At 33.4% G+C, this 144,179-nt stretch overlaps 3 protein-coding genes and 1 long non-coding RNA gene across 5 annotated transcripts in view; 1 reads left to right on the top strand and 3 right to left on the bottom strand.

Annotated features, from left to right (window-relative positions):
- Positions 1 to 31,347: 31,347 nt before the first annotated feature.
- On the bottom strand, positions 31,348 to 43,121 carry LOC133180483 (uncharacterized). Of its 2 annotated transcripts, none has more exons than XR_009720334.1 (6): positions 43,050 to 43,121; positions 37,409 to 37,478; positions 36,884 to 37,026; positions 33,900 to 34,009; positions 33,517 to 33,682; positions 31,348 to 31,402 (listed from the first exon to the last, which is right to left on the bottom strand). It is a non-coding gene; the product is annotated as an uncharacterized LOC133180483 (long non-coding RNA). The 2 variants fall into 2 exon arrangements; XR_009720335.1 differs by lacking the exon at positions 43,050 to 43,121 and adding an exon at positions 42,622 to 42,691.
- A 13,099-nt stretch (positions 43,122 to 56,220) lies between these two features.
- On the top strand, positions 56,221 to 110,440 carry LOC133180248 (protogenin B-like). Its single transcript, XM_061314789.1, has 21 exons — positions 56,221 to 56,355; positions 71,233 to 71,547; positions 81,312 to 81,459; positions 91,223 to 91,389; positions 92,380 to 92,511; positions 93,045 to 93,197; positions 94,987 to 95,135; positions 95,556 to 95,685; positions 97,722 to 97,862; positions 98,275 to 98,430; positions 99,257 to 99,448; positions 99,584 to 99,700; positions 100,012 to 100,227; positions 100,504 to 100,771; positions 100,925 to 101,052; positions 102,046 to 102,213; positions 102,764 to 102,892; positions 103,167 to 103,278; positions 103,957 to 104,134; positions 104,539 to 104,685; positions 105,033 to 110,440. The coding sequence occupies exons 1-21, from the start codon at positions 56,289 to 56,291 to the stop codon at positions 105,729 to 105,731; spliced, it is 3,912 nt and encodes a 1,303-aa protein (XP_061170773.1). The 5' UTR covers positions 56,221 to 56,288; the 3' UTR covers positions 105,732 to 110,440.
- A 23,210-nt stretch (positions 110,441 to 133,650) lies between these two features.
- LOC133180482 (uncharacterized) lies at positions 133,651 to 138,349 on the bottom strand. Its single transcript, XM_061314997.1, has 9 exons — positions 137,724 to 138,349; positions 137,570 to 137,590; positions 137,426 to 137,446; positions 137,251 to 137,271; positions 137,098 to 137,118; positions 136,950 to 136,970; positions 135,727 to 135,801; positions 134,990 to 135,037; positions 133,651 to 134,853 (listed from the first exon to the last, which is right to left on the bottom strand). Exons 1-9 carry the CDS (start codon positions 138,331 to 138,333, stop codon positions 133,946 to 133,948), a joined length of 1,746 nt encoding a protein of 581 aa, XP_061170981.1. The 5' UTR covers positions 138,334 to 138,349; the 3' UTR covers positions 133,651 to 133,945.
- A 4,755-nt stretch (positions 138,350 to 143,104) lies between these two features.
- Positions 143,105 to 144,179, bottom strand: part of LOC133180481 (uncharacterized) — a 3,225-nt gene continuing 2,150 nt past the window's right edge. Inside the window, exons 6-7 of the mRNA XM_061314996.1 lie at positions 144,169 to 144,179; positions 143,105 to 144,043 (exon numbers count right to left, since the gene is read on the bottom strand). The exon at positions 144,169 to 144,179 is cut by the window's right edge and continues 79 nt beyond it. Of these exons, the coding sequence (XP_061170980.1) occupies positions 143,166 to 144,043; positions 144,169 to 144,179 (889 nt within the window). The 3' untranslated portion in view covers positions 143,105 to 143,165. The remainder of the gene's footprint in view (positions 144,044 to 144,168) is intronic.

The raw sequence follows: 144,179 nt of genomic DNA, 5'->3' as shown, positions 1-144,179 counted from the left end.
TGCAATATGACCTCTGACAAATTTTGCATAAGAAATCTCTCTCTCTTGTTTGGTAAAGGACACACGGTCACGTCTTTGGCAAAAAAAAAAAAAAAAACAAAAAAAAAAAACAACAAAAAAACATTTTTGTTACCTTACTAGTAAAGTTGCCCAATACCTATTAGGGAAGATTTTATTAATTTATCTAATTTCTATTTGACCCTTAATCAATTCGTGATACGCATACAAAATTTGAACATGTGTTGTAAACTCAATATAGACAACATAATATGCACAGGAGATATATCAGCATGAAAGCCTATAAAAGATTAAACACGTATTATTATAAATTTTTAAAAAGTTTCTAAAGTACATTTACAAGCTAAGTAAAATAAAAGTCAAAATCAGTGTAAATGTTCAGCAATGGAGAAAATTCCCAACCTAAGCCCGTTGTATGTAAACTATAATTTTAAAATCTCGAGTCTAAATTTTGACAGGATTCTAGAGGAGCTAATTGCAATAACCACGTAACAAACGTTGGCGAATTATCAATGATGTGTACACATTTAATGAATGCCGAGAGTTCAAACTCGTAAACTTGTACACATCTTAGACAAACACGAGTCGTAGATGAGGACTCTGTGTACGTTATAACAGCACACGTTCTATAGATAAGGATAATGCCACGCGTTGTACTGATGGTGAATTATTGAGAAAAAATGTGCCACGGAAGACATCAAATTTGAATATGTAGAATATCTACGGTACCGTCATCGATCTAAATTTTATATACCAAAATAAATTAACCGAACAAACAATCAAAAAACAAAATTAAAAAAAAAATAAACAACAAAAATGTGTGTTACTTTGTATTAAAAGTGATACATGTATGTATGAATAGTATTAGAAATGAGAAAATTCTAATTAGCATTGCATGTAACGCAATAGCATCAATCATTTTTTGTCCATATATAGTTCCTATTAAAAGGCTTTTCAAAAGTATATTAAAAAATGGTCCACGTATTTTGTTAGCAATGAATTTCTAATCCAGATATAGTGAAAAAATGTTTTTAAGCATCACTGAGGCAATTTCAACTTTGAAACTTGAAAATATGAAAAACTTTGTTATAGGAGTGTAATTTTCCAAATTTAATCGATTCAAACGAAGTATGTAAATTTGTAAATATTTTACAAATCAAAAGATGCGAGATACGAATTTAAGATATAAATTTATTTTTTGAGAATTCATGAAGTACATGAACTACAACGCTTCACGCCTGCTGTGACGGTACAATTTGTCGTTTTGTACATATTGTCGTCGGCGACAATATGTACCTACCCTCACTGCACATATTGTCGTCCATCTGTGTTATTGTATATGTTAAGTTAATTATCTAATTATGAAATTTTACCTGTGGACTAAGTATAAACAAGTTAAACAAACAGAATTTACCAAAGCACAAAAAAAAAAAATCAAATCACCAAGCAAGGGGGGGAGGGGGGGGGGGCTACATCTGTCTGGGTCTTTGGTGTTTGAGAAGATTTTTAAAGATTTTCTGTACATATTCCTATGTAAAACTTTGATCACCCATTGTGGCCCCACATTACCCCTGGGGTCATGACTTGAACAAAATTGATTTTGTTTTTGTTTGTTTGTTTTTGGTAAAAATGTGTTGAAATTGACCCAGTAGTTCTTGAAAAGAAGCTGAAATTATGAATAGTTTACAGACAGACGGACGGTCAGACAAAATGTGATCAGTAAAGCTCACTTGAACTTCCAGTTCAGATGATCTAAAAATGTTATTTTTTGCGTTATTCTTATATTATTATTAACAATAAATTATATTTATGATATTATATCGGCACATGATCGTATATAAGAATAATTTCCAAATAATCATTACTACTGAACCAAAAAAAAAATACCTGTATTCAATCTCCAAGTATATATTACAAGAAAAAAAGAATAGCTGATTTATCAGATATCTCAAGAATTACGGTATCTTGATATGTCATAGTGATGTACATCAATCCTGGACGCAATTTTCTGACCAAAAAGTTTTCTCCCTACAGTATTGCGAGTAATGCTGTTTGTCTCCCTCCGTGCGTGTGTATGTTTGTCAATTTCCCTTTCTTTTCTCAAGTAAATATTCGTCAAAACAATATACCGACGACAATATATACCGACCTTGACTGTACATATTGTCGCCGACGACAATATGTGCTGGTGCTTGACTGTACATTTTGTCGTCCATTATGCAGGAGAAAAATAAGGCTCGTCTCGGTACATATTGTCGCCGGCGACAATATGCACCGATGGACGACAGTATGTGCAGTGAGGGTAGGTACATATTGTCGCCGACGACAATATGTACAAAACGACAATATGTACCGTCACACCTGCATATTTATCATGAAGCGCTAAGGCGCTTAATGAAATATGCAGGCGTGAAGCGTCGTATAGTGCATGTCCTCATGAATTCTCAAAAATTAAATTTATCTCTTATATTTACATTATTTTTCTGATGACTTGCCACATATATGTGTCATTCAACAATCATTTTTGAAAAAAAAAAGTTTGCATTAATTTTTGAATTCAATCACATCACAATGGAAATATTCTTAATCATCCCACGGTAGTTCATGAGAACATGATTTTTTTCTAATTTGCAAAGAACAATATTTGGAAAAGTAAATATGGTATTATTATTGCCAAAAATATAATAAATATAGAGACATAAAACATACAACAACAATACTTAACGAGCAAAATGTTAATTGTTTATTTGATATGTTTTTATTCTGTCTCCCTGTATCTGTACGTTGCTACATCGAAGGTAAAATTCCACTTACATAAGTTCAAAGCAGACCCGAATGTTTTTTCCCCAGGAAACTGATAAAGTTATTGTCCATATAAAAATCTTGTGGAAGACCTGCATATACATCATTAGGGAAGTCGCTAAACCCAAGTAACCAATTCTGAAGCGAAAAATAAAAATTGAAAGCTTACATTTTCTAATGTTTTGATTTTTGACGTCCATTGATATTTGATAAAAGGTCATATTGAGACAATTTGAACATTTTACGTGGAGCCTGCAAAGCATATGAATACCTGTACATAAAAACAGAAAAATGCCCCAAAATATGACACTTTCTATATGTTGTCGCTTTTATTCTTTTTTTTTTTTTTTTTTTAAATAAAAACATTAAATTCTTTGCATAGTATAGCTATGCATTATTTCTAAACTTTAACTGGTTAATCATGTTAAATAATTATTAATTATTCTGTTGAATCAAGATCGAAAACGATATCACTACATGTATAAGCATACATATGTGATGCGAAACGTTAAGTAATTCTTTTAGTCAAAATTCAATAAATCTTGTCGCATTACACTGTGTGTGTGTGTGCGTGTGTGTTTTAAGTTTATGCCTTTATCCCGATCTTTCTACAAAATTCATGTACATTGCACATATAATTCTTACTGTTTCCTATATATCACCCCATATTTTCCTTATCGATTTAAAATTAAAACAAAAGAACAAACAAACAAACAGACAAACAAACAAACAAACAAACAAAACTATCAATTTATTTCCTTTTGATGACAATTTATTGTGCATATACTAAAATATTCCGTGTTGGACCATTTATTCCGAAACAAGCTAGACTGCATACTCAAAGTGAAGAAAATAGAGCGTCATGTATTTAAAGATCGACAACTCAAGTATAGAAAAATAATGATACATTGGAAATGATGAATTTAAAGAAAGAGCCATTCTCTCTAATGACTCTACATTTAAATTGATGTAGCAGCCGTGGCACATAGTCACATTTTTTTTTAAATTGATAAAAGTGTTTGATACCGTAAATTTATCGAGCAAGAATTGTTTGGTATGTTCACAGTATAGTTACCAATACAACTTACCCTAATGTTTGAAAAAAAAAAAGCATTTTGAACATGTTCAGAGTCCCCGTACTGACGTTTGCAGCAATGCAAAATAGCACTAGCGACAAAGACTGTTTCTAAATGCCTTAAACTTGTCTCATTCGCGTGATAAAACCTTTGGGGAAACAACTAGTACATATGTGTAGAAATTGTAATAAAATTTCCTATTCTGTATTTTTTTAGTATCTCAATTACAAGTCCTTGATAAAGATTCAAAGTATAGCTCAAAATAATCTTAAATTTTCAAACATTTCCGTCTATTAACGTAGCAACCACAATTGGGTGGCATGTGTTTCTGGTGTCAAGCTATATGAATGAGCGCGTTTTATAAAATTAACTCTGTGACCAAGAATTTACAGAGAACTGCTCACAGGTTACAATTAACCAAACAAACAAATAAAACAAAGAATTGTGTGTTACCTTGTATTAAAAGTGATACGTGTATGTATGAATAGTATTAGAAATGAGAAAATTCTAATTAACATTGTATATAAAGCATTAGCATCAATCATTTTTTGTCCATAGATCCTCTTAAAAGGATTTTCAAAAGTATATAAAAAATAGTCCATGTATTTTGTTAGCAATGAATTTCTAATCCAGATATAGCGATAAATGTACGTAAGCATCATTTAGGTAATGTCAACTTTGAAGCTTAAAAATATGAAAAGCTTTGTAAAAGGAATGTAATTTTTCAAATTAAAACAATTCAACGAAGAAAGTAAATTTGTAAATATTTTACAAATCAAAAGATGCGAGATATGAATGGTATTATCATTGTCAAAAATATCATAAATATAGAGACATAAAATATACAACAACAAAATTTAACGAGCAAAATTTTAATTGTTAATTTGATAGGTTTTTATTCTGTCTCCCTGTATCTGTAGGTTTATACATAGAAGGTAAAATTCCACATCATACCTAAGTTCAAAGCAGATCGGAATATTTTTCCCAATTAAACTGGTAAAGTTATTGCCCATATAAAAAAAATATGGAAGACTTGCATATACATCATTTGGGAAGTTGCTTAACCCAAGTAACCAATTCTGAAAAGAAAAATTAAAATCTTGCACATTCTAATGTTTCGATTTTTGACGTCCATCGGTATTTGATTAAAGGTTCTATTGAGACAATTTGACCTTTGTACGTGGAGTTTGCAAAGCATATGAAAACAGAAAACAGAAAAAATGGCACCAAAACAAGATACTTCCTACATGTTGTCGCATTTATTCTTTTTTTTTTATTTAAACATATAGTGCATTCAGTATAGGAATTATTTCTAAGCTTTAACTGCTTAACCATGTTAAATAAATAATGTGCATTCTGTGAGTGAGTTTATTAAATCAAGATCGAAAACGATACCACTATAAGCATACATATGTAATGTTTAACGTTAATTACATGTAATTCTGTAAGTCAAAATTCAATAAATCTTGTTGCATTACACTGTGTGTATTTTTGTTAAGTTTATGCCTTTATCCCGATCTATCTACAAAATACATTACACATATAATTTTAACGGTTTCCTATATATCACCCTATATTTTTTCTTATCTATTTAAATCAAAACAAAAAAAAAAATCAATTTATTTCATTTTGACAATTTGTTGTACATGTACTAAAATGTTCTGTGTTTGACCATTCAATATGAAGAAAATAGAGCGTCATGTATTTAAAGATCGACAACTCAAGATATGATTGTGCATGATACTTGGGAAATGATGACTTTTTAAAAAGAGCCTTTCTCTCTAATGACTCAACATTGCAGCCGTGGCACATCGCCACATTTTTTTAAACTGATAAAAGAATTTGATATCATAAACTCATCAAGCAAAAACTGTTTGCTATGTGCACAGTTTAGTTACCAATGCAACTTACACTAATTTTTGAAATAAAGTAATTTGAACATGTTCATAGTCCCAGTGCTAACGTTTGCAGCAATGCAGAACAGCACTACCGACAAGGACTGCTTCTAAATGCCTTAAACTTCCTTTATTCGCATGATTAAAACCTTTGAGAAAACAAATGTGTAGAAATTGTAATAAAATCTCTATACTGTATTTTTTAGTATCTCAATTGCAAGTTCTTGATAAAGATTCTAAGTAGCTCAAAATCTAATTTTAAAAAAATCCGTCTATAACCGTAACAACCAAATTTGGTTGATACAGTGTATGTGTTTCTGGTGTCAAGCTATAATAATGAGCGCATTCTATAGAATTAACTCTGTGACCAAGAATTTACAGAGAATTGCTCACATATTATAATCTTATCTAACTTTAAAATGTAAATTAAAAAAATATATAAAGGAGCAAAATTGTATTTGAAATAAACAATCAACTAAAGTTAATTTTATGGCAGAAAATTTGTCTTCTTAAACATCCATATTGAAAAGATGTACTTTTTACATCACTTATTTCTACGTTGCCTTGCCTTACAGGCAATATAACCGGAAGCATTTTAAATTCAATCATTTGTTAGAGAGCATCAACGTCTTTGTACATATCCTGCACATTTCAAGAGAGGTCCTGTAGCTTCCTTGTAAGCTTTTGGCTGAAGTAAAAAAAGGATATTTAAAAAAAATGAAAAATAATAATAAACCCTGAAGGCGAGGTCTACAAATTATTTTCATTTAGGTGTTTCCTAAGAACCAAATTTAAGTACATTCTATCAGATCATTTTGTAAAACTGAATATGGAAAATATAAAGCACGTAAGGATAACATGATGTTACAATCATGTGCGTGTTTGAAGCAATTTGCTGCTGGTACATCAATTAATTCTGGATGTAACACGCCATTTCATTGGCTGAAAAAATTATTGATATCGTATATAACTTGTGTTGTCTATCACGTCACAATATAAATGACATCAAAATGTATCAATCCCCTTGACGCATTTAAATTTTACAATTAACTTTACAAGTTCGAAATCAAATTATAAAGAATAAGTTCATTAGCTACCCAATTTATACATTAATTTATAATCTGGATTGGAAAAGATTACACTATTTTATAAATTTCAAGATATTAAATTCATTCCCTAAATTAATTGTATTTTAACAGAGAAGAGACTAACAAGAAAAGGTTTCATGACTTAAGACACATAGCTTATAATTCTCACTTTTGCTATCTAAATTTTTTACCAGATAAATATATGTATATTGTAAAAGTGGTTATATTGAAGGGTTGAACGTTTGACGATTTCGGTATATTAGAAAAATGGTGAGTAGAAACTTTGACAGTCTTCTATTATTTCATAGTGCTATTTAATAACAGTTATGTGAACGTTGATAAGTGAAAAGTTTGATGATTATTAGAAATTCGTCAATTTCGTCAATGTTTCCTCATCGTCAAAGTTTCCACTTTTACAGTATACATTTAGATATGATAATTTGTAGACCGGCTTACTGGTCTTGAGAAGTAACCTTCACAAAACATATCGGGGTCGGGATTCCAAGAACATGAGTCTTCACTATGCAAGAGGATGTTTGCAAACCTCTTAATATGACTACATGTATAGGCCCGGTACATCAAGAAGATTCTCTATATACAACTGTATTTCAATGTAAAACTTTGATTCCAGTTGGGATCTACCCAAATCCACTGGGACATGAATTGAAAAACCTTAAAGCTACATTTATAATTACAAACTTGAAGAGATATATCTAGTTTCAAACAAAATGTCTTAACTGAACGAAAGGTGCAAAATGCAAAATCTGCAACCGCAATTTGCACTATCACATCTGAATATATATATATATATATATATATATATATATATATATATATATATATATATATATATATATATATATATATATATATATATATATATATATATATATATATATCCTAGTGCGACCCTCTGAAGAAGAGCAGGAAAATGTTAAATAATATTTTTATGTCACCACATCCAATATAACAGATTCTAATTTATTAAAAATCATTGTCTATGGGGATGGTTGGGGTCACAAAAGGGAATAAGAGTTTTTATATTGAAATATCCTCTTCTCAACAGCGGCTATGCCATAATAAGTGATATCAATATTAAACCGTCCTCATGTTGTGCATTTTCAAATTGGTTCAAATCATAGATTCAAATCAAATTTGTTCAAATCATAGTTCACATCATAATCAAATTTGTTCAAAACATGGTCTCCGGGGTTAAGATGGGACTGCAATAAAGGATCAAAGTCTTACATGGTACATATAGAAAAATATTTTTTAAAAATTCTTTTCAAGAGTAGAGGAGCCAAACTAACATGCAAACATTCCAAGTTGTGTTTTAAGAATGAAAGAAGTGATGATTTATCGGTATCATGTATAAGGTAAATATACGTACAAAGAGGACTGTTTACGAGCTAAATTTAGGTTATGTCATGACCATTTGGAGGTAGGTTAGGGCCAAAATATGAGATGATTGATAACTGCCTTTTAAATTAATATTTTTAAACAGTCCTGTCTATCTATGAGATATACATGGATCATATATTACTATGAGTGCAGAAGGGTTAACAGCCTCTGCACATGCCCACTGACTAGACTTTTAGATAAGACGAATAAACAAGAAACCGAAACTACTTCTCAGTCTGTTAAATATTGGAATAGGGAGATGAATTAAAGGGGTTGTTCTTTCTGAAAAATTACCACTAATTAAAGCACACTAAAACAGTCACGATGTCGTTTTACAAATTAATCATTATTTGCGTTTCACTAGGCAAATAATTTTTACAATTCCAAATACTCTCCGAGTCTTTATCAAAGTTCTAGAAAATAAGAGAAAAGATCCTATGATAGCATTTTCCTGATCCAGTTTGATCATTAGCCCTCTATCAAATATAGCATACAGAAATTAGTATTGATAATCTGATAATGACCATGAAACCATTTGTATACATCACATTTGATTCAAGTTTTTAAAAGATTTCGTGGAACAATAAACAACATATACTTGTGTTTAAAATATATTTTATAACTTAACTACATGTGCAACTTTTATCTTTTAAAAAGTTTTAGTTCCACTTCCTGAGACAGACCATGGCGATGTCCACTTCTTGGGCACAAGAGGTCATCACCTGTGACCTCTGTCCTAATGCTACTCAACAATTCTGTAATAACTGTCAGGTGAAATTATGTGGGGATTGTGTCAGTACACATGTAGACAAGTTCAAGTCTTTAGCACATGACATTGTTCATTTTACCAAAAGAAAGATACAACTAGTGTTTGAAGAGTGTATGTTTCACTCCAGCAAGAGATGTATTGCCAACTGCCAAAAGTGTGATGTCCATGTGTGTCTGACCTGCATTCAAGGTCCCCATTATGGTCACAATATAATGAATTTGCATAAGATTTTCTATGAAAAGAAACAAGAAATTGAAAAAGAAAACCAAGAAATTGAAAATATCATTATTCCAAAGTATGAAAAGAAAATGAATGATACGGAGAGCAAAATATCCATAACAACAGATGAATTTGATGAACTGATAAAAGAAACGGAAAAACAAAGAAAACATTGGCACCAAGAAGTAGATACCATCTTTAGCAAACTAGGTTCTTTGATCAAGTCTATGACAGAAAAATATTTCATTCCTCTAAAATCTTACCAGTCGAAATTGAAAAATCTTCTTCCAGATATGCTCCAAACTGTTAAACAGAACAAAGATATCCTGAAGACTAACAGAGTGTCTGAATTCAAAAACTACAAATCCAAACTGAAAGAATACAGAGATATGCATGCTGATATTGATGTCAAAGTTCCTTCACTGAATATAAAATCTGTCCAAGGTAGAGAACTCAGCATAGAATTAGGAGAATATAAGGCTACACTGACACAGACAGCATTATCCAGTCTGACAGATAAAGTCTCCTATTTATCTGTGAAGAAGTTATTAGACACGGTCGGGGTGATAGCAACTATTCCTACAGGAGTGAAGCCTCTGTTGGGAGTGGCTTGTGAAGGAAGAGATGAAGCCTGGGTAAGTGGTGAGGATAAAATCATTAAACGTGTTGACCTTCACGGGTCTGTACAGGAATCCATCACCATCACAGGTATATACTGTCCCAATGACATTTCTGTGACCAGTCAAGGAGAACTGATATACAGTGATCATGGAAATAAAACTGTGAACATTGTTAGAGATGGGAAGATAGAGGCACTGATCACCACACCACTTGGTTGGGAACCCTGGGGATTGTGCTGTACTAGGTCCCTGGACATATTGGTCAATGTGTTTAAAGAGAAACGGAACAAAATATTACGCTATCAGGGAAAGATGCTGAAACAGGAAATATATAAAAAAATTAAGGAAGGATTTGATATGCTATTTATGGCAGAGAACAACAATGGAGACATCTGTGTCTCTGATCTTAACGCTGACATTTTGATCGTTATGGAAAAGAAAGGGAAAGATCGATTCCAATACACTGGTACACCAGTCAGGAGAGAAAAATCATTTAGTCCTCGGCAAATAGTGACGGACTCAGTGAGTCAGATAATTGTGACAGATAACAACAATGCATGTTTACATATCCTAGTTCAGAATGGACAGTTTCTCAAATTTGTGGACAACTGTGGACTAGATCAACCTTATGGGTTGAGTATGGATAGTAAGGGGAGGTTGTGGATAGGATTACTTGATTCAGGAGAAGTGAAAGTGATCCAAAACATGTAAATATCAGTGAATGAGAGACTCTTCAACCTAACATGCTTTTTTAACTAATCAAATACACATTTTGGAAATAAATATATTGCTACTAAATAAATGCACAAATAAAAGATATGACGAATTTTGCAATTTTATTTAAGTTTTGATATTCATTGTTGATTAAATACTTTTAAGTACTTAGTTACTTCCCTTTCTGAAATAATATCAGCCTTGATGCATTTAGGCATGTTAAGAACCAAGTTTTCACAGAACGTTTTGGGGAATTGGGCACCGGTTTCGCAAAAATGTCTTTCATATTTTTTTTGCAAGTTGTTGCTTATTTATTCGACCCCTAATGTTTTTGAGGATTTGAATCAGGACTGAAACAAGGCAAAGGAAGTGGTCAAACTACAATTTTACTGAAAAACTCTCTTGTACTTTTTGAACAATGGCATTCTGATAAATAATAAATACAAAACACTTTCTGGGAAACACTTAACACGTTTACATGGTACTTACATCTTTCAGTATCTCCTGAGCACAAGAGAGCTCTAAACTCAAACGCAATGGATTTCCACATTATTGCAGCCTGGAAGCAATCCAGATTAAAACTCAATCTAAACCATTTAAAGTGAAATGTACGTTGGAATAAGGAGACTTTGGCTAAAGCAATCCGACGGAAGGGGGCAGGGATAGGAAAGGGGAGGAGAGAAGTGGGTTTGGTATGGGAAAGGAGAGGTAAAGATGGGCATGTGGAGGAAGGACAGGGAAGGGAAGCGAGGAAGGTGGAAGAGGAGGGAAGGGGGAGGGAAGGGTGTGCATGTGGAAGAGTGGAATGGGGAAGAATGGAATGGCGAATAGTGAGGCGGGATGGAAAGGAAGAGAAGGAGTGAAATGGAATGAAAGGGATAGGAAGGTGGAGAGAGGGAAGGGGTAGGGAGGGATGTGGAGAGGAAAAAGACAGATTATTGATATGTAAAACAGATTCCTTAAAAATATGATTGAGAATCTAATTGTATGCAAAATGGTGGAGAATCCTTTTAAAAATGGTGGAGAATCCGATTGTATGAAAAATGGTAGGGTCTTGTGGAATGGTGGAGAATCTATGAAAATTGGTGGAGAATCCAGTGGTATGAAAAATGACGGAAAATCATTGAAAATGGTTCGAAAATCTGAAAGAATGTAAGATGGTGGAGAATTTGATGAAAAATGGTAGGTAATCTGATGGCATGAAAATGTTGGAGAGCCTATGAAAAATGTTTGAGACAGGTAGACACTTCAACGGGAATAGGACACAATTCCAACACATGTAATGTTCTGTAAAAACTTAATTCTTAGAAACCATGCAAGTGCCATCAAAGCCAATGTTCGTGCAAAAGGGGGAGCAACTAAATATTAGAAAAGAAAATACTAATTATGAATGTAAAAACTATAATTAAATTGCAAAATCTGTCAAATACTTATTTTGATTGGTCTCTGTTTAGCAACGGTATTTTTTATTTTCAAAATGTGCATTTAAGGTAGTACAAAACACCTGTGATATCAGTTTAAACTCATTTCTTCTAAACCACACCAGAAAAATAGAAAGAATTACTCTAATCAAATAAATAAAAAATCTTGGTAAAAAATAATAACAGTGACATGTATTTGCCCTATTCTTAAAAAAATTAGAGATATTACATATACTAAACATTCTTGGGCTTACATTTAGAAAGTGTTATATTATTTAGACGCAACTTAATCGTCGGTGTTTAAAAAAAAGTACCGGTAACTTTTGATTCCTTTATAATAGAGACCTGATATTTGAACATATGAATAAAGACTCTTCATGCTTTATGTACAATAAAGGACAAAATCATATTTCTGAAAACATCAGAGGTGGGACCATGTGTCTAGGAGGAGTAAACATCCACTGTCGACATCACGTGAGCCCTATGAGATTAATTTCACTAGAATGTTTTTACACTTTCTTCATTAACTAAAGCATTTTGGTATGCATATTTACAATAATCAGATCTAGCGAAGTGACCATGTACGAGAATGATCAGACAATTCTGTGGGTGGTAGAACATTAAGGTATAAAATATACAAAATGTGACTGGTTGTAAACACATTTAGAAACATTAAAATAATTATAAAATGTACAGACACCAGGGAAGTTACAGGGACCCTTCCATTTGAGAATTCTAAGTTTCGGCGTTTTGGATATCGTAATAAAAGTTCAATGTGCCTATGAAATTGAGTATCAGTATTACATGTATTTCGTAACAAAGTATAGATAATCTAATGGAAGAGGGCAGTCAATAAATGTATTGGTTACAGTATCATATTCTATAAAGTCATGTACATGTCGTGTATGTGCATTTTAATACTTCCCTCAATGTTTCGAAGTGGGGGATATCAGTGGTAAGCACTGTACGAAAATACATTTTCAGAAATGTTCTTCGGTTTGTAAGGTTTGATATGGAGCACACGCGGGTGTGATTGATCGGCAGGGGATGCTCACTTCTCCATGGCACCAGATTCCACCTCTGATGTTTTTTTTTTCCAAATATCAAAAGGTTGGATACCAAATATTTTTAAATTACAGTATTATCATTGAGAACAAAAGAACCCTGGAAGATCACGTGAATCATCCCTCACTGTTTAGTAAAACGAAATAAATATGTTTGTGTTGCAAAGAAAAAAAATATACAGTTTTATCATTTTGCTTCCCGGACTAAAATGGTATACATGTATATTTCAATATGCAATGTTAAGCATCTTGCAATGAAATTAAACTTAGAGCATATTAGCACAAAATTCCCAAATATAATACATTCTCGGACCATGCAGTAGTTGAAATCTGTACTTTGAACTCTACGTCAAGGAGTAGTGTATCCCCTAACACGACTGTTGTCTAATCTCTGTGGATGCCGCCGTGAGGTGGGAAGGTCATGGTTGCACGAACCAGGGGTGAGATAATGTCTTATCCAGTTGAGTTTGTCTGATTGCGCATGTCTTGACTGTGTATCTACTGGGTGTCTTCATTAAACTGCAGGTATGGTTTTAGGCCTTATTGGAGTTGCGGTGAAACTTCTGGGTCCTGAAAAGTGCCGTTTCCTTCCCTTATTAATCCCCTACTGGTGAAACCGGAGGGGACTATAGGTTTCCTCTGAGTCTGTCCGTCCATCTGTCCGTCTGTCTAGCTGTCCGTCTAGCTGTCCATCTGTCTGTCTGTCAGTCTGCCCCACTTGGTTTTCCGCACTTTCTTCCTGAACGCTTGCAGATATTAAGCTAATTTTTGGTATGTGAGTGTATCTTGATGAGTTACAGATCAAGTTTGCATTTTTCAAGTTTCCACTTCAATGATTTTTGACAGAATTACGACCTCTTCAATTTTTCAGGGTTTTCCCTAATTTTTTTCTAAATGCTTGCAGATATTGAGCTGATTTTTTAGTATGTGACTTGACCTTGATGAGTTATAGACCAAATTTGAATTTCGTTCCGCTTCATTGATTTTCAATTTTTAACGGGAACCAGATAACACTTGCCGGTAGGGTACTAGTATTGCTAATGCAATACTCTCAGAATGCTTGTTAAAGTGGATTTTGACGTGAGCATACGGGTCATGATTTTCTGGTAAGGCCAGTGTTATTCACACGCTCAAAAGCAGGGAACAGATTTAATTTGCTTAAACATATTATTCATTTCTACCAAGACAATGGCGTCAGGTTTTTCAGTTGTCATTACAGTCAATATCAATGACAAGATGGTTGTATCTTTAAACAAATTCTATTGCTCCTTTAATATTCTTTTTCCCTTTTCCAAAAAATTCATACTTACCATCTTGAGTCGATATATTCTTTCTGGAATTATCCCGTTTCCATTGGAGTCAAAGACAATATCTACGTTCTGTTTCTTAAACTGTACATATGTGACTGTAGACCTCAGGCATTATTTTCTAGTGGCGCACATCTTTTTGGAGTAGTCATTGATGGTAGAATTATTTTTCACTAGTTTTGCCCCCCCCCCCCCCACCTGATTTGTCTGTTTCGTTACCATGCGTTTCGGCTCCGAGTATGTTTCTACAACAGACTGGCATTCGTAATCACATTATTTTTGTGTCCAAAATATACATAAGATTTAATAAATCAATTTTTTGGGGTGTGGCCATGGGCTCCTACCCCGACCCCAAACTGGTCGGGCACCCACCCTTATTCAAGATTCCTGGATCCGCCACTGTTTACGTGCGTATTCTAGGAACTCTATATACCCCAACTTGGAATACGAAGCCACCACCTGGAACCGTATCTTAAAGGGAATAACGACAAAGTGGTGACTACAAAATAGATTCGATTCGATAAATAGCAGAAGTACTAGTCCTGGTTCAAAAACAACAATAGGGAAAGATTTTAGAATAGCGCCATCCCCTTTGTAAACTATGAAGAAGATGGGTGAACATGACGAGCGAAAAGCCTATAGAGTGACAAACATGAAGGTGAAAAATTAAATCTCAATTATATCAAAATTTCCCTTAATATTTCATCTAACATTAAAATATACTTTATGAAAAATCTCTACAATTTGCAAAAATATCACAAAGATTGAAATTATTTGCCTATAAAACACACACTAAAGAGGGCAAAATGCGTCATTTTTATTCATTCTATAACACTATTTTTCGATATGAGTGGGTCTTCGCTCCATTTTTTTTGAAAGTTAATCTTCAAAGTTTGCATAAAAATATACATCTTTTGGTTACCAAAAACATGGAGCAAAGACCCACTATACCTTAAAAATATATTTTTATGACATAACATTCGCATATTTTCGAGAAATACTTGAAGTCCATTTAGTCAAGGATCATATCACAAACATGATTTAAATGCCATTATTCATCAGGACTTGTGTAGTCTAGTGGTTAGCGTGCTAGTCTCGAAAGAAAATGATACTCAGGATTTTTATTGCTAGGGTTCGAACCCCACGAGTACCACATTATTTTTTAATAAAAGAATAAATTTTGCCGAGAAAATTTTCCTCAGAAAAGTTTTGTTTATCATAATTTCAAAAACTTCAATAATGAGAACGTTACTCTAAATACTATATTCACAAATTGAACATGATTTTAAAATATCTGAAGCTATAGGCTTTCTGCACGCAATGTTCACCCATCTCCTTTACCCGATGGAAGTAGATAGGTAAATTCAAAGTTTACAACATGACAATAGATATATCACAAAAAGGATTTATTAAAAGAACTGCGAACGATAGCATTGTTCTCCCGCCTACCTTCAAGACAGTTTTCAAAAGTTAACACATTTGAATGATTTTTCATATTTATATAGATATTCATATGAATTTTCATAAAACATTACTTCTTTGGGAAAACAAAGAGAGATAACTCTATAATTTGGGTAAAACTTGTGTTTTTCACTATAGAAATCAACGGAAAACGGAAAATATTTTTAAGACATCCCCCCCCCCCCCCGGGAAACAAAAATTCCTTTTTACAGGTAATATGGACTGTCATTTTTTCACAAATTTATACCAAAGCTTTTTGTGTTTCACGGGGGGGGGGGGGGGGGATATGTTTACAGACAAAAAAACTAAAAAAAAAAAAAAAGCTTACTTTTTTCACCAATTTCAAAGGGTTTTACAACTAAAACATTGTATTTTATTAATAATATATGTTTAATTTTATATGCGTAAAACATAAGAAAAGATATAAGGAACATTTATTCATATCCAAGAATATTTTAAAATGTGTTGATGCTTTAAAGCCCGATTTCAATGGAAAATATCGTCTACCCCCCTTATTTTAAGGGCTGGAATTAAGGGTAATTAACTATTTAACACTGGCATTAAAATCATCAGTCAATTGCCATTGAACTGTTCTTTGCATCCAACAAAGATTTTACGGTCAAATTGCTATTAGTATTGAATTTAAATGGGTGTAAAATGTAGGCGGGAATCGAGAGTTAGCATGCGTAGTTCTTTTACAATTCAGAGAATTTTAAATACTAGTAATTAGTTTTTAAATTCTCAGAAGTGTAAAACTAAAATAGGAAGACGGAAAAGCTTACGACTTATTCCGTTGCATCATGTTGATAAGGGGCTGGCTCCTCATTCTTTCATACAGTTTGCGAAATAACAACGCACAACGCCAAATTAATCCAAAGACATTCAGTGATCATTATACCACAAATCACCACAGGCCCGTAGCAACGGTTTCAAAAGTAGGAGGGGGAGCAACCTCCCAAAAAAGTCTGACAAGCAAAAAGAAAAAAAAAGAAGAACAACAACAAAACAAATCTGACATGGAAAACCCCCACTTAACTGTTCAAATCCTGGAATTTGCCAGTGCTCAACCTTTCAGCAATGAAAAATGTGGTGTGTGTGTGTGGGGGGGGGGGTGTTTGCCAGCATCTTAATGAAAATTTACTTTAGCAAACTACTTTTACTCAGAAAAAAGTAGGGGGGGGGGGTCTACGGGCCTGCACCAAATAATTAAATCATTCTTCTAAAGAGCACGAAAATCCTATACATTATTTTCATTGACTCGTGGTCCATTGGGACCATCTCCCAAACTGATGCAAGCACTGTAGAGCATCCATAATATCTGGCGCTCTTCGTTGTCTTTCAGAAACAGTTGCAAGTTGCATGCAAAGAGAGATAACTTGTCTAAATGTATAAAAAAAATATATATATATATATATGAATCGGGCAAGGTTCCTGACTTTTAGAGAACTCTTGAGCAGGTGTAATGGAACTAAACATGTTATATTCTGGTACGTTTAACTCATTTAGCCACCCTTGTCAAAATCAATGTTTTTTTTTAGCAATTTTCAATGCATTTTCTATGTAAAATATTGATAAAAAGACCATAATTTTTCATCATAAGATTTCTTCAAAACTCTTAAAGTGACAGTACGGCGCATCTCATCAAAAACTGACTAGATAAAATTTTCCGACAAGATTTGGCATTTTTTTACTACTCATAAATGTATAAACTTTCAGAAAATTACAACTTTTACAATTAATTAATTTGGATTACTTCATTAAAATTAATAGTTATTGATGGGACGTAAATATATACATCGCAACGTGTTCGGGGTTCCACATTCCATGCTATGCACGCATGCGTAGTTTTCATAAACAGCATGGTTAGAGAGGGAATCCCGGTAGGCCTGCTACATTGACAAAGTCGACTAAAAATAAAAAGAAACTGAAAATAGAACTTGAAAAAGCAACTTTCCTGACTAAAATTTAGTTTGGGGATTAATATAATCGCTGGATAAGGAAGAAACGGGAACTCGGCGACACTCAAGCAGGGCTCTCGAAGGTTCTACTCGACAGGTTTGTTGATACTTGTTATCATTTCTCATTTTTCCGTCGCTTTCAAAGAAAAAAAATAGTGTAAACTCAACATAAAAAATACATCTTTGACTTATAAACATTGTTGCCATTTGAAATGCTAATTTTTTTTAATTGTGCAGAAAAATATTTTGTTTGACATTTGCCGCGATAACGTATGATTAGTTGGTTTTTCCTTTCTCGGACCCCAATACACAAAACGTCAACATTTGTACTTTTAATTCTGTTAAATTCGCCTGAATGCAGATTAAAATCTTTACGATTATTATTTTAGATTATTTTATCAGAAAGATATGATAATTTGTGTTTTTGAAAATTGCTTTCACCTGATATTCATTATAACTGTAAACTCTATAGTGTAGGCACGTGCCGTTTTGGAATTCACGTGGTACAAATAAACAGATCTAAGATTGCTGCAGTTCGTACGACCCTTGATTTTCCGGCAGATTCTAATTACGTTAATTTTGTTTGAGTAGAGAATATTTCTGTTTCTCAAACTGCTTACATCAACTTTATACCTTATTTCTTAACGACATATTGGGTAAATTTGGATGAAAAAGCACACATTTTGCAGCCGTACTGTCGCTTTAACATTTCCTATATTACAGGCGCGGATCCAGAATTTTTTTTCAGGAGGGGTCCACCCCAGTCAAAATATTTCCAACCCAAAAATTTGTTGACAAGCAAAAAAAAAAAAAATAAATAAAAAATTAACTCCTTTCTCAAGCGTATTCTCAGCAAATTTCCTGACAAAAAACCCTCGTAATTTCTATTCCCAAACGTGAAAAAAACCCTCGTGGTAGTGGTGGTGGGGTCAACGTTTTCGGGGGGGGGGGGGGTCCAAGGTAATTTTTTATTTGCTTCAGTATATACATTCAATAACTCTCCGACCACCACTCCCCTCCTTTAGATCCGCGCATGTATTAATGCATTACAGTGTATACATATTATTGTATCCTCATTTCCTATGACACCTAAAGATTTTGGCAAAAATACAAATATACATACATGCACAAGATATACACATATCTATCTGCACTGTTCTTTATTCTGGAGTTACTTCTCTTTTTATCTTCTTTTGTATGCATGTATACGAAACAATTTTTTCCCCAAACATAACATTTTACTGTTGAAAGTGTTCATTGAAAGGTTGGTTGCCCCCCCCCTTTTTTTGTTGCAGTATAGTGAAATAACGGTAATTGTGGTAATATATCCTATTAGTATAAATCTATACTTAAAAAGTCTAACATTTCCTTTGTTTTACTGACACCCCTCCCCCCCCCCCCAAAAAAAAAAATCGATGTTGGACAGCAGAACACTGTAAAAATTGTGTTTAGGAAATAAACACTTCTATAACATGTTTAGATCTAAACGTGTATAGTATTGTGTTTAACAACTAAACACCTTACATGCATCACCGACCATTCGAGGACTATGACACCCCACCTTCCTCCGAGGACTATACTTTCTAATTGAGATATTTTTTCAAGATTTGGTATATTTATAAGGTTTGGCACTAGTTACACAATGGGGGGTTGCATTATGTTGTATTTTGAAAATTAAAGCATGATTTTTTCACTATGCTTTAGAGGACGTTGTGTTAACGTAAGAGGACGTTGTGTTAACGTGAGAGGACGGTGTGTTAACCTTGCGAGGACGGTGTGTTAGCCGTGAGAGGACGGTGTGTTAACCTTGCGAGGACGGTGTGTTAGCCGTCAGAGGACGGTGTGTTAACCTTGCGAGGACGGTGTGTTAGCCGTCAGAGGACGGTGTGTTAACCTTGCGAGGTCGGTGTGTTAGCCGTCAGAGGACGGTGTGTTAAGCTTGAGAGGACTCTGTGTTAACCTTGCGAGGACGATGTGTTATCCGATAAAGGACGTTTTGCTTATCCCCCACAAAAGAGATGTAAACAAAGTTAGGAAACACATTTTTTAGTTTTCAATCATTCTTACGGTGCGCTGTAAGAACGTGCGCCATGTGTGTTGACAATAAGGGTCATCATTCGTCATACACAGGCGGGGGGGGGGGGGGGGGGTTGATAGCGTCGGACATAAATCTTAATTTACATAGTTTTAATCAAGACCTTCTTCGACCCTTCAAACACATAAAATATTCATGTAGACCTCAACATTGTTCCAACCAGCAAAAGTACCGACTTTGTACGGTAGACCCCCCCCCCCCTCAAGTATTTCCCGGGAAAATGGTTTTAGAGGGGGAGTCCCCCGGAAAAACTGGATCTAGAGAAGGATTTCTACTAAAAAAAGCCAATATTTTCGAGAGATCATACACAGCTTAAAAGCTATAAAGTGTGACTACCCCTCAAGCCAATTTTCTCTCCACCTAAAATTTAGTTTTCGGCTTTTGTTTTATATTTTTCATATTTTTTGCCGATTAAGGAAAATAATAAAAGAACTTCAACACCCTTTTTTATCAATGCCGTTCCTTGATAGTACTACTTTAATAATAAGTGAACTTATAAAGGCTGATGATTTTAATGGCATTTGGCCCAACAAAAAGCATTATAGAACAGATATAAAGAGCTAGGTTTCTACAATGTTCTTTTTCTTCCTTTATTTACATTCATGAAAATAGATATTATTAGATATTATAATTCATTACATGCATTTTATAATACAATGCAAATCTTTAAAAAGAAAATATAAATCTTTTATGGACATGCACTGCCATGTTTATCCTCGCAACAAAAGTCCATACACAACCCCCCATGGCAGTACATTTTGTCATTACAAAAATACTGTATAACAATAACAAAAGTTTCCATAGTTGAATGTATTTACAATGTAGAATTGTCATATAATTTAATGCGTTATATTTTCTCCTTTTCTATATAGATTACAAACCTTTCTACGCATAATTACGAGAAATCATGTAAAACTGATTTATTAATTACTGGTTATCAAGTGACATGGATTGATTTTTACTCAAACTACACATATACTTTGGCCCCATGTTTTTTGAGAATTTTTTTGTTCCATCTTTTAAGTTAGGATGAACTTTCCCTCAAAATGAATAAATTATAGTTAAATAAATTAAAAAAAAAACACCAAGGAAAGAAAGAAATAAAAATTAACCCCCACCCCACCCCAAAAAAGTCTTTCTTAATAATACATTATAGAAATTGATAATGTGTTGATAAGAAGCGATGCGTACATATGTAATAAACTTGTAACAGGCGTCGGAACCGGAGGGAGGGCTAGAGGGGGCAGCCTCCCAAACTTATTTTTTCAAAGACGTTTTTTGGGGATGGGGTTGGTTTAGCCCCCCTTTCAAATTAGCCCCCCTTTTCAATTTTTCAGTAAATATACTATTATTCTAATCTTAGTTTATTTTTCAAAAGAACGTTCTTCATTGAAAAAAAAGAACAAGGTTTCAGTAAATATATTCTGAAATTAATATATGTGTATATAATTTAGTAGACAAATGATATAGAACGCTGTATATCACAGTATAGAACTAGACATGTACATGAATGTGGGGGTAATGTGGGCGTCAATATTCAAAATTACGTTCATTCATGCAGTTGCTACATATAAGAGATATTTCCATGCAGGTGCTAGATGCTAATTCCATGCAGGTGCTATGTGCTATTCTGAGTGCATATGCTACACTAACTTTTAAAAAATTCCAAAGATTAACAAATAAACCATGTGAATAAGTGCAAGCAAGGATGCATATTATATAAAATATGCCGAAGAAGACGCAGAAAAAAAAAAATAAATACATACTTTTGGAAGAAAGCCCTACATGTAGGTGTGAAATCATGTACCCCATAAAATTAGACAGAACGCCTCTTTCAAGGAAACTGAAATTTTAGCTTAAACTCAAAAAAAATCATGTGACTGTATATTGAGTGTATATGTAAGAAAGAATAAGGAAAAATGACAAATGGTTAACAGAAATTAAGAATGCATTTGATCAACCTTGTTTATTTTTTTTTTCAAAACTCCTATAGATTATGCTATAATCAGGCAAAGATTTTTTTTTAATGTGTACAGTCAAAACTCTTTAATAGTATCAAGCAAAAATGTTTCTGGCAGATTGAATTCTAAGAGAAATGTTATCCACCGGTCGTCACATACATGTACAGTATTCCTGGCTCGAAATAAAACAAACAGAATCTGATGAAAGAGGAGGGAGGAAGAGTAAAGAAGTAACCAAAGGCAGATCCAGCACATACTGGCGCGCGTCGGGCATCCCCCCCCCCCCAAATTTGAGTTTTTTTTTTTCTTTTTGGCTTTCGTAAATTGTGTTTGCTTAACTTGTATACACTTTTAATTTATCCACACGTAACGACCAGGCACATAGTTTCAGGACTAATGATGAGCTAGTATCCCTAACCCAGGAAATACGATTTTAGAGTTTGGACAGTTTTTTTTCTATTCTTCATTTTGTTAAAGAAAACCATCCGTAAACTGCTCTCCTCCTCCTTCCTTTCTAAAATTTTGGATCCGCCGCTGTTCACTTCTATCCTAAATTCATCTAAAATTTTGAGTAAATACGTAACAGCTCTGTCATGTAATTTGAATGATTCAAACAGCTTTCCATCATCGCTAAAATTAAACAGTTCTGTATTGTTAATATTTTGTATAGTTATTGTACAGTTTCTGCTCATTTACAAAATGAAATGACCACGAAGTGTTTGTATCGCAGTTATTGTATGTTACTTCAAAGGAAAACTCACTGAGTAATGTCAAAAGTCTATTATAATTATCATACATTATTGCTCATGTTGTGCAATTAAATTAAAAAATAACATCTCAAACGTTTTATTTTATTATACCTCTACTGATTTTTCCCTATATAACATTAGATCATTCATTGGTATGATATGTGAATGGACATATCTCCGTGTGTTAGTTCAGTGAGCTAATCCCTGCTTTGAAATTACACCTTCCGAATCCTCTAAATTTTACGTTTGTATCGGTATAATACAACAGTTAAAAGTATATCATTGAGGGAGTTAGCAAGATCCAGTTCCCCTCGACCAGGACTATTTCCCTCGGCTTCGCCTCGGGAAATAGTCCTGGCCTTGGGGAACTGGAATCTTGCCAATTCCCTCAATGATGTACTTTAACAGGAATTTAACAACCGTGGCAGCATACTAATACTTAGAGATTCAGTACTCACTAGGAAAAAGTGATTGGTGCATGCGGTACATGTTACTTTGCATTGGTTAGCAAAAATTACAAGGTGTTGCGCTTAACAACCCAAATCTTAATATAAATCAAACTATTCTTAAATACATTGATTTAATATAAACTGGGACAAGGACTGAGATATGAGCGTACCGATTTGAAAAATCTCCAAATTTAGTATTTAGAATTTCCTTATTTACTACGAAATATTAATTGCCGACAGAACTTTAACACTTTTATTAATGTTCTGAACTAGATGTTTTAATTTTTTTCTAATTCATATCAAGCGATGCATGCTTGGCACATGTAATAAAAAAGGAAACATCATACAAGACTTTGTAAGGGACTAGAGGATATTATACATGCATCTAAAAAGAATTGGGCATAAATCAAATGAATGATACAAAATTAATTAGAAAAGGGGTGACACTGACAGACCCCTTTCCTTCTTGTAAATACATGTACATTTTATGAATTCCGAAAGCTCTGCGTTTCCTCTTTTTTTTTTTTTTTTTTTTTTTTTTTTTTTTTTTTTGATTTAAACAATATTTATTCGAAATAATGAATTGACTGGGTAACAGGCAATGCCTATAAATACCAAGTTGATTTTCCTCTCCTTAGGGGGTTGGGGGAAGGTTATTTGACTCTATAAAGTTTAAGACTGAAAATCCCAGGGGTAGGTGTACGGATTCCCTCATCAGCTCTAAATCCTAACTGACTATTGATCAACTAACTGATAACTAATTACAATGTAATTCCGAAACCAAAAGTAGATATAGTTGAACAGAAAGAAAAGAATTAATTTAGGTACGTGAAGATGAGTCAAAAATGAGATACTTAGCCCCCTCCATTTCCCGGATTTCATACAGATATAAACTTTCATGTAATTTAATTTAGTCATTGAATATTTTTCAAGAATTAGATTGAAATGTATGCTGTTAAGGGGTTGAGATGATGAAAATCTCAGTGCATGTATGACGTAATGAACATTCGAAATTTGCAACCCACATTATATTGAGTGCAAATATTAAAATTTTACATGCATTTAAGCAGATTCTCTTTCGCATTCCCGAAAATCATGTAACAACCACTATTATAATGACGTATATTATTATTACATTTTATTCCATGCCTTTATATAATAAATACAGCATAGTTAATAAATCAAAACTGCACTATGTGAATACTTGGCTTATATAGTTGCAGACTATCCCTAATCTCCTCCCTTCCTCCAAACATTTTGAATCTGTCGTAAAGCAGAGAGAGATCTAGAAGGAGAGAGATGTTGGTCAATTGGTGACAAATGATGGAGAACCCTCCCCCCCCCCCCCCCTTCTCTATTCTTCGAAGAAATAAATTGAATTATTATGTTAATTCAATGTTGATTTAACGAAATGCCTAGCAAAATAGGTGTCTCATTCCTCCTAGTTAGTCTTTTAGAGTAGGCTTTTCCTCTCAAATCCCCCTCACCGCGGAAAACTGGCTCTAGAGTAGGATTCTCCCAAGAAAAAAATGACTATAGAGTTGTAGGGTTTTCTCCACTGAAATAACTAGAATGGTAGGAATTCCTACACAGGATTCAATTTGCCACTCCTTCAACCTATTAAAATATTCATCTAACCAAAAGCGCATTATTGGCTAATTGAAATTTTAAAAATGCCACCTACAAATAATTTCGCTTTAAAAGTTCAATTTTTTTTTCTAATTTTGTTTTTGATCAATCAGAGAGTTTAATTATTTTAGTCACTATATCTTCGAAGTTCTAATTGCTATCAATTGAATTGATCACACTTCAATTATGAAATCAATGTTATTGTAACATGATATGGACATATATACAATAATGTTGATACATGTAACAATAATTGATTTATTGTCTTTCCTAGAGTTTTGTTTACTATTTTTTTTTATTTTAAATAAGTAAATGGGTTCCTTTTACATGTAACTGAATGCCTGTAGGAACCTATCTATATTTGCAATTAAGAATAGAATTTTAAAATAGATATTTCCGATATATATATATCCTTATCCTGGGTGTCCTTATATAAAAGTGAATTTCTTTGTGCTATCTATCTATCTATCTATCTATCTATCTATCTATCTATCTATCTATCTAAATATATATATATATATATATATATATATATATATATATATATATATATATATATATATATATATATATATATATATATATATATATTCCTTGCACTTGGCGTCATAAATTTTTTTCTCTCTCTCTATCTCTCTTTGTCAAAGAATGGTATGTTTTTCTAGAGTTGCAGGCATGCTTTTGAAGCTTTCCTGGGACGAGCTTACGGCATATCATAGGGAGGAGAGAGATGGGGGGGGGGGCAACGAAGCTATCCTATCTTAGTAGACTTCCTTATCTTTGCCCTAACTTCAAGACGACGATGTGCTTATCCTAAGAAATATCTAAATGATATCAGAAGCGCAGGTGCCAGGAAAACAACTAGAATATATTGAATTTACAGAGCTTATATAATTTAATCCAATAGTTTTTGTAAAAATATTAATTTCTTTTATGAATTAAATCAATTAAGTAGACATTGTGCCGTGTCACTGTATATGTATGCATTTAACCGTACAAATAGAAAAGAGAAAGTGATAAATGAAAATACATTTATTAATTGATGAATGAAACATGTAGCAGGTTAAAAAGTTCAAAACCGTGACTACGGCGCGGATGCAGACGGGCACTACCTCCAACCTTTCTACAGAGGGGGGGGGGGGGGGGTCTGTTACATCTGGGGACGAACAACCACAAGAAGTGATATTTTGAAAATAAATCTTATTACTAATCTCAATTGTTCTTTGAATGTGAATTATAAATATATCATGTTATAATGTTAATTTTTATTGTTTATCAAAAAGGGAATGCTTCGATTTTTTTTTCAAATTGACTTATCCATTAATATAAATATTTTTTTTAAAAAATGCATATAGATTTTCTTTTCTGTTTTTTAATTTTCTTTCTCTATTATATCTATTACAGCTCAATACATGAAAACGGGATAAGAATGGACAAACCTGATAAAAAAATTGAAAAAAAATCGAGGAATAGCGATTATTTATAAAATTTCTGATACATTTTATTATTACCAATACATATCAAGCGCGGATACAGGCATTTTCCGGAGGGGGGAGGAGGGAACACAGCCGCGCACTCAAAAAAAAAAAAAAAAAAAAAAAAAAAAAAAAAAAAAAAAAAAGACTCAGACATTATTGTCAAGCAAGGATAAAAAACCATAAACTTATCCATACCTTATATAGCTATTTCGTTTTGGAGGGGGAGGGGGTGTTAAATCGCTTTGCCTTTATAGATATACAGATGTATAAATGTATGTGACTTTCTATGCCATTGTAACAGGGGTCCGTGTTTTCTAGAGGGATTGGTTTTACTATTAATATCATTTCAACAACTGAGTTGGTTGGGGAAAAGCCGCATATGATTTGGTGATAGAAAACGAATTCGTGTCGGACGTCTGAGAAAAATTGATTGAAATTCTAGCTTGAAGTTAATTTTCAATCCAAATTTGCTTTTCTCATACGCTTGATGCAGAAGACAAATAATAATTTCAATTTCCGAATAGTTTGAAATTATTTCAGATTAGAAACTTCTATCCAATCTATTCTTTTAAAGAAATCATCAATATCTTTCAGGGCACGACGATTTTCATTCTATTTGGGGGGGGGGGGGGAGGGGGTATTTAAGAGGGGGACGCTGACAGATTTTGGAAATAAAGAACCTGTTCTTGAAAATACATGTATAAAAAGATCTCTCCTCCAGTGACCGAAATCAGTGGTATTAAGCTGATATCCGTACCAGTAGGTACGCATACATATATCCTCAAATGTCGAAAAGCTGCACAGCTTCGAGAGTTTACATCTATAGATATACTTATATATCCCTTCAATCTGTTGATGAATATACTATATAGACTACATATAGTCTTTAAACATAGCTTTATGCAGATTATTCCTGAAAAGCAGAATAGATATTAAACGCGTAAATGGAAACCCTGATGAAAAAAAAAGATATATATGTACCATGTCATTTTGTGATCGAGTTACTGGATATGCGTTACATGAAATATAATCTCTCTCTCTCTCTCTCTTTCTCCAGAAAATAGAAATAATTGTTATCCGATTTGATGAGGAAACATTTTTTTCTATAAAGCAGAGAGAAATTTGCAACATATACCTTTATACGATACATTAAATCAAAGGAAATGATTATAGCGCTCAAAATCTAAATAATCAACAAAGAAAACCCAAAATTTCAAGAAAAAGAATATGGGTTACAATGTAATTAAATATTGGGACTTTATCAAAGATTTAAGCATACACTTCGATATTGTGGTGGGCGAAATAATGTACGGTCGAATCTCCAAATATGTTATGGCTCCTCGAATATATCTGTTTTTGCATCTCTTCGTAGCATACAAAATTGTATATAATTATTATTTTTGCCTCATTTCTAAACTGTTTTTACAATGTATGGATTTTTTCCGCACTGTATAAGGTGGAGACCGGTCCTTAGGATAAGACCGTATAAACCGAAGTCCCTTGTCGCAGTAGATACTGGCACGAAAAAGATCTCTCTCTGCTCAAAAGCCGCAAGTGTCGAGTACAGGTCTAAATTTGCAGCCCCCCACCAGCAGTATGATTGAAACATTCTCGAAGGGACGTTAAACAACTAAGCAAACAAACAAACATTTTTATACATTGTATTTACCGGTACATGTAAAAGCATATGTATTCTTTCTCTACATAAGATTTGGATTTGGATTCATCGGTCTTTTGCAGATACACCTGTATGCATGGTATTATTTAAACTGAGAACCCCCCCCCCCCCCCACAAACACACACTTTCCACACTTTTCTGTGGTAGCGTTGAACCGCTTGCACCGTATTGTACAGAATATATTTCTTGCAAAAAAGAAACTGAGAGTATTACACCACCCCCCTCCTTTCTCAGTTTTAAGAATTTAAGTTTTGTAAAATAGTCAACAGCCTATTTCCCTTTATTGCTTGTAAACGTTTTGCTTTTTTAACATTTAAAAAAAATCCTGAATGTTTTCCTGTGGCTCAACCCCTCTCCACCTTAAAACACATTGTTACAGACTTGAAACTACAAACTTTACTTTTCACGAATGAAAAGGTTCATTGTCGACGGATTTTTCCGTATTTCACGATCATGACAAGGAGCACACGGCGGGTATGCTCGCTCCTCCATGGCATCTGATCCCACCTCTGACATTTTAGAGGTCCGTGTTTGCTCTGCTCCCGATTTGTATTGTTTAATGGACATTTGAGCTTGAATACCGTTCGTTATCTACATATATTTCATTCATTGAAAGGGAAGCTCCCCCTTTTTTGTTGCAGTATAGTCAATTCAGGGTAATGTATTAGTAAAATTTGGTACTGAAAGATGGAACACCTACCCCCCCCCCTTACACCTCCCACGAAATAGGATTTTCGAGTATGTTGAATTTTTTTCTCTCTTGCTGCCCCCCCCCCTTTTTTTCAAAAGCGATGCTACGTTCCTGTGAAATATTTGACAGATACATTTATGCGCAAATTGTTAAAATGCAAAGAATTAGAAAAAATAAAACTAGCAGGTACCGATATCATTTACACATGGTTTTTATGCATGTCCAAAACATCAAGGTACGCTTATCACCTTCATACGAGATATATAATTTATTTGTAGGTTTTATTCAACTCTGCTTGTCGCTAGCTAATTGTTAAGACTCAATATATCTACAATTCACTTTGATTCATTTAATGAAATATGATAAAAATAACAAAATCAAGCGGGGTAAACTCATGAAGCTGTCAAGCTCGACGTCATCTTGGGATATGCGTACCTACTGGTACAGATATCGGCTTAATACCAGTGAATATTAAAAAAAAAATAATCCGACAATGACTGGTGCGCCTCTCGCATGAAATGCATCTTTGCTGACCAAAAGCTTTTACACATGTAGTTGTTGGAAAGCTTTTTTTTTTTTTTTTTTTACAAATATTTTTGATATAAACAACAAATTTAAGCATTTGCTGTTAATGAATATATAAAATGAATGTGTAATAAAATATCTAAAAAAAACCTGGATAGACATTTAAATTTTTTAAGTAAAAAATTTATTTATGAAAATAAAACACATTATTTGTGAATATTTTTTAAGCCTATGGATAAAATCTTCATAAAACTAGTCAGAACTATGGAGAACATGTTAGTCAAACATATTTTAAAAAGAAATTGAAATGAAACTGCAAAATTTTAGGGAAACTATTTTTTTCAATATTTAGACCAATCCCGATCAAAATTAACACAAAATAAATAAGATGAATTGTTGCCTTCTTTAAGTATTTACCACTAAGAAATTTATTTATTTATCAAGTTCAATTACTTTTTAACGCGTATTACACCTAAACAAACTTGTATTCCTTGTGAAAATATTATCTATTATCAATTATTATAAAATTCTGGTTGGGATCAGTTTAATTTCGATCGGGATCGGCTAAAATTTGTAAAAAATAATTTCTCTAAAATTTCGCAATTTCGTTTCAATTTCTTTTTCAAATATGATTGTCTAACATATCCTTTGTAGCTGTGACTTGTTTTTTGAATATATTATCCATATGTTTTGAAAATATTCACAAATAATGTATACTTTTTCGAAAAAAAAATTTTAGTAAAAAAGTTAAAATGTCTATCTGGCTTTTCTTAACATATTTTATGAGATATTTATATTATGCATTCATTAACATCAAATTTTTAACTATAAAGCATCTTATTTGCAAATAAAACTTTTTTTTTTCATTTTCTATGAAAAATTTGAGAAAATTCTTATAAAATAATTAAGAGCTAGGCCTTTCAATGCTGAAACCATGACTTAAGGAAGCTCTAAACACTGCACACTAAAGAGTTCTATTTCATAGAGTATTTTTATTGAGTGATTTGCCCTTAGAAGAAAAATAGTATAAATGGGAATCTACAGTTAATGACACAGTTTCTTATGAATTAAAGTATTCTTAATGTTATGTTAGACCAAGATTAAGTAATTGAATACATTATTTCTATTAATTTTCCTGATGCAAGTAAAAACAGTGATTTCTGTTCACAAATAGTTCATTGTCTTTGAACATTTTTTCTGCAGAAATAAGGCAGGTACCCTGTGTTGAAAATGAACTTGATACACTGAATATGATATATTTTTCTCAAAGCCCAAAAAGCATTTTTCATTAGTGTTTAGAGCTTCCTTAACATGGATGTATTAAGACCAATGGAATAAACTTTTGGTGTGGCATTCCTCCTTAAGGAAGTAATTATGGGTCCAGTTCCTAATGAATAACAAGAAGTCTGTGAGCCAATGCTCACTAATAATACCCCCCCCCTCTGATGTGAATACACAAGTTCGGTTATGGACAAACACAGTGATAATCAGGAAATTGAGAACGGATTTGTAAAAAATGAATCCCAACATATGGCATGCCTAAACAAAGAATGTACTAAAATTTCAAGCATCTGCGATGAGTAGTTGCTGAGAAAACTACGACCAAAATTTGTTATGTGTGGTACGGACAGACGCACGGATAAACAGGAAGTTGACATCGGATTTGTTCCAAAAATGAATCCCATTATATGGCATGCCTAAACAAAGATTGTGCTAAAATTTCAAGCATCTGCAATGAGTAGTTGCTGAAAAAACTGCAACCAAAATTTGTTACGGACAGACAGACAGACAGACACACACACAAGGGTAAAACAGTATACCCCCTTCTCCTTCGGAGCGGGGGTATAAAAAGGCTCATTTGCGGTTTGTATAAACAAGAGCATAAATTATGGATATAAAATTTTATTCAGAAGATAAATCCCAAATAAATACCTCACCTTTAATATCATCAATGTTCATTTTTGCATACTTAAACATACATCAATAAAAAGAATTGTTATTACTTTAAAAATATTTAACTATATAAATCAATACTAAAAAAGTCTAACATTTCCAATGTTTTACTGAGCGTTCATAAAAAAAAAATGATGTTTGACTGCAGAGTGAGATATTTGACATTGGACCGCTAATGTCACAATGTTGGCAGGATCAGCTAAATCTTATTTTCATCTGTTGATGAGCGACAGTAACAGAATTGATCAAGTTTAACGCAGTGCAGGTAAAGGAAATTAACATCATAGAAGCCAGCACTAGTACAGTCATAACTGAGGTAATGTGTTGTAGGCCTCTCAGAGCAAATAGAGAACAAGTATCAGCTGTCAACATGCAGTAGACCTGAAACAAAGTGAGAAAAATTATCACATCACTTATTTCAGCTAAAGGTGCTGTGAGCGATCTCACAAAATAATAAGGTTATAACCCTGCTGCAATTCTTTTATTTAGAATGTGTAAATGTGACCTTGAACTTACCAAAATGACTTTGGTTAAAAAATGACAGATCTTTGGACATGAGTAATCTAAGAGTGAAATATGGGCATCCAATTTTTCTCCATTAATACAAAATAATAGACTTACATTTTTTTCTGCCAGAGACCTTGAACTTGTCACAATGACCCTCAGGTCAAAAAAAAAAAATTTGTAAATTTGTAAAAAATTAAAGCTCAGTAACAAAGCTATTGACTGGACAAGAATGTTATCTCTTATCTGCCAGTGGCCTTGAACTTGCCAGAATGACCTTGGTCAAAGTCAAGACAAACTTACAGGTCATAAACAATCTTTGTAGCAAGTAAGAGCTTCCAATGATTCTTCATTACAAAGTTACAGCCTACACAAGTGTTTTATACCTTTTTAAGCCAGTGACCTTGAACTTGCCAGAATTGCCATGGGCCAAGGTAATGACACACTCTCAGGTCTTCAATAATCTTTGTACCAAGAATGAGCCTCAATGATTCTCCATTGCAAACTGATATCCTGGATAAGAAGTTTATATCTTTTCTGTCAGTGACCTTGAATTTTGACAGACTGTTTGATGGGATCCTGCCAATCAAGTTGGGTTCATCAGGACATTTGAGCAATATAAGCCTTAAAGATTCAACACACTTTCATGAAATAATTATCGTCAATATTATTAAATTAGTTTAAAACTATACTAAACATAACTATTTACATCATATTGAAACACTGTACTGAACAAAAGTAGTTTTGACCTCGACTTGTTAATAACAGCTGTGGCTAAAAATAGTGATTCGGTCATGTGGGGATTTTTTCTTTACACAGCAATGACTGTTTACAATCTAACATATAAGAAAGGATAAAATAGGCTAAGATCCCTTTTTGGCCCCTGGTTTGGGGTATCTTTTAGAATGTTGCAACAGTTTTTCAGTTAAAAACCTGATGTCACCCCTGCCATAAATTGAGTATTGTTTCTAAGTTATGGGATACACAGAGGCCACAGGAAGGTCAGGAAATATGTCAGTTTCCAAATTTTCTTATTTTATGCAAATTTTCATTGGTTTTACAGCACATTTTGGTTCAGAAAACATAGAGCACAAGCTTGCCTATCTACCAAATTTATATATTTCATACACTAGTATCAGATGCATCTTATGTATAAAAATCTCGGATAGGCAGCCTTGTGCTCTATATTTCCCATAGTGAAAAGTATCTCAAATTTGACGAAATGCAACCAGAATTGAGGAAATTCTGGAAAATAACCTACTTCTACACCCTCTTGTGGCCTCCGTGTAAGCTTTGAATCAAAATTAGTGCTGGTTTTAAAACAAGCATTGTTTTTAATTCTTACCTACAAACTATCACAATTTTGACCGTGTTCTGATTTTTACAATAAATAAGGGGCCAGATTCGGCCGTTACCATACCTTGTCCTTTCTTTAAAATTTTTAAGATTATTTATTTGAAGGCTGAAATGGGGGTTCAACAGTTATTTTATCAATATGACCAATTGGTCTTTTACACGACTAGACCACTCGTTTACTAGACTGGGTCAAACATGCCTTAGTGTCAAACCCTGTTGAACTAGCCGGAATGATCTTGGGTCAAGATCTTGACACACCAACCGGTCATAAACATTCTCTGTACCAATTAAGTTTGAGCTTCCAAAGACCAACAAGTTGGCACCGATAGACTGACAAGGTGATTCTTATATATTCCCTCAACCTTTATTGTGGGGGTAGAAGACCAGCATGATGAATATGAGACAGAACATTCAGGATCTAATTGAAAAATGGGGACTCCTGATACAAGTATCAGAGTGGAAGGAGATGCTCAATACAAAAATGCTACCTTCAGTGCCATTGGGAAAACCCAATTCTAAGCTGCTACCCAAGTGACATATACTGTGTTCTTAGAGGAAGAATATTGTAGCAGTGTTCTATGGAAATAAATTTTGTAAGAAAGGTGAAAGCTGAGAAATAAAGGAAAGGAAGTTACCTGCCCAGCCATGAGGACTGCACTGTCACCATTCCTCCAAAGACAATGATTGTGGATGAGAAGAGATGGGCTGCAGAAAGTGAAAGTGAGCTGCAAAGTGATGACCATCCACTAGTCATCTTCTATTTCACCAGTGGTGGTTAAGGTGCCACTCTATACGGATTATCTGAAAAACAAGGAAATTTCATTGAAAACCTAAAAGACTTGCTGCAATTCTTTGATTCTCAAAGAAAACAGACAGCTATGGCTCAATTAGCAGCCACACATTTCTGAGAAGAATAAAAGAATCCACACAAAGAAAATTTGCCTTTGACCTAAAGCTTCAATGCAAAACAGAGTAAAAAAAAATATCAGTACTATTAGCACTATTCCATGAGATTTACCTTTGATTAAGTGGGCCATGTCTTCTACCATCAATTCAATCATAAGCTGCTACCAGAAACAGTGTGGAAAGTCCTGTCAACTTACCGGTAATTCCTTTTCCTGTCAATGACTGAAAAGCAATGAGTGGAAATTTCAGTGTTGCCTAGTGACTATGAATTAAACATGACAGAAGAAAATATTTGTTAGAAGATTATTAACTTGACTTTTAAATCCAAATAATCTTGCTAGCTAAAATTAAAAGAGTGTTCCAAGGAACACATGTGTCGCCTGATGAACAGCATCATTATTTAAGATTAAAAGAAAATCTAAGGGTGGTCAAATATTATTTGATACAAGCATTATGAGGGCTGTTAAGAGATTATTAGTACATAGTGTTTATTTTTCTTTCCAAGTAATGCCTTTTGGTGAAAAATGGCATATATGTTTGACAAACACTAAGAATTAATAAAAGCAACAAATATTTTACAAATATTTTATTTCTTCTTTTCAATGGTATATTAATGGGTAAATAGAAGGGGTACCCGGTGCCGTCACAAAATCATATATTGAAATATGTTATACCTATGTTCAAACTCACAGTGGACCCATATACAGCAAGAGCGAAAATAAATCAAATTTTATATCAGTATTTATTTTTTCAATTTCATTTCAATTCATTTTGTGCAAGCTTCTTAGAATTTCAATCAGAAATACGGAGATCATAAAAAAATCTAAGCTTGGTATAGATATCTGATTACATCAATAAAATAGATTTTGACGTCAACGCGACACAGCAAGCATACCTAGAATCTTACATAGCTCTGTGGAGAACTCTTTTCCAGACTAAAAGATCTTCTAAAACAATAACAACTAGTGCTAACTGTAACGGGAACTGTTTCAGATGTTCCCCAAACACTTCCCCATTCTCTTATGGGCCCCATTCATTACAGGATTCATTTCATTATGCAATTCTTTTGTTTAATAAATCTATACTTTATTTTCAGTAGTATTTATTCGAAAAACAACACTGGTATAGTTCTTCGAGTATTAGCCAATTGTATTTCAGGGCATGCTAGGCCTGAGTATCGCAAACTACCTAACGATATGATACATCTCATGATACGGTCATGTGATATACAACATGTACCATAATACAGCTGTCACCAATTGAATTAAGCTTTATCTTAACATATAATTCTTTGCTAACTCCACAGTTATAGAAAATATACAAAGAATATCTTGATAACCCTCATCAAAGTTAATAAAAGGTGGATTTATAGTCTTGATATTGTATTTTTTCTTTGCTACCTTTTTTCAGCCATTTTAAAACATTAAAACTTGTTAGGTTGAATGTAGAAGTTACAAACAAAACAATGAAAATTATCTTCTACTGTATCACAATACATACATGGCAATACGCGTATCGTCAGCCCTTGCGATCAATACGATCGATGTATTGCTGTATCGTTACACCTCTAGCGCATGCACATGCCCATATTTTCTAAATATTTCATATTCCTTCCTCGTGAAGAGACTCTCAATAAATAGCTATGTAAGAAATCTAAAGATTTTCATTGAAAACTATGAAAGATACAGCCATATAAGTATTAGCAAATCAGAATCCACGTTCTTGCATTCAATTTTCATAGTAGCACAATGTAGGAACCCATTACACCTATCTATATTCTAAATTCCATCCAGTTTTGTTAATAACTAAGAAAGTTACTACTGTTACAGCCATTTTAAGTTTAAGCCACTCAAATTGCAGCACACTTGCATGAGCGTGTTTTCACAATATATATTATATCAAAATGTAGAGCCTTGTTGTGTATGACTATGTTTTAAATTTCAAAGCATTTCATCAAAAAAAACACAAAGGTTATTGAGATTTTTTATGTCAGTCAACAGAGCAAAGCACACATGCATGCACATGCTTTCTTGCTAATTCAACCACCTCTTCTTGTCTTCACCACTAATATAAGTCTATACAATGAAGTTCAAAGCATATCATTAAAAAACAGGAAGGTTAATGGTGTTTCAATTGCTTCAGTCATTTCACTCCTTGCACGCGCACGCATGTGCATGCAAGTGTGGGGAAAATGACCTTCCTTCTGCACATCTACACAACATGCCTGTTAACCCTAAAGAGGTTTCATCTCAATCAGTTGAGTAGTTTCTGTGATGACAGAGAAAGAAGCATTAAAGCTTCCAGACTGTCTCAACATGGTAAAGATCTATGGCTGGCATGAGATGAAAATGAAGAAGCAATGCTGCTTTAGGTCAATAGACATATGCAAGTTTATAATTCCAATGGGACATGTCTAATTATCCTACCAATTAGAAATTTTGCATAGCTGTTTTATTTGTTCTTGTTAAAATGTAGACAAATTTTCATGAATTTATGTCTTTCTTTTATGGAGTAAAAGTAAATGTCTCATTAATTTCAAAATAGCCCTAATATAGTAAAGAAAAAAAATTCACAAATAGTAAGACCAATGCAGAATAGCATTTATCATATAAAATCTGACAATAGATATATGATTCCCCACCCTTCAAAGCTAAAGTGAATTATAAAATTGAAATTAACAAGAAGTCCGAGATATCTGAGGATTCGAGATATCGAGGGTAAAATATTTAAAGAATAAGTGGTTGGGACAGCAAATCACTTTGACATATCCATGGTATTCGAGATATCAGTGTTCCAGATAATGAAGTTCAACTGTATCTACATTTTTTATGTACTTCATAGCACACAGATATAATGAAATTCGGTTAATTTGAAATAAATCTCAAGGTCCCTTAAATTTCAGTGTAAACGAGTTTGACTGTATATGGTATTTTACAAAAGCCAAAGTGCAAAGCAATGCAAGTGCAAAGTATCAAATCCATTCCTCTTACAGTTCTCAGGATCTAGGGTATGACAGACAGACAGACACCAAGTAAAGTAATCTCTCTCTAAGTGTTGCTTTTACCAAAATTTTTTTTCGTAATTTTGTTTTCTTACCTCTCTGAAGAGCATGACAAAGGTTACATAGGTGATAGGTAGAAATACATGCATGGGATGTATTGGTGTAATCTTTTTAGTGAGCAGATTGCATCATGCATTGTTTATCTGCTGTTGCTGATCTTTAACAAGGGAGACTTCTCCTGAAATAAGAAAAAATCAAAAGTGAAATTACCTGTTACTCTTAAAGGGACATAGACACAGATTCGACATTTTGAAACATTTTCTCAAATTGTCTGTATTATATCATGACATATATGTGGCTATAGCATTTCACATGGAAATATAATAAAAAACTTATAATAAAAAAATTATTTTATCTGTAAATTATTGAAACTATGAATTTTGGGATGCATTTGATTGACACATCCTTGCAATTAAATTGATCAATTAATATGACCCTCACTAGATAAAAGATGAAGAAAAAATGAATGATGCTTGGACAAAAATTTGAGATCAGAAATAAAATATATTCCTTATGCAGCTTTTAATAGAGAAAATTGATATTATTGATAGGTAAGATACCTTCAATCATGTGGATTTCACATGCTGATAAACAGTTTACACACCATCCAGGAAGTTGCATCATGAACACCTAAAAAAAGAGTATTCCTTAAATTCATTGATTGCCCACAAGTATAATATTCCTAATATTTGAGTCAAAAATAAATACTGTAGGCCTAAAATGACAAACTGAAAAAGAAAACCTGAAAAGAAATTGTCTCTTTCTACAAAGAACAACAACTGACTAAGTTCATTTTGATTTGCTATTCCTGGCTCTAAGCTAAGCAAGGGTCTACTGGAAAGAAAGGGTAAACTATTCATATGGTAAAAAATTAACAAATCAAACTTTGTAAATAAATACCCAAGCATTTGGTTTTGTCTTTGATTTCGACAAAATGTTATTGATCTCCAAAAATTTTTGTTTATGTGTGCTGAGCCACAGTAAAATTTAAATGTTGTAGAACTGTATATCCATATCTAGATTCAGTAAGAAATTTCTAGTCATTTGACAAGTTAATTTCACAGTTTCACCAAAGTTTGATTAACAATGTTATGGTTAATAAAATATTATCCAATTTAAGCTTATAATTATATTATTAAAGTGCAATTTGTCAAAGTAAAAAATGCCTGTAAAAAGAACAAGTGGCCATGGGCAACAATGCTCACCCGAGTCACTATGGCCTTGCTGTTCTACTTTTTTTTTTTACTACACATGATGATGTATATTTATTAGGGATGTCAATTTTGTCAATAATTCATATTCGAATATTCAATGAAAGTATTCGAATATATTCGAATATTTGATAAAATATAAATAAAATCTGGTTTATTTTAAATATGCATCATCCTACTCTCATGAAAGGTTTAGAGTAGGTATACTTATATTGGAATTAAAAGTGTATGAAGACTTTTGTAGGTGTACGATAAGGAATTCCATCTGATATTTGTGAATGTTTGAAATAAATAATTGATTTAAATGTAGAGAAGTATTAATTTAACAAATGATACATGTGTATTTATAGTAGCTCCAACTGGGGAACCAATCGTCTTACCAAAGGCAAGATAGTCGTATACTGTTCAGATTTCAATACGTGTAATTAATTACAATTATCAGCCTAATAAGAGATATGATTATAATCTTTGTTACATTGTTTTTAAAATATAAACAAATATTTCCATAGACAATTTTCCTAGGTAATTAACTAGTTTCCCCGATAATGAATATAAAATTCAGGATATGTACAACCCGAGATAATCAAGTAATTTACATATTTATTCTGAAATTGAGCCCTTTACAATATTAATTACAGACTAATTCTATCGGACATTCATTCAATGATCAATTAAATTTTGATAAGTATACTCTTCACGTCTTTTAAACATTCTAAGAAGGTTTTCATTTTGTTGTCCTGGATTCTAGATCCGATCATATTTATTTAATAAAAACTAGGAAAGTACGTTTAGTATTATACATAAAGCATTACTGAATAATTCTTAAACACCTTTCTCAAAACAAAACTAGAGGTACTGTGAGCACTGAGCTCACTAAATGATACCCCCCGCCTCCCATATGATTATAATGGCAAAGTCCATGTTTTGCCCTGAGAGACCCAGAATAAGTGTCAGATCAAAAAGTAAAATAGGAGGTGCACAATGGCACTATGTAAAAAAGATTCTGTGAAAGTCTCATTAAATTTCATTCAGTGGTATAAGAGGAGTTGCGGATAAGAGATAGGTACTTCAAAGCGTAACAGACGGACGGACACCCCGATCAATATATACCCTCCCACTTTTCAAGCGGGGGGTATAATAATTTAGTAGATACGTAAGATAAGAAAGTAGTGAAAGAAATCAGGCGATCGAAATTGATCGCTAGTAAATTAAACAGGGATAATTCCAGCACTGTTCTAATCAAAATTTATTAATCACAGTACTTCTTTTTATGAAATCTGAAAAAACACCGAATATTCGAATCTTAAATTCATATTTGAATATCAACTCATCAAATGAATATTCGTTGACATCCCTAATATTTATTCATATGTAAAAATTTGATTGTCCATTGTGGCCCCACCCTATCCTGGGGGGTCATGATTTAAACAAACCTGAATGTACACTAAGTAATGAAGCTTTCAGAGAAATTTTCATTTTCTGGCCCACAGTAATGAAGCTTTCACAGAAATTTCATTTTCTGGTTCACTGATTCTTGAGAAGAAATTTTTTAAAGATGCCATTAAATTTACAATTCTTAATTATTTCCCCTTGAAAGAGGGTGTAGCCCTTCATATGAACAAACTTGAATTTCCTTTACCTAAGGATGCTCTGTGGCAAGTTTGGTTTAAATTGGCAAAGTGGTTCTGGAGAAAAACTTAAGATAAAAATGTGAAAAGTTTATGTCCAACAACAACATTGACAGACAACAGACAAATTTTGATCAAAAAACCTCTCTTAAGCCTTTGGCTCAGGTGTGATAAAATAAAAGATGGAGAAATAAAATTTATTGTTAATGACAGTTTTACTTATGTATTTTAAAACTCTTTATTAAATACCATGGATATGTCTAAGTGCTCAAGTTCAGTGAGTTTATGAACTTTACCCTCTATTCTTGAAACCTCAATTATCTGTTTCTCAAAGGGTTTTTTCTTTTTCAGTCCCATCTATTGCCATAATAGGCTTATCTCCAGGGGGTCCTCATGACTAAGCAATTACATAAGCAACAATATTTTTGAATATATATATATCAAAAAAAAAATAAATCTGAATAATTAAATGACAAGATATGCATTCAACATTGGGTGACACAATTGGGGAAAATATTCTGGCATGTTACCCTCGAAGTAAGTGATTGTGAAATTTACTTGTCTGAACATAACTTTTACTTGTATGAAAATATTTCATAAAAGACCTATTTAACAATTTGAAAAAATATTGTACATTAAAATAGTCTATAATACATTCATTGAGTCTGTTTTTGAGATTTTGAGTGGACACATCTATTGCAAATTACTAAACTGTATCATCCTATCCTAAAGTAGATGTAAATCATGTTATATAATTACATGTATGAAAGAAAAATAGTAACAACAAGAAATAGCTTACTATATGACTTCAAATTTTTCTTTGCCTTCTTTTGCTTATCCTTTGTAGCCTAAATTGTCTTTTGCTAAAGCTCTCCTGCCAGATAATAAAACCCATATTTCCTTCAGTAAATGTACACGTTTCAAAGTTACTGTAGTTCTAAGTAGTCAACTTCCTGGTACTTTAAATATTAAAATTAAAATTGTTACAAACACTTGAAAAACATCAGATATTTCAGACAAGTTTCATAGTAACATTGTTCCTGATCAAGTTTGACAACCAGGGCCATCATTATTACGAGAAGGATCAACATTTAACTATTTACAAACCGCATGCATGGCATGTTTTCATTTTGAACCTCCGATAAAAAGTTGACAACAAATTTTAATTCTTTAAGTTTTCATGCTCAGCTATAAAAAAATTCTTCCTAGAAAAATATCCCTTGTCAAATCGGACAAGTGGTCAGCAATTATCACTTGTTCATGAAAAATTTTACTGGTACATGTACTGGACAAGTGGATGAGCGTACAATGTCGAGCCCTGGAACTATGCCCCATTTTTTGTTTACATTTGCTTAGCAACCAACAGCATTAAATCTCGAACCCGAGCTATTATAATATGTAGCATAAAAGCACACGAGGATGATCAAGAGGGTGTTACAACTGTTTCTGTTTTGTTGTATTTGTTTCTGGCATTTGTTATTAACTGTTTCTGATGTGATGTGAATTCTTCATGGTATATATAGTGAAACTATATTTGTGATAAAAACATGATAAAAAAATTATTTAAAAATGTATTTCAAAAATGTAAATGATACTAGTAGTATAAAAACTCATTTTTAAGCATTTCAGAGTAGATTATAAACATCGAACCTAATGGGTCCTAGAAAAAAACTTTGTGATATCCTACAATTCAAGATACTGAAGTTAAAATATGTACTTGTAGCATAGCATAAATTTTCCATCTTTAACACTCAGTTATACCTCGATAAATATTGCTAATGAGAGGAGGAGCACAAATTAATATTTCTATCTTCAAGATAACACAAATCTAAATAAGTCAGTTAATTTTATAGCTAATTTAGCCTTCATTAAGTTCAACAAATTTCTTTAAATCTGTTCAGAATCAGACAAGTAAAAAATATTCATGCATTCGGACACAGGGTTTAACATTTATAAGGCATGTCTGATCGACACTGACTAGTAAAAGTTTGGTCCTGTCTAAAAATTGAGTGTACATCTGACATGTAAATATAACAAGTGTGCAGCATGTGTGTTTTATTCATCTGCTCTCATGTACACACAGGGTTTGAAATACCCCAAACTGTAGGGGTCTACAAATACAGTCATGACTTTAATGATTTTGGATTAAAATCAAAAACAAGTAATTGTAATTGGAAGTATTCTATCAATACTAATATGTCAAGTTTCATCTACCAATATAATGCTACAACATTGACGAGAAAAAAAACATGCGTTTTCTACATGGGCATTTCTTCAATCAATTTGTTTATGTACCAGTATAAATTTATAAGAATCTTCTTGGGTTTTAATGTGATGGAGGAGGGTGCCTTTAGTCACCAGGATGTTGTAACGCAGTCTTAAAACTCTTCAATAGCTTTGGGGCATGAACTACTTTTAAATTAGTTAAATAATCTAACTGCATCTCCAGACGAGCCCTCACCACACCTCTCTTAAACCGGGTCTGAAGCACATCATTATTTTAATAATTAGAAAATTCTATCTACAACTACTTCCTCTTCCAGATGACTCCAGTCTATTGCAGTGCAAACAAAAAAATGAGTTTTAATATTATTTGGTTTTGGTGTTTGGTATCTCCACTGCTTTACCGTTGTTACAAGGATTACAGCAAGTTAAACTATGAATTAAATCGTTTATTTTATACATACATATGTACCATGCATGTTCATGTCTTGTTGGTTGTCAAATGTGTGGATATGTCATGCGAGGAACAGACGTAACTGCATGCGCAAGGTAAAATACCATGAGTCGTGAAGCACGGGTCTGTGACATTCGGAATACAGATGTATTTCTGCTGTTTGAGTAACCATACACCACTTTGTGTGCAGTTAGGCATGGATAAGTATGATTACTTCACATTGTGCTGAATAATTACCAATCAATTATCAAGTTTACCTGAACTGATCTTCTTTGTTAATCCATTCAAGAAGTAACTGTTTGGTCACAAATTAACTGAGCGTTGTATATAACCCTAAAACTTTTATAACTTTGAGTGCAATTGCGCAGAGAAAGACACATTTTCAAGAGAAATTTTTTCATGAACATGATGAATTGTTTTCAGATGAGCTAAAAGTTGAAAATTATCACTGCACGAAAGTGCGATTTTCTGCACATCTTGAGAAAAAAACCTAATTAAAGAAATAAGTTTGATTTAGTAGTTAAATAAAGCTACTTCAGGTAGGTAAATAAAGCTATGTAGGTAATTCAAGCTACGTAGCTAAAACTAGTGATTGTGCCAGCTAAATGACTGTTTATCAGTGTATCGTCCAAGTGTAGAATTGTAGAAACTTTGAATTTGATAGATTTGAACTTAGGCGACTAACCGTATGTTTCTTACACATTCTTCTAATACTTCCACAACAAAACACTCGCCGCAACCGTTCTTATTAGTCATCCTAGGCTTCCTCAGTCCTCGGTCGGAGCCTGTACTGCCATTTTGGTTGGCTAAATAACCCGACCCACTATTGTTTCGTAAATTGCCAACCCGTTTTTTTTTGTTTTTTTTAAACAGAACATTTAATTCTAATAAATTAGATCTTCTTTCCTCTGGTAGTCCATCACATTTTTTCAGACCAGCTGTACAGCATTTGAAGACAGAATAAAAAGATAAATATTTATTTATAATTGCCATGTCGAACCTCGTATTAGTCGATGCTGAAGAGAGATGGTGATGAGGACGGAAATCACAGGAGTTCGCAATTTTATCAATAAAGTCAATAAAAATCACTCGATTGACCAAGCCATTCTATGTTAGGGGTCTCTTAGCAATACCCAGAGACCTGTATAGTAATATACTAACAAAATATCACATAATTTATTCGATATATACACACCATCTTGTAAAATATTGTATCGTGTCATAGGAGTTGTTCTATTGCACACCTTTAACATACACATAGCCCAATCACCCTGTTGTATGTGTTAAATGTTTATGCATATTTAGGTGTTATGTGATTTACATTTGTTGTGCAGTACTTATACATTGTTTAAAAGAATTTTTAATTATTTTAAAGATAAAGTCTTGGGTCCCTGTATTTATTTTGGGACAGACAATAGACACTAATTATAATTTAATTTAGGGTACATGTACATCAGCAATTCAATTTGTGTCTATGATTTAGTTGCTTTCAAATTGGCTTTTAGATCAGTCTCTACTCCAGTGGAGAGGATGATTCCTCTTGATTCTGGAGTCAAAAGGTCAAAGATATGATTGCGGGGTATGGATATGGAATGAAAAAGAGAAGATAATGAACAGTGATCTATTTCATAAAAATTATAAACAATACAAATGTTTGAATACTGCATAAACACAGACCCCCTGAAATTCCAGAGGTGGGATCACGTGCCAAGGAGGATTAAGCATCCCCTGTTGACTGGCCACACCCACTGTGAGCCCTATATATTGATCAAGTAGATGGAACATTCGATAGTCAAATTTAGCATATAAACAAAGGCCTAACAATTGGTATGAAGCAAGTCAGCCAAAATACGACCCAGTGATAGGTTATATTTGCTAACAGGTAAATCTTTGTACACCCTTGATTAAACCTGGATAACAAATCTTTATTTCCTATATAACCTAATAATTTCTCTGTAAACCCAATTCCACTAATATTTTAAACTATTGATTTACTACATGCTTCAATACATCGTGACATCATGTTGTATGGTGTTTATTTGATATAGAAACTATTCTTTGTGATGTCACATTATTAAACCTTACCCCAGCTTTAGCTGGGTGTAAGGAAATTTACACCCCGCTTGCTAACCAATCAGATCTCGTGTTTTAAGATACATAGGAAATAATTAAGGACTTTTATTGAAGGATATATAAAGATTTTTCAATCCAAAGAAACATGAATTATATCAATTGAGGCAATGAAATTATAATTATTTTACCAAACTTTTTCATTATTTCATAAATATCTCTAAAGCTTTTAAATATGGTCCCTGTATACTGCCCTACTCATCTGCAAAAATGGGTACAAAACTGGTTGTTACAAAGAAACTTGGAAGAACTTGCACATGGACTACTTGGGAGCTACTTCACAGTTAGATTACTTTTTCTGTTTAACACAACAAAATGCTATAATGGTTACAACCAAAAGATTTACTTGAAATGCTTCACTTATATTAAGTAGCATTTATTATCTTGATACATCAGCTTTGTATATTTATTAGTATGATTGCAAATAGATGAACAGGCAGGCACATATGCTAAAGTGTTCCTTCACTTTGATTTTTTAATTATTTTAATAGATACTACTTATTTTTGAAACATATTTTCTGATCTGTTCCTAGAACGAATCATAAAATTTATAAATGAATGAACTTCTTTTCTACAATTTCAGTCCAGTAAATGAAGCCAGGTTTCTCAAACTTTCCATTTTGACATTTCTGATCAATTTAAATTTATTTAAATTATGTATATAATATCTTGTAGTTGAATACATAAAAAGAGTTGGTAAAATGTATATAATTATGAACTTTTAACTAATTGTTAATTTGTTTTATTTAAATTATATGTAGTAATTGATTAATGAGTGGTTAGTTGTTTAGAACTATAAAAGTTTGCATCAAAATGTGAAAACTTGTTGGTGATTCATATGAAATTCATTAAATGCTAAATAAGAAACATGCACAGTCAAACCTCATTATCTTAAAATAGATGGAACTAAAAAAAACTTAGCGATATAGGAGTATTCAAGATATCGAATGTTAATTTCTTAAAAAATAAGTGGTTCGGACTTCCAGTTAACTTTGACATATCCATGGTATTCAAGTTATCAGTGCTTGAGATACCAAAGTTCAACTGTATTTAAATTTTCAGTGACTGAACACTTTTGGAATGCATCTGATACACCTGCACAAACAAAAGTTTCTAGAAAATAAACACTTATTTAAAATTGCAGTGCTTTCTCCAGAGAAATATTAGAATTCAAGGAGACTCATTTATAACTATGAATGACTAAAAAGGGTCAATAGTTCAATGCTGTAGTTCCTTATTCTAGCTTGACATTTGATTTTTTTGTTTTTTGTTGTTGTTGTTTAACATCCCTCTCGAGAATTTTTCACTCATATGGAAATGCTACCACTTGCCGGTGGAGAGTTGCAAATTTTGACTTGTACTCGGCACTCAGGGCCATTGAGCAGTGAGGGATCATTTTTGTGCCAGCACCTACTGCGACACTGGACCTCAATATATATGGTCTCATCCGAAGGACCGGTCTCCATGTCCTACAGTGGGATTCGAACCCACAACGTAAGGATCAACTCCTTACTCCGTGACTCTAGAGCAAATGCTCTAACCACTGCGCCACACAGGTGACGCTTGACATTTGAAATTCAAAGTAAAAACATTAATGTTTTATACACAATTTATAATACTCTAATGCTTCATATATGGGCAAAATGTAACATGAAAAAGTATAATATTTTATCATCTATGGGACTATAGTCATATGTTGTTACCTACCATAAAGCCCTTTGGATTCCATGGGATTTGATCACATGACCAACCTGTATCTATAGCCCCATGGTAATTTTAAAGGGGATAGAATAAATGTGTCAGAAATACTTAAGCTTGTCCTTAATAACCATTCCTTTAGCTGTAATATCTAAGTTTTCTTAGCTTTAAATCAAAAGAAATTTAACTTAAAAATCCAGCTGTTTTACAAAAATTATAGTCATGTATCTTTATAACTAAGTTGATTTGTCAAGGCAAAAAAATAAAAAATGTGCAGATAGTGAAAACAATTACAGGGTATGCGATATATGGTAAAGGTCTAATTGGCAACTAATTAAGTCGCCATAGCACCTTAAAATTATGATTGATGCCTAAAAATTTTCTAGAATTCGCCCAAATTGGCGACTATTTTAAATTGGCTTGGTGATCATCAAATTACTGAACTATAAACATTTTCAATTTTTTTTTTATAAAGAGCCGAAAAGAAGCAATGGACATGTCTCTAATATTGACTAATATCAGTTTTTAGATTGGTGCCTAAGAAAAATTTACATGGCGGCTGAAAATTTGCATTTGCGACTAAATTTTTTTTTTCATAAGGAGCCAGTTGGTGCCTAAATTTTAGAGGTCACATAGAGGCCTGTGGTAGAGTCAACATATTTAGTGCATGTTTATCAATTTACCAGTCGCCACGTGGCATATAGAGCTTTTGCTCCAGAGTTGCAAAGTAAGGAGTTGATCCTTACTTCATGGGTTTTAATCCCATTGTGGGACCTGAAAACCGGTCCTTTGGATGAAACCGTATAAAGCAGGTTCTTTGTTGCAGTAAGTGTTTGCAGAAAATATCCCTTACTGCTAATGGCCATAAGTGCTGAGTTCAGGTCTAATTTTGCAGCCCTCCACAGGGAAGTGGTGGCTTCTTAACATGAGTAAAAAATTCTCGAAGGGATGTTAAATAAACAGTAAAAAATCATTTTACCAAGGAGAGAAATCAATTGTTAATAAATAGAACATGTTTGACATTAACAGAATAAAATATGAAATCTAATTCAATTTGAGCAAATATTTTTCAAATCTAAGAATTGTCGAAACTTCCTGAGGTATTGATTATTTTTAACTCTTTGAATGAATGGGATGTTTGAAATTCTTTGGAATCTTGACTTATTTTAAGTGCATTATATAAGACTTATAAACTATGTCTCAAAGAGCAGCAGTATTTGGTTTATGTGACTACATAGGTAGTGCATATAGTCAGTAACAATTACTCCTATAAGAAGCTATCAAGTCATTTCCTCTGAGGCATGGAGATCAAAGTCACCTGCATGGTGCAATGGTTAGAGCATTTGCTTAAGAGTCAAGGAGTAAGATGATCTTACATTGTGGATTCAAATAGCAGAACGTGGAGACCGGTCTTTGGAGGAGACCTTATAAACTGAGGTCCTGTGTCGCAGTAAGTGCTGGCATGAAAAAGATCCCTCAGTGCTCAAAAGCCATAAGTACTGAGTACAGTTTTAAATCTGCAGCCCTCCACCGGCAAGAGGTGGCTTTTTAATATGAGTGAAAAAACATGGAGATCAGTTTTGTGTTTTGAAGATGAAAGGTAAGGAACATTAAATGAATTGAAGTGTGCAAAAGTGTTTATACTAATCTATAGTTTTAGAACAACAGATATAAACAAAATCCATTACCTTAATATTCCATTTATAAGTTTCTGAAAGTTTGTTAAGTTATAAATACCGAGTACAATTGGTCTTGTTTTCTTGATCGCCATTGCTTTTCAGACCCATAAATCCTAATCATGATCTTCCAAAAGAATAGAATATTTTTTTTTAAATTTTGCTTTTCCATAAATTAAAGATTTGCATGCATGCTACTTTTTTAACAAGTTAATCTACTGCTCCATTTCTGAAAACTATGTCAAAGGAACTATACATTGTTTTCGATTCCAAATAAAAAGTCTCTACAATGAAAAAGTGAGGAATCTAAGATTGTCATGTGAAGATAAACGATCGAAATTTTAGTTTCCCTTTTCAGTAATTTTGGCTCTTACCTCTGTAAATTCTAAATTTACAAACTGCCATTTTTAATAATCCTACCTTAATTCGTGTGAATTAATTTAACCAGAGCCACGTATCATTGCTTGTACAAGTGTTTTGTCATTAAAAAAAATCTTTAGGGGGGGGGGGGGGTGTTAATTATAAGCAAGCGTTTTGTCAACAAGTTAATGTCACCTAAAAACCTGAAAGGCTCATAGAAATGAACATGGTATAAACATATGTTTTCCGTACTTATCATTTCCCCTTCTTCATTGACAGTTTTTCCTCAATTACACGATTTTAAGTAGTCAAATGAGATCTATCATTTATCTGTTTATGTCTTTTCCTATAAATGTTCGTATATGTCCTATCTGTTTACATCTACATGTAAGTACAGATACTAGCATTAAAATTCTTTTTTAAATGTCTGTTTTTATCTAAGATTATTTATTTTTCATTAATGAAAACAACGTTTAGTAAATATACTGTGAATACTTACTTATTGAGACATGAAAGTCAAGACCTTTCATCATTTCCGCCATTCCTATGCGCATGCATCAGTGCGCATCGGAAATATCCTGTTTGGATGCGTGCGCATCAGCGCGCGTCTAAAATATCAAACGTGTGTTATGGCAGACGATAAAAGTGTGTGATGGTGTAACACAATTTCACATCTTACTATTCTTCTGAGGACTTTCACCAAATTTCACCACGTGATGTAGTTCGATATTTTGTGACGATACAAGCAATTTTTTTCCGAGGACGTGGAAAAAGTCCTCGGAAGAAATTTACGTCCTCGGAGTAAAGGCGTTTTTTCACACCATAGTCCTCGGGAGATCGGTGAAACCAACACATCCTATGTCTTAACATGTTTTATATCTAAACGCGTTTAGAAATTAAACACGTTTTACTGTAAAGTGCAGAGTTATCTTCCCGGAAATGACACATATATTTGAACGTTAATTTGAGCGGTTATCTAAACAAAGAAAACACAACAAGCTAAGGTGATGTGTCAATGAGAGTTATAACAACCCAATTCAGTGGCGGGATCCAGAAGTTCATGTGGGGGGGGGGGGGTTGAGGCCCATAGGGCCGAAGGGGGAGGGCAAGGGAGGGGGTGTCCCCCTCCCATAGGTGGGGGTTCGGGGGGCCTCCCCCGAGAAATTTTCTTGAGAAATGACTCCAAATGGTGCATTTTCCAGCATTTTAGATTGAATTAGTTAGTGATTGGTCACTTTTCCCCCCTAGTTTTTCAAGACCGACCTACCTAAATTTTCAAGAATTTGAACAAAAAATTAAAAAATTTTGGGATTATATTTAACTTCCATGTAAACATGAAAAATGAGACTTTTCTTTAAAAAAAAAATAAATAAACGTAAAATCTGATAAAATATCGCCATTTGATAAATAATATCCAATTCTTCATTTTAAAATGCACGCCCAATGTGTCGCATGTGAAGCTCTGACTACCAAAGTACAACTGATGTGCAATTTCCCAACACTTGGAAATTAGAAAATTTGGATTCTGTGTAGAAACCCTAATAACTCTTTTCAACTACTTGACTATACTGTTCATATAAACTGAATTATAAACATTAATGATATCTCATATTGAAGAATAAATATAAAATATTTTGGGAAACCGTTGGAATTATTGCTTATTCATGGGGTGGGGGTGGGGGGTAAATTATAATTTCTATCACAAATGCACTCTTTAATTAATTCTATTTTTTTTTTACCCACTTACCATGCAGTCCAATGTTTGGGAAAAAAGTCTTGAAAACCAGTCAATAAAGAAGTGGCCAATTGTTGTTTTAACAGGACCGGACCTCTGCTTTATACATATCAGTTTTATCACAATTCATTATACAAATAATAATAACTATCACAGTTTATTCAATAAAGTATCAATTATCGAAGAAAGAAGAAAAAATCTTGAAAGAATGTTACTTTATCAATTCCAAAACAATAACTCTGTGCAGTTTTGACCTTGTGTCATCACTAGCTACACGGACTATCATGATCTCTGTACGATTGATTACCTGTGTATTGTGTGCGTTCAAGCGGAAAGGTGTTTCTGGTGGTGGCTGTATATTTCACCTCTGTGTAAACAATGGGCTTGGATAGACTCTTATTTATGAAATATATTGTTAAAATGACACTTGTAAAAATAAATTTTTTTGATTGGGCGGGTTTTTTTTCCCGAACCCCCCCCCCCCCCCCCAAACCCCCCTGAATCCGCCACTGCAATTCAAGGGATAACCATAACGAAATAGTGAAATACGTGAAAGGGCATCTTGTTACTGCAATACGTTAAAGGTTTGTTTTCTTCTTCTTTGCATTAATTAACCACGATGAGGAACGTAAATAATGTTGACTTGAATTCGTTCATAGACTTGCAGGAGAGGAAATAATATTAAATGTCATTAAAAACATCTATATTTATTTCAGTGTAGTTTCACTAAAATTTGAACAATTTTGTTTTTCTAAGTAATGTAAAATATCAGTGATAGTGTACTTATACTAAAATCTGGCTTTCTTTCCTACAGGTACTGTAGTCCAGATCGAACTCAGAATACACCTATCAGAGTACCTGGTGTCATCTTCAAGTGCAATTTTGTTTTTCCATAATCAATTTTAACACTTTGAAACTTCATTTGTTGAAGACTACTGAGTTAATTCGACAGTGTTTACAATATCCTCGTGGATTCGATATGGATTACTTTCTGGCAGTTATTGAAGGGATATAGATTATAATATGTGGTGCTTGGGGACTTGCTGAAAGTTAATAAAATTTGATATTTTTGTGATTGACATGAGGAAAACCCTGCAACCGATTCAACCGATTCAAATAATATTGATTATAATAAATATATACCGGTATATAAATATACATTTTGTATTTTTAATTTAAAAATTCTTTAATAAAGCCTTATAGAAATATTCAATGAAGTTTTGATATTAAATCGTATTGTATAATTAAATACATATCCCAACGTTCAGTGGCTTTATGGAAAATAATTAATATTGGTTACATATTTTGAAAATTTTGACAATTATGCGCATGCGCAAGTTGTCATGTTGTAAATTTTGTATTTACTGCCACCCGGTAAATTCAAAATTTACAACATGACAATACTTATGATGTGTTTAGACTTTAAACACATCTGCTGTTATGTGTTTAGAATTTAAACACTTGAGTTTATGTGTTTAGATATGTTTAATTTCTAAGCACACAAGTGTTTAAATTCTAAACACTTTCTAAGACATGTTTAGGAATTTTACATGTTTAGAAATTAAACATATAAAAAAGGAGGTGACAAGTAAGTGTTTAGAAAAGTGTTTGAATTGTAAACACATTTTTTACAGTGAATGAGATATCGGACCTGTCGATGAGATATTGGACTGCTTACCTCGCACTCCGGGTGGGCTCAGCTATATCTTATCTGCATTTGCTGGCGACAGAACCTTACAGAATTGACCGAGTTTAAACCGAAGTGCGGGTGAACGAAATTTACATCATGGAAGTCAGCATATGATATGGCAAAAAAAGAAAAAGATATAACAAAATATTTATTGAATGTGATCTCGGGCGTTTTGCCGATCCCTCAAATCAAACTGTTTGAGTCAGGCAAACAGTTTTGTTCTTGGGTCCGACAGAACGCATGTTGCCCTTCAACTCAGTCAATAAAAATATTTTGTTTTGTTTGTTTGTTGTTTAACGTCAAGCTCGAGAATTTTTCACTCATATGAAGACGCCATCACTTGGCGGTGGAGAGCTGCAAATTCTGTCCTATGCTCGGCACTTACGGCCATTGAGCAGTGAGGGATCTTTTTCGTGCCAACACCTACACGGGACCACGGTTTATACGATCTCATTCGGAGGATCGGTCTCCACGTCCCACAGTGGGATTCGAACCCTCGACGTAAGGATCAACTCCTTACTTCGCAAGTTTAAGGCAAACGCTCTAACCACTGCGCCATGCGGGCGACTAAAAATATTTTGAGATGGCAGCTTAAATATACGAAGAAATAAATCGAAAAACAGCACACTTTTTGTGCACAATAAATATTAGGGCTGGGTAACGGTTGGAAATTTTGTATTGCGATATTTGGAACTGTATTGCGATATGTATTGCAATATTTTTAATAACAGTTAAAATGCTCTTTTTTTATTTTTTAACCTCCATTTATAGCAGAGTGTATAAAACTTTTATAAATACGTTGTAACAAAAAAGTTCTATTTGATTTCACTACAGTTTGGCAACGAAATGCAACCATACAATTAGAAACCTTTACTGTTTGGTACTGTTTGGCACGATTGAAAACGTTTCTGACATCTTAAATTTCATATTTTACTTCATAAGTCTAAAGCTCGATCATTTTGACGGTATATCGGTACTGGAAAAACGTATATTGCGATACGATGATTTTTGTTAACGAATCGCAACATACCGGAATATCGATATTATTGCGCAGCCTTTATAAATATGTAAACTTTTTTCAATGGGTGGCGCTGTACATACTAGCATTTTCTGGTCGTACATCCCATTTCTGTTCAGACCAGCGAGCTACAATTCTGCAGATGTCTGTAAGTACCATGGATTCTCAATTACCGACTGCCAACATGTGACAATTTAGTAAAAGCAAGACCCACGCAAGTGTAAACAGCTGCATGGCTCTCCCATTTCAATTTTAGAGAATAAGATCAAAATAAGTTTATTTTTAACTTATTTCTTCCAAATCTCTATAAACAATTGTAAACGATACTTTGTTTTACGAAAATAATGTAAACAACTGTTGTGTATTGTTTAATTAGGCCATTCCAAGTTTTTTCTCTGTTTAGCGTCCACCCATCTTTCAAAAACCTACCTACCTATTCGCAAAAAACACACAAGCCCCCCCCCCCCCCCCCCTTTAAGAAAACCCCACAGAATTTAAATAATCTTATAAATAACGTCATTCAAAGCATTCGATTTCATTAATCTATTTTTCTTATAGAAAGATATATTCTTTATCAACATCATGGTGTTAAATGCTTAAAATTATACATAATATGACATATTGTTGACAAATACTTATAGAAACTGACAGAATTCAAAGATTTCGACCAGAATAATCAATTTCAGGACTCCTGATTTTGTTTTTGTTTTTTTCTGATATGGGGTATCAAAAACCAAAGCGCACGCGGACGCTAAACATAAAAAAAAAAAATAAAAAATGGAATAGTCTTACTTGTAAATAAATCTTTAACTTTAAAGATTTTAAAAATAATTTTTTTTTGTTTAAAAACCAATTAATACATTAAATATAAAATAAAAATAAAATTTGTGTCTTCTTTAACATTTTGTACATTCATACTAGAGTGTTTAATATCTGCTATGAGCGTGAAAATTGTCCTTATATATATTTGACTAGTTTTGAACGCCAAAGGATATAAATATTTACATGTAGAAGAAGCTATTTTAAAAAAAAGGCTAGTTTTGGCGTTCTGAACATCGAATCAAATTAATTGTTTTCACGACCTTGAATTTTAAAATTAATTGTTTTCACGACCTAGAATTTAAAAATAATTCGCAAGAAATAAATAACTCCTTTACGTAACAAAATTACTTTGGTCGCTTGTTTACTCAGCATATCAATATATTCGAACTGAGACTTTGGGGGTGGGCTGGATCTAGCCCCCAGCCCTTTCGTTCGTTTATTCCCCTATTTTTGAATGCAATAGTTGCATATTCAGACCTGTGTGTGACCATTGAGCAATGAGCAAACTTTTTTGGTCTATATTTTTTCGTCCAATCCGTCTGGATAAATTCCTTATTCAGCATGTATGCTCTGCGACTCTATAGAACGAAGAGCGACACTACACCATGCGGAACACGTGGAGGGAAATACTATATTTAAGATACGTGTCAATAAAAAAAGGGTTAAAATATTAATTTAAAAATAAATCTGAATTTATTCAACATGAAAATATCTTTTATATATATACATATATATATATATATATATATATATATATATATATATATATATATATATATATATATATATATATATATATATATATACTCACCTGATGCATGATAATACACACAGTGTTGGTCTGATGATACAACAACCTGTTTCGGGCGAGAAAATACTATATTTAAGATACGTGTCAATAAAAGATATATATTTTTTGAAATACCTATTTTCATGTTTTTCATTTTAAAGATATCAGGCACTTAGCATCGTTTTTTTTCACAGTGGTGGTGATGCAGTCAGAAAATAATTGTCCAGTTTACATAAATAAATAAATAAATAAATATTTTTAAAAAATGAAAACTGCGCAAGCGTCGAAAAAACTTACAACCCACTTCATAGAGGGATATATGTCTCACTCTCTCTTTTCGACAAAAACTGTTTTATACAATAAAAAACGTGGGAGGGTTCGACAACACTGCATCAAAACTTCATGAAAACTTACATACTAAAATCGGCAACACACTTAAAAAAAATTACAAAAATTAAAAAAAAAAAAAAAAAAAAAAAAAAAAAAAAAAAAAATGGGGATCTTGCAATCTCATGATCAGCCGGATACTGATCACGGTTTCTTTTTCAAAAGATAGGATGGAACGTAAATGAAACATTACAACATAATTTGTAAAGTAGTACTTACGTGGAGACTTCATCAGGTGCTTTGCTTATGACGTTAAGTCATTGTGACGTCATAATAAACAAAAACCCGAATATAAAATCGGCAATTATATTATAAAGGCGACATAACATATTAAAATGCTACCACATTATTGGTTTTGTTTATATTTTGAGCGGATATGTGTATGGTCATGAAATAAAATAATGACACAGAGCGGTTAAGGTAAATAAAAACGCATAGACTGTATTATATAAAGAAATAGGAATGCATATATAGCTGTGGAAACCCGAGTGTATGTGTTCACCCCACCCCCCCCCCCCATAATTTTGCCGATAAGATGGAGAACATGGCTACTCTATATGCTTGTGTCCTTCAATAATAAACCTTTTTTTTTAAGAAAAAAAAATCTTTTTTTTTTCTTGTCAAGGAATTTTTGCTTAGTTATCCCCACCCCCTCCGAAATTTTTATTCATATACAGAAAAAAAGAAGATTTTTTTCCCAAATCAATTAAGGCCTTATGGGCCATGACATATAACCAGGGACCTAGTATATAGGTCCCTGATATAACAAATATGATTACACATATATGCACATTATATAGATTAATACAAATTGAATGTAGACCATTATTCAGTAATGGTATGATGACTAGATAGATATAATGTAAATTCGAGAATCAGCTCATTGTTCAATTTGTATAATGGTATATACATTTTTACGCAATTTTAGACGTGCTAGCACGATTATATTGAAAACAATTTTTTATGGAGGGAGTTATATGTAGATTCTGGGTATCAGTAGTATTATGTCTAGAAAAAGAAATCTTTAAAAATTGGTTTACTCATCATAAATTTATAATATAATATAATTTATATAATAAATTAAGTAATAATGTAAGTACAAGTATATATATTTTGAGTAATTCTTCATTGCGTGTATCAGTGTAAGCGCATTTCTGTATAAAATAATGACTGTTTTCCTTTGTACTTTTCTATCAATGGTTTATCGGTATATCTTATCGTAACGGAATCTTTATCTCGCCCACACATTTACACTTCGTACATAAATATACAAGGCATTTAACCGTGAAATCAATTTTGATATTTTTGCACAAATTCTCTGTTTAACATGATCATGAACATGAATACTGAGTTGATCCGCGCCAGCTAAGTTCACAATCTTAGCCAGAAATTAGCATGGATATTTTCCCTACAAATCCGCTAAAAACTACTTATCCCCGATAAACTAAAAGAGTTCAGTTCGACGACCGTATTCTGTTGTTTGTGTTCCATTCCAATAACATTGGCGTAGGGGTTGCGGCTTGCAAGGTGTGCTTCGGTTCAATAAATGTATTCATGCCCGGATCCAAACATTACGTACAAGAGAAGCACGAATATTCTCCCCAATGTATTTGCTTGAATGGCGTGTATGTATCTATGTAGCCTCGTATTGTACGCGTTAGCGGAGGGATTAACCGCTACCAGGGGTATGTACCATATAGCATTTACAATTTTTCTTGAAATCGCCATTTTTTATCCAAGCTACATACTGTTGACCTCGCGATTACAAAAAACCAATATGGCCGATCATCCTTTGGCCAAGTAAGTTCATGGGGTCTTTTACCTCGCTCAAAGTGACCAGGGAATTTAATTCTTTGGGAAACCTGACCTTGAACATTCTTTAATTGGTTTTTATGAAGCGTTCCAGCATGTCTTCGTTTATTTCTGTTTTGAAACAACGTGCATCGCGGTTTGTTTTGATTTTTTTCGCTCGCATGTTTTTGCTGTGTATTCAATGAATAAAAAAAATGTGTTGAGGCCCCCGACGGGGTCACAATTTCGAAAGGTTGTTTTTCATAATAATTTTGTAATATAAATACTGTTTGCATTAATTTAAGAATAATAAAGTTTAAGTTCTGTTGCTATTATTATTTTTTTTTTTTGGCTTTGTGAAAAACAATCCAGGAAGGCCATTGCAATATTGAAGAATCCATTTAAAAAGGCAATGACCTGAAATATAACATCACATTCTAAAGAGAAAAGCATTTTACATGCATTATATTAATATCAAAGTGTTTCATGAACTGACAATGTTATATTGTAGCCTTGGTATATTTATTTTTGATAATTTTACAAACTACTGTTACACGGGAACAATAATACATCATTAATTCATCAGTTACGTGAATAATGGCATGGTGACCCGATTATGCAGGGCCGGGAAAGGGCAGCCATTTTGTGTATCCTTCGTAAACAAAATTGTGCTTGCTATATATATTATAACATGCTTTGTGCAGGGTTGCATGAAATTCAAGTTGTGTCATTTCCACATTGATTGTGTAAGATTAGGTAAAAAAAAATTACTAAAATTTCTTTCCAAATATTGTTTTCATTTAATAATATAAACAAAAATATCATCATGATTATACAAAAGTAAGTATTTTTACTCTGAAGCAGTGCCATTTTACTCAGTTGTATTAAATGATTTATGTTAGACATTTACGATTTACAGCCATCAATAAATTGAAATAAACCCTACAATTTTGAAATTGGCTCACCTGAGTCAAAGGCTTAAAAGAAGATCCTGATATTGAGTATTGAGATGGACTTACAAAAGTAAAGCAGTGGTCATGCAGTGAGATGTGATTTTTTTTGGGGTCAGCTGAATGTAGTCTATGCGAAAGTCACTGGACTGTCGGTTTTTACTGGTAAAATTTGGTTTGGGTAGGTAAAAAAAAAATCAGGATTCAGGACCAATTGTCCAATGAAAAAATAAGGCCTAAAAATCAGAACATATACATATGTACATATGATCTTAACTTCCACATATATCCTTTATTTGATCCATTAAGCAGTAATACATAATTAATTTTAATCTTTAACAACCATGTCATGATCGTTTATTTCTAATTCGAATTTCCTATGTCATGGAATAGAGATCTAAAGATAGCTCATATGTAGATTTGGTTGGGGGAAATTATTTTCATTATTAAGTTATTTCAGGAAATAAATAAATATATATTAAAGTGCATTTTAAGTTAAAATCTTTGACATGTGTATTTCGTTTATAACCAGAAAAAAGAAAAAAAATTATGCAATTGTATACTACCTATTAAAAAGAAAAATTATTAATAGTAAGCTTGTTCATTTCAATAAAATCATTTTTTATAATCTTTACTTATCTCTGGATTTACTTAAGGTTCAATTTAATAGTGAGAATTACCCCCTACCCCACCCCCTTTTCAATCTCTGTATCATAATAATGCATGAATTTAAAGAAAAAAGATCAGTCTGGTAACTAATGATTTGTCTGGTAAATTATATATTTTTACCAGACCGTATGTCCTGTAAAAATTTCAGACTTTCGCATAGACTGTGAATGAGATATATTTGAATCCTTTAAGGGTCACCCATTAGTCAGTATAGCACGCTATGATTTTGTCCTTTGTGACATATCATTTGTTGTATTAATTGATGGCAATTTTTGAACATTTTGAGCTTCCTCTATGGATTAACTGAACCAATTTCAACCAATTTTGGTATAGAACATAGATGGGCATGTTTGTCCCTAATACCCCGCCTATAATGATGTAATCTTCTCTCCCGGTTTTTCTGGTATTCCCCCTCAACCCCTTGTTAGGGGAGGAACCCTTGACCCCTTTCTAATTTTTTAATCTCCCCTGCTATTTCATTTCTTAGGTACAACCCTGGATGGGTAATGAAATGGAATACATATTATTAATTTCATCTTGGTCCCTCCCTCCAGGGCTCTCACACCACTTTCTGGGATGGGGGCCGGGGCCGTTCAAATTGGGAAAATTTTTTGTCATTTTGGGGAAAATTGGGAAAACCTGGTTCCTTATCGAAGCCAAACCACCTTACGAATATATGTGACATGCACTAATTTATATAGTCCAACACAGAACTAGTTTGTCTCACTTTCACTTGTTGGTGATTAAGTTTCATCAATTAAGATTTATTAGGTCACCTGAGTCACTCAGGTGACCTATTGCTATCCGTTTTTGTCCGTCGGCGTGCGACGTGCGATGTGCGTTAACATTTGAACATTTTTAGCTTCTTCTCTGAAACCGCTCAACCAATTTCAACCAAATTTGGCATATAGCATCTATGGGTGAAGGGGAACAAAAGTTATGAATTTCATGATCCCTGCCCCCCTGGGGCCTGAGGGGTGGGGCTAAAACCACCAAAATTAATGCAATCTTTAAAAATCTTCTTCTTTACTCCTGAACATCAAGCAGTCAAACTGTTGGCATGATTGTAATAAGCATTGACCCCTCTACCAAAATTTTGAAATTCATGGCCCCAGGGTCAGGGGTTCTGGTGCTAGGGAGGGGCTATATAGATTATATAGTGAAAGTGCATTATTTCTTTGAAAATCTTCTTCTCTGCTCCTGGGTATTAAATAAACTAACTAAGTATATAGTTATGATGAGTAAGAGTGCCTCTTTCAAAATTGTGAATTTCATGGCCCCAGGGGCAGGGGTTCTGGTGTAAGGGCGGGGCTCTATTGATTATAATAGTGAAAATGCATTACTTCTTTGAAAATCTTCTCCTCTGCTCCTGGGTATTAACTACAGTAACTAAGTACATAGTTATGATAAGCAAAAGTGCCTCTTCCAAAATTGTGAATTTCATGGCCCCAGGGTCAGGGGTTCTGGTGTTAGGGAGGGGCTCTATTGATTATATAGTGAAAATGCATTAATTCATTGAAAGTCTTCTTCTCTGCTCCTGGGTATTAAATAAAGTAATTGAGTACATAGTAAGGATGAGCAAGAGTGCTTCTTTCAAAATTATGAATTTCATGGCCCCAGGGGTAGGGGTTCTGGTGTTAGGGCGGGGCTCTATTGATTATATAGTGAAAATGCCTTAATTCTTTGAAAATCTACTTCTCTGCTCCTGGGTATTATTGAAACAAATTAAATACATAGTTTTGATAAGCAAGGATGCCTCTTCCAAAATTGGGAATTTCGTGGCTCCTGGATCAGGAGTTCTGGTGTTAGAGCGGGGCTCTATTGATTTAATGTGAAAATGTTTTAATTCTTTAAAAATCTTTTTCTCTGCCCCTGGGTATTATTCAAACAAACTAAGTACATTGTTATGATAAACAATGATGCCTCTTCCAAAATTGTGAAATTCATGGCCCCGGGGACAGGAGTTCTGGTGCTAGGGCGGGGCTATATAGATCCTGTAGTGAAGGTGAATTATTTCTTTGTAAATCTTCTTCTCTGCCCCTGGGTATTGTTTAAACAATTTAAGTACATTGTTATGATAGGCAAGGATGCCTCTTCCAAAATTGTGAATTTTATGACCCCAGAGTTAAGGGTTCTGGTGAGGGGGAGGGGGGAGGCTTCTATTGATTATAAAGTGAAAAAGCAAAATTTATTTGAAAATTTCTGCTTCTGGTTAAAAAAGCAATAAAGCTAAGTGTATAGTTATGATGAGTAAGAGTGCTTCTTCCAGAGTAGTGAATTTCATGACCCCAGGGTCAGATGTGCTGGTGTGAGGGTGGGGCTCTTGATAATATAGTAAAAATGCATTAATTCTATTAAATAATCCTGTTTGCTCCTTGGTGTTAAGCAGATAAACAAAGTGATTAGTTATAATGAACAAACTTATGGTCCCAGGGTCAGAAGCTCTGGTGTTGGAGGGGGGGGGGGGGGGGCTCTATTGATAATATAGTGAATCTGTAGTAAAAATGCATTATTTCTTTAAAAATCTTCTCCGCACCTGGGCATATCAGAGGCAAAAAGAGTAAAAGTTTTAATAAGGAAGATTATTTTTACCAGATTTTTGAACATCTGGACCATTTGGTCAAGTGTTCTGGTCATGGCCAGGGCTCTATTATTTTGTATTCTACTGAGAGGAGTTATTCCCCTTTGCCATTTACTTTTGATAATTTATCACTGTAAATAATGTACTTGAAAGGTAAATAGAATAAGATAATTATGCAAAAACTTTTATTGTATAATACAAAAAGTACTTTCATAGTTTTAATGATCAGATAGACTTGTAAGTAGTAGATAAATAAAAATGAGACAAAAATAACTTGTCTTATTAAATGTCCATCAAGGACCAAGAGAGGCCAATGTAAGAAATTTCAACAAAGGATTAAAATAGTACAGAAGCATTGATAATTTGTTAATATACTGTATGGTGAAAGTGATAAATAGGGATCAGATTTATAGAACATAATTTATAAACTGTCAATGAATATTAAGACAAATTATTTTGTTGATCATGATCACCCTATTTTTCTTGCTTTTTGGCAACAAAGTTTCACCTTTCAGTTCATATTATACTCTATGCATCCTTTAAATTGTTGTATCATACTCAGGTGACCGTTAAGGCCCTTGGGCCTCTTGTTTAAAAAAAATTTGCTATAAAAAATTTGGGAAATTTACACTTTGCTTTTGGGGAAAAAGGTACCGTTTTTGCATTGGGAGTGGGGCTGTTCAACGGCCCCAATTATAGCAAATTGAGAGCCTGCCCTCCATCCCTAGGGCATGAAGGGGTGTGACAAGGAATCGATATTGACACAGTATTCAAAAATCTTGTTTACTTGGGGGCATTAAGCAGACACACTATTGACATGATTAAGATGAGCAATGATCCCTTTAACAAAATTTTGATAAATGCTTTTTCCGTGGAATGTAACAGGGCTCCACATGAATGTTTGTCCGCTTGTCTGGTACCAGTGAAAATTTTCTCGGATAATTGAAAATGAATTTTTTGGGTGAATTTTTTTTTTAAGTTGAAAATGCATGAAAAACTGAAACTTAATTGTTGTCAACTTTTTATTGGAAGTTCAAATCGTTAATGATGAAATCAAAAGCATGCAGTGCCTAAGTAGTTAACTTGTATCCTGATCTTAATGAATTTCAATCCGTTGTCAAACTCGATCGAGGTTGACGTTTAATAGGGAGGCATAACTTTTGATTTTGAACTTTGATTAGAACATGTAATCAAATGTGAAGAAATTTGGAGGTTTCTATTGGACAGGAACGCAGTTATAAGATTGGAGAAAAAAAGCAAATAAACTTTTGATGTAAAACTTATTTCTTGTTATTGGTATTTTCTATTATTTTTAATTTAGCATTAAACTACTTGCATAGAATAACCTCTGGATGTTGAATATGATGATACAATTTACTTTTCTGATTTGCTGTATTTGTCAAAAATTCGTGAAACGGACTTGATTTTAAAACTCGATTTTAATTTTAATTTACAGTATTTTTCAAGTCATGAAATTTTTGGAAAAGTAAAAATTATATTTGGACAAGTAAATGTCACTATCATTTGTCCAGAGGTGCAAGTAAGGAAAAAACATTAGTGTAGAGCCCTGGGTAGGATGGTTGATTCCAGTGGTTGTAATATTTACAATTTTCAAGAATTTTTTTTTCCCTGCTTACACGTATGTTTGGATTTGTGATTACTATGAAACCTACACAATGTCCTTTGTCATTACCATATAACTTGTACTATACCCATAAACCTCAGTCTAATTAAAATTAATTCCTTTGATGAATGCTTATTCATGTCCCTGAATCCAATTAATTACTGGTATCAGGATGGGATGAAGACAAAAAGTATGTTTATGGGTTTGTGGGAATTAAAAGGAAAAGAACTTTTCCCTATTGAATGCTACTCACGAGAAAGAGGGTCATTGCTCTAGAAAGTCAAGAAGTAAGGAGTGGGTGAGTAGTTGTTAAATTGAAGGTCAAGAGGGGGTCATAAACAGATGTCTGAGATAATGAAGGAGTGCATTTATTAAAAGGGAGGTAGCTAAATGATTACTTCTGTTGTTTTTGCTTTATTGATTCACAATCAATTAATACCACTCAGGTTTAACTTAAGCTCTATTGGTCAGAGACCAGAAGAGCTGATGCGAAAGTAAGGTGTCCCTCATCTATCTGTCTGTCTGTCCATAAACAATTTTTCAAAAAACACTTCTTCTCCTATGGTTTTGGTCCAATTTGAATTAAGATTTGGTATTCAAGTATACTCTTCCAAGATACATAATTCTGTTTATCATTTTTTGAATTCGACAAATGACGCTGTCATGGTTTAATCATGAAAATAGAAATTTCTTTGAAATTATTTCAAAACACTACTCCTCCTAGTAAGACTTGGTACACAAGTATACTACAGGAAGATACATAATTCTATATAACATTTTTTTTAATTTCAACGAACTGTTGCTTTGATTACTAAATATATAACTTTCTTTGAAATTCTTTCAAAAGCTCTTCTCCAGCAGCATGTACAATTTTGGTACAATTTCAATGACTTAATACACAAGTACACAATACTAAGACACACCATGTGCATACCAGAAGAGCTTCAGTCTCATCAGAGACCTCTGGGTTTTTTTTCTAATTTAATACCACATATTGTAGCATCAACTTATCAAATTTTTTCCATCAACATAATCAATTTCAAACAGAAGGTTTGGAAAGATATAAATATATATGAATTCAAACATTCAATAATGTTAAATATAAAACAAAGCTTCCAATTATATATTCACCCCCTCCCAACCCACCCCCAAAATAAAAATCTATTTCATATATAAATCCACGAAGTCTTTATCATACAGAAATGAGGGAACCTTGGTTATATGTATAAACATAAAATGAATAAATAAATCCAGGCATCTCAAGGAATTATTATATAAGCAAGTACAGTCAAACGTGTATTAAGCTACCGTACATTAGTTATTCTCCAAAATTTAAGTGTTGTTCTGCATGTCCCAGGAAAAGTTGGTGTGGGGGCAATGATTTACTGGGTTAAAAAAGCTAATTATTTCTAATTATCTGACTATTATCTGTGGAGCTTTGAAATGACCTTTCAGGGTTCGACACTAACTTTTTAAGGCTTTAGTCCAGCCGGACTAGTGTTTCATTACTTTTACTAGTCCGCACGCGATTTTATTAGTCCGTCAAAAAAAAGGAACATCAATGTTTTTAACATTAATTTAACGTGACAATTAATATACGTATTATTTTTTGTAATAAAAAAATTATTTACGTGAAATATATTATTCCACAGATTCATTGAAATCTCGCAATCAGCAAGTACGATCGTATTCCCTGTCTCGATTTTTTTTCTTTCTTTACATTACATCCAAAACATCCAACATCTTTCTTAAAAGTGTCATACTAAATCATGATCGCTAAAACCTTATACTTCATATCGATCAGTCGAAAAATTAAGCGCTGAATTGACCCAGCATTGCGTAACTACTCGCCAAAAGCTAGAAATCTAAAAATACACGCGGGGTTTTCAAGTAAAAGTTGTCGAGAATCGGACATCGGTAATTTATTCATATTGTTTTTCAGAATTTTTTATTGGTCCGTTCGGACTAATTAGCCACATATTTTATCAGTCCGAATGAAAATGTATTAGTATGAGACTAACGGACTAAGTTAGTGTCGAACCCTGCCTTTATGATTAAACCAAGTAGAATTCTGAGAGTAGGATTGGTCATAATTAAGGGTCCTTTATTCTGGAAAACTAAGTTGGTGTTTTGAGCTTACTCTCAGTTGCCCTTTTGAATTAAAAAAGTAAATATGCATTAAAAATTAAAATAAAAATTATAAAATTAAATAAAAAAAAATTGTATATTTGGTGTTTTGCTATCTCTTTTAGGAGTTGAATGTTTGACTTGGAAGGGAAATGAACAATACTGTTTTAGTACTATGAAATGCCTTTTTTTCTGCCCCCCTCCCCCCCCCCCCCCCCCTCCAACTCACTAAATTTTACTTTTGATGCACAAATTGAAAGACAGTGACCATGAATTGAATAAAAACTATAACTGCAACATACTTTTGCAAATGCACCCAATATCAATTAATCAAGTTTAATTTTTAGCTCACCTCGACGAAGTCGAGATGAGCTTATGCTATACCCCCGGCGTCGGCGTCGGTGTCGGCGTCGGCGTCGGCGTTAGCGTCGGCGTCCCAGGTTAAAGTTTTAGGAGCAAGTCCCATTCCCAAGTAACTATAAGCCCTACCTGGACCAAACTTGCATGGATGATGCATCTAGGGATGGACACTACCAAACTTGCTTCGGATGCTGGATCTGACCTAGATTTTCCAGATGAGTGACCAGGTTAAAGTTTTAGGAACAGGTCCATTCCTTAGTAACTATAAGCCCTACCTGGATCAAACTTGCATTGATGATGCATCTAGGGATGGACACTACCACACTTGCTTCGGATGCTGGATCTGACCTAGATTATCCGGATGAGTGACCAGGTTAAAGTTTCAGGAGCAGGTCCATTCCCAAGTAACTATAAGCCCTACCTTGACCAAACTTGCATGGATGATGCATCTAGGGATGGACACTACCAAACTTGCTTCGGATGCTGGATCTGACCTAGATTTTCCAGATGAGTGACCAGGTTAAAGTTTTAGGAGCAGGTCCATTCCCAAGTAACTATAAGCCCTACCTTGACCAAACTTGCATGGATGATGCATCTAGGGATGGACATGGCCACACTTACTTCGGATGCTGGATCTGACCTAGATTTTCCAGATGAGTGACCAGGTTAAAGTTTTAGGAGCAGGTCCATTCCCAAGTAACTATAAGCCCTACCTTGACCAAACTTGCATGGATGATGCATCTAGGGATGAACACTACCAAACTTGCTTCGGATGCTGGATCTGACCTATATTTTCCAGATGAGTGACCAGGTTAAAGTTTTAGGAGCAGGTCCATTCCCAAGTTACTATAAACCCTACCCGGACCAAACTTGCATGGATGATGCATCCAGGGATGGACACTACCACACTTGTTCAGATGCTGGATCTGATCTAGATTTTCCACATGTGAGACCAGGTTTAGATTTAGGAGTAGTCTCATTCCCAAGTAACTATAAGCCCTACCTGGACCAACCTTTCATGGATGATGCATCTAGGGATGTACACTAACCAACCTGCTTCGAATGCTGGATCTGACCTAGATTTTCCACATGAGTGAATTTTAGCCATATTTTAACCAAATTAGCATGGATGATGTATCTAGGGATGGACACTTCCAGACTTGCCTTGGATTCTGAATCTGATGTACATTTTCCAGAAGAGTGACCAGGGTAATTTTTTTGGAGTAGCTATATAAAATTATGGCCTGTTATGATTAAACTTGCATAGATGGTGCATCTAAGGATGAAAACTTCCAGACTTGCTTTGGATGTTGGAACTGACCAAAATTTTCTTGATTACTAAACAGGTCAAAAGTTTTTTGAGCAGGTCTATAATTAAATCAAACTTGCATGGATATTGATCTTGGGATGTACCCTAACTAGAAAAAAAATATGATGTGAAATTTGCCTTACATGTAGATAACATTCGTCGAGGTGAGCTTCGTAATCTTTGATTACCTATGTTTTTTTAATCTAATGTTTTTCATACCCCCTCCCCTCCCCCCTTTTTTGAAAAAAAAAAAAATTTAATTTTGATCATGTTTAATATTGCAAGATATGTAGTGCAGTTTCTCACTTAAGAAAGGACAGGTTGCATGTATTCAACCAAACAAGAGATACCAGTGACCACCAACACAGTTGTCAAATATTTAGTATTGTTATAAAAGCTCAAGTCCCCTGAAATACTCCATATAAATAATGTTAGTACAAGAAGTAGCCTGACTGCATGTTTTCAAAGCATGTGAGGAATTTAATTTTAAATCTGGGCAGACGAAGTCTTATATACCCCTGTTTTGTTGTTGTAACAAAAAACAGGGTATATATATATATATATGTATATATAAACCTCTTACACAACTTTTGTTGTTGGTGCTTACGTCAAGCACCGTGTAGTGTTAAGAAGGCTCAATATAGTCAACACTCGTTAATCCGTCGAACAATAAGAGGCTTTGTCAGAAACATATACATGGTAGTTGCACAAAAGGTTGAAAATTTACTTGACTGGAAAAAGTAAAACGGGACTTTTCCTGTCCTAATGCTCTGTGAAACAATGTCAATGATAATCTTTCTTGTGTGTGATGTGGAATGTGAAATTTAAGTTTTTTTTCCTCTCTTTTCGCTGAGCATCGATCCTCAAGTGAAAAGTTAACTTTTGAAAGGTCAGTTAAATCTAAATAGGGATTGACTAATCCCCAGCTTGCAGAATCTCACTGACCAGATTATGCAATGTCCAAACTGACCTCTGGCATGCACAAAGGTTCAGAATTGATAGAGTTTGCTAGCTTATACAATATTTTCTAAAGGGAGGTTTAATGGGTATGGTTCTCAAGAGTAAATATAGCGCCAAATTCTAAGTATATTTTGGGACATAGTACACTAGAAAAAGTTGTATGAATATTGAAAACAGTTTGTTAAGGGATAAAACATGTCGTTATTTAATTGCAAACTTTTACTTAACTATCCTTATTGTGCATTCTGCCTATAATCTATCCTTTCATAACTATATTCAAATTCAGTGTTAACACGTGAAAAAATTGAAATCCCCTGAAAATTTCTTACAGATTTTCTGAATTTTGATGTATTTCATGTCATGCTCTTCGATTGATATATACATTGCTGTGGGATCAAAAAAATTAAAAATACAAAATAATTTTCAAAGTATTCACAAAAAATTCCCACTTCATTTGATGTTTTAAATAATGAAAAGTATTTTTTCTACATATACATGTACATATATAGAATAAAGATGCCTTTAATGGAAGACTTCATATAATTATGCGTGGCGCAGTGGTTAGAGCGTTTAGTCTAGAGTAAGGAGTTGAATCCCACTGTGGGACGTGGAGACCGGTCCTTCGGATGAGACCGTATAAACCGAGGTCCCGTGTCGCAGTAGGTGTTGGCACGTAAAAGATTCCTCACTGCTCAATGGCCCTGAGTGCCAAGTATAGGTGTCATAACAGTATTTCACTTGAGGTTCATGTCAAATCATGGCTGATGCAAAACAATTCCTGAATCTTCCCTTCCAATTCGGGCATTTGAACATGAGACTGGAGCTGAATTTTTTTATGAGATGAAGCAAGCGCCCAGTTGAAATCGCGACCGGATATGTACTCGACCGAATGTGTCAGTCGATGCATCCGCAATAGAAAATAGCAATAGCTATAAACCAATTTCTTTGAAAACGCTCAAAATGAATAATAGCTTGAAAATAAAATTGCATCAATTATATCTGCAATTAATTCTATTGCAAAACAACAATATTATGTTTTATTCTCACACAAGAAAAACGTGCAGATGGTTGCTTCGGATGAATTTCTACAGATAGGGTGTGTTGAATGACATGAATAACATTTCGGAACGATAACTGTGTAACATAAACAACACAACAGGAGGTAAAATAATTACAAAATTACATAAACACGAATACTACAAGACTAAAAAGATTGAATTTCTAAATCTTAGCTTTATTTATACAATCTTCTAACCAACTCTATCCTAAAAACCGATGATATTGACCAGTATTGCTGTATTTTTCCATTTCCTCCATTTCCCAGTATACCGTATACCACGCCCGATCATAACTCGATCGTATATTGTAACAGAACAGAGTCTTGGTTGTAGTTTAGACGCAATCACTAATACAATGCTTTGACATTGGCAATTAGAAAAAATATTAGGCCAAACAAAAAAAATATGTGTGGTTCCGGTTACACTTCCAAAAAAATTAGGGTAGGTAGGTAGGGATTTTTTTTTTTTTTTTTTTTTTTTTTAACAAAATGATTTTCTTAATTTTTTCTAAATAATACCTATCTCTGCTTTGCAAATGGCATTTAGATGTGGTGTGATAATATACTAGTCAATATTGGTAGGGGACACCTACATGCTAGCTTGCTTTGGATTTAACACTATTAAACACTTGCACTATGTTTTGCAAGGAGGCCATCATTGCTGAAACTAAAACTTAAACTGGAGCCATTGATGGAGATCGGGGGAAATTTCGGAAAAAATATGAAAATTGCCAAAAAAAAAGTTTAGGGTCGGGGGTATAAAATAGGGAAGGTAGGGTAACCGGAATCACACATATTTTTTTATTTGGCCTTATGTAAATTCATGAAATCCTTCATAGTTCTTCAACTGACTGAAAAGAATTTAGCATGAACATGTTCGACGGTGTCTGGTCAATTTGAACCCTGCTCCATTCGGACCATGACATAAGGCCCCAGACTGTAATTGTGATATTTTGTTTAAACTATTTTTTTATTATGTCTCCTGAGTCACTCACTTAGCTTATTGCTATCTTCAAATTCAAAATGATCTTTTGAATTGTTTTTCTTCTTCGACGTCATTGAAGCCTTTCAGGCTTTTGATTTTAGTACATGTATTTTTAATGTTGGAGACGAATAAATGGGATGGGGCAGCATTTGCCTGCTACTCAATTTTACACCAAGTAAAATTAGTTTTTGGTAAGAATAACAACTTGATATAAATTATGTATCTATTTTATCTGAAGTTAAATCATTTTTTAATGAAGTCATGTAAAATTGATTTGTTGCATAACTCTATATGCATGAATTTGAAATAACCTTGTTTATTAACAGCATGTTTTACTGATGTATAGAAGTTATTTTTAGACTATCATTTCATTTAAGTTGACGAACATAATCAGTTAGGGACATTACTTAAATAAGATACTAAAAATTACTTCATATTTTTTTTAATGACCCAGCATGACAAGTCCAAAGTATCATATTAAAACATTTAATCTGAATTTAACCCCCCCCCCCCCCCCCCCTCCAAAAAAAGAGTTCTAAGCTACAGGTTCAAAGGAAACGCACCAGTTTAAAAAAAACCCTCAAAAGTTGAAGGAAATATTTTTACCCTATTTTGAAGTTCATTTTCATGGTCAAGTCCAATTTTTATTCCAAGTATGATTTTTTTGCCGCTAGTTTGAAGCTTTCACCACCATGTCCACAAGCTGGATATCATTTTTTTGGGGTTACCATGATAATTCAATAAAAGAGTTCTCCTTTTGTTCCAAACTTTGTTTCAAGGAAAAATTACTTTTCTATGACATTTTTTAAAGATGAATAATGGGTTATGCTTGTGATTTCTTTCTAAGAATTATGCATTTAGTTTTGTTTTAAGAGGGGTAACTCTATGCAATCCTAATTGATTACTCATTGAATTAATTTTTTTCCATGACTTGTTTAAGTAACAGGCTGACTGATCACAATACAAATATTAGTGATGTATCTCATATTCTACTACGATTATTGCCGAGATCAAAGAAATGCCGCGGACATTATTCTCCAATAAATCACGAACGTCATCAAAAAATTATCAGATCAGAAACACATGTCAAATCTGTACAGTTGAAATAAATATTTCACTGTAGAATCTAATACTTATTTAGACCACATCGATGTGTCGTCTTACGCAGTCTAAACGTGTGTATTGCCTGAAACAGCTGATAAATATCCGTTTTTATAGCCAAGTGGGGCTGTTCTACGGACCTCCCCACAACATTTACACTCCCGTGATTTTACTGATAAATCAATGAAATAGACAACTGGTTTTGTTATTTTTCATTCATAAAAATTAATCAGTATATGTTACAAGCAAATTTATAAATAATTAAAGGATATTTTTAATCCAACAAAAGCTGAAATCGTCTGCATTTTATGCAATCAATTGACCCTCTGGTGTTAAATGGAACAGCGAAATTGCAACATGATGACCTAATTCGTTTCTCTATAGAGAAAACGATCAACTGTATTTTAGAGCTGTTAGTAGAATAGAAATAAAGTCCTTGTTGTCGTGAATGATGCAGGATAACCTCCTCGGTCTCGAAATGTTGTCTGAAATATAAAAGCCTCGGCTAACGCCTCGACTTTTATATTTCAGACAACATTTCTCGACCTCGGAGGTTATCCTGCAACATTCACGATAACGCGGACTTTATTTCTTAAATATCTTCAAATTATTACGCTTTTAGAAATGTCTATAAAATCAGTTAAAATAATGTGGTCCCAATGATAAGTGCTATCAATGCATTGTTTTGTCTGACGGACCTGTCTATTCTGACAAATTTTCAATTAAACAGGTGTTACTGTATGAATGATTCTGTTGCATATAACAGTTATTTATGGATGGTAATCATTTTATTATTTTCCTTCAAATCAATCCCTGAGATAATTATCATATTTTAAAAAAAAATATTGTCATGGACATGCGAAATGATATTCTCATCTATGCATACTAGTTCAATTTTTTATTAGTACACATGTGTATACCGTATTTACATGATTTAGATTGTAGCAAGATTTGTTCATCAAATAATTTCAGGGTCTAAAATAATTCACAATGATGTCATTGTTTCTCAGGGGAGGATCTGAAGTTTTTCAATGATTTTTTTTTTCAGGGGAGGATCTCACATCTACGGGTATTTCTTTAACACGGCCAGACAGCTACAATGTAGTGGCTCAGAAAGGCAACCCTCTGCTTCTAAATTGTACCGTGGAGTCCAATACATCCACAAAGTTCACCTGGTACAAGAATGGGCAGCGTCTACAGCTGGAGAACCAGCGGCGAATACAGGTCATAAACGGGTCACTTTCTTTTAAACGGGTCCTGTTCCGCCGCAAGAAGAACATCACAGATGAAGGCGTGTACGAGTGTCATGTCCGGAACAACATTGGCAGCATTATCGCAAAACGGGTCAAAGTTAAGATTGCAGGTAAGTCACGTAATTCTGCAGGAGTCAGTTGTTGACACCCTTTGGGAGTTCCAATGGGTTTTGATTTTTTGAAAGGGAAAAAAAAGGTGTAAATTTTGGTGAGTGCTTATGCCTACAATAGCAGTTTCCCCAAAAAAGATACTAAACTGTTTCTTTTTCTGGAAATTAAATAAGAAATGGTGAAATAATAAACAAGCACCTGTTGTTAACTTTTTTTGAGTAATGATACGTACATCATAAAAACATTTTGTCAATGAATCCTAGTGGTAAAATATAATATTATGTAACATATTGCTTAACCTGTAGGCAAAAGATTTGTATCCAAAAATTGTTGTATGATTCATAACTTAGGTGACAGTGTCCCTAGAGTATTTTCCTGATAAAAAAGGAGTTTTTCTGAGTATGAAAAGAGTAGCTGTGTGTCATCATTAGAACAGTTTGTCTGCTGTGCTCATAACATATATATATCAAATAGCTTCCAGAGCTTTCAAGTCATTATTATTATCATGATTATTACAGAATATTGCCGTGAAATCTTAGGTAACACTATTACCAGAGCTATTTACTATTACATTGTTTCTGTATTTGTTACAGATTTTAATTTCAAAGTATGGATTACAGATATATAACTTTCCAAAAATAATGCATTCTAAATATGCTACATTTTATTTTTATGTCATGTGAATGCAATACCTATGAGAGGGAGTCACACGAATGACCTTATTAAGATTCTACGTTCAATCTTCTGTGCAGAGTTGCTGTTCTTTCCTCTGCAATTCCTAAATGTCCAAATATTCGATGATTAAAAAAAATATATGTGAACTATCCTTTCAAATTAAGAGCACTAGTTCTGTATCCAGTGGGAGTATATCATACGATTATGAACTCTTTCGAATATGGTTTTTTATTCACCAGAAAAATATATCAACCGAGGCGAAGCTGAGGTAAGAATTGATATTTTTCTGGTGAATAACAAACGATATTCACCACCAAAAGAGTCCATAATTGTTTTATCATATATAGTCCAGAGTTGAATAAGTAAGACATTGCTGAGCTGTTTTCTATTGCAAAAATTCAGTTTATCCCTGATTTTTGTTTTAAAATAAGGATTATGGATCGGCCTTGGAAAATTACACTTCTGTGTTTTCCCCTGAATTTTAATTCTTTTTATGTCACATTAATACTTCAGCAAGGATAGGGATATACTTATAAAAACCGTTATTACACTTGTGTTTATAGATATTGAGAATTCTGTACACAATACTTGCTGGCAAAAGGGGTATTAACACAAAATAACAATATAACAAATGTTTTCAAATGTACATCAGCTGTACATTAGAAAATTAAAACATTGCCAACTATAAGTTACGGATGACAAGCTCAAATTACAGAGAGAAGCCATTGAAATTACTGAAAATTGTAAGAAAAGGTAAATAGCGCTGACATTGAAGGCTGGGTATGTGACATGATGATGACACCATTTTTATTCTGTCGTAGTTCAATTAAAAATGTCCAGATTACAAGTTATAGCTTCTGTGTTTTCCTTTTGTTGTGTGTAAGACATTGAAAATGTTTGAAAAATAATTCAGTGATGGGTTTGCCTAACATTTTTTTGTGCTCAGATACACAGCTGGCTCTGTCCATTGCAACCATCGTTTACAACGTTGTTGAGGTGTCGTTTGAGACGTCACAATCTCCAGTGCACGCGCACTGACCCTCCAGTGAATACGGGTTCAAATCCAGTGAATATGTAATGTTGTGAACTGTTTTCCATTGTATAGATTATATTGTGAATATAAATAGACTATATTTAATAACTACCATTATACCTGTATTAGGTCAAGGATTCAAACATAATGAATTTTAAAAACAAACACAATATTGATCAGGTGAATCATGCACTGATATTGGTAAGCAAGTAAAGAGATGAAAATTTGAAAACATACAATCAGTCTTCGACATTGTCCTGGGAGAATGATGCCCGAGACCTGGTAGAGTTTGAAGCATGTGGAAATTGGGCTAACAGGCCCAAAGGGCATATAAATTTGTATAGGCCTAAACCTCCTAATTGTTCATAACAATGTACTTTAGATTTTGATTCGAGTGATCAATTCATTCATCAGATGTTTCATTTTCATGATTGAATATCGTAACATGTCTAATTAAATAACATCATTAACATTAAATATACTTTAAAGGGTTTGGATGATTTATTCATCCAAAGTGAAGGATAAAATTTTAACGACAGATTATTCTACCACAATGTCTTAGAAATTTTTTTTACATTGAAGAGACTAAAAGTGTACAGGTTGAAAATAATGGTTTGACAATACAGTAGATGCTCTCTGAAAAAAAAATGGATTTCCTTGGCATGAAAAGGCAAATAAAAATAAAATAACTAAGAAAATTTTGGGCATGTAAATGTGTGTGTGTAATTACTGGATACACCTGCCTGAAGGGCACGTGCTGAAAAAAAAAAAGATTTGGTAAAGACTATACAATATATACTGTATTCTCCCTATAAAGTCCCCCCTACCCATGTTAGTGCAAAATACTGAGAAAAACATGAAAAACAAAACCAAAAAAAAACAAACAAAAAAACAAAAAAAAAACAAAACAAACAAACAAACAAAAAGGGGGTAAACTGCATTACCAAGTGATTTTGTTCAGTAGCAAATTTCTTTCATTATGCACATTATCAGGGCTTAAAAAATATTTTGTAGCCTTAATCATATATACCTGAGTCAGAGTGTACTAAAAACATCCTCTAACATGTACATTCTGGTAATTCTATTAACTAAAGTCTTAGAATATTCTGATTGTTTTCATTACACAGAATTGGCAAAGTATATGTTGTATAAAAATGTTTGTATCATATTATGGTAACGGTATAAATCATTCTTAATGATTTTTTCACATAAAAAATGGCGAACCAATCAATACGCCTCTGATTATCCTCGTGGAGGTTATTCACCCCACTGCGGGCCCCAGCAATGTTTTGAAGAAAAATAGTTCCATCTTTTTGGGGGTGGTTTGTGATTTCTGTAAAAGTTTTGGATGAGGGGGTGAATTAGTTGATAGTTTTCACTTACAAAGTGGTATGTGGTGCCAGGCTTTGATGATATTTGATTGGATTTGGAAACCTGCAGCTCGGGCATGCTTCCTCTGTGTGACCCACAAAGACCAGGTCAGTCATCCTACAACAAAGATTATGAGAGGCCCCATCAAGGGGGGAAGGAATGTGTGCAATACAAAAAAAAATAGCAGAATTCTTGTTATATTTAGATAATTTCACTGAAAAGAAAAAGTAAAGGAAGAAAAAAAGGAGCCCCCCCGACCCTCCCCCCCCCCCCCCCCCGACCCCAATATGAGAGTATTAAAATCTGTTTATCTGTTAGATGTGTAAAGTGATATTAATGCATGGATGGACTTAAATTATTTTCTGATTTTCAATGATATATGTAAATACATAGTATTCCTTTTCACAACATTTAAATTAAAAACAACCCTACGCTTTCTGCATGAAAAATAATAAAATAAATAAATATTAGGAAAATAAAAATAGATATGAAAGTGTATCATGTAACGTGTTAATTTAGGTCAAGCTGTTAGCAGATAAGGGCTTCTGACATAAAGCACTTGTTGACATAAGAAAAAAAATTCTTAAAAGGACAGGGCAGGTTTTTATGTTTAAACAAGGAGCAAGATCTGGTGGGTCGATAAAGTGTAACTTATGAATGGAACAAGTAAGACCTGACAGATCGGGGAAAACTCATTCACTGCAAGGATTAGTGTTAAATATGTAGCATAAAAAAAAGCTCCGAGTGATTTATCTGGAGTGTTGTGACATTAGGGGGGGGCAAGTCTCTTTTCACGGAAAGCACATATTATGTTACAGTTTAACCTTGGCAAATAAATACATTTAGAGTATGCTATATTGCGTGTTAAAAGATATGTATTATGTATCATTCACTTGAAATTATTAATTTTTATGGGCGGGAAGTGTTTTTATTGTACATCATGTATTAATGTTTTTTTTGTTGACATCGAGATGGAAGTTTAACTGAAACTTTGAAATACGATCATGTTGTAATGGTGTATGTGCTAAGAACTGCAAGTCTTTTAATTCTCCAACTTAAGCTCAATAGAGTTTGCCCTGTTTTCATGATATTGATATTAAACGGAATTAACTTGGGAGTGCTTTCGTAGAAAATGAAAATTATTTCCGAATTCAAAAATAATTTCAATTGTCATGAACTGTGTATTTATACCTCTGTGTATTCTCCAATAAACCTCTAGTTATCGGTGTTAATGAAGATAGATATTTTGAATTCTGTATGCCAGAATATTATAACTGTATGTCATTTTTTTCTCCTTATTGCTTTTTTTTTGGGAAAATATTCCAAATAATAGTTATTTTTAATTTGCACCGTCCTATTTTTGTGATTCTAACAAGGCTTAATAAAGGTGTCTATGTAATCTATATGGTTCAAACAATCGGTGCCAATTTTATGCAAAATATTTTTTTTGCAATTAAAAAATGCTCGCAGAGAAAGTGAAAATTGGATTATCACAAAAATGAGCCATTATACAGGAGAGAAGACGCAGAATAATATGACCTACGTATCTAGAATGCTCTAGTACAGATTAGAGTGCCCTGAACCGGACCAAGGTCCTGGAGTTCATCCACCTCGCACACTGGAATCTTTTCATTTATTTATCAAGGATTGATAACGGCCAATGTTGACAGACTGTCAAGCCTTGCGTTGTTTACCTTCATGATGTAATCTGAGGTGTATAGAAGTGGTCCACATCTCAAGTGCCCAGTGTTTGCAGGTAAAGGTTTACAGTTTTAGGTTCCAGTTTGGGATGAGGAAGGCCAAGGCTCAAGCATTATTCCCCCTCTTCTTTATTGCTTTCAAAGTCCTACTGGTATCAGTCAAGGTTTCTTCATGTTAGAAATACTTACTGTAGACTCTTGGCTCTGATTTTGTCAGTTGTCTTACAGGGTAGTTATGAAGAGGGCTGATGCTCAAGCATTACCCACCCTTTCCCTATTCTACCACAGTCAAAGTCTCGATGATATCATCCAGTCTTTGAAGTATGTCAGATTTTTATCCTGAGACAGCACAAGATTGAGTGAAACATTAGAAAATATAAGAGATAGCCAGGATTTTGTCAGAATTAGTGTTCCCAGTACAGAGTACTTGGTTTTTCTTAGAAATGTAATCTACAGTGCATATTCAGGATCTTTCAATATGGTGAATGATTTGAGAACTAAAAAAAAAAAATCAAATACGTCTCCATGCCTGAATCCATCTTGATAATGGGCTTCTGGGAATCAGTTGTTTAAGTTTTAAAATAAGAACCCTCCATGTGTTTGACAAAAAAAAAAAAAAAGGAGTATTGTCAATTTGTGAATTGCAGAATAATCAAGGTACTGTAATGTCCCACAGTTCCATTGTAGATTGTTACAGTTCACTGGGATAATATTTGGTGGTTTTAAGGATGATATTTAGTTAGTTCTTTTAATATGATATTTTCAGTAAATGCTCATTGTTGATTTTAGAATCACATGCACTGTAACCTAATAATTTTGAGGGGATAGTATTATATATATTATATATATACAGACAGAACTTATCTCAGACTCGAATGGACCCAGAAAAAAATGAAGACATCGGAGGATTTGAGATATTCAGCATGTTTCCACATATCCATTGTATTCAAGATGTTGATGTTCAAGATGCCGAAGTTTATATCTGTACAGTGAAAATTTATCAAAAGAATGGTGAACATTCTTACTTTTTTGACATGGTGAACAGATAAATTGTTAAAACTTTCTTTGACAATCATACTTTTGTGTTGCTAAATAAATAAAAAAATATGAAAAAAAAACCCAGTATAATTATTGTCAGTGAGAAATGTGTATTTATAACCTTGAAAGTTTCATAACATATTACCTTGACGGCTGCTGCACAGAGCACATTAGTATCATATACAGAAATCCTTTATTTGTTTTGCCTGTCATCAGCGGAGCGTAGAGTAGATTAAAATCTTATAAGACAGGATCAAAGTGGTTCAACATCAGATGAATGGTAAAAATAATCAAGAGAGGGATTATGGAAGCATTTTGTGCAGGTATTGATTGTTTTTCTCAAGACTCAACGATCCTCGTAAACACAGCTGCTCTATACCTAGAACTAGTTAATTCTGAACATTAAAAAAATATATGATGATCTCATATGATTTCTGTTAAACATTGCTTTTGCTATCCGTTCCACATGATAAAACAGTTTGTTTTTTTTTATGGATTCTGTTACAACTTGGTGTCCATTCCTCCTGTTCATTATATACATTAAAGATTACGTGAAGGAGACACTTTATATCCAGTATTATATAACAAGGCTTATAAATGTGAAGGCCAGACAGGGACTCAAATTCAAACCTCTGGCTAACCTTGCAGGCTCTACCAGAGGGGGACTCAAGTTCAGACCTCTGGCTAATGTTGCAGGTGTTCTTCCAGACATGGACTCAAATACAAACCTCTGGCTAACCTCGTGGGTGCTCTACCAGACACGTACTCATATTCAAACATCTAGCTAACCTTGCGGGCTCTACCAGACAGGGATTCAAATTCAAACCTCTGGCTAACCTTGCGGGCTCTACCAGACAGATTCAAATTCAAACCTCTGGCTAACCTTGCAGGCTCTACACATTCACGTTACATTACATTTTTTTTCCCCAAAAATGATAATTCTGATGTCGATTCACTGATATCAACTATATACTTCAATCAGTGACTTTCTCTTTCAATTTGAGCAGTGCAAATGTCACAAATACTTGCTTGAAATCAATCAAATGCCAGTAATTTAAAGCAAGCAAACAACAACAAAAAAATAAAATTCCCAAATGATGAGCTGATTAAATTTTTTCAGTGGTTTTTACATTATTAAAACTTGAATTTTGAAATATCATAAATGATTCATAAACATGATAAAGATGTAAATTAGAGAATAAACCTTCAATCTTATGCTGAATTATTAATAAAATTTTACTGTAAAACTTAATATAAGACACAAAAATTTCCAAATTTTGCCATTTTTTTGATTTGAAATTACTAATTGAAAGGGCACAAGACCCTGTACAAAAAATTGGATCAGTTAAGCGTTGTAAGAAATTATAAGAGTCCAATCCTCTCTATTACTTTACCATACATATTATATGTAACCCCAAAGAGAATGATTTCCTTAGTTTTTTATGCCAGTTTTTATGATGTATGGAGCACTAAGCTGAAATCGATAAAGATCATGTTTTAGAATTCATGAAGGGAGGATATAAATGGGTTATAAATGTTATTTAGACAATTATGTGTCAGGAAAAGGGATGTATATTACTTGATCAGTTTTCCCACACAATATGTGCACCACAATATGTGTACCAATGTATGCACAAATTAAATTATTTGGATATTTTTGCAAGAAATTCTTGGCATATATATATCTATGTTAATTTCTACTTTCCTTATGAAAGAGTACATATACCTTCAGAAATTAATACATATTTTGGTTCGTAAAATGGAAACTGATTTTAACATAATGAAATTGCATTGTTGGATATTGGCCTGAAATCCTAGCTTTATTGAAGTTTAAGACATTTATAGCGTATATATTAATTTTTTAGAATACTAAGATTCAGTTGCAAAATTGATATAATTGAAGGATAAATTAATTAGTGAGCCTAGATATTTGACATTTGTATCGTTCCCGCTAATTGTGTACTATACAAAATGATGTTATCTTTTTGATGATTGACACAGAGATAAACAAAGAAAGTGTAGTCAAAACGTATATCATATTTATTCTGATGGTTTAAGGAGGTTCTTCCTGATGAAGGAGAATGCATCAATACATCGACTCAATTTTGAGTTTAAGGACATATGCAACATACCTTACCTACTGATAATTTTTCAAGATATTCTTAATTTAAGATTATAGTGCCATCAGATGTTTGTAGACAAAAAATCAGCTTGCATTACCAGGGGTTTTGAAAAGATATCAATTGATGAAAATCAAAGAAAAATATATAAAAATTACTAAACATATATGTTTAATATCCAAACTTGTTTTACAAGAAGTATATAGACATTAATTTAAAAATGAAGCACACAGTTCCTTTAAGTAATGGAACTCTTTATCTCCAGGGAAAAAGACAATAAAGTTCAAACTGTGTTGCATAAAATCTACCACATGGAATACTAGGTTCCATGAAGTTTCATCCTCTATCTCAAACTGAAGTTTAAATAAAAATTAAAAATCCATTTTTAAACAGCAACAATTGTAACAACAAACAGAAAGCAAAGTAGTATGTTCATTTGGGGGGGGGGGTGCTTTGGTTATATACATAACTACTGCTTTTTAAAGAGAAAAATGGGGTCTTTAATTTGTATTTGACAAGGGAAGAGTTTTTTTTTTCCCCTTCAATTTATCAGGGACCTATATACTAACGGGATAGGCAACTCCTTCAGCGCCATGTTTATTTACCCAAAACGGCACACACAACACTGCAAGTTTTTTAAACTACCTTTTTTCCCAGTAAGAAACTTGTTTGCTGATTAATGTAATCTGTTCTTTTTGTGTATCGGAATGGACATTTAATAAATTTTAAAGCACATGTTATAAAATAATTTAGATATTAAAGTCAACAACCACCAAAATCAGAGAATTCTCAGAAATATGGCCAATCAGGCGCACGCACTGACTTTTAAATAAACGTACATGTATTTACTACTAAGATAAGGAGTAGAAACAGTGCTAACAACAAATCTTGAATAATTTTTTGATAGATAAATTAAGGTTTTATTCTGAAATATTTGATAGCAAAAGATATATACATGTATTTAATTACCGTATATACTCGCCTATAGGTCGGTCCGCCTATAAGTCCGTTGTATTTTTTAAATTTACATTAAAGGGATTGACCTGCTATTATACCAATATTTTCATAACTCGCCTATAAGTCGGACAGGGGTTTTTGGACCAAAGTTTAACTCCCAAAAAACCGACTTATAGGCGAGTATATACAGTAAAATTGACTTACGAAATCCCACAACTTACGAGATAATGCGAGACTTGTGAGAGTTGCCTATCCCGTTAGTATATAGGTCCCTGAATTTATGATATCCATTTTGCATTGCAGAATTCTTGTAAAGTGTTGATTTTGTCAGATTTGCTGATTATGTCTTTCTGTCTTATTGTCGAACTGGAGGCACTATCTTACTATAGTCTAAACTTCAGGCCATCAGAATCTTCTTAACAGAATTTTCTCTGATCAGACAAAGGCTTCCTCTTTGTTGGTGCAAACGGAATATCACAGTGGAAAAAAAAGAGGTTTCTGAGTTGCAGAAGATGACTTTTGATATTAATTAACATGATAAATGTCACTCATAAATACTCAGTCATATTTCAAAAAAAAAAAAAATTCTTGCTAGGAACAACGTTGTGACACAGGGCTTTCAAAAAGATTATAAACAGGTGGTACCTCTACAGAAAATTAGAGGTACCTTGTGAAAATGATTTAAATTTAATGAAGTATGTTACAGAATTTTTCAGATGCAAATATTTTGGCCAGTATAGTCATGATTTCAGCTGGGTAAAACTACCGGGTACTGGCAGATTTTGAAAAGCCTGTTGTAGTGGGGAATTTCAAAGTTTAGCATGCTGTTTTTAAGCAAGCATAAAAAGTAAAAGTTTTTGTCTTTTCAGGTATAGCTAAATCTTACTCAAAGGAACCTCAGTCTCAGGACGTTCCATTAGGAGGGGTGGCCAGGTTCCATTGTGAGATCAACTCCACCCCTCCACCTATTTACATGTGGCAGAAGGATGATCGGAAACAAATACGACCAGGTCCCAGGTAAGGATCTTCTGAAATAAAAAAAGAAGTATGTCAGGTTTCTATTCTGTAAAACTCATTTATAATAGCAGATATAGATATATTTATTGAAACCACCTGGTGCCAGGTACAGTCAAACCTCGTTATCTTGAACTCAATGGGACTGAGAAAAAACAGAGAGATATCTGAGGATTAGAGATACTGAGGGTAAGTAATTAAAGAATAAGTGTTTGGGACTTCCAAATCACTTCGACATATCCATGCTATTCGAAATACTGGTGTTCAAGATATCAAACTTCAATTGTATATCTTTTTTTTTTTACCCCACACTAGCACATATTGAAATATAATACTGAATAATCATATTTATGTTAAACTTGTAATAAACCTAGGAGCACATTGAAAATCCCCTGAGCAGATGTTACATCATCAGGTCCCAGGTCTGTTATCCTGCTCATAATCACCAAACATGCCAAATAAGTAGACACTAATTCCTATACAGTAGAATCTCGAACACAGATATCTCCGATAATCGTGGATAGGCCAAAGTGATGTGGAAGTCCCAGGCACTTTTTCTCTATGTACTTTAACCATGATATCTTGAATCCTTCGAAATCTGGAAGTTTCTACTTGGGCCCATCAAGTTTGAGATCACGGGGTTTGACTGTACAGGAATTTACAGTCTTAAATCCTTTCCCCTTCCAAGTCATTTATTTGCAAATTTGCAAAAAATGCAGAATACTGCTGAAATAATTATTATTCTTAAAACAATAATAATGAGTAAAAGATATATTTAAAGAAGTCATTTTCAGGTTGTTTTCAGGGCTTCAGATGAAATTTAAGTTCTCCGTTTTGAGTTTTATGAAGAATTGATAAGAGACAGCAGTTATAGGGTTTATTTTGGTGATTATGCCTTGGAGATTCCCTTTGCAAAATTGTCTCGGTGTTTTATTTTTTGCTTTAATTGCTTTATAAAGTTAATAAAGGAGTTTTTTTTTTTACATTATTTTGAAGAAAAAAAAAGTCATATTAAACTGCTTTGGTTTCTCTTGATTATATTCTTTGATGCAGAGAAAAAAAACAACTAAAGATGAATTTACATACTTTTTTCCATTAATAGTAGCATAGTTTAGATAACCTTTGTCCAACTGCAGTAGGGCTTAGATTAACTCTATAAAATAAATTCCATGTCACGTTGAATTATGGTTCATTAAATTCTAATGTTAACCATGCCATAATTTTTTGTGTTGAGAGCATCACTTTGGTCCTGATGTAACCTTTTGATGAATTTTCTTTGTTTTTAATCACGTGTTAATACCATTCATTGTGTACATTGTTTAGAAAAAATAACATATATTTCATTAACCTCCTATGACACTTTGAATAATGGAAATACCGTAAATCTGGAAATTTTTACGTCGATTTATTTTTGTGAATCTGGGTCAAAAAGCAGTTGATTAATTTTTACATTTCAAAATTTTGCAAATTGACATTGGTGCTAAAATTAAAAAGTGCGTAAAATATGTTACGCATGTGGTACACATGTACATACAATATTAAACGATGCCAACATTCAATAATCGGATTATAAATTAGGCATGTACATACAATAAATTACGCATGTACATACAATAAATTACGCATGTACATACAATACTAAACAATGCCAATGTTCAATAATCTGATAAAAATATTAGAAGAGATAAAACATCTAAACTTTTTAAATTTTTCATAACATTTTAATAAATCACGCATGTACATAAAATATATAAAACGATGTCAGCTTTAAGTAACCTTCATATAAAAACTTTTGTTCTTAGATAAAACAACTGGCCTCTCTGTCTTAGAGAAATAATTTAAAAGAGACATACTGCCTGTCAAACCATCGGACGATATTGAATGTAGTGAAGGCATTCTCACGCACGGATTATCTTGGGTAATTAGCTTGTAGTATAAACAGGTTTCTTCAAATTACCACTGCTTATGAACACCTGTTCATCTTGTTAAAAATAGCAAATTTTTTTGTTTTCATTTTTTTGTTTTTGATTTATTTTTAAGAAATATATTTTTGCGAATGAAATGCATGCGCAAATTTGCTAAAAATTTATCTACAGTAAAAATTTCCAGATTTACGGTATTGGTTGTAAAGAATATAGGAATACTTTTCAAAGATGTTCTTTAATAATTTTTTCATATTTTTTGTCAAAATTTTTTTTTTTCCTAATTGCCTTGTTGTTTTGGACAAATGAACTGCAAAAAAAAAAACAAAAAAAAAAAAAACAGATTACTTTTTTTTCGACATCAAAAGTAAATTGGGTATGTTAATGCTATGTAGAGTACTGGTGATAAACAGTGTGTTTCCCTGGGGGAGCTGATCTTCTTGGAAGAAGAAAATTCCTGGCATATTAATTACTCATTTTTTGTTTTGAGTTCAAGTAAATACAGTCCCTGAAACGTTCTACTTTCCCACTTGAACGGTGAGCGAACGCTGAACGAACGGTGAACGAACGCTGAACGAACGCAGAGCGAACGGTGAGTGAACGATGTGTGAACGCTGAACGCAACTTGGTGAACGATGTGTGAACGGTGAACGGTGAGCGAACGCAGAACGCGAACGGAGCGCAAACGCGAACGCAAAGTGAACGGTGAACGAACGGTGAACGCAAGATGAACGATATATTCGGAATGCCTCTGATCTTTTCCTTGCATTGAAACTATTTTATTGTATTATAATGTCAGGTGCCAAAAAAAAAAAAAAAAATAAAATAAAAAAATAAATAAATAAATAAGTAAACCAATAAATGAATGAATAAATAAGTAAATAAAATAAATTCTCCAAAATTGTCCTCAGAAAGACGATTCATGCACATTAAGTTTTTAATCATACGATTTTTAACGCATTAAAACATTGCAATTGTTGCCGAACGCTGAAGTATAAAAGATATTTTTTTAGTTGGAAAATAAAAATGTTTATTCTTATTTGATAACAAATCAGAGAAAACTTCTGACTTATAGAATGAATTAAAGCGATTGTAACATCCATTCATATATCTCCGTGTCAAGGCGATTTCATGTAATGAAACAAAATTAATTACAAAGGTCAGTGGACGTTTTGCATTTATACGCTCGTATTTTGAATTTTAATACAATAATATATTATGTATCATTTCTATTTTTCATGATGATTTATTGAGCAGACTTCTACATGTATCTCTAGATGGCCGTGATTATACTCGGACAAGATAATACAAAGATACATATTCATATTATTTGTTATAAATTCAATTTTCAGAACTTGATATTTAAGTAATATGCTGTTATAATTTTTATTAAACAGACAAATGAGAGAGAGAGAGATTCCGTTTTAGCCTCCCCCCCCCTTCCTTTCAGGCTTCACTAAATGTTTGTACCTATATCAAACAATAACTCTGAAATTTTTTTCTAAATATATTAGACAGTGAAAGTAACTTTTTTTAATCAACAAATCATATCCATCTGTTTGACAGTTTTTATTTTCCTGATTCAAGTTCACACGAAGTCCACGTGCTTGTCCTGTCAATCAAAATCATTGACACTGTGCAGGTGTGAAAGTTTCGTCACATCGAAGACGAAGTGCGAGTATTTCCAACAAGTTATAACATTTATTTTTATCATTTCTAGATTTGATACCAACATTTGAATAATAAATGAATAAAATATATAGGGCATTAACACTTGAAATACCACCGCCGACACGTGTACATTGTGAACTACTATTGTTTTGCGACTTTTTTTAGATGCATGTTTGTTTTGAGACTGAAATTTTTGTTCTAAAAAAGACCTTAACTTTTTTTTAACAGGTTAATTAAAATTTTCTGGAAATACAGTACTGACTAAGTAACCGGTTTAGGGGAAAGGAGGGTATTAATCTTATCGAATGGCAAACATATAAAGTTACGGTGAAAAAAAGAATTTTTTTCTCTATAACTATAGACTTTACATTCATGTATCATAGTAGCAAAAATTCTGTAGTGCATTACATTTTAAATAAATATTTCCTTTAAACACACTATCAATTTAATTCGCTCCAAAGGTAATAAATTAACAGGATATCCGCAGTACTATGTATAACACTCAGAACTAGTTCTATCATATTTTCTGTAGTAACTGAATAAAAAAAAACGCGTTAGAAATAAATATTTTCGTAATTTTGCTGCGTAATTATTTGACTTGGATAATTATATCTCGATTAACGATTTGTCGTCTTTAACAAAACAACAAAATGTTGCAGTGCTTGAAGTATTTGCACATTGCCCTTAGTTAAATTTAATATATCAGCATCGTTCTACATAGGTACAGAATGTGCTTATAACAACATTTATTTTCCAGAGTAATTTAATAAATAATCTAATAGCTAAGTTAGAATAATAAAAATATATATCTTAGATATTTTCCCCGATGAAATAATGATTCTTCAAACACGATATGTTAGCTATTAAATTAAAAAATCTGTAACTCCTTACCTACAAAAAGATAAGTCCTTTCACTTGGGAGTTCCGAATGGCAATGAAAACTGAACGATAGGTGAACGCTGAACGCAAGGTGAACGCAAAGTGAACGGAACGAAGAGCGAACGCTGAACGCTTTGTGAACGGTGAACGCGAGCGCACGGTGAACGGTGAACGCAAAACTGTGAACGGAGAGCGAACGGTGAACGCACGGTGAACGAACGGTGAACGCACGCTGAACGAACGGTGAACGAACGGTGAGCGAACGGAAAAATGGGAAAGTAGAACGTTTCAGGGACTGTATGGGACACAAAATGAATAAAGAATTAATGGTTCATTTAAAAAAAACAAACAACATTTTATAGTTTTCAAGGTAAATTGCAGATAAATGATGGATTATATTAGAAGGTCAGTCATTAGAAACGTCATTAAGCTTGAGAAAAAAGATATGGTTGTTACCCATCCCACTCTTACTGTATGCACTGAACCAAATTTTTGTTTTCAATGGAAATTTGCTTGTCTTTACGTTTTTCCTTCAAACGTGACAATTCGATCCCTTTTTAGAAGCAATTTTTTTTTTTAGATCTGTAGCCGGGGTAGATTATTAAAAAAAAAAGGAAGAAGATTTTTTCATATCTAGAGCTTTGGAAGTGAAATACGAAGATAACGAACAGTAAGCGTGCTCAAAAATCCAATTAAATAATCCAAGTATTGGGAGTAGAGCAAATACGGTCTTCTGAAAACAGGGGAGGAATCAGGTGCCAAATGTATTTTCAAAGATATGCCTTTTTGTAAAAAAAAAAAAAAAAAAAAATTTAAAAAGTAAAAACAAAATCCTACCTACCAAGACTATTTTGTATTAGCATGTTATTAGCAAACAAGAAGGGAGGGCATATTGCTTTGCTGCTGTCTGTCGGTCGGTCTGTTGGTTGGTCTGTCTGTCTGTCTGTCTGTCGGTCCACCAACAGTTTCCATTCATTTTTATGCCCCGCCATGAATATGGCCGGGGCATATAGTGTTTGTCATGTCCGTCTTCCGTCCTTCCGTCCTTCTGTCCTTCCGTCTGTCCTTCCGTCACACTTTGCGTTTAGCTCTGTTCAAAGCTCAGTTTCAAAGAAACTATCCAAGATATTTTTATCAAACTTCATATGCTGATAGATATTGATGAGGGCTATGCAACTGCATCAACATTTTTTGACCTTGACCTTTCCTTTGACCTTGACCTCACTTTTCTTAAATTAGTGTTTAGCTCAGTTTTAAAGATACCATTCAAGATAGTGTAATCAAACTTCATATGTTGATACATACTGATGTAAGCTATTCAATTGCATCAACATTTTTTTGACCTTGACCTTTATTTTGACCTTGACCTCACTTTTCTTAAATTAATGTTTAGCTCTGTTTTAATGAAACCATTCAAGATATTTTTAACAAACTTCATATGCTGATACATACTGATGAGAGCTATTCAACTGCATCAACATTTTTTGACCTTGACCTTTCCCTTGACCTTGACCTCACTTTTCTTAAATTAGTGTCAAACTTCATATGCTGATACATACTGATGAGAGCTATTCAACTGCATCAATATTTTTTGACCTTGACCTTTCCTTTGACCTTGACCTCACTTTTCTTAAATTAGTGTTTAGCTCAGTTTTAAAGAAACCATTCATAATATTTTCATCAAACTTCATATGCTAATACATACTGATGTAACCTTTTCAACTGCATCAACATTTTTTGACCTTGACCTTTCCTTTGACCTTGACCTCACTTTTCTTAAATTAGTGTCAAACTTCATATGCTGATACATACTGATGAGAGCTATTCAACTGCATCAATATTTTTTGACCTTGACCTTTCCTTTGACCTTGACCTCACTTTTCTTAAATTAGTGTTTAGCTAAGTTTTAAAGAAACCATTCATAATATTTTCATCAAACTTCATATGCTAATACATACTGATGTAACCTTTTCAACTACATCAACATTTTTTGATCTTGACCTTTCCTTTGATCTTGACCTCACTTTTCTTAAATTAGTTTCTGAATCAAACGTCATATGCTGATACATACTGATGTAAGCTATTCAACTGCAGCAATATTTTTTGACCTTGACCTTTCCTTTGACCTTGACCTCACTTTTCTCAATTTGTGTTAAAATGTTGCATTACTAATATACCCTTGGCGGGGCATTCATGTCCTATGGACATATTTCTAGTCTTCACAGGGGTTGCACATGCTGAAATGAAATTTGGTATACAGATTTATCATAAGAATATCTTGGTCAAGACTTGTTTTGGGTACGATCAAGCAATTTTTGACAGAGTTATACCCCTTGGACTTTGAAAAATTCTAATTATTTGCAGTTTCCGTTCATTTTCTTCGCAGAGGTTACACATACTGAAATGAAATTTGGTATACAGATTTATCATAAGAATATCTAGGTCAAGTTTTGTTTTGGGTACGATCGAGCAATTTTTGACAAGAGTTATGCCCCTTTGACTTAGAAAAATTCTAGCTGCTGGACAAATTTGATGTACCATCTTCACAATGATTCAAAGGGGCAGGACAAAATGAATGTGAGGTCAAGGTCATTTCAGCAGTGCTCCAAGGTTATGTACCTATCTTATGATTATTGATATTTCCTGGTCGTTTGTCTGGTTTCAATTTTTTTTTTTTTAATTAATGTGTGGCAAGATGAAATACAAGAGTTTTTGGACAAATCTTTATTTTTTAGTTTGACATTTTTATTTTTTAAATTGTCTTATGAAAAAGGTAATTATATGGGCCAGAGGACTTTTTTTGCTTGATCAGTTGTTTGTTTTTTTTACAACCTCTACTATTTCCTGAGATACAATGGTGATATACATATATTTATAATGATGATTTGATTAAGGCCTAAAAAAAAACGTTTTCTGAAGCCGAATCAATCCATTCAAATTGCAGCCGATAGAATTTTTTCCCCTGCAAAATCTGAGTTTGAATAATACCGACAATCAACATGACCAATCAGCAGCAGAAATTTTTAGCAGTAGCGTTAACTGAAGCTTAATTTGACGTATACTGTGGAATCATTTAAATTCGTGGAGGTCAATGTTCGTGGGCAAGCTAAATTTTATTGGTTCGTGGGGATGTAATTTCGTGGGCAGCTCGTTTATTTGGCAGATTCAGTTAATAAGTACGTTGACAAAAAAACTGTTCGTGGGGATGTAAATTCGTGGGTAAGGGTGACCCACGAAATCCACGACATTGATCCCCCACGAACAATAATGATTCCACAGTAAGTAATATAGAGGTTTCACAGACCAACATGTACGTGTACATTTACTTACTGTACACTACAAGGTAGGATTACTGTTGTGCATTTGCATATATTTTCTTGTTTAGCAATTGTAACTTTTACACATCGGTGCTTTAAAGGCAAAAATAGTTGTTTTTTTTTATCTTTGGATAATTTACAATTTTTTTTTTAACTTTATCTGCTTAAATTTATAATGTACATCACTGTTGAATATATGTGCAGATATTTATAAAATAAATTTAAAAAAGAATTCTTATTACCTTGATTTATTAAATCATGTTTTGAAAGCCAAGATAAGTGTATTTAATGCTTAATAAAAGTAGTTGCACAAAAAACTTCAGGCTTTAGACAAACACACACTTTGATTGAAATGAACAGCAAATTATAAGAAAATATAAGCTACTAGTTTGTACTGAGACTCAGATTGAAATGTGAATTAATGCAGAGATTTGGGGGGGGGGGGGGATAATACAGTAATATATCTTCGGGGGGGGGGGGGGGAGCTTAATTGAAGTAAGAATAAATTAGAAATGAATGTTATTGCAAAAGCACCAAGGATGAAAAAAAAAATCATAAAAGCAAGTTTATAATCATCAACAGAAATTGGAAACCAGCAATATGGGAATTTGGCGAATCAATCAGTGATTCCGAGCCAGGATTTAAAAATTATAAAGTTAATAAAATATTAATTAGTGTTCAGTTCTGCTCGGAGAGTAGCACTGGTGACACAGATATTCTGTGTATTGATTTAATGTCTCTTTGTTTTCTCTTCTGTAATCATGGCAATATCTGCTCAGTATGAGAGAGAGGATTAATAAAGGGAATTCTTTCCGAGTTTCTCCGCCATTGATTTGGAAGACTTGGCCATTGTGGAGTAATTATTATAGAAATGACTATACCCCCTACTTGTTTTCTTTTATGCTTTTTCTAGACTTAGAAACAGAATCCATATAATTATTGTTTTTGAGGTTTGATAAGCATGACAAGTCTTCTATATATTTATACCAATAATTCCTAGAATCAATTTTGTTTATATAAATAAAGTTCGTTATTATATCTTGTATCTGATATCTTATATCTTGTACCCAAATGACTGGAAATATACTTTTCTTGCAATCAAAGAGTACAGAGGACTTTTTGTTCATCATGTTTATATTGTAAATGCCTTAGAATTATATATATATACATGATATAATTTTATTATTACATGATCATTGATGATGGATGTAATGTAAACCAACTATTATTTGCGTCATCTTTTATTCGCGATTCTTCAGTTTGAAATCAATACGTGATGATTAATTTTCGCGACTGAGGAAATATTAATTAGAAAAAGAAAGCAAAATAAATGGTTCGCAGTGATTAATATTCGCGAGTTAAAGAGGCTCTCCTAACTCTCAAATATTTGGTTTACAGTAATCCAACATTATAAAAATTATAAAAAAAACTAGTTTTGGGCTTTTCCCAATAAAACTGAATGTAAAAACCCTTTTTCCTGATGTTTATTCTTCAAAAATAAAAGTCTGTATTGATATTAATTTTCGCAAATTAAAAATTGATTTTCTTATGGGAAGACAATTTCAAAGTTACAACGATAGAAATATGTAGGCATTCTACATTTACTAAATATCCTTCTCTTCATATTCTTTTGACATTTTGTAATTAAGTGGATCCATGATGTAAAGGGTAGGAGCCTGGCCTAATAATCCTTATCATGTTGCCATTTTTAGACATCATTACTGTTGAGAACTCTATATTCCAGACATTTTGACGAATATCTTTATTTTGGACACATCTTTTACAGTTGGAAATTCGGAAGATCCTCAACTGAAATGTTTCTGTTTCTCTTTTTCAACGAACAGAAATCGTCTAGATTTATACTAATTGAGAACACTCCAAAGTCTTTGACATTTAATATATCATTGCTATTTATAAAGCACACATCATAACTTTGTTTCGAACTCTCTGACTAAAAATTTGTGTTTCTATTTTTAGACACATCATGTTGCCATCGGGAACGCTCCAGATCCTGGGCGTAAACTATGATGATGCCGGGGAGTACAGATGTACTGCTACCCAGGGGGAGCTCCATAAACTGCCAGATCAAGTGGAAAGTCTGCCGTGGAAGGGCAGCAATGCAGCTAGTCTCAGGGTCACGCCAGGTAGGTCAAGGTGAAAGTATCTATGAAGAAATGAAAGGCAGAATGCTTATCAGTGGACTCCACATCAGATTAAAAGATGTGATGGCAGCATATTTAGGGGAAAAGTTATAGTGGTAAACTACTTTCGGGGAAAGGTTATACCAGTAATCTACTCTAGGAGGGAAGGTTGCAATTTTGGTATTGTTTGTGTCTTGCCTGGAATGCAAATCAAGATTAAAATTATTAGAAGAAAAAGGGAGCTGTTGTATAATAAGAGTAAAAGAGAGGTTTTGAAATCCTTAGTTCTTGCATGCAAATGAACATTTATACCAGTTTTAAAGGGGCATGGATACACTTGCATTGCTGTTTTGTTTTCAGTTTGAATTTCTATTTTTATTTAATGACAACAGCATTCTTCATTACCAAACACCAAACTCCTTTGTTTGTAATCATTTGGCACCAGCTCTGTTATTGTTAATTTTTACATTTTACCAGGTGTGTTCGATTTGCTAATAACTCTGCACACATCACGGAACACAAACTGACAACATTGGCAAATTGGTTTTGCTTCTCATATTTATTGATTATAATAGTTTTAATATCTTTTTTTATTCACCTCAGATTTTCCACTTTCCTTGAATAATAATGATAAATCTTAGTTTATGAAAGTACAAGGATTATGACAATCAAACACACTCTAAGTTATTATAATTTTTAGATAAAAGAGGTTTCTAAACATGTATTTTTAATCATACGAACTTGAAACCCTCTTGCAATGTGTAAGTCATGGAATTCTAAAGAAAATTTTGAAGATTATAAATTTTTTAAATCTATGTCCATGACTCTTTAAAGAGAGTAAAACAAGTCTGAAAAGTTGCAGTAATTTGGTTTTGATACCCTAGCTACTGCAACAGTTTGAGAACTTGCAGTAAATTTAAGAAATTGCAGTAATTATGGGAATCCAAACACTTTTTGAAAATAATTTTCTGGAATTTCTTTTTCTATTTATAGCCTCAGGAAGACGGGAAGTCACCATTTTGGCTTCCCCTCCAAGAATTACCTCAGTAGAGAAAGGGAAGTCTGTCATCCTGGAGTGTCTGGCTGATGGTAACCCCAAACCACAGGTCACGTGGGCAAGGAAAGGTCAGTGTTTAGGATCAGGAAGTAGCCTCCCTTCTTTCCTATCCCACCCTATCCCTCCACACACACACACCCACATACACGCACACACACACAGGCTGCAAACAAACAGGCATTATTTTATAGAAATTAAATTGTCACTGTTAAGTCCAAATAATTATCAAAAAATGTCTTTTTTTACAAAAGGACAATTCTAGAATACACAAAATACAGTCAGGCCTTGTTATCTCGAACTCAAATGGGACAGTGAAAAAACTTAAAGATATCCAAGGATTTGAGATATCGAGGGTAAAATACTTAAAGAATAAGTGGTTGGGACTTCCAAATCACTTCAACATATCCATGGTATTTGAGATATCAGTGTTCGAGATACCAAAGTTCAACTGTATCAATTTTAGGCTGCACAGTGAGATCACAGAACATGAATTTGTCAAGAAAGCTTGCAAATGGTTATACTTGTTTGTAATTTGTTTGTTTTGTCAGTACTAAATGCACAAATACAAATCTTTCTTTCAATGTGGATCTTCTATTTTTAGATGGGAAACCCCTTCGTGACCGTCACTCGGAAGCGGTGGGGGACAACCTTAAGCTGTTTGACGTAGATGTAGATGATTCGGGGGTATATGTCTGCTCAGCTACTAGTGCAGGGTACCCCACCAAGTCAGCAGAGGCGGGACTAGAAGTCATGAGTAAGTCCCCCAACTACAACTCACTGTCTAATACTGTTAAATCACTGATGCCCCTATCTTCACAATGTCAAGGTTTTGTGATATCGTTCCTCTTTACAAACCCTTGACAAACCCTTGACAAAAGCCACGATTTAAAAGGTGGGCTGGAAAGCTACTGTTTCATTTGTTCCCATCAATGACTGGGAACCAATCGGATACTGTTTAGTGATGGGACATCGGTTAATTTTCATAATTGATCATCGGTTGAAATCGGTTACTGCTTCCGATGCGATTTTACCGATTATGATCGGATTTCATAGTTTTGTATACAAAAAACAGACTATAATTACAATTTTTTCATATTATTTCTTTACCATGAATATATAAAATATATAATAAATTATTTTCTTTGTTGTTTTGCTTCTTTTACACTTTCTAGGCTTAAAATAAAATATGTTTGTTTGTTTCCTGTAACATTCCCAAAAAATCAAGGGTCGGTAGGTCAGGATTTTTTTTTTTTTTTGCTTATGAATAATGGGGTCAAACAAACCGGGACTGAATTATCCAGGTGTAATATTTACAGTTGACACCCAACATGGCTGCCTAGCGGCAGAAAACGAACTTCAAAAAAGTTGTGGAGGGAATTGATTACTCTTTATATTTAAGGTAAATGTTGACTAAGTTGCATATTTTATATCTCAAATAAAAGATACAATTAATATTTTTTAGAATAAAAAGACTCAGCTGACAGATTTGGCAGGAAAAAAATCCACCGGGGGTAAACGAATGGGTCAGTCGGGTTATAGGAAACAAACATAATTTTTTTAGGCTCTATCTATGCACCTTTCGGTTCTTAATCACCTCTGCTTCGTGCTAGTTGGCTAGTTTCAGATGCAGACGCCATTTTCTTTCACTAAGAAGAAATAAATTTTAAACCAGAAATGGATAATTCCGGAATGTGTTGTATTACAAGTATGTTTCCGATGATCGATTGTGAAAAATTATAATCGATCATCGGAATCGGTAGCATTTTTTTTTATCGACAATCGATGTTTTCTGATTATCAGTACAACACTAAAACAGTAGCTAAATTTTATAAACAAATATGACTTGTCTTTAAAATGGAAAGTGCAAATATTGTAGGATTTGTGACTAGTTACCTAAAATATAAAATATTACAGATTAATTTTTGGAAAATTCTTCTTACAAACACAGGACATGTGCGATGGCTTTGAGCAACTTGATAACGATGCATTTGAAAGAGATATTTCTCATTAGTTGGATTAGTTGGTTTATAATTAATCATTGCATTATGTGTAAACACAAGCCAGACTTTTGTCAAGAGTTTGTGTAGAGGAATGTTATCACAAAACCTTGACATTGTGAAGATGGTAAAATCACTGATGTTATTGTTTGAAGTTTGAAGAAAAAAATATTAGTTCAAGGAAGCGTATATACATAGATGATGCTGTAGTTTGAAATTTTTACGTTTTGTAAAGGGCATAAATTCAAGGGTCTCTTCATACTGTTAAACGTTAACCCCCCACCACCACCACCACCACCACCACCAAAATTGGTACAGGAATGAAAATATTGTACTCTTATTGTAAAACATAGTATAAGATATGACTAGGCTTTTACAGTTTATTCATTTCAACAGTATATCTCAAGCACAAGCTGTCTTTGAATAAGTGACTTCAGATTTGCATTAAGTACATGCTTTAAAGCTGTGACATTGCTGCATTTACACACAGAGTTCTTTCTGTTATAATATGTTATGATAATGTACTTTTTTTCCTTCTTTTTAAAGCAAAACCAGTAGTTGTGACAAAACCAAGTAATTTTAAATATCCTGAGACCCGAACATCTCGTTTTTCTTGTGAATTTGGTGGATATCCTAAGCCAAATGTGAAGTGGTATTTCAACGGTCAGCTACTCAAAGAGGGGGGAAAGTACAGTGTAAGTAAAAATGAGGGTAAATTTTTTTTGAGTTTTGTTTCCATGGTTTCAAGGTTAAAACAGAATTTTACTATCATTTAAGGAATATTTTTTAGTTTGGTGAGTGTTATTGGGATGTAAATCACAGAGACTTGTCACGTAGGCATATTTCATGAAGCTCGTTATTTATTTACCAACCTACTGATTTGAATTTTGCAAAATAAAATTAAGTCTTGAAAAAAGAACAACTAATAAAAGAAGGTGGCCTTAGATGTGCATTAAATTTAAGTAGCTTGCATGAAAAAAATCCTACTTTCCTGCTAAAGCAAAAGATTTTGCAATTCTAAATTAAGGAGTTCTTGATAGTGTAGTTAAAGGTGTACTGTAGAGAATTGTTATTGGATGTAGTTCATAAATGTAGATTCTGATGTTACCTTACAGGTGGTGAAGCCCAAAAACGAGTTGGTAGTGGTGAACCCTGAGCTGACAGATTCTGGGTATTACCAATGTGTGGGGGAGAACAGTCTCGGGTACGACACAGCTGTAGCCAGACTGGACATTTATTCTGTTGGTCAGTATTTAATATAGTGTTAAATATAAGCATAAAAAGTAGGGATGTCAAAATGTCTATTTTCTTTAGTCGAATATTCGATTGCATTATTCCAACGATAGTCTAATTAATAACTTTTTTGGAAACTAAAATTTTATTTCAAACTTCACTGGTACATGACATATTTAACCCCAAACACCTTTTCTTAAATTTACATGTATTAAAAATTAACATCATATGTTACACACAGATGTTCACATGGACCTAAAATGTGGATAGTGTGTTTATATTTACTAAATATAGACTGCTAATTTCTCCAAAATGTATGATTTCCCCGTCAATCATGTTCATAAATTGGTCTGTAAAGTCGGTTTTTAGGAAGCTTAAAAAAATGACAATACAATGTATTTTCTAAAGCTTATTAAAATGATTTTGGGGGGGGGGGGGGGGGGGACACATGATGTCTGTGATAATGTTAAATATTTGAATTTACTTTTTGTACCAACTATCAAAATGTCTTTGAGGTCAAGATCTAGTAAATGAAAGGAGCCTACAGATTTCTCAAATTTGAGAAATAAATTCCTTTAATGATGCTTTATAACTATAGCTTGGTCAAATAAGGTGTATCAGGGAATAATTTGTAGATAAACAAGACGAAAAATCATATTTTAAACTGTCATTTTCAATGAAAAATTAAGAAAACCAATCACGAATGTTGGAGTTTTTTTTCCATATCAGACAAATGAAAGGTATCCAGATTGCCTACAGTCTCTCAGAAAACGGTAATTTGTGTGTTCTTAGCCTCTTCTTTAAAATAAAATCAAATTGAATATAGGTATCAGTATTAATTTTCACATGATTTTAAATTGAATTCCATGAAAGTAATTTATTTTCTACACAATTCTATTAGAGCCGTAAAGTAGGGGTGCAACGATACACTAACCTCACGATACGATACGTATCACGGTATTCAGTTCACAGTACGATACGTATCACGATACATGACAAGGTATAAAAGTCTTTCAAGTTTGTATCATATTCTTTTTTAAACCTTGACAGGGTTATATAAATGTTCATATTTTTCTAATAATGATTAAAATAAAATTTTGTTAACCTGAATTGGATTGTTAGGTAGATCTTTGAGTTCTGACAATTTTCTAAACCAATGATGAACATTTACAGGGAACTACGGGGACCTTTCCTAATAATCTTCCTTTTAAATTGGAATCAAAAAGGAGTTGTCATATTCTCATGTTAACACGTTTTAGTCAACAAGACAGTGAATTTTCATCGAAATACACAGGTGATGAAATATCGTGTATTACCAAAGAATACGTTTAGATCTAAAGGGTTTATCATTAGTCTTAACATCTATAACTTATAATCACATTAAGTCCTTCTCCGTGTTAAATCTGAGGTCTGTAAGATGCTGGAGATGAGTTTAACTTCCGTTAATGCGTTATCGGCGACCTCACGTTTTGTGCGGAAGCCATTTTGAAATTGTAAAAAAGGAAACAAAACGGACGATTCGGATAATTCTGGACCGATTGAACCGAACCGCGATATCAGTTTAGCGTATCGTGAATTGAACCGTGGAAAAATATACCTCGATATACCGTCAAACGGTTTATCGTTGCACCCTTACCGTAAAGTATGGGAAAAATAAAGTTTAAATTGATTATGACGTAATAATGGATCTATCACCAAAAAGACAGTCTAAAGTTATTTACTAAATCTTGATCTAGATCTTGTAAAAGAATATTAATTTTATAATCGGTCCATTGGACTGATAGTCGAATAGTCGACTATTTGTTGACACCCCTAATGAAAAGGAGTTTGTAGGTTTAATTAAACACATTGAAAATATAATTTAAAAGAAAAAAGACTTTGTGTAATAAAATGTAGAAAATTAATATATGTGTACTTTATGTACTTGTTACTGTGTAAAAAAAAAAAAATGACATGTGTAAGATGCAGATAACGATTACTACGTGTTGTGATAATGAGTTCATGGAGGGAAAATCTTAAAAATGTTTTCCTCTGTTTTTTTCTTTTAGTTGGAGCTCCTGATCTGCCCAGGAATGTGTCGGCCTTCGCGATCGATCAGAACACCATTAATGTTTACTGGAATCACTCGCGTTCATTAACGGAACCCATCCTGGCCTATACTGTAGATATAGCAGAGTCCAATAATCCAAGTAAGGCCTCTTCTATATTGTGAGATTTTTCAAGACCAGAGTGTCCGTTTGATAAGGGAGCAAACTCTGATAAAGAAGTGAATTTATTTATTCCCTAATGAAATATTTACAACTGATCTTAAAAAAATATGAAAAGTGTAGTTTGTGGAAGCCTGTTTTGATTACCATTTGAAATACTTAGTAAAACTAAATTGTTTTAAAAGTAAAACTCTCACAATAACTTTCTTTTGCAGTTGTGTCATTAGAACATATGCATCACATATGCATCAATATTCTCTTGTCAAAGTCATTTTAAGATTCATGACAAAAATTCTTGCAAGTGACAATTTAGGCCTTCCCTATTATTTTATGTAAGCTGTATGAGAATAAATGGACTTTAACCCTATACACTATGTAATCATTCTTAATTTAGATAAACAGATTCAAAGTATTGTGGTGAACAGTGGAACGTCAGCCAAGATAGAGGGGCTGAAACCATACACTAATTACTCCATATACATCAGGGGATACATCAACAGTGGGCCTGGGCCCAAGTCACGAGTCGTCAGAGTCACAACTCATCCAGACAGTAAGTATACCAAGTCACAAGTCGTCAAAGTCACAACTCATCCAGACAGTAAGTATACCAAGTCACAAGTCGTCAAAGTCACAACTCATCCAGACAGTAAGTATACCAAGTCACAAGTCGTCAAAGTCACAACTCATCCAGACAGTAAGTATACCAAGTCACAAGTCGTCAAAGTCACAACTCATCCAGACAGTAAGTATACCAAGTCACAAGTCGTCAAAGTCACAACTCATCCAGACAGTAAGTATACCAAGTCACAAGTCGTCAGAGTCACAACTCATCCAGACAGTAAGTATACCAAGTCACAAGTCATCCAGACAGTAATAATAGCAAGTCATAGCTCATCCAGACAGTAAGTATACCAAGTCACAAGTCATCCAGACAGTAATTATACCAAGTCATAGCTCATCCAGACAGTAAGTATACCAAGTCACAAGTCATCCAGACAGTAAGTATACCAAGTCACAACTTATCCAGACAGTAAGTATACCAAGTCATGACTCATCCAGATACTAAGTAACACATTTTACAAGTCATCCAGCAACTCATCCAAACAGTATACCAAGTCACATAACATCACAGTTTCAACATAATCTAGACAGTTGATAAACAAAGTAAAAGTTATCACTATTAAAACTCATCCAAATAGTATGTATGCCAAGTCAGAGGTTATCTGCAACTTATCCAGAAGTTAGTACACCAAGTCACAAGTTGGGGGAGGGTCTTGTAGTAGAATAGATAAATGGCCTTTAAACCCACCAGGCTAAGGGATTTGAAGATCAGCAAATATTTTTTAGATATCACAAAATCTTCGATTGTTTTCCAGAACCCAGTAGAGCCCCAGTGATTTCTGTAGCTAGTACCACCCCAAACAGCATCAACATAGAGTGGGACGAACTCCCCCTGGAGGACAGGAAGGGGGTCATCACCAGTCACCTGATCGAGTACATGAGGACCTCGGACCAGCGCAAGGTCACCAAGGTGGTGTCCGGAACCGCCAGATCCTATCTCATCTCAGGTAAACTTTGACATTCCATTTCAATTCTAAATTTAAAATTTGTAACCATTAATCATGTTAATGAGATATGACCCTATTTCATAAACCCTTTATATATATATATTGTTGATGTTAATTAATACATGTATGTTTTAGGCTTAAAACCCAATACATTGTACAAGATCCGGGTGATGGCAGGAACAGCAATGGGTTACCCTGATCTCCCTAGTGACAGCCAATGGGTGGAGTACAGAACAGCCGGCCACACTAATGGTAAGGACTCGTGTAGGGGGAGGTAAAAGGAACAGTCTGTTATGAGAAATAATTTAAACATTAATAATGTGACAAAATCTACAATCTAAAAAAATGCAGTTTCTAATTGTGTGGCTAAATCTCATTATTTGTTGATAATCATAATCAAAGCTCAGGTGTGTTAGAGAGAAAATTCTTTGAAGTGGCTATGTAAATTATTAAACATTTTAATTAATGTATTCTTAATTTGGAGTTTTATAGTGCCATTAGAAAATCTGTTTAAATGAACTTATCCACCTTGTCTACAAAGATCCAAATTTGTTTATTTTAAGCCTCAGTGAATGACACGATGCCAGATCCACCATCAAACATCTTGGTGAAGAAGATCTCGGCGAACTCGGTCAATGTCACTTGGCAACACTCCATGGGGGAGGAGCCAGTCACAGGATACACGCTGACCGTCTCAAGTTTGGAAGGAACCCCTACAGGATCTCGAACACACGAGATCACAGATCCCTCTCTGTCCTGGTTCCAAGTGAAAAACCTGAGTAAGAATTACAGTTTATATCATTCCAACACTAGATGGTAATCAGGCAGGGTTGTCCCTAAGATTTGAAATTGCAGGAGACATTAAAAAAGTAGAAGGGGGTCTGAAGTTCCTTCCCTGAGAGGGGGCTGAAGGGGAGTACCAGAATAACTGGAGGATTACATCATTATAGGCAGGGAAATTCCCCAGCCTCCAGGTCTTAGGGACAACCCGATGAGGGCACTAAATGTTGAAGTTTTATTTAATTTAATAATGTCTTGGTTTTCCTTGTTTTCAGAGAACAAGACCACATACCAGTTCTCCCTGGTGGCCAACAGCAAGCATGGGTCCTCAGACCCAATCATAAAGGAGTATGTCACCTCTCAAGATCCCCTCGAGGAACCTCCTCAGAATCTGAGGGTCGTTAATCGAACCTCCACCGCCATGTTACTGGTCTGGACCCCTCACCCTGGGGACCAGGGCAGGGGAGTGGAGTATGAAGTGGGATACCGCCCTGCCATGTTTATGAAGGACCAGGCATATAATAAAGTAGCCATTGTGAAGACGTAAGGGAAAATATGGAAACTTTTTCCAACAATTTATCATTAAGCAGATAATTCTTATGTCATGACTTAAAATTCGTGTTAGCATGCATTCTCTTCCTTTGATACTCTTATTTCTTTTTTCAACTCGTAAAAATAACTGTCTCCATTTCACAGGTCTGATACCTCCTTGTGGATTTCCCATCTAAAACCCTACACTTCGTACCAGTGTGTTGTCAGGAAAATTGTGGGCGGAGTTATTGGGAGGTGGAGCCAACCGACTGTCAATCTCACTCTGGAGGGAGGTAAAGACTCCATTGAGGTTGTAGGAAGATATAAATTTATGGGATGGCACCATCTGTATTTGAATGGAAGTAGAAACTTTATGAGGGATGGGATGAACTCCCTCATTTAGAATGTTGAAATTCTTGGGGAGGGACCATCCAATATTGAAGTTAGGCGTACAAAAGCTCATCAGATTGTTTTGCTAAGTTAGTCACACATTATAAATATTATTTAATGTAATCAATGTTTCAGGACTTAATGTTCTCAAAAGACATTGCATTGCTCATTTTCTAGGAGTGAAACAGTTCACCGCAGTATCGATTCACGGCGGTATTTTTTCTCAGTTTGATACATGGTGCAAAATCTCTAATTTTCGGTTCGGTTCATTTTTCGGTCGGGATCTTTATTCAGTTGGGTTTGGCATAAGGTAAAACACGTTACTCAGGATAAATAAGTATATTAGAAAACGTAAATTTTTGATGATTAATAGTTTGTAAAATAATTTTTGACAGTCAAATAATTCTGATTAATTTCTTCTAGTCAATTTGCAAATAAAAATTTGTAAATGAAGTGACTAGATTTAGAAAAAGAAAGCATAAAACAAGGTTGAATTTGTTTCCTTCTATCAAAATGTATCGTACCGAAAATAACCGTACCGAGACAAAATTAAACGATACGTATCGAACCGCGAAGGAAGTGTACCGTTTCACCCCTATCTTTTTCTAAACTATTCAAAATATTCATTGCATTGATTTAATTTCCAGAGCATTGATCTGTTAATGAAACACTTTGGAATGCTAGTAGTATCTCTGTAAATCAAAGGGCATAACATTCTTACTGAATAAAACTGCCATGGAATAAGAATTTTTATGTGTGCAGTGCTTAGAAGTTCCTTAATGAAAGATGGTGGGAGTAACCCCCCTTTTATTAAATCTGCGCCACCGATACATTTTAGTATAGAAATATTTCCCACATTTTGTAGTATTATAACATGTTCCTTTGTAAAATTTCAGTTCCCTCCCAGCCCCGTGAGCTTCAGGGCCAGGTGAAAGAGAGGCGTATCTTGATCACTTGGAAACCGCCGGCACAGCCCAACGGGAACATCACAACCTACCTCGTCATGTATCAGATCCTGACCTCACAAGATATGTCCAGCCCCTGGGAAATCAAAAGTGTCAATGGTAAGCGCATCTTTCTGTCGAGTTTTGCCTGTAGAATTGATTCAGCCTGCCTGTGTTGAGTTCGGTGTTGCCAGGAGAGTATCGCAAACACATAGGGATCAATTTGTTCATCATCTGTTTCACTTTTATTTAAAAAAAAAAAATACACTGGCGGGTGACAGATGTAATGTGGATGTTCTGATTGTTCTTGTGGTTCTCTCAATGAAATATTCTCATGGCTGAAACCAGAGGGGACTGTAGGTGTCCTCCTCCCCTGTCCATCATTGGTCTGCTAGTCTGTCTGTCAGTCTGTCCCACTTTGTTTTTCCATAAACGCTTGCAGATAATGAGCTGATTTTCGGTACATGAGTGTACATTGATGAGTGACAACTTCACTTGAATGATTTTTTGACAGAATTGCAGCCTTTTTGATTTTTAAGGGAAACCATATTATGCTTGTTTGTAGGGGACTAGTATTGCTTATGCAGTACTCTCAGAATGCTTGTTTATACATGTACACTATATATTTGCACAAGACAGCTTGAACAAATTGATCCTGTTTGCTTTTTAGGATCTTTAACATCAGCCACTATTGAACAACTCCAGAATGGATTGTACAGAATCAAATTGAAGGCGTGTACAAATGCTGGTCCAGGCCCGCCCACTGACCCAATGGAAATCTCCAAAATAAGAACAACAGGTAAGTTGAACCAATCAGAAACCATGAAAAAAAAACTGATGCTTGGCCTTGAAGCATAATCCAAAACATTTGAATGAAAAAAAAATGAATAAAATTGAAATCTGATCTTCACAAATAGTTCTTGTAGATGCCCTTATTTCATAAAGCATGCAATATTCCTGTGGTATATTGTTAACAAAGAAAAAAAATTATTTTTTGTGAAAGTAAATTAGTTTTGTTAAAAATCTATTTATCTGTAGATATAGTTGTGCTAATGTAATTCTGGATATTACAGAGCCCCGTGAAGTGGCGCCACAGGAGGATCAGAAATTGGGGATAATTCTGGGGATCAGTATTGGTGTTGCCTGTGTCATTATCTGCATCCTCATTATACTGTTCAGGAACAAGTAAGTAAGCTAAGGAGTGTAGTAATTGTAAAGCCCTAAAGAAGTTTGTCACAATTCACTTTGGAGATGTATATCGTTATGTGTACTTGGACATAAAGCTACATATCAATAGCATAAGCTGTTTCCTCTTTTTGGTAAATAGATAAATATGTTTTAAAATCATGTCATCAGTGAATAATCAGAAGCCTTTGAAATTCAGTATTTCTATGAATCTTAGAGAAAGGGAGACAACTTCTAAACAGCATTAAGAATGGTTCATGTAAACATTATAAATATGTAAATGTAATGTTTGAAGTAATTGAACAGTGAAGGGCTGTATTGTAAGGTGGATGGATTATAAATTGTGGTAAAAAGAAGACGAATTAAATATACAGTAAGCAAGATGTTCTTGTTGTTGTACATGGACCCAGTACATTACCGTATAAGCAGAATTTTTAGCGAGGATTCAGTTTTGGCATTATTAGCGAGTGTGTTGAGGTAGTTAAAATTGAATATTGCTAATAATTTATTCTGAATATGAGGAAAAGTCACTAGAAAAAAACCGCTAGAATTACCTCTTGTTAAAATCATATATCATTTTATAAGAACAAATCGCAAAATTTGCCTCTTGCTAAAAATTCCACTAATAGGATAATATTGGTTATTGATTCAAAGTCATGAATAATTTTTCTTTTACAGGTGTTTTGCGTCTCCTCAATCCCACATCACCCAGCCTGTCTATCTACACAGTAACGGACATGTGGGTGGGCGGGGCAATGGACACGCTGTAGGGGCGGGGCTGAACGAGTATCAGCTGGAGACGTGTACACCAATGTTGAGCTCTTTACCCGGTGAAAACGAGCACTCAGATTCCAAGGTAGGTATCTACAGGAGCAAGGAGAATGTTGTTGAAGTCTTCCAGGAAATATTGTTCTCACTTTCTCTTAGTGGAATTGTTAAGGGGTGAATTCAAAACTGCTTTTGTTTACTTTATAGGATAATACAGGAAAATACGCTTATAACGAGTGCCGGGGGGGGGGGGGGGGGGGGGATTTTGCTTCGTTATAAACGTAATTTATTACAGCCGTTAAGTTCACAATATATTTTTTTTAAGGCACAGGAATGAAAATCACCTAGCTGTAAGGGTCAATTCATTATAAGCGTGTTCACCATAAACATGTTTTACTGTACCTTGGTAGCTACAATGCAGTTTTGGATTAGCACTAGATTTAGAAAAATACTCTTCCCTAAATAAAAATAAATTATCCACTCTTTTTGTAGGGATGTGGCAGTGGGAATATCATTGTGACCCCGAATGGGTCGCGGGTCAACGGATATGTGCCATTTAAGAATGGCATGAAGAATGGACATATCCCTAATGGACATATGTCAACGTTTGTGGGGTATGCCAATTCGGGGAACATGGAGGTAGATTTCTTTGAACTAAAAATAATATTCTAACAATATTGCAGATGTTAAATGAGATAAAAAATGTGATACACAAGGAAGAGAGCTATAGTTTGATTAATTTTTATTGTCATTTACCAATAGTGCATTCGCTTACATTTATATAGTGAAACTTGTCTTATCTGACACACACTGGGACACAGTTTTTGTGTCAGAATAGACAGGGTGTTATATTGTTCAGATCACTGAAACAGATTGCACAGGTGTCCGATAAGACAACTTTTACTGTAGTGACATAAAATATATGTTTTTAATTGTTAAAGATACCTGATTATGTATGTCTTATATTGATCTTTTGTTTTGTGTAGGAAAGGAGGGGTCTGATTGCAGCCATGTTGTCTGGAAGTGATGTCAGTCATCTGTCAGAGGATGCCACGCCTCTAGACAAAGCACCAGATCGAGATTCCTTGCTGGATGGAATAGACAAGAGTCTAGAGGACACGGAAGAAAGCAATAAGAGTTTAAATGACCAAGATGGTTCCATACAAAATCTACCTCCAAACACAGCAGACTCACAGCAGGTCTGCAGTGAAGTCAGCCCACAGTCAATGGACAGTTTTACTAAAAATACCTCGTACCGAACAGCCGCAGCTAAAACGGGTCAAAGGGAGGGTCGGTCCCCTCCCCATCCCTCACTCAGGGGAGTTCACAGTAAGCCAGCTACCTCACAGGAAAGAGTGGAGGGAGGAGGGATGGTTCCCTCACACTCATCAAAACCTCACAAGCTACATCAGGGAAGAGAGCATGGGCAAATGGCTGAAGAGGGCCAAAATGACGGGCGGTCATCTCCAGAGAGTGAAATAAGGGACCTGCCGGACAGTGACTGCTACAACCCCTCATTTACCAACCTCCAAAGTCCCCAAGTGAAGTATAAAAAACCAACCTCAGCTCAGGAAAGTAATCTTATCGGTCAGAGGAGGGATCTGAATCGGAGACCCCCCAGGGGTGTACAGAGTTACCCCAGCGACAAGAGTCATCATCGCTGCACTGTGGATGTTAGCGTTTGACTTTTGTTTCTACTTCTCACTGAAAAAAAAAAAATAGGCTCACAAAATGAGCTGAATTATCAGGCAGGATATTTGCAGCTAAATGATATTGACATTTCGTGAAGAAGTGAAATTATGTATTTGTTTTTAATTGTTTATGTTCATTCTATACGGGTGTAATTTGGGGGCTCTGAAGGGGGGAAAAGCTGGAGGATTTTTTTTTGTTGCTTTATTTTCTACATGTGAAATGCAGGTCAGAAATATTTTGATTTATATTTGTTTCACCCCCCTTTGGTGGCCCCTGGCTAGCTAGCATTTTCTTTTGTTCTTTTTGTAAGTTTATATTGGTGCGTTTGCCTGTACTATTTTTTGAAGAAAAAAAAGAGATGGATATATCTTACAAGTTTACCTCACTGCTCTGCTAAATTATTTGTCATTGCTATCCCTCCTTACACCGGTTTTACGGGACAATCTGAGACTGAAGTTAAATGAAGTTATACATTAAGTGACCCCCTTATTGTTTTCATAGGTAGATTATTGGTCATGCATATTCATAATGTTGATGTTTAGGATTTGTTACCTAGAGGAGTTCTTTGTAGTTTATAAGTGATTATCTCTGTTTATTCTGTTAGAATTGGGCCAAAGTCAGTTATATTTTAAAAGTTAGGAGTTGGTTTACTCTTTCTTATTTGCCAGAAATTGTTCAGAATTTTTTCAAGAGTATTTCTTTTTGGCTGTTGTCAAAAACAGGCACAGGATGTATAAATGACAGATCTGTGAGTTTTCAGTGCAAAAAAAAAATGTTTGACCAAGGTAGATTATTGTTAGCAATTATTAAAAAAATTGACACGGGTCAGTTTGAAACAGAATGGGTCCCAGTTTTGTTAGAGGCATTGATATTTTAGATGCTATAACCTGAGTTGTGAGTAAATTATTTTTATTGTATTTTTTTTTCTTGGGTAATGTCCCTTATTTGTAGAAGCAGGAATTGTTTGTGTTACATTAATATGGAAATGTTATTTAAAAAGCATTGCTTTTAAATTCTGATGTAAGTAAGGAAAATGATTCTCAGAAATATGCTTTTTTTTCTTCAGATAGATGTTTTATTATCTTCAAGATGTGTATTTTTTTCATCAATCGTGGAAATAGTGATTTTTTTTAATACTTAGATCTGTTTTAATGTCTGTATAAGGCAAGACAAGTTAGTGCTAATTGAAAGATATAAGTGCTATTTTAACTTTTTGTTTGAGAATTCAAAATTCATAACTTTATTGTATTTTATTGAAGTTTTTTATGAGATCTGATGATTTTTTTTAATTGTAAACATTTTTTTTTTTACATTTTGCATTGTGTGATAAATCTCTTCTGCAAGTGGGTGCAAAATTTGGTTTTAAAGAAAGTTTTGCTGTTGTAGTTGGGGGTTAAATTTGTAATCAAACCTACATGTAAGATATTCTAGTATTTTTGATCATCAGCTTTCAATCTTTCAAAATCCGAAGTATTTTTCAAATCTGAGTACTGTAATCCAGCTAATAGTTGGGTGCAGTAAAAAAAATCTGAAAAAACCTGAAGGCTCAATCTTAAATGGCAAATTTTGAATTTTTTTTGCTTGGATATTCCATCGGTGTTTCACAAATAGGGTACATCGTGAATGAGAACTGGATCATAGTAGGGAGACAAAATGAAATTGAGGCTTAAGTTGGTGCAGGGTACTAATGGTGCAGATCCAGCTGAACAAGATTGGGTCCAGATTTGACGATCTGCGATGAATACATCCGGTGTATAAGTATAGGCTTGTTTATTTCTGACCCGTTAGATAAGGCAATTTAACTTCTTAAATTTTCTTAATTTTTTTTCTTGTTAAGTATTGATCTTCTCTTTAAAATGGAGTAGAAGAGAAAATGAAAATTTATATATGTTAAGTAGCTGATTGGAAACTTCACTAAATGGTAAAATAGGTTTTCAGAATGATATCGTCCCTGTGCAACAAATAGTGAAAGGACTTGGCTCCTCTAATTGACTAATTATTGTTGATGGTTTTTATTGGCGATTAATTCGGTCCTACTGGTTGTGACTATATAAAGGGATGAGGTGAGGCATTTATTGAAAAGAACCTCTCATTTGTACAAAATATTCATTGTAGTGTGTTTCAATGTCACTTGTGTCCCAAAACCAACGTCATTTTTTCCCCCTCACACAATATTGATTTTTTTTTTCACCATTTTATCTCCCATGTACTAGTTTAAGTGGTTCGTCCTCTGGTTTAAATGCTATGTGTTCTGACCTCAGATATTGTTGGAACAAAAAAATATATAATTTTGTAAAAGGAAAAAAAACAAGCCCTGTGAATTTCATTGTACAACATTTATGTAATAACATGATATTGCTTTTTTCTGCACTGTTAACACAGACCATGTTGTAACCATAGCGACCTCTTAATCTGTTACCATGGTAACCTCTAATGACTACCTCAAGATGCCTTTTGCTCGACACACATTTCTCAGGGAGCGTTCATTATTTCTTACTGCGAGCAAGAGGGATCTAGAAAACTGAATTTAAAAACTTGGAGAGGAAACCAACACAAAAGTTTGAACTTTCTATGTAAGTTATTTTTTTTTCTAAAGAGCCATTAGCACAATTTAAAAAAAATCTTGTCTAAGCCATGTACAAGATTCAAAAGAATTTTCTTCTTTCCCGGTTGTGTGAAGATACAAGTGCGATTATGCCTAATTTTTTTTTATGGACAAGCACCTGTACAATCTATATCATATATTTTGGAACAGAGGTGATGCATCCTGAACATGTGAAGGGGGCCCTAGAATCAAGGGGAAGAATCACTCTCATCTTAAATTATTATATCATATACAATTTTTGTTCAAATTACTGATCAACACATTTTTGTATTACGGAGATTCCGTAATGATTTTTTAAAAAAAATTCTTTTAAGAGGTAAAGTTTCCTTGAGTAATAGATATCATGGGTTCCTCTTGTATATTATTTTCAGTTTTCAGACAGAATTTGTGAAGTGTCCTGACCATTTTAAAATCTTTCCAATTTTCAAAGATCTATTTTATTTAATGCATAACAGAGGTATCCATAAAGCTAAGATTTATATACTCCACCTAGTTTTGAGTAAGTTTGTGGAAGGTTATGAAGCAAAACCATCAATTTCATTAGCTCAGGTTACAAAAATCAGGGAGACACAATTTGAACACAACCAAGTACTGAACACATAAACTGAAGTATAAGCTAGAATTAATAGACAGTATTAGGGTAAAGCTATACTATGGGTTTCAATTGAGAGGAAAAAGGCTTTACTGATCTACTGCCAAAAAAAATCTTTAAAATAAAAATGAATTATTATTACAAAGAAAATGCATTTTGTTCATTCGATTTCTTAATAGTACATGTAGGTCTTGATAAGGAAAAAAAGGCATTGAGGTTTTTTTTCTACTTAAAAAAAATCATTTGACGATTGAACCCATTTATTTTCTCTTGTTTTGATTTGGAAGCCAACAACCAAAGAATGTTAAGTGTTGTAAATAGTTTGAAATCAATGCTGACAGTGTAACACATTTGTTGTCACTTTTAATCATGGTGAATCCGAGTGACCTTGAGATCTGTTTCATGAATCTATTTATAGAGTTGCTTGCCTTGAAAATTGACTTTGTTAGTGGTTTATAAAATCTAAGCCGTGGCAGTCAAGGGAATAAAATGTTTGTATTGAAATCACGGTGACCTTTGACCTGCCTCGGTGGTGATTACTTTAATCCCGGTGAAACATTTTTTTGAGATGATTAATTATTATTGATAGATATTTTACAGGACAGTGCTCAACTCGTGGAAGAATCATTTCTGGGGTCTTGTGTGCGTTTTATGTCATGTTATTATCCTCACGTTTTATAGCAACAAAGAAATTAAGCTAGATTAAATAGCTCTTGTTTCTGATTTTGTTTTTGTCCCCCCTTTCTTTTTTTTGGGCATGAATTTATATCTGAATGATGAAATATTTTCGTTGATTTTTGTGACATTTTACTGTGAATTTAAGCTGGTTTTATTATATTTTTTCTTTTTGAATTTTAGACAAAAGTTTGATGTAAGTGCATCAAAAATTTTAACATGCAATTATAATGCGGTGTTTTCAGTGAAGGGACTGCAAATGAATTTAAAATGTGCTCTTTGTATTTAGTTAATTTTATTTTATTCCACTTTAAAAAAAAATTTCAAACATTCAGATTTTATGATTGTGGGATCTATGGTAAAGAGAACACTGCTGTAGCAGTTTATTTATTATTATTTTAAATTTGCAATGGTTTTGATTTTTTTCTTAGTGACTAAGAACAGTAACTCTTGTTGTACTGATACTTGTGAGCTTTAGTGCATATCCAATGTTAAATTGTCATGAACTCTGTTTTTATTTCTGTGTGTTGACCTCGAAACACGTACTGGCTGTATCATCACCATGACATCATCAAAGATATGACGTTGTATGATGTCATACATGACGTCATAGTTTCTTATAAAAGATTTTCAAAAAATTCTTTGTTGGGCAGAAATTGACTGCCAATTTGATGAAAATTATTTTTGGTCATTAACAATAATGAATTAATTGTCATAGTGTAGTGAACTGCTGGTACGTTGTTTATCTCTCGGTTCTGTAAATGACCCGAGTGTTACTGTATTCTTAGGTTGATAAACACGATCATCATGTAATAAACCAATACTCCGTATTCTTTTGTTGTTTTTTGATTGTTGACTAACTCGAATGAAAACAGCGTGCCTGGTACATGTAAGGTGTATACACCGTGTGTTATACATGTAGCTATAAATGATGGAACTAAAAGTGATAGTTGATATACAAGATAAAGTTTGCTGAGACTGCAGCCCAAATCTGTTCAAAATTTGACAAGCGATTTTGTAGCTTGGTTTTAGCTGAATATTAGCAAGTAAATGTGATTTCAAAAGATTTGAGCATATTTCCTCTTGTAACAACTGCTGAATGCAGTAGAAACCTGGAGAATGAATGCATCCTCAATTACACCAGTGAGTCGTAAATATAGGATATGAAATACAATCCTTTGTAAAACTTAAGGCTGTTCAAATCATGTCCCCAGGGGGTAGGAAGGAGCCAAAATAGTAGATCAAACATTTACATGAGAATATATAGGAAAAAAATCTTTAAAATTCTCTAAAAACAATACATTGTATTAGTCCAAGAAATATGGAAGCAACCTCAGTGTAGATTCAATGTAACGTTGTTCCCCCCCCCCCTTTTTTTTAGCAGTCTAGACGAACTCCAAAAACAGCGTTTCCGGAAGTAAGAAATTGAGACTGAAAAAGACTCCGAAAATAGAGTCTGCGCATGCGCACACACACAAAAAATGGCGATTTTTGAGCAAAAATGATGGGTCTACAAAAACTGTCCGTGCAAAGTTTTGGAAAGTATGGCAATTATGCCAGTACTCAGAAATGCTAAACAAAAGACGTTGGAAGAGATCGTATTTGTTAGATTTTTGATTTTATTTGCAAAAAAGGAGATATTTACTTTCAAAGTTAACGTTTCAGGTCAGATCAATTACAGAGAAAATGATACGTTTTGAGAAGTAAATATGCATAATAAAAGGGATATATATGCAAAATGGGACAATATGTATTGTAACTGTTAAAAACTTGACTGAATTTTACACATAAATTAGCATTACGGTTTTTTAATTTGTGTACGACATCTGAATTGAACGCGTAAGTTTTTACCATAGTTATTTACCGATTTTTTATCACATACGAACAGATATTATTATGAAAACATTTTTAAAACTATTATCTATCAATATAATAACTTTAAAAACCACTCTTCTAGATATTAAGGACACAACATGTCTTCTAAAAATGAGCATGTTAATATCTCTGCTCCGTGGTGAAAAATGCGCATTTTCTGATTAAAATAAATACAAGTTGGGTGTCTTCAATAAAAAATTTAAAGCACCTTTATTTTAGGAACGACATAAAATTTAAATCAAGGAGACAATAAATAAAATAAGAAAATATTTCTTACCGGCAGAATTGAATTCGATGTCGTATATCCAATTCACTATTATGCAAGAGTTTGAAGCGATAAATAAGTCAATATCCACAAAATAATTCAATAAATGCAATTATCCATTCAACAAAAAATAAAACGAAGTAATAATGCACTAAATACAGCCATTATGCAGCCGTTTATTTGGAGAAAGCGAGCGACAATCCATTGTTTGTTTACATCGGACGCCATTTTGCCGCAATGCATGATGGAGCCAAAGACTTCATTTTCGGAGTTCACGCTGTTTTTGGAGTTCGTCTAGACTGTTTAGGCGGGTTATATAAATTTTTCAATTTTTTAAAACTCGCTTTTTGTGAATTTTATGCCATCCGACAACAAATTCACAACATATTGCAAGCGAGTTTATTGATCTGTAGAGACGACAATAAAGGGTTAGGAGGTAGATAAAATATACAGGTTAGTTATAGAATGGAATTAGTGGATGATAGGTTGTTGATTGACCAATGCTGGAAAGTGGCGAAATACATCCACAAAGTACGCAGAAAATTTTGCGCCGTAAATTGCACAATATTTGCATTCTACGGGATCTGTAGCGTTATGTATGGAACGCCACAGCTGTCTTAAGGGTACAAAATATGCAGCGTAGTGTCAATTTTATATAACATTAAGTCTATCCTTTATATCATTAAGTCAGCTTTACATAATATGTAGTAAAAAATATGCATCATAGTGTCAATTTTATATAACATTAAGTTTATCCTTTATATCATCAAGTCCACTTTATATAATATGTAGTAAAGAAGTTATAATATGTTGTCAAATTAAAATACTATATAGTCTGATGCCTATAACATTAAGTCTATTCTTTATATTAAGTCTACTTTATATAATATGTAGTAAAGATTTTATATCATTACATCCACTTTTTATAATATGTGGTAAAGAATTTATATCATTAAGTTTACTTCATATAATATGTAGTACACAATTTATATCATTAAGTCCACTTTATATATTATGTAGTAAAGAATTCATATCATTAAGTTCACTTCATATAATATGTAGTACACAATTTATAGCATCATGTCCACTTTATATAATATGTAGTAAAGAATTTATAACATTACGTCCACTTTTTATAATATGTAGTAAAGAATTTATATCATTAAGTTCACTTCATATAATATATAGTACACAATTTATATCATTAAGTTCACTTCATATAATATATAGTACACAATTTATATCATTAAGTCCACTTTATATATTATGTCGTTGTGTTCCGAATGTGTTCCTTTGGAAATTATCGCGCCAAAACGTTTAAAAGTCAAGATGGATGGCCTGCGGGAATGTCTGGTAGAGCTGGGGATACCTAGCGTGTATCCCAATTTCGAAAGGGAAAACATATCAATTGACATGATAGAGATGCTATCGGACGACGAATTGAAAAGACTTGGCATTGAAACAATCGGATTACGACATAAATTTAAAAAACGTGTGCATGGAAAAATGACGGAACCTTCTAGCAGCGAACGATTGCGCCTGTTTAGTCCTTATTATCGAGATAAACCTGGGAAAAAGATGCGCAAAAAAGACAAGTTTATCACGATGCATTTTTTATGTCTGGCCCATAGAGGACAAAAATGTGTCCCAAATGCACTGGAAAAAGAAGTCTTCAATAAAGCTGGACTTGGTAAGAAAAAAATTGTTTTAAAAAAATCATGATGAAAATGAATTGGCGGCTAAACTTATTTCGCAAGAATTAAATGAAGATGGGGAAATTGTAGGATTTCCAAAATTAGCTGAGGGGGGTGGCTTTGAATTACTGAGAAGCACCCAGAACTACAGAGAATTAACTTTGATAAACTGCTCATGGTCAGCAAAAGAACTGCAGAAAAATGTTAATCCCCAAGCAACAATATATATAAGGCCAATCCAAAAAAATCTGTCCACTGCCTCTATAGTTAATCCTCATGAGAAGTCAGGTGAATTAAGTTTAGAAGAAAAGTGTGTAACATGTGGGAGGAATTTTTTACTACGGGAACTGAGGAAACACACAGAAACATGTCAGGAAGCTGACACAGTGAATGATGTGCCAACAACAGACATTTTGAATATTAATGTTCTTCCACAGACCATGCAGACTAACACAGCAAGCTCTCAGGAAATGCATGTTGAAGAAGTGCTTATTTTTCAAGACCAGGAATTGTTGTTAGAAAGTACCATAGAAGGTAACCACATCAGCAGCCTCACTGTGCCCGAAGTTTCACCACCATCTGTGCAAAATGTTGAAACTGTTTCAGATGTGTCCAGTAGAATTATTGAGTTTTGTAAAGTACAAAATATTCCAGATCCGGTTGAAATTTTGCGCAAAGTTCAGAAGGAAATGGTCACATGAAGGCCTTTAAAAGTGAATGATGTAACACATAATTCTGAGGGTGATACAAACTTTATTTTAATTGACAGGACCCATCTGTTGGAGACTGGTTTTGATGAAGTCAAAGCCATCAGTGATGTCCGAAAAACTTTAGAAGTACAATTTTATGATGAGGTTGGTTGTGTATTGTGTTGTTGAATGCACTCATTTACCATGTACGGATGTATTTTGAATGATGTATGTTAATGGGTGGGGGGGGGATGATTTGCATATGAGTTCCTTTATTCTTAGTGCAAAATTTGCATCTAGTCAGCCTTAAGGTACAAATTACTAGTAACTAAACTTTCACATATAAGTAAATTTACTCCTGCTTTATTTTTTGTGAACAGATGACTTCTGGTCACCTTGGGCAACATAATATTAGAAGTATCTTCCTCTTTTAATATCCCCAAAACACCTCCATATTGTCTGAAAACTGCCCACTTGATACCAATTTACACAAAACTGAAGTTTGCTCATTTCAAAAATTACATTAACACACCAGGAGTAAAATCTGCAACATCTGTGAGAATGTGTGCATACATGTACCTGTATATATATATTTATTTATTACATTCAGGGTTCGAAATTCACTATATACAACTCGCAAAACGCGAGTTAGAATTCCAAAATTGCGAGTTAAAAATTAGGTAACTCGCAAAAACTTGCGAGTTCATTTTTTTTGCATTGAAACTGTAGCAAAATTATATAATATGACAGAACACAATGCTTTTGATTTAAATCAGTAATTTAAATAAAAGTCACCCTGTAGCTGTATTTTGTGCATTGTACAGTAGCTACTTTTTCCTTAAGTTACATGTATTTAATTTATATAAATTTAACTTTATATGAAAATTGCTAGTAGTCTTATAATTGCGAGTTCACTTTCTTGGTACTCGCAATTATTTGCGAGTTGTAATTTTAGGGAGTTTCTAACCCTGACATTTATTATATATATACATATATTATATTACATATTTATTACATGTACCTGTATATGAATGGGACTTTCTGCAAAAAGATAAGTAATTGTTCATCTTGATATTTCTGTGCATGTATCTCCAAAATGCATCAAAATTGTTAACAAACAGCTAGCTAGTATGCAAAAAAAAAAATTACAAACCAGATGTAAAATTTGCATATGTGTAAATTTTACACCCACTGCAGTTCCTGGAGTAAATGAGTGCACATTAACAAAACTAATTACAAGATCACAGAGTAAGACAGAGTTCTTGAAATCTTTCGGTGCTGTTGACAAGAAACAACTAAGGACCGATTACTTTAGGTTCTGTGTTCTGTGTCAGTCCAAATGACCGGTAGATGTTGACAGAGCAACTTGCGAAAATCCGACTAAATTTCTTACGAATTCCCTATAACTGACCGATTGTGTTCTTTTTAGGAGAAAGAAAAAACGGTTAAAATACGGTGTTATACGAGTATTACATATATATTTTGTGAACAAACTTCGAAAGTATACAGTGTTGGAATTAAATGCCGAATTCAAGACAGAAGAAGAAGCGGGGTCGGAATAAAAGTAATCAAGAACTCTCTGAAGGTAACACTAATAAAAGACAGCGTGCAGAAAAAATGGCGGACCATTCAAGCGAGGCAAGTGAGTCGCCAAGATACAGGTTAGACACTAGAGATGAATCCGTGCATTCCGGTGCATATGGTCTGGGACCACAAATGCTATACACATACCCTAGCCCCGGAATTAAGTACCCTATATCCCCAGTTGGTTATAATGTACAATTACCGGGTATACCTATATTGAATAGTTCACCCATGAACAGTGCTATAAATAGAAATAACAACATAAACAGATCGCATGAGGGGGTGCTAGAGGGGAGTTTTGAAAAACTGAAATTAGTGGACGAAAAGTTAGAAACACTAAACGAAATTAAATCTCATATTTCAAATTTTGAAAACAAATTAACAATTTTAGATAAAGAAGTGAACACTATCAAAGGGACAGTAGCGGTTTTAGAACAAAGCGTTAAAGTGATGTCGCAACAAATAGAGGAGCGAGGAATAGATGAGAACATTACAGGTGTACATACAGAATTAAAACAAATCGAAAAAGCAAATGAAAGTCTACATGAAGAAATGTTGTTTTTACAAACACAAATGATGAAAAATAACCTTATTCTATTTGGAATCGAGGAGCTCCGACTTGGAAGAGTAGAGGATTGCATACAAACGGTGAAGACTTTTTGCGCGGAGAAGCTAGAAATTGAGGGTGTTCAAATCGAAAATGCATATAGGACAGGAAAACGAGGGATAGGAAAAACGAGACCAATTATTGCTTCCTTCAAAATCCAAAAGGAAAAAGAGGCGGTACAAAGTTGTGGCTACAAACTAAAGGAAACATCTTACGGAATGTCCCAACAGTATCCCAGGGAAATCGTCGACAGAAGAAAAAAACTTATCCCAGTCATGACTCGAGCAAAGCGTGAGGATAAAACTGCTTTCCTAAAATATGATAAACTTATTATTGAGGGTGAAGAGTACAAACCACCTGGACTCAGCAGACCAAGAGAGAGGGGTCAAAATATATTACAAAGGGACACTAATGCAGACTAGGGATACGCCGGGGGAAGTATCAAAATAATGTCGTGGAACATTCAAGGTTTGACAACACAGAAACTTGAAAACAAAGAATTAAGTGATTTATTGGGTAAAGAAAACCCGGACTTAATATGCTTACAAGAAACTTGGACTAACAACAATAGTAAAATTGATATGGAAAACTATGTGATGTATCACAAACCAAGAAAATTCATCCATAAGAGGGCTAGGCGTAACAGTGGTGGCATTGTTGTTTTTATAAAAGATGAATTACATAAAGGTATTCAATTAGTGTTGTCAAATATTGATGGGATCATGTGGTTTAGAATTGATAAAAACCTTTTCTTACTTGATGAGGATATATATTTATGCTGTGCTTACCTACCCCCGGAGAAATCCCCCGTATACAATATTACAACCAACGCTGAAAACATCTTTGATAAACTTTCCCAAAACATAGCTACATTCCGAAATATAGGAAAAGTTATTATAATGGGAGACTTAAACGCTCGTACGTCTGTATCGCCTGACTATATCAGGGACGATTTTGTTGCACCGGAGAATGATGACCAATCTTAAGTGTGTGACAATAAAATGGAACGCTATTCTGAAGACAAAACAAAAAATTCGTTTGGTACAATGCTATTGGATATGTGTAAATCATTTAAGCTAAGAATCGTGAATGGAAGACTACATGCAGACAAAGAGATTGGTAGATATACATGTGAAACAGAGCTAGGAAGTAGTGTAATTGACTACATGATAACAGAGGAGGAATTTTTTCCTAATGTGATAGACTTCTATGTAGGAGAGCATACACAGTTTTCAGACCATAACCCAATTATATGCAGCCTTAAATCTGGTTGTACCCATAAACTGAACGAACAGGAAAAAAACATAAACATAGAAAAGTGGAAATGGAATGAAACGTTTCATGATGACTATATACAGCACCTTAGAGAGAACAGTTATAAATTTCAAGACATATTGAGGGATATAGATGAACCAAACCAAGAAACAATAAATAAACTTACGGACCAATTTACAGATATTCTGTTAAGTATTGCAGAGCCTTTCTGTAGAAAGAAAATAAATTACACTAAAAACAGATATGGTTTTAGGGATAAAATTAACAAAGATGCACCATGGTTCGACGCGGAGTGTGGCAGAGCGAAAAGATCATGGACCAAGGCAATTCAACGGTACAATAATGAAAGGACGCTAAATAACCGAATTGAAATGTTCACATTAAAGAAATCTTACAAAGCACTTACTCAAAGGAAGAAGGCACAGTACCACTCGAAACAAAGAGAAAACTTGAAACAACTTAAAAAGAAAAACCCCAAGGAATTCTGGAAAATGTTACGTCCCAAGGAGAACGCCCAGCAAATAAAAATAGCTCCAGAACAATTCTTCAATTATTTTAGGAATGTGTGTGCGATAAACGAAAATGGTGTGGATGCGGAAATACAAGATAGTGGATCACCCGTGTTCCAAGAGCTAGACAAAGAGATCTCCAGTCAAGAAATAATTAACGCGGCAAAATCGCTGAAAAACGAAAAATCAGGCGGAAGTGATAACATAATCAACGAGATGCTCAGTGTAGATATGGCAACACTGGAACCAGTCTTAAATGTGCTTTTCAATGCTATTCTTAGTAGTGGTTGTTATCCATCAAAATGGAAATTGGGTATAATAGTGCCGATTTTTAAAAAAGGGGATAAAATAGATCCACAAAACTATAGGGGTATAACCTTATTAAGTTCTTTAGCTAAACTGTTTTCCCGTATTTTGAATAATAGATTGCAAAAATGGTCAGATGACAACAATGTTATATCTGATGCACAATATGGTTTTAAAAAAGGTTGTAGTACTATTGATGCTGCTTATGTATTAAGAAGCACTATTGATTTTAATATTGCAAATGGTAAAAAACTTTTTTGTGCCTTCGTAGATTTTCGTAGAGCATTTGATACGGTTGATAGAAATGCATTGTTCTACAAATTATTAAAGCTAGGTATCGATGGTAAAATGTTAAGAATTATCAAAGCTATGTACGAGGATGTGAAAAGCTGTGTTCGGGTAAATGGTTCCCTCACAAATTTTTTTGATAATGAATTAGGTGTGTTACAAGGGGACATTCTATCACCAATGCTATTTTCCTTATTTCTAGAGGATCTGGAGACAACTCTACAGGAAAATTTTGCATGTGGCATTCAAATTGACCAAATAAACATCTTTCTACTATTATTTGCAGACGATCTAGCCATAGTAAGCGAAACACTCAATGGGCTACAAAACCATCTTAATAGCCTACATGCCTATTGTGAAAAGTGGGGCCTTTGTGTAAATGTAGATAAAACGAAAGTAATGATTTTTCAAAAAGGACAGACAAAAAAGGGATACAAATTTACGTATAGCGGTAGTGCCCTGGAAATTGTAGACAATTTTGCATATCTTGGACTGGTGTTTTCCTCAAACGGACTCTTTAATAAACATGTGAAGATAACGGCAGAAAAAACTCTACAACTATATAATGCATTCATGAGTAATGTTCAAAAAAATGTCACTAGATTGTAAAACAGTATGTGAATTGTTCAACGTTGCGTGTGTCTCGAAAATGAACTATGGGGCAGAAGTGTGGGGCTCTATACCGGCAAAAGAAATGGAACGAATACACTTAAAATTTGGTAAAAGACTACTGGGAGTTAAAACCTCAACATGTACCCCGGCTGTTTATGGGGAATTAGGAAGAAAACCGTTGATAGTAACGAGAACATTTCGCATTATTAAATATTGGTTTAAAGTCCTTCGATCAGAAAATTGTCTTATAAGGTCAATTTATAACTATGATTTTAAGAATATGTCTACAAATTGGATCATTTTTGTCAAACAGACACTTTTATCACATGGTTTTGGCGATGTATGGTATTTTCCCGAGTCAGTAAATGAAAAGGTATTTTATGTTTATTTTGAACAAAGGCAGGCTGATTGTTTTTTTCAAAAACTAAAAGTAGAGATAGAAAATGCCCATCCTTTAAGATTGTTTAAATATCTAAACCCGACTATGCACCAGGCTGAATATCTCAATTGTATATATTATGAAAAACATAGAAAAGCATTAAGTAGACTCAGATTATCTTCACATTGTTTACGTATTGAGTCTGGTAGATATGAGCAAAAATGTCTTATAAGTGAACGAAAATGTGTATTTTGTACATCTAACGAAATAGAAGATGAATATCATTTTGTTTTAATATGCAAGTTTTATGTTGAGTTAAGAGAAAAATATATTAAAAAATATTTTTACGCAAGACCTAGTATGGTAAAATTAATTGAATTACTTAATTCCGACTCAGAAAATGTACTTAAAAAACTTGGGAAATACGTGTTTGAATGTTTTAAAAAGAGGGAAAACTTTACTCTAAAGCAAGATTAATAATAGGAGATACTGCTGTATAGTTCTTCTTTCATATATGTATATTTCAAGTTATGTTATAAAGCACCTGTGTAACACCTGTTGACCAATGTTTATATTATAAAACTAATGTTATACTTCTGTGGCAATATATGTAATGTATACGCCAATAAAGATACTACTACTGTAATCTGTTAAACGCTTTCTGTATCTCGTAATGACTTCTTCAATGAACGCAAGTGCCAAACTATGATTGATAAACTGTTAAGAAGAAAATTGACCTCCACGAGAATTCAATAAAAATTGTTATACGATATAATCAAATCGGCATGAAATGTACAGTGTGTATTGACGCAGGGTGCAAAATGTATTGATTATAAAATTCAAATACAGTTTTCATCTTTTTATTGATTTTTTTTTTTTTTTGGACTGATAGAAATCTGTCTGGACTGACAAACTTCACATTGCAGTCAGTCCAAATGACTGACAGCAGAAAAAAGATTTCAAGAACTCTGGTAAGGTAACTGTTTTAGAGACCAACACTATTGATTATATATATAATATATATATGAAGTTTGAATTTGCCATGTTCAGAAACAGTGTACATATATATCATAAGTCTTGATACAGACAGATGGATTTATGCTCTCAGTTAGTAAACGGGATACAGTAAAACAACATGCTTATAGCGAACATGCTTGCAATGAAATGATGCTTATAGGGAAGTGGTTTTCATTCCCCTTGACTTAAAATATATTGTAAACTTTACAGATATATATAACGAATTATGCTTATAATGAAGCAAAATCGTCCATTCCTGGCACTTCGTTATAAGCATTTTTTACTGTATATAAAAATCAAGTTAACCAAACCTACCTACCTTTTTTTTCTGTATATTGCTAGATAATTTTTTTTGGTTGGCCTAATTTTTCTATCCACTATGAGATTAATACAAGTGTTTACCTAACCATCTGTACATGTACATAAAGTGATTAAATTACATGTAGATAGTGCATACTGTATAAATGTATTGGTACAAATTTATATAATTACATTTGATTGATGTAATGAAATGCAATATGTTACTTTTTGTTGCAGACAGCTGTAGATTATGGCGGTCCCAGGAAGGAGTTTTTCCGGTTAATATTCCAGGCAATCAAGGAGAAGTATTTTGACAGTGGACTTAGGGAATTACTTTATGAAGATTATGAAGTTGTTGGAAAGACTTTTGGTTTGTATTATAAAATTTGATTCTCAGTGTACTTTGTAATCATCATCTGTGATACTTTTTTTTATGAAGGATTCTAGTTATGATAGTTGCTTTAGCCAAGAGCTGTGTCAGGCAATTTACTATCAGCCAATTAAAAGTTCATACTTGCACATATATTCTTCACAATTACATGTACCATATATATCGGATTTTGAATTTGAACCTAAATTTAAATTTTTTATGCCCCCGACATAAAATTTGATATATGGATATGTCATAGGAAAATGCAGGTAAAGTTCAAATTTGGTCAAGGTCCGATGATTTTTGACAGAGTTATCCTTCTTGAACTTCGGAAAAAAACTTTTGTGCAAACAAATTTGAAACTAAATATGGCATTTGAAATTTTGTCTGCCTAGGGGCATTCATGGTGTTACGGCAAATGTAGTTTAACAAAACAGCTTTGCACAGGGGAGTTCATTTACATGGGACAATTCTAATTTCTTAGAAATTAACTCAGAACAATTTATCTTGATGAAATTCAAACTGATTCCCAAAAGGAAGAGTGGTGGCAAACCAGAGGGAAATCTTCATAATAGGTTGTACACATTTCATAATTATGTTTTATATAATATTATTATGATATAGGATGTAGTGGAAGACCTTTGAAGTTAAAATGCAAGTGTGTGATAATTGTATTGCTGTATTTCAGCTTTAAGTATTCTGCAAAATGGCAAAATTCCAACTTTCCTGGAGCCAGAGGTAATCCAGAAGATATTTTCTGATTCCACAGATCATCCATGCATCACAAGTTTGAGACAAGGACTTGAGACTTTGGGATTGTATACAATAATTTTTTATGCCCCGCGATGAATATGGCCGGGTATAGTGTTTGTCATGTCTGTCTTCCGTCCTTCTGTCCTTCCGTCTGTCCTTCCGTCACACTTTGCATTTAGCTCTGTTCAAAGCTCAGTTTCAAAGAAACTATCCAAGATATTTTTATCAAACTTCATATATAAATACATACTGATGAGAGCTATTTAACTGCATCAACATTTTTTGACCTTGACCATTCCTTTGACCTTGACCTCACTTTTCTTAAATTAGACATGTCAAACTTCATATGTTGATACATACTGATGTAAGCTATTCAACTGCATCAATATTTTTTGACCTTGACCTTTCCTTTGACCTTGACCTCACTTTTCTCAGTTTGTGTTGAACTCAGTTTTAAAGAAAACATTCATAATATTTTTATCAAACTTCATATGCTAATACATACTGATGTGACCTTTCAACTGCATCAACATTTTTCAACCTTGACCTTTCTTTTGACCTTAACTTCATTTATTTTAAATTAGTGTTTAGCTCAGTTTTAAATAAACCATTCAAAATATTTTTATCAAACTCAAATATGCTGATACATATTTGTGAGAAGTATTCAACTGCATCAAAACATTTGACCTTGAACTTTCCTGTGACCTCGACCTCACTTTTCTTAGATTTGCATTTTGCTTAATTTAAAAGTAACCATTTAAGATATATTTATGTAAGTTTATGCACTTATAATTTGGCAAGAATTTATCATCTATATCCAACTTTTTAGATTTCAATTTCAATTTTAAAGAAACTATTCAAGATATTCTCATCAAATTTCATACACTGAAACAAATTTTCATGTTGCATTACTAATATATCCTTGGCACATTCATGTCCTATGGACATATTTCTAGTTTTTTAATAAGTTTGGTTTTTGAAAAAAATATATTTAGTAGTAGCAAACTTTTATTCCATGACTAATAGTCTAATTAATATAAAATTAGTTCCTGTAAATAATGATTTCTGGTTTTGAATGTTTTACGGTTATACATGTAGTATTCATACAATGTAATTATTTAGTTTCAATTAATATTCTAAGACTAGACAATTGACAGAAAAGAACAAACTTATTTTACAGGCAGTATAACATAGAAACCATCAATGTTTTGATATTAGATAAATGCATAGAATGTGGCACTACATGTATATACATATACTAATTAAGGAAAAGAATAATATTGCAAGAAAATTAATCCACCAGCAAAATATCAAAACTTTCTCTCAAACAGTTGAAAGTTTTTGCAATAAATAGTTAGGCCAAAATGCTACATTCCAGGTGCATAATAATTGATAACCAATGCCAATGTAGCCATTGGTGCTGAAGTGGCACCACATGCATGTGTGTGTACATCCACTATGTATTAACTCCTATAACTCTTTCAGATAATCTTTGCATTTTCATACAGCCAATCAATCCAAAAAAAAAACATGGTATACTGTATATATCCAGTTAAAACTAGATAAAATTAATATGCCAACTGCACAGTGAAGGACACTTTCATTTATATAACAGTTATATAACATACCAATAATAAACATTATAACTTTTGCTAACTTTATATATAAATAATGATATAAGAATGTACATGTATAAACAATATAATGCATTCTTTGTTGTTTCAGAAGAATGTAAAATATTGCCCATGATTCAGTATCTGAATATTTTAATAAGTGTATTTGAATATATTCAAATATTTGATTAAAAAAGTCCTGATTTTTTATACACCAAAAGTCCTGATTTTTTATACACCAAAAGTCCGGATTTTTTTTTATACCAAAAGTCCGGATTTTTTTTTTTTTTTTTTTTTTTTTTGTACACCCTCTACTTTACCCTCACAGTACACTACAGTACTGTGTGAAAAAAGTTGACCCATTACAATATTACCACATTGGGGCATACATGTTTCTAAAACATTTTTTCTTGTCTTTTGAGAAATGTTGAAGTTTAAACATGTTAAACATCCTGTTCAAGATTGATTATAATAGTAACTCCCCAAAAACATGTTTAATCTGTTGTTTATTTTTTTTTCAGATTGGTATGCAGCTGCCAAGTTTTCTTTACCTTTTCCAAAAACATTCTATACCATTGACATTCAGGATGCTTACAACGCTTTTGAAACCTCAGTTTTCATTAGAGGGTAGCAACAACATTGAAGTGGAGAAGAAAGTTTATGCAGCATTTGTCCGTTATTTAAGAGAAGTTGCAAGTAAGATTTCAAGTCTGTAAAATTGTTTTAAATTAGAAATTCATAAATTAGTGCTAGGCACATAAACTTGATATATATTAGATTCTCATCCTGATTTGCATTAAACATAAGGGTGCAGAGGTGGGTGTATTTTATTTTTCATTTTTTAAAATTATTTTTATGCCCCCGTATTGAAGATTCGGGGGTATATAGTATTTGCCCTGTCCATCTGTCTGTATGTTTATCCGCAAAAACTTTAACATTGCTTATAATATTTGATTGGTTGGAGCTATGGCTCTCATATTTCACATGTGTATTCCTTGTGACAAGGTCTTTTCTTTGGGTACCAACATATATGACCTTTTGACCTTGAACTTGGAGTTTGACCCAGTAATTTACCCAACTTTAACCTTGTACATAACTTTTGAACAGTTGGTGCTAGGACTTCCATACTTCTTACGTATATTTACTGTGATAAGACCTTTCAAATGATATACATATTTTGACCTTTTGACCTTTACCTTGAAGTTTGACCCACTTGAAAAAAACTAACATTGAACATAACTTTTGAACAGTTAGTACAAGGGCCTTCATATTTCAGAGGCGTATTTCATGTGACAAGGCCTTCCTTTGAATACCAACAATTTTGACCTTGGACTTTGATCTATTTTTGAAAAAAAATAACCTTGGCCATAACTTTTGAACAGTTGGTGCTAGTTCTTTAATATTTCACATATATATTTTTTATGACAAGGTCTTCCCCTGGGTACCTTGAATTTGACCCTTTGACCTTGGAGTATGCCCCACATTTTAAAAACTTTAACCTTTGTCATAACTTATTTTTTTGTTATTGCTTGGGCTTTCATTTTTCACAGGTATATTCATTGAGAATAAGCCCTTTCTTTGGGTAACAAAATTTTTCACCCCTTGACCTTTGAGTTTGACTTGCATTTGAAAAACTTCAACCTTCACCAAAGCTGTCATCAGTGTTTCACAAACACATCTTGTGTGTTTTTTTTTTTTTTTTTTTTTTTTTTTTTTTTTTTTTTGCGATAGTCCAATTTTTGCTTTCTTTACAAGCAGTTTAAATAGATTGCAAAATAATAAACTTGCATGAAATTGTCCCCATGCAGGTGTTTACCACATAGACCACATAGATAACTCTGATAAACCACTGGGAGAATTGCAAAAGAAAGGACTACACAAATAAAGAATAATGGTGTATTGGAAAATTCTGCAAAAATTCGCGACACACAGGAAAAATACCTCTTGAACAATATTATATTCTGTGGAGTGAATAAAATTTGATTTTAATTTTTCTATGAGCAACAATATACAAGTAAGTAAAATCCAATTGTTGTAATTTTATTTTTTGCAGGTGGTCGAAGAGAACATTTATCCATAGCTAATATTTTACAATTTGTAACTGGACTGATGAGGAGCCAGTTCTAGGGTTTCAAATACCACCTACTATTCAGTTTCCAGAAGTGATTAACTCCTTAATTCCAACAGCGAACACATGCATCAACTCCCTCCAACTCCCACGACCAAAGCCAAGCATAGATACAAATCTTCCTGAAGATAAAGAGCTTTTTGCATTGTATGATTACGCATTTTTAAATTCTTATTATGGTTTGCGGTAATTTTTTAGCCAATTTTTATTGCAAGTCATTCATTATTACCTTGCAAACACATCTAGTTTTGGTCTGGTGTATGTATGTGACCTGTCTATCTTCTGTAAACTTAATTTTTTATCTAAAGCATACATCTGATTTTTTTTTTTTTTAAATTTGTCTCAAACTTTGTAAAAATATTATCTATATGAACTTGTTCAAATGACATTTTCAGATCATTTAAGAAGGTCAAGCAATCTGAAGGGGTTTTTTGGTTTCCTTTTTAAATTTCCAACTTGTGTCTTGGCTCTAGCTTTGTACAAATGTATAATGTGATTATAGGAAGCACTACATTTTTCAACCAGAGGCATTTTGTAAAGGTCAAGGGGTTGATAATGATATACACTGTACTTTAGCAAAACCATACCACTGTTAGTAATGTTGAGATTGTAGAAGTCCTTAATTTTCAATTTACAATATATACTTTATGTTAGGTACATGTATTTCTAACGCTTAACCAGAATTTGTATGTCAAGGAAGAGCTCACAATTCGTTGTTATGTAAACAAGGTTTGAATGACTGCTATGTTTTTAGTTTACAAATACATAGCTGAAATGAAAAATCATATTTTAAACAAAATGACCATTGACATGAAAATTAATATTAAGAGCCCTCTATACACTGCACACTAGAGAGTTCTGATTTTGTGGTATTTTTGTGCAGATAGAGTGATCTGCCCTTTGATCAAGAATAAAATAAATTGAAAAGTACAGTTTATTACTTAATTTGTGATCAAATCAAGCATTCATATCACTTTAATAGGCCAAGATGAATAGATAGAACACTTCATTTGCAGGTATTTTGCCCACTTAAGTAAACAACAGTGATTTATGTTCATCAGTACTTCATTGTCTTTGAACATTTTTCCTGGGGGTAAATGCAAGGCACCCTATGTTGAAAATGTAATAGATAAGCTCAATACTTACACCTTTACACACTGTTATTTTCTCGATGTCCAAAAAATATTTTCCGTATGGAGGGTCCTTTAGTCACAGGTTATTTTTGGGGGGGGGGGGTGCCTCATTTTACATGTATTATGCTATATTTAGCTAGATAGCCTCGTTTTCAGTTTAAGGTCAGTAGCCATTATGGCCTCAAGGCATTCATTTCAAAAAAAATAGTCATACTGACATATGATGTTTTAGCAAGTTTGACATGATATTCTATGTATGCCTCCATAAACCTTATGATGCTGGTGTATGACATAATCATGTAACATGTGATATCCATATTATGCCTATAGGCATACTTTTAAGTTTCAGACCTCCTAGTCATGCAGACTTGTGAAAATTTATCATAATTATGATAATTATTATGATATCCCAATTTATCTCTGGTTTCTAGTTATGTCAGATCGAAGCTTAATTATGTCGTACATGTGATGTTTTATACAGTCCTGAATTTCCTGTACTTGTTTTCATGCAGTATTCTTGGTTCATATTTCATACAAATTAATAAATAAAATTATTTCAGCAATCTTACCCCATGTTTTTTGAGGGAAATATACATTTATACATAGACTTGGTGTCAACTTTCTTCATTGTTTATTTTTCATATCATTATACATCATGTGTAAATTACTGTTAAGTTATTCTCATCAAATTTTTGGGGTCTGTTTTGCCTGTCAATTAACAGCATTGTTTCTGTGTACTGTGCCTGTACATGTAAATATATTAATATGGGTCTCTTGGTCAGGCTGTTCGTCATTCTGTCTATAACATTATCTCTGCTAGTTTGCATTGAAAGTTTACTAGATGACTCCTTATGACTCAATGAAGACCGCTATTGATTTTTTGGTCAAAATTCAAAAATCAAGGCCATAAATCCATATACTGGGGGTATGAAATGGTTTCCAAGTGATATATAGTTTCCTTTGAGTTTTTAAATGAAACTTAAGATAATATCTCTATAACTTGTAGAAGAGCTTTATTAATTTTGAGGCTAAAAGATCTCAAGTCAAGGTCACAAATTCATGAATGCATTAACTAAAATTTCTTTGGTTTTTGACTCAGAAATAGCAGCAATGAAATCCCAGCACTAGCCTCCACCATGTAATTACATAAAGTCTTATGTTTTTAAAAGTAGGGAAAGGGGCATAAATTGTAAAATTCATATCCCCCCATGGGGGTGTAAATTTGGGGTAAAAACTAAAAAAAATTAAGCAATTTTTAAAAATCTTTTTGTCTACTTCTGGACATCTAGCAGACACAAACTGATTTATGATGAGTAAAGAAGCTTGTACCAAAATTACGAAATTTATGATCCCCTGGATCAGGGGGTTCTGGTGTTAGGGCTGGGCCATTTTGATCATACATGTATATTGGAAAATTTAATACATTGGTAATTCTTTAAAAAATCTTCTCAACTTGTGGAGGTCTAGCAGGTAAACTGATTAAATAGTTAGGATGAGCAAGGTAGTCTATACCAAAATTGAGAAATTCATAGCCACCGTTTATGGGTTCTGATGCGGGGGGGGGGGGGGGGTTATTTGGTGAAAATGCATTTATATTTTTAATATGTTCGCATGTTAAGAAAACTATTGGAGTATGGGACAACGTATTACAAATATGAGGCATATCATCTTACACTTGCCCCCACTTCTGTTTTTGCTCACCTGAGCCAAAAGCTCAAGTGAGCTTTTCTGATCAAAATTTGTCCACTGTCTGTCGTCTTCCTCATAAACTTTTTCAAATTTTCATCTTCCTCTCAAGAACCACTGGGCCAATTTCAACCAAACTTGACACAGAGTATCCTTGGGTAAAGGGAATTCAAGTTTGTTCAAAAGAAAGGACACACCTGCTTCCAAGGGGAAGTAATTAAGATTTCATAAAAAATAATGGCATCATTTAAAAATCTTCTTCTCAAGAACCACTATGCTTGTAAATATGAAACTTATGTGGAATCATTGTGAGGTAGCGTAGATTCAAATTTGTTCAAATCATGACCCCTGGGGATAGGGTGGGGCCACAATGGGAGATCAAAGTTTTACATAGGAATACATAGGAAAAATCTTTAAAAATCTCCTTCTTGAGAACAGCAAAGCTGTGATTGGTCATATTTATACTTTTCAGTACTGAACTGATTAATTTCCTGCTTTTTCCCAGCCAAAGTGCTCAGGTGAGCGATGTGTCCCAAGGGTCTCTTGCCATTAATTGTTTAATAACTTGAATACTCTTCAGATACCTTCATTAACCTAGTAATTTTTATTCATGCATGATTACAATTTGATAATGCACAGGACAGTGCCTCTTAGGATTATCATAAGTTAATCCTCCTCCCCCACGACCCTACCCAATGTTTCACAAATTTTACAATATCTTGAATACTCAGTAGTGTTTAGATCATTTATCTCTCTATCCATGCATCATAACCAATGACATACTACGTAGGACAGTAGTGTAATTATTGAATTGCATTTCTATGGATTCTTATACTCGGGTGACTTTTAAGGACAATAGGCTTCTTGTTCTGGACGCAATGTATGCCGCAAACATGGTACATATTAGATTGTTCTGTTCAAAAGTTTTATTTTATTTAAAATACATCAGATAATGTATTCAGGTGAAAATTAATGTATTTAATAAGTTCTTTATTATGATTATGCTCATGACCATTTTTTTAACACAGCAATGCATGCACAAATTAATTTCAAACCACTGAATTGTCTTTGAGAATGAATAAAATGTCAGAAAATTTATTGTTGTGTTTTGTACTGTGGATATTTGCATTGAAGGTTCATTGAATATGGTTAATTTTATTGATGATTCTTTATGATTTGAAGAGACTTCATGTACATATCTATCCCAAAATTTGTTAAGTTCCCTGCTCTCTGCACTTCATTATCAAGCTGCTCTTTACATCCTGCAGTGATGATACCACTAGACACAGAAGAAATAATTGGTCTCTCGTCTTCATCATTATTGTCAGCTTCCAGAACAAAGCCTTCTGTTCCATAATTGACATCAACAAAATCTATACCTGTAGGATTTTGAAGTTGTCCTGCATCCCATAAACCACGTGGGGATGATTTTGTTGTTCTCATTCTGTGTGTAGCCCAGGCCTTTTCCCAGATTTTCAGCTTTTCGTTTATTTGTGGAACAAATATATAATGGAGAGCTGCAATATGCAGATTGTCCAGTGGATCTAATATCCCGTTGTCCTCCATGTGATAGAATAATTTGTAAAAAAAAAAAGGAAAGAACACCGGTATAAACGTCTCTCCACAGACGTTCAATTCTCTGATTGTGAACACTTTTACCTGTTAGCATGCTTCCTTTACCTGACCCTCTGTTAGAGATCATGTAATCCGCAATAGCTGAATTTTCCAAACCTTTGTCCGAACGCACTCTAACTGGTAATCCAAAACGAGAAACGCCATCACGAAAGCATTCTAAAAGTGTATCTGCTTTATTATTGTCCAGACATCTCAAGTAAATAACCATACGACTAAAACCATCAATGCCCCCCTGCGATGACTAAATGCCAACGAATTCGTTTATGGTTGGTATCTACATGCCAAAGATGGTTAGGCCCTTTCACATCATACACCCTACGCCTTAAACGACCTTTTCTTCTGTCCTTTACACCCATTGCGTTGACACGATGTAGGCTTTCTCTAAGTCTCCATCGCTGTACATTAACACATTTTTGTTTCAGTATTTGACTTAAAATGTTCTCTCCATTATGCGGAAATCTTTCAGATGCATTCGTTACATGTTCGTCTAGTTCATCATCGCCCATCTCTGAAAAACTTTGTTTTGATATTCCAAATTTTCGCATTCTGCGATATACAGTACTCTCAGATATAGAAAGTAGTCTGGAAATTTCTGTTATAGTAAACCCATCATTAATCAGGTTTTGCATTATACTTCCTGGTATTACAAATTCTGCTGGACCACAACCAGTATGCTCCCGCTCAGGTGTCTGAAAACCGTAGGTGATGCATTCATTTCGGAGTTTAACCATATCCGCTTTGTTGCAAATTCCTAGACATAGCATTTCTTGGGACGACAATAACCCCACAATATCAGGAGAAATATTTTGCTCTTGAAAACCCCCTAAATGGTCTTCCATACCCAATCTTCTCAGATTTTCGTCCATTTCGTCAAAACTAGCCTTTTACTGATATCCAAATGGACATATTTGCAATTTTAGCACAATTTATCTATATGTTACCTGAAAGTGACTAAACAAAACGTATTTGACCATCCTATTATTGTAACAGTGCATGATATATACAAATAACTTACTGTATTGTACGAAAACGGCTTTATGATATATAGTTTTGACAATGTTACATGAGCTTTTGGCTGCATGTTATATGTATAAATGTATGTATTATTTTAATTTGACTGCATAATAAAGCTTCTGTACTACATATTATATAAAGTGGACTTAATGATATACAGAATAGACTACATATTATATAAAGTGGACTTAATATAAAGGATAGACTTAATGTTATAGGCATCAGACTATATAGTATTTTAATTTGACAACATATTATAGCTTCTGTACTACATATTATATAAAGGGGACTTGATGATATAAAGGATAGACTTAATGTTATGTAAAATTGACACTATGATGCATATTTTTTACTACATATTATATAAAGTGGACTTAATGATATAAAGAATAGACTACATAATATATAAAGTGGACTTAATGATATAAATTCTGTACTACATGTTATATAAAGTGGACTTAATGATATAAATTCTGTACTACATGTTATATAAAGTGGACTTAATGCTATAAATTGTGTACTATATGTTATATAAAGTGGACTTAATGATATAGATTCTGTACTACATGTTATATAAAGTGGACTTAATGATATAAATTCCGTACTACATGTTATATAAAGTGGACTTAATGATATAAATTCTGTACTACATGTTATATAAAGTGGACTTAATGCTATAAATTGTGTACTATATGTTATATAAAGTGGACTTAATGATATAAATTCTGTACTACATGTTATATAAAGTGGACTTAATGATATAAATTCCGTACTACATGTTATATAAAGTGGACTTAATGATATAAATTCTGTACTACATGTTATATAAAGTGGACTTAATGCTATAAATTGTGTACTATATGTTATATAAAGTGGACTTAATGATATAAATTCTGTGCTACATGTTATATAAAGTGGACTTAATGATATAAATTCTGTACTACATGTTATATAAAGTGGACTTAATGATATAAATTCTGTACTACATGTTATATAAAGTGGACTTAATGCTATAAATTGTGTACTATATGTTATATAAAGTGGACTTAATGATATAAATTCTGTACTACATGTTATATAAAGTGGACTTAATGATATAAATTCTGTACTACATGTTATATAATGTGGACTTAATGATATAAAGAATAGACTTAATGTTATGTAAAATTGACGCTATGATGCATATTTTGTACCCTTAAGACAGCTATGGCGTTCCATAGTTATGGTCAAAGACTAAAATATAAAATTATAACGCTATAGTATAATATACATGTGCATGTCAATTTCTCTGGAAGTCATTGAGCCCAGGCGTCCGTGGGCGGAGACTTTGGGAATTAACATAGAATTCTTCGTATATTTCAATTTTATAAGCATTTTTGATTTATAATCACATTTTTATTTCACATATCGAAGTAAATATAAAGAATCACTGTCTAGTTTGTTGGATGCATGGCCGTAGGAACCGGGGAAGGGGGGCACGGGGGGGGGGCGTGCCCCCAATAATTTTGCCGATATTTAGAATACTATACAAAACTACTATATGCTTGTGCCCCCCCCCCCACCTCTCAATAATAACGTCTGATGACATTATTTTTTTTGCTTGTCAAGGAATTTAGGTAATTGATAGTGTCCCTCAACTAAAAAGGTATGGTACGTTGTACCCCCTCAAAGTGAAATTGCTTCCTACGGGCCTGGGGTGTACCAGAGACATATAGTTTGAAACGTGGGATAATTTACGCATACCGGGCTTCCTTTATTATATTCAGAATTCCAGATGACATATAAAGGATAAATTTTCCACGTTCTCATACATGTACCATAGATCTTTGTCTCGTGATGATGTAATTTATGTACATATATATCTTAATTGGTAAACATCATGTAACTTAACATACCTGGTATGAGGGTTGTTTGAAAATTTCATTGTTATATTATACTCAAGAAATTCAAGATCAATACATTATCATTCGTATGTATATATATATATATATATATATATATATATATATATATATATATATATATATATATATATATATATATATATATATATATATAACCGATGAGCAACGCGTGAGGATGGGAGACAGGTGGATAAAAACAGATATGTATAGGTCTACTGGGTGACTCTGGTGACCTGAAAAGTGACATATTAATTTGAAGAGCGCAGTCACCAATGGAAGTCCATTTCCCCATGCGTCACTTAGAAAATGCTTATTAAAAAAACGAAGTGATTAAATACATACAACTCTCATACCCAGAAGAGATCAGAAAATGTTTGTCATGTTTATTAGTAAAAACTCACAGATTATCGTCCTTGTAATGAAATTTAACTAGAAAACAGTAATCAATAGAAACCAGAAATGTATAGTCTTGTCAAGTAAAGGGTTTTATCTACCATTTTATACATCATAGTCAAGGCATGCATTTACTTTTCTTGATCACACCTTCTGTGATTTGATCAATTGGATTTACTGATAAAACACTAACAGCTATTGTATTGAATATTATATCAGGTCGAAAATAAACATATCATATACATGCATCCATAAGCTTTCAATTTTTCCTCCTTAAATTTGAAAAATAATTTTAGATGCAAGATTTTAAGTGCTTCCTTCAACTGGAATTTCCAATTTGAATATGCCAATTTCGAATGAATCATAGAGGACCCACATGGTACCATTCTTGCTGTAAGCAAAATCCGTTATCGTATCCTGTCTATTTGTATTGTAAACAGTCTCGACAAATCTCCCTTTTTTATCCAGTAAGTCGATGGACTGTCCATGACCGTAAAGCAAGTCGCAATTATTGTTCATAAGTGGTATTATTCTTCCCACAGGTTCAATGTCTACCTGACATTTTAGGTTGAAAGATTCGTCTACGATGACCAAAGTTTGGGAGTGAGAAAACAAACCTCGATTTGTGAGAATCAAGTCTTCGTTAGTATTTCGATGTACATCATTCATAAAATGGAGAAAGTCTTTTTGAATCTTCCATTGTCGCAGAGGAATACCTGTTTTACTGTATTCGATAAAACGATGAAGAGGAGCTCCGATATAAAAGATATAGTTACCGGCAGGGGTAAGACAAACACTCCAAGGATTAGGTTTATAAGGTAAAGAAATATCAAAAAGTTTACTGAATTCACCGTCTTCATTAGCAGCTACTAATGATCTCCCACTTATAAATACGACTTCGCTGTCATTTGTGATAATGTTACATGACAATAACCAAATGTCATACTTTTTTGGTATACTAAATTCCTTGATAATATCGACTTCATCAAGAAGATACAGCGTGGAGCGCCCTGCGTCTCTATGAAGCGCCGATTCCTCTGATGACATGTTGCGGGGAACCATCAACCAACATTTGTTTTCTGGCGTCGAAGTCATGGAGAAATGAAGGATATCGTTTAATGATACAGGAGATTTGAATTTAATGGCTGTTGATCTGCTCGATGAGTATGTTACGGTGTCTTTTCTACTCGCCCAGTTTTTGGCAATTTTCAAACCTGTTTGTCATTATAATCTATTTTAAAAACTATATGATTGTAAGTTATTTAGCTTTTTATGGCTTTAAATCTAAAATTGAGTAGAAAATATAGGCTGTAAAAAATGAAATTGCTATGGAATTATTTGATGATTTACCTTCTTTTAGTTCTTTCAGTACTGCGGATTTCACATCTATTAGGCCCTCTATAATTTAACATAAGAAATTGAAAGAATTAAAACCGTATTTTATTTGAATTGCTATGATTTTTTTTTACATGCAAAGACAATCATATCTGACAAATTGTTTTTCCCATCTTATATAAGAATGTATTTTGCTTATTTAACTGAGGTGTCAGTTCCTTTTACTAAGTAAATCCTCTGTTTTTTCCATCAAAAAATGCATACTGTTTTGCTCACTAACCCCCTATTACCTATAAACATTTTGATTCTTTGTAGTTTGGATATTTTTCTCAAAATATACGAAGAAAAGTTTAATTCCAGAACATAAGTTTTTATAGAAAAAAAAATGCTATTGACTGTTTATTAAAAAGATTTAAGAAATCGGGTTTCCCCACATATTTTCAATGCATTGTATCTCAAAAATATACCCACTAGCTCATACTTTTCTACTTTGTGTTTTGTTTCAAATAATGAATATATCGAATTAAAGTGTCAAAATTTAAAAAAAGTTGAATGCAAGAATACATTCTTAATAACAGTATACCATTATATTTATGTAGTTTTCTGGCAAACAAAGAGAGATATGTTGTCATATGATGATTACCAAAGTTTGTTTTAGTTTCTTAATACCGTTTTTCACTTTAACAGTTTCATACACATGGATGGTATACTGTATGATTTTCTATGTAAATTAAGCAAGAAGGATAACTTACGAGTAAAGTTGACTTCTAACTTTCTTTGTCTTTCCTGTAATTCCGCATGACTTTCCTCTAAATTGTCTAATCTAACTGAAAATTAAGCAATGGAATGGGTTGCAAATTTCCTTATGAAATAAAAGAAACCAAGACCTCTTGCTGATAAGTGCCTCTGGTTAAAGAATGTATGATTTTTCAAAACGAATTTTTAGAGCAATTCCACAGTGAAACTTTTAAGGGTTCAAAGTTGAAAAACAACATTAATTTTCACTGAATATAGTTCAAAATTATTAATATCACAAAAAATATATAGGTTGCCATCTTTTTGTAGATGTCAGGCAAAAATAAACAGAGGTAAATTTTAGCAGAAAAACTCTCATTTCTGGTAAGCAACCTTATCAAAATAATATAAATCTAGTTTAATTGACATAATTTAACACCTAAGTGTCTTACATATTAACATGACTATCTGCCTTTGTCATTCTGGAAAAGAAGATTTTTTCTAATATATTCCTATGTTAAATTTTGATCGTCCATTGTGGCCTCACCCTACCCCCTGAAGGCCAAGAATGATGTGAACAAACTTGAATCTACACTATGTAATAAAACTTTCTCTTAAGTTTCAACTCTTCTGGTCTGGTGATTCTTAAGAAGATTTTTAAAGATTTTCTCCAAAAACTTTGATTCGCTATTTCCTATTGTGGCCCATCCCTATTCTACCCTAAGCTACAATACCAGAGAATGCTTCCTCATAAGTTTCATCTACTCTGGTCAAGTGGTTCCTAAAAAGACAACTTTTAAAAGATACTATTAATTTTCACTAATTGATAATTATGAAGAAGAAAGCTTGACATATCATGTGAACAAATGGAAATTCCCTTTACTAAAGGATGATTTGTGGTAAGTTTTGTTGAAATTGGCCGAGTGGTTCTTGTAAAGAAAAGTTTACAACAAACAGACAGACATACGGACGGCACACAGAAAGTGATCAGAAAACCTCACTTGAGCCTTTTTTTAAAACTTGAAAGTAACGTCAAGCGTATCGATCGATTTTTGAAGCAAGGCATTGTGATGTACATGTAGGCAACATAGGTTTTACGTTATATATGTGAATAATATATCCAATCAAATGGTATGTTACAATCAGAATTAAATAATTTCTAGGTAAATGTTATCTTTATATAAATTAATTACTAAGATTCCAATATATCTTAAATAAACAGTTGCATTTTAATACATACCTCTTTTCGCATTTACTTCCTCTGTTAGAGAAAAAAATGAAAATAATTATCCTCTTTGCCCACATTTAAGATGATATATAACAATATTTATTTCATCTTAACATGTAAAATAACATGAGTGTGAAAATATTTGAAAATATATATTTACCTTCAACCAGATTAATTCTCTCTGTAATTAAAAACAAAATAAAAAAAAAAAAGAATTTATTCAAACAATATTTTCTTGTCTGATTTTCTGAATTAATTATAAGTAAGTTCTAATTTTCACAAAGAATTTATAATTTTAATATATCGTTCTTACCTCGTTTCACAATAATTTCCCCTACAACAAGAAAATGAAACTTTGATTATATATTATTGTATAATTCATACCTGCCTTACAGTTGTAAGATGACATATAACAATATTTATTTCATCTTGACATGTTACAGAGGTTAAATAACATGAGTGTGAAAATATTTGATAAATATATTTACCTTCAACCAAATTAATTCTCTCTGTAATTAAAAAAAAAAAAAGAATTTATTCAAACAATATTATCTTGTTTGTTTTTCTGAATTAATTATAAGTAAGTTCTAATTTTCACAAAGATATATATAATTTTAATATATTGTTCCTACCTCGTTTCACAATAATTTCCCCTACAACAAGAAAATGAAACTTTGATTATACATTATTGTATAATTCATACTTGCCTTACAGTTTTTATCAGCGTATGTGATAAATTTTTGGCAATGATATAATAATAAAGTAATAATAAAAAGTCAAGTTAACCTGCATTTCTTCGAATTTGGGCCACATATTCCTTGGATTTGGTCGGGTTCAAATCACAGTCATGTAAATGGTCTATTCCTTTTTCATATCTATCGCTACCAGTGACTTCTCTCTCAATCTCCACTACGGATTTCCTTAATTCCATCCAGTAGTCTTTGAATTCTGCGTCATTAACAGTTCCAGAAGTGGAATGACCAGAAACGGAATTTCTTAGAATGCGTATTCTTTCTATGCATGCAGCCAATGAAAAGTCACCCGAAACAGGTTGATTGCCCCAACCAGCTATATGTGTCGGAATATTGCATATATTCCGCAAAATCTTGTACAATAATGATAAATCAAGATCTCTGGATCTTATTTCTGGAACACAACTTGTAGATGAATGTGGAGGATAGAGTAAGTTTTTTTCCTGCACATTCGTTATCTTTTCTAGTTTTGATCTCTTTTTGTCTAACTCTGATCTCAGATCAACTGGTTTTATATGTTGACATAAAATGTCCCTCAAAACGTCACTGCATATCGTCATTAAAAACTGACAAAGACGTGCAAAATTTTCTGTACTTTTGTTTGGGTCAAAGTACAACACTGAGTGGCTTGGTGCATCTTCCATGCTAGGATGTATTTTCTTCATTCACTTTCTTGACTGAATATATATATATATATATATATATATATATATATATATATATATATATATATATAATTAACTACTCTATACAATCGTTCTAAGTAATCTCTGTCTTGTCCTAACTTCTACCTAATAAAAAACGTGAAAAAGTATCATGTTAACAATGAATGGTTTCAGATGGGAATCGATCAAACTGATGAATTTTAAATAAAAGTTATTTGTGTTTTCTTTAACGCTTGTACTTTAATACTTACATTTCGTAGTGCATGCGTACTTTAAAAAAAAAATCTTTCTAACCTTTGTCACTATACATTGATATCTGTGCCTAAAGAAAGGGTAATTAACCAAAACAAAAACGCTAAATAGACATTTTTCCCTTCAGAAAATGAATAACTCTGAGCACTGAGTAAGTACGTAATTAGTTCACAATGGGGCCAATTATCGCCATGTTTAAAATAAACAGTTCTCTTAAGTCTTTATTATGCGATGAAAATGCTATGAATTAACAATACGAAATAAAATAAACCTAATATGAAGTTTTAATTACTTGTATATTGTACAGAGAGAAGCAAATTAATCCAACAACATGAGTACAATATTATATTAGACCAAGACCTACCTTAATCGCATTGCTACTGGATAGGAATGTTTCTAAATTTAGAAAGGGGGAATTTCATCTCAACTATAAAGGTATTTTAGTGCATTTCATATCACTCAAACATTGCTGCAGACATTGCTACCTTTCCCAAATAGGCACACCTAGTAATAGGTGTTGACAGCTTTAATATCAAGCAGATAAATAGCAAACATTGAATTACCGGTATTCAGATGTACAATTATCTTTCATATCTGATTAATCTTTTTTTTCTTTTCCTTATTTCTTTTTTTTGTGATTTTACTATTGAAAAGAAAGTAGATTTTGTTGATATTTGAAGGCCATTAGTTTTTTTCCCTGCATCTCGTTGTGGTAAAGTGTGAATAATTAAACAGAGTATATCTTTTTAGTATTTAAATACTTTGAGTATATTTGGTATGTGTATTAAAATTTTCCTTTAAATAATTTGAATTAATATATTTTACAGAAAATTCATTTCATTTAACTTATTTATATTTCAGCAATTTATCATTTAAGGATTATTTTACGTTTGAAGCTTTTGTATTATTTAGAAATATTTAAGTATTATTAAATATAAGTGTCCCTTATAAAAAGAACTATGAGAGGTCAGTGACCTATGAAGAGACCCGTCGGTGAGATTTCATTGGTCTAGGTTTTGGAGGGAAATCTCTCTGTGGGCAGTGTATTTTTGGGAAGAACTGGTCATACCAGTCTTTGTGTTTAAGGAGACAGGGCGTCTTAGGTGATGTAGGTCAGATTTTCTGAGTTCACTATTTTGGGTGTAATTCGATATCAGGATATCAAGTCTGTTCTTAATATTATCTTCATTGTATGACTGCGATTTTGAATGTGTTTAAAAGTATGTGAAAAGGTGTTTGAATGGTAAATGCAAGTTTGAGAGTTTGTGTATTAGTGTAACTGAGCAATATAAATATTTTATCAGACATTTCACTCTCTTATTATGTTCCCCAAACGAAGTTTGGGAACATATTGTTTTTAATTTCTTTTTTTCAAAATTTCTTCTTCGTTTCTTTTTTATCCGCGAGTGTTCTCGGAAACTACTCATCCGACTGAGTGACTTGAGGTTCGTGGCTGATGGGAGCAACCACTTTCTTCAAAACTTTAAGTATAGTTGATGGGAGCCACTTTTTGAAAATAAATGTAGGAATAAGAGCACCAAAGCCCCATATGTTTACGTTATTTGTTTATTATGGAAAGAAGTATACTGTAGAGTACTGAATAGGCACATGTAGGTGTTACCCGATTGGCTGAATTCAGGTGTGTAATTAATTTCATTTTAAAGTAACACTATCAATGTTTGAAATAAATGATGGAATGAGGGAATTTTACAGAAATTATAGAAATACCAGGGGAAATTATTGGATTGGGGGTTGATATTTTATGCAGAAAGCCATTTACTTTAAGTTGTAAACAACTGCACTTTTGACCTTTAAACGCCAGGGGACCATGTATTTTATTCAGACTTTTTCATAAGACCTTAGAAAAAAGTTTCAAATGATGCCAAGGATTTGCAAACAACTGCATTTTGACCTATAAACGCCAAGGGACCATATATTTTTTCAGGCTTGTTCATAAGCTCTTAGAATAAAGTAAACGATGTCAAGGATTTGTATGAAATTGAATTAGAAAGGTATTGATAGGGTATAAGGTTTGTATGGAGTTCAATGGGAAAATTATTTATACTTTTCCTTATAGAGACCCTAATTTTCACAATGTTAAGTGAATTTTAAGTCACGAAAAGTTAGTTTTAGCTTTTTCTTTGAATATTTAAGACAAACTGAGAGAAAAATTAGCAAAAAAGTGAAGCAGCATTGGGGTTAGGGATGAAGGGGAGATGTGTCCTTTGGAAAAGAGGGGGAAGGGGGGATGTATCATATTTGACCTTACATGTACGGTATAAGCAGAATTTTTAGCGAAGATTTAATTTAGGCATTATTAGCGAGGGTGTTGAGATCACTAAAATTGAATATCGCTAAAAATAAATTGCGTTTCATTTGTAATAGCTTCTGTAGTCGGCACTTAAAAATCGCTAAAAATGATTCTCGCTAAAAATTAACTACCATTATTTAAAGATAAATCGCTAAATTTGCGCCTCCCTTAAATTTCTACTTATACGTGAGATTATATGTGATATTGCTTTTCCATCGTCAACTTTCCTTCTTTATGTAGTAACATTCCACTATCACCTGCTTATGGTGTTTAGGTCTCCCACCTTATTCGCCACTCAAGAGCTAGCTCTGAGTACGATCAATTTTTTAAAGCGAGGCAGGCTACTCACTGATAAGTTTATGTTACAGTGATTTTAACATCCTCGTTTAAAGTTAGCATTTCGTAAATTTTATGGTCGTTATAATGACCTTGTTAGCAATTATAACCTATTATTGGGTCGTATTTTGACTGACTTGTTTCATACCAGTTGTTAGGCCTTTGTTTTTGTACTGAATTGACTACGGATAGTTCGGTCTACCTGATCAATACATAGGGCTCACTGCGGATGTGACTGCTCGGCAGGTGATGTTACTCCTCCTAGGCACCTGATCCTCTGGAATTTCCAGGGGTCCGTGTGTTTTATGCCCTTTTCATATATTTGTATTGTTAATAGATTTTTGAGATCGATCACTGTTCGTTTTTACCTTTTACATGTACCCCACCCTTGGAGAATCTATTTTTTAGAAAAATATTCAGCTATGAAGCAGATATGTAGATATTTCATTTTTTTGAAAACTTGAAAAATATTGGTGTTCCAATGATTTTTTTTTTGCTAAATATGACTAACTGCTCTGATTAATTTTCATTTAAACTCTTTAGATTACCTCATTCTTAAAGCTTCCTCGGCCTTGGGAGATGTTGGCACCTGGGCCGCATTTCCTCTATGTAAGAAGAAGGAGGCTTGCTATCCCCCTGATGTATTTTTGCACATACTTAATCAACAGAAGGGATGAGATAGGAATCAGTTACTGTGGAATGAATAAAATTCGTGGGGGCCAATTTTGTGGATTGCTTAAATTTTACAGGTTCCTGTGGTTGTAATTTCGTGCGTTCTCTTTAATCTACAAAATGACTTTGTAACCATAATTTATTAATTCATGGAGGATGTTAATTCGTGGTAAAGAGGTACCCACAAATTCCACAAACATTAAGCCACCACGAAATCTAATGATTCCATAGTAATATATCAGATTCAATAATCATTTACTTCTTCTAAACATAAAAACATTTGCTAATCATTCTTTTTAAAACCTTTCAATTTTGCATAATTTGCTGTGATTTATCAAGTTTTGGAGCTTTTCTCAAATTCTGGATAGAATCCACCCTTATGAAAAATAGACATAAGTTTGATTAAATATAATTTTATTAAGATAAAAAAAAACCAGAACCATGTCATTAAGTTAATGTTTTATTCAATACAGTCACAATGAAATCCAGATATGCTCACTGGTCTGAAAGTCAATCACTCCCTGGAACTCCACATGCAGCAGGGAAGTGTCATTAATTGAAATAGCACAGTTTCCTAGACATTGAAGTTACAGGCCTCAAATTTCATACATATACACTGGTAGGTATAAGGTCTTTGAAAATTACAAAACTGACTAATTCCGGGATAGGTAAATATGTAAGCGTAGAAATGAGAGTACCAAATCCCCGGATGTTTACATTATTTGGGTTTTTTATGAAAAGTAGTACAGAGTTTATAGAGTTGTAAACAACCGTAATTTTGACCTATAAATGCATTGAGACCATTATTATTATTTTTTATTTTTTTTAAAATCACTTTGAATAAAGTTTCAAACGATGCCAAGGATTTGTATGAAATCCAATTAGTAAACTATTGAGAGGGTATAAGGTTTATATATAATTCTATGGGAAAATAATCAGTAACCTATTCTTTTAAGGACGTCGACACTTGCTACAAACCAATAAAAGGATTATTTGGGGGAGGGGGGGATGATAGAAATATATTCCAAAAACATGAAGAAATTGTAAATTTTAGTCTAAACCATTTTTTTTTTTGAAAATAATAAGCAGAAAATACATACAAGCAAATAGTATGGGAAAATAAAATTAAAAAGATTTTAAAATAAGTTACAACAACTTATACTTATCAGATTCTTTATTATTTTTTTTATTGAATTGACAAACCCATTTTAGATGGAAAGAAAACATAATTGAAGGCAGTTTAAAATAGTGCATGCGGCAATTCCAGTTTGAATATGTCAATTTCGAAAGAAGTGTATTGGATCCATATGGTACCATTATTACTGTAAGCAATGTTTAGTATCCTCTTGCGTGTTTTATATATAGTATCGACAAATTCACCTTCACTGTTTAGTAAGTCAATGGACTTGTAATGGCCATAAAGTAATTCTCCATTTTTGTTGAAAACCGGAGTTATTATCCCATTAGGTTCTATTTCAACCGTGCGTTCGCTTTCAAAAGATTTGTTAAAAATGTACAAATGTTTGGACTTCCAAAACAAGAACTGATCATTTGTGACAATAAAGTCTTGGTTACTATTTTGATAAATACTTAATTGACAAAGATCAGATTTTGTGATTGCAGGTACATCGCAGATTTTCAGGCAATGCCCTTCTTTAGTGTATTCAGAGAAAGTCACAGATGATTTATCTTTAAGTAGATAGTTACCAGAACGCAAATAGCATACATTGCAAGCAGGATAATAAATATTGAACAACTTGCGAAACACGCCGGTCTTCCCAACAGCTACTAGTGATGTTCCAGAAATAAATACAGCCTCATCGTCTTCATTGACTGTTATGTTAGTTGAAAATAATTCAGCTTCATACTCCTCTGGTATCTCAATTTCTTTGCTAACACCGATGTCACTGAGAAGACACAACTGTGCTGATTTAGATAAAAAGAAGGTACTGAAGTTAGGAGCCCATAGCCAACATTTGTTGTCACTTGTGCAATGCATGGATAACATACGGTCTATCTTTAAACCAGATCTGAATTTAATAGTTGTTGTTGTCGATTTGCTCAATGTGTATGGTGAAGTATCTCTTGTAATAGTCTCACCACTAATATTTGCCATGCCTGTAACACAGTACGATATAAATATATTGCTCAACCATAGATATTTTTATAATGATCTTAAATGTCAACAAAATGAATGAAATAAATACTTGCTAAAAAATTGATATTATTGTTTGATGACGTACATTCTTCTTGT

Source organism: Saccostrea echinata, unplaced genomic scaffold (assembly GCF_033153115.1).
Source record: "Saccostrea echinata isolate AGI-Se365-2 ecotype Australia unplaced genomic scaffold, CSIRO_AGI_Sech_v1 ptg000006l, whole genome shotgun sequence".
In the NCBI taxonomy this organism is placed as follows: Eukaryota; Metazoa; Mollusca; class Bivalvia; order Ostreida; family Ostreidae; genus Saccostrea; species Saccostrea echinata.
The sequence above is the reverse complement of the archived record's forward strand: the minus strand, read 5'-3'. Positions and strand labels throughout refer to the sequence as shown.

Bases quoted from the DNA above. Each gene is read 5' to 3' on its own strand.
- LOC133180482 (XM_061314997.1), bottom strand. From the start codon at position 138,333: ATGGAAGATGCACCAAGCCACTCAGTGTTGTACTTTGACCCAAACAAA. The intron at 137,447-137,569 runs GTAGGAACAATA...TTTTAATTACAG, and splicing joins GGAAATTATTGTGAAACGAG to AGAGAATTAATTTGGTTGAA. The intron at 137,272-137,425 runs GTAAATATATTT...TTCTTGTTGTAG, and splicing joins GAGAATTAATTTGGTTGAAG to GGGAAATTATTGTGAAACGA.
- LOC133180248 (XM_061314789.1), top strand. From the start codon at position 56,289: ATGGCGTGTATGTATCTATGTAGCCTCGTATTGTACGCGTTAGCGGAG. The intron at 98,431-99,256 runs GTAAGTATACCA...ATTGTTTTCCAG, and splicing joins AGTCACAACTCATCCAGACA to AACCCAGTAGAGCCCCAGTG. The intron at 100,228-100,503 runs GTAAGAATTACA...CCTTGTTTTCAG, and splicing joins GTTCCAAGTGAAAAACCTGA to AGAACAAGACCACATACCAG.